Raw genomic sequence first — 144,179 nt, forward strand, 5'->3', positions numbered from 1 at the left:
ATTGTTGGCTAACTGCCAGCCACCAATAAGCAAGCACTATCTGTGGTGCTAAACCTAAAATGGGCCGGATCCTACAATTTACATAGAAACATAGAAACATAGAAACATAGATATTGACGGCAGATAAGAGCCATAGGCCCAGCAAGTCTGCCCCACCTTACCTAACAGTATAAACTTATCTAGTTCGTAGGATAGCCCTATGCTTGTCCCATGCATTTTTAAAGTCCCCCACAGTGTTTGTTGCTACTACCTCTTGAGGAAGTTTATTCCATAAATCAATCACTCTTTCTGTAAAGAAGTGCTTCCTCAAATTACTCCTGAATCTACTACCCTTTAGCTTGAGCTCATGACCCCTTGTTCTTGAATTTTCCATTTTATGTAAAATACCCACAGCCTCAGTTTTACTAAACCCTTTAATGTACTTGAAAGTTGCTATCATATCACCTCTTTCCCTTCTCTCCTCTAAGCTATACATATTTAGGTCATTGAGCCTATCCTGGTAAGTTTTATTTTTTAGACCATGTACCATTTTGGTAGCCCTCCTTTGCACAGATTCAAGTTTGTTAATATCCTTCTGAAGATATGGCCTCCAGAACTGCACACAATACTCAAGATGAGGCCTAACTAATGATCTATAAAGTGGCATAAGAACCTTACTATTTCTGCTGCAAATACCTCTACCAATACATCCAAGCATTCTGCTAGCCTTACTCGCTGCCTTACTACATTGTTTACTAAGTTTTAAATCATCTGAAATAATAATTCCCAAGTCCTGTTCCTCGTCTGTAACTGTCAGTAAAGTGTCATTGAGTCTGTAATTAACATTTGGATTTTTCTTCCCTAAATGCATTATTTTACACTTTGCTGTGTTAAACTTTAGATCCCAGTCGTTTGTCCAATCCTCCAATTGTTGTATATCACTTCTCATTTTGTCTACCCCCCCTGGAACATCCACTCTGTTGCAAATTTTTGTATCATCTGCAAAGAGACATACTTTCCCCTGTAGCCCTTTGCTGATATCGCAGATAAATATGTTAAACAAAACAGGCCCCAGAACTGACCCCTGAGGAACACCACTAGTAACAGCCCCCTCTGCTGAATGAACTCCATTTACTAAGACACTTTGTTTTCTGTCCTTAAGCCAGCATTCCACCCAGTTCACAATTTTTGAATCTAGACCAAGGAGATATAGTTTGTGAATAAGTTTATTGTGTGGGACGGTGTCAAATGCTTTGCTGAAATCTAGATATGCTACATCAACTGCTCCTCCCTTGTCTAATACTTTTGTTACATAATCAAAGAAGTCAATTAGATTAGTCTGACATGATCTCCCTGAAGTAAAACCATGCTGATTTTGGTCCTCTAAATTGTTTGTCTTTATGTAAGTCATAATTCTTTCCTTTAAGAGGCTTTCCATTAATTTCCCTACTACTGAAGTTAAACTAACTGGCCTGTAGTTGCCAGATTCTTCTCTACTGCCCTTTTTATGAAGAGGTATTACATTTGCTATTCTCCAATCATCTGGGACAGCTCCTGTTAATAGTGACTGATTAAACAGATCAGTTAATGGGACAGTTAGCACTGAACGAAGTTCTTTTAAAACCCTTGGATGAATATTATCAGGACCCACTGCCTTTGTAACATTTATTTTTGATAATGCTAACAAAACCTCATCCTCTGTAAAAAGATTACTGTTAAGCTTGTTTCTATTTTGCATAGCATCCCTTAATGTAGACATTGTATCTTCACAATCTTTAGTGAAAACAGAACAGAAGTAATCATTGAGACAGTCTGCAATCTGCTTATCTCCTTCTATTATTCTACCATCAACTGATTTCAATTTTACTATTCCTACCTTATTTTTTCTTCTTTCACTGATATATCTAAAGAATGTTTTGTCCCCATGTTTTACTGACTGTGCTATCTTCTCTTCTGCATGAGCTTTAACCTTCCTAATTAACTGCTTAGTCTTTTTTTGTTGGAGTCTCCATATTTTCATATCATCATCTGCTTGTGTGTGTCTGTAATTTTTATAAGCTATCTTTTTTGTCTTTACAGCATGTGCTACTTCTTTGGAAAACCAAATTGGTTTCCGCTTTCTTTTACTTTTACAGACATGTCTAATACAGTGTGCGGTTGCATCTAAAATGGCACCTTTCACAAATTCCCACTGTTCTTGAACCCCTGTAATAAGATTTTTCCCCTTTAAATAGTTTTTTAGGTATTCTCCCATTAATGAAAAATCTGCCGTCCTAAAGTCTAAAACTTTTGTTTTAGTCTGGGTGTACAGTTCCTGAACATGAATACTAAACCAAACAGATTGATGATCACTGGATCCTAAGTTCTCACCTACAGACACATCTGAAACTGTATCACTGTTTGTAAGTATTAGATCTAATATAGCTTCCTTACGAGTTGGTTCCTTGACTAATTGTTCAAGTGATTCCCCTAGCAGAGATTCAAGAATATACCTGCTTCTAGCCGATCTAGCAGAAGGAATCTTCCAGTCTATATCTGGCAAATTAAAGTCCCCCAGTACTATAACCTTACCCTTCATGGTCATTTTGGTTATTTCATCTAATAACAGATTGTCCAGTTTTTCATCCTGCAATGGAGGCCTATATACAACCCCTATTCTAAAAACATTTTTATCTCCAATTTCCAAAGTCACCCAAATACTTTCCACCTCATCATTTGTTCCTACAATTTCAGTAACCTTTATATTTTCATTTACATACAAAGCAACTCCTCCACCTTTCTTTCCTACTCTGTTCTTTTTAAATAACCTGTATCCAGGTATGACTATGTCCCAGTCATGCAAATCATTGTACCATGTTTCTGTTATAGCTACTAAATCCAAGTTGTCCCTAGTCATTATTGAAATGAGTTCAGGTAATTTATTTCCTAAGCTGCGAGCATTTGTGCTCATGGCACGAAGAATTTTTCTACTAGAATTTCTAGAATTGTTACTTGGACTAACAGTTTTGGCATGCTGTGGGGGGCAGGTGGATATATTAATGCTACCCCCCTTTATTAGTTTAAATGATTTCTAATAAAGTATTTGAACTCCTCTCCCAGATACTCTGTTCCTTTAGCATCCAAATGCAAGCCATCTCTCCTAAATAACCTAGTATCTTTCCAAACAGAGCTATAATGGCCAATAAAACCAAATCCTCGTTCCCTGCACCACTTATCTAACCAAGAATTAAATGTTGTTATCCGCTCCATCTTTCCTGCTTCCTGGTCATACACAGGTAAAATAGCAGAAAATGATAGAGTTGATGCCACAGTCTCTAAATGATTACCTAGGTCACAAAACTTTTTCTGAACAGCAGCAACATGATTACTAGCCAGATCATTTGTTCCTAAATGTACAATCACATCTAACTCACTTCCCTTTCCTGCTGCCTTAACAATTCTCAGAATACGATTCCTATCCCTGTGAGCAGTAGCTCCTGGAAGACATCTAACCTCCCTTGTTTCTCCTTTACTTTCACCTAAATACACATTCCTCAAAATAGAGTCACCCACTAACAGTCTTTTTCTCAAAAACACATCTGCAGTTCTTTCCTGTGTTATGTTACCTGGAGAATCAGGTGCCAATAGATTTAAATTACCTGTTACAGCTTCAGAGGGCTCAGAAACAGCAATCTCCTCATCACAAGTGTATTCGGCAAGAGCAGCATAGGAGTTTTGCAATGGCAGAGGTTGTGGGCAATGCTTCTGGTCTACTGTTCTAATTCTTCCAGAGCCTACAGTGATCCATCTGCCTCTCCTTGCTGATCTCTGGGGTAGAGGGGCTTCTTTCTGAGGCAGCTTTGTAGAGGTAACAGGTATGTTACTTACCTTAGCTTGAAGTTTAGCTATTTCCTCCCTTAACAGGGAAAACTGCTTACAAACAGGACAGCCCCTAAATCTCCAAAAAGTAGAACGATTAAAAAGTGCAAAACACCCATTGCACTGTATCTGAGACATTTTAAACTATGCAACACTTTAACAAAAAGAAAAATATAAGTATTATTTTCTACTGAATAAGCCTGAATAACCCTGAATAACTCCTGAAATAACTCAAATATCCTTATGTATTTAATCCTTTTGTAGTTTGATCTCTTTGCTAAGAAGCAGAGCTAAATGTTTAGCAGAGCTAAACAGATCTCTTTAAATACCCTCAGAAAGATAGGGTGGGGTCCCTCCTAATTGCTCACCTATGCAAACAATCTAATTGTTATCTAATTGCAATACTAAAAACCAGAATACAAAAGAATGTAAATTAACTCAAACCTTTAACTATTCAATTTCTGTAGTGAAACTAATTCACAGTTCAGGTCTACCACCTTTAACTATTCAATTTCTGTAGTGAAACTAAGTCACAGTTCAGGTCTACCACCTTTAACTATTCAATTTCTGTAGTGAAACTAATTCACAGTTCAGGTCTACCACCTTTAACTATTCAATTTCTGTAGTGAAACTAATTCACAGTTCAGGTCTACCACCTTTAACTATTCAATTTCTGTAGTGAAACTAATTCACAGTTCAGGTCTACCACCTTTAACTATTCAATTTCTGTAGTGAAACTAATTCACAGTTCAGGTCTACCACCTTTAACTATTCAATTTCTGTAGTGAAACTAATTCACAGTTCAGGTCTACCACCTTTAACTATTCAATTTCTGTAGTGAAACTAATTCACAGTTCAGGTCTACCACCTTTAACTATTCAATTTCTGTAGTGAAACTAATTCACAGTTCAGGTCTACCACCTTTCTGAAATAACTCAAATATCCTTATGTATTTAATCCTTTTGTAGTTTGATCTCTTTGCTAAGAAGCAGAGCTAAATGTTTAGCAGAGCTAAACAGATCTCTTTAAATACCCTCAGAAAGATAGGGTGGGGTCCCTCCTAATTGCTCACCTATGCAAACAATCTAATTGTTATCTAATTGCAATACTAAAAACCAGAATACAAAAGAATGTAAATTAACTCAAACCTTTAACTATTCAATTTCTGTAGTGAAACTAATTCACAGTTCAGGTCTACCACCTTTAACTATTCAATTTCTGTAGTGAAACTAATTCACAGTTCAGGTCTACCACCTTTAACTATTCAATTTCTGTAGTGAAACTAATTCACAGTTCAGGTCTACCACCTTTCTGAAATAACTCAAATATCCTTATGTATTTAATCCTTTTGTAGTTTGATCTCTTTGCTAAGAAGCAGAGCTAAACAGATCTCTTTAAATACCCTCAGAAAGATAGGGTGGGGTCCCTCCTAATTGCTCACCTATGCAAACAATCTAATTGTTATCTAATTGCAATACTAAAAACCAGAATACAAAAGAATGTAAATTAACTCAAACCTTTAACTATTCAATTTCTGTAGTGAAACTAATTCACAGTTCAGGTCTACCACCTTTAACTATTCAATTTCTGTAGTGAAACTAATTCACAGTTCAGGTCTACCACCTTTAACTATTCAATTTCTGTAGTGAAACTAATTCACAGTTCAGGTCTACCACCTTTCTGAAATAACTCAAATATCCTTATGTATTTAATCCTTTTGTAGTTTGATCTCTTTGCTAAGAAGCAGAGCTAAATGTTTAGCAGAGCTAAACAGATCTCTTTAAATACCCTCAGAAAGATAGGGTGGGGTCCCTCCTAATTGCTCACCTATGCAAACAATCTAATTGTTATCTAATTGCAATACTAAAAACCAGAATACAAAAGAATGTAAATTAACTCAAACCTTTAACTATTCAATTTCTGTAGTGAAACTAATTCACAGTTCAGTTCTACCACCTTTAACTATTCAATTTCTGTAGTGAAACTAATTCACAGTTCAGGTCTACCACCTTTAACTATTCAATTTCTGTAGTGAAACTAATTCACAGTTCAGGTCTACCACCTATAAAAAAACAAAATATAAAGTTAATAGAAATACAAAATATATTATCTGAAAGTACAAACTATTCAAGTAACAACAATTTAAAAGAGAAATGTTATATACCTTTCTGAAATAACTCAAATATCCTTATGTATTTAATCCTTTTGTAGTTTGATCTCTTTGCTAAGAAGCAGAGCTAAATGTTTAGCAGAGCTAAACAGATCTCTTTAAATACCCTCAGAAAGATAGGGTGGGGTCCCTCCTAATTGCTCACCTATGCAAACAATCTAATTGTTATCTAATTGCAATACTAAAAACCAGAATACAAAAGAATGTAAATTAACTCAAACCTTTAACTATTCAATTTCTGTAGTGAAACTAATTCACAGTTCAGGTCTACCACCTTTAACTATTCAATTTCTGTAGTGAAACTAATTCACAGTTCAGGTCTACCACCTTTAACTATTCAATTTCTGTAGTGAAACTAATTCACAGTTCAGGTCTACCACCTTTCTGAAATAACTCAAATATCCTTATGTATTTAATCCTTTTGTAGTTTGATCTCTTTGCTAAGAAGCAGAGCTAAATGTTTAGCAGAGCTAAACAGATCTCTTTAAATACCCTCAGAAAGATAGGGTGGGGTCCCTCCTAATTGCTCACCTATGCAAACAATCTAATTGTTATCTAATTGCAATACTAAAAACCAGAATACAAAAGAATGTAAATTAACTCAAACCTTTAACTATTCAATTTCTGTAGTGAAACTAATTCACAGTTCAGGTCTACCACCTTTAACTATTCAATTTCTGTAGTGAAACTAATTCACAGTTCAGGTCTACCACCTTTAACTATTCAATTTCTGTAGTGAAACTAATTCACAGTTCAGGTCTACCACCTTTCTGAAATAACTCAAATATCCTTATGTATTTAATCCTTTTGTAGTTTGATCTCTTTGCTAAATAAAGATAGCAAGAGAATGAAGAAAAATTGATAATAGGATTAAATTAGAAAGTTGCTTAAAATTGCATGCTCTATCTGAATCGTGAAAGAAAAAATGTGGGTTTAGTGTCCTATTAAGAACATAATCTAATGTAATTGTTCACTCTCTAATACACATTTTATCTGAAATTATTCAATGAATAATCATCAAAATAAACAAACTGGTCATAAAAACAACTTTCTCTTAAACAGTTAACAATCACCAAACTCAAGCTGGTCAAACTTGAGAAAGAGTGTTTTGAATATACATATTTTTATCATTGGCCAACACTGCAAGTTATTGAAACAGAAAGCTAACTGTGAGCTTTGAAAACCCAAACAAGTAGTCACATTAACATAACTGAACATTTGCCAAACCTCTTTCCCTTTATCAAATACATTTTCTTTTTCTTCTGGCAACCGGGGTGCAGTGTTCACAAATATGCTTTGTTTTTTTCTCATGCCAAGAATCTGATCTTTTGCCACCTTACCATCCGGTCAAATGATACAAAATATTGACCAGCACAACCATAAATAAGTAAAATATATATTTTTTGAATGAGGGAAAATGAGTACTTAAATTGAATTAATACTAAACAGTAGTTATTAATGTAACTTTATCAGACTACCAGCCCTATCACAGGCAGACACACACTCACAGAGAGAAACACAGACACACACTTGCATACAGACACATAGATACACACTCTGAAACACACACACACACACAGACACACACACTCACATACAGACACATAGATATACATTCTGAAACACACACACACACAGACACACACACTCGCATACAGACACATAGATACACACTCTGAAACACACACACACACAGACACACACACTCACATACAGACACATAGATATACATTCTGAAACACACACAGGCAGAAACACATACAGACACACACTCACATACAGACACATAGATACACAGACACACTCACATAAGAACACAAAGACACATGCACACACATACACACTCACTCTGAAACACACACACACTCACATAAGAACACAAAGATACATGCACACACATACAGACACACATACACACTCACTCTAAAACACACACACACTCACATAAGAACACAAAGATACATGTACACACATACAGACACACATACACATACACACTCACTCTAAAACACACACACTCACATAGGAACACAAAGACACACACACTCACTCTAAAACACACACACACTCGCATAGGAACACAAAGACACACACACACACACATACACACTCATTTTGAAACACACACACACACACACAGGAACACAAACAAACACACAAACACAAACAGACACAGAAGCTCCCATTGGAGGTAGTTGATATAAGCAGGACTAGGCTATTCAGGATAGGGCAGGGGTTTTCAAACCTCTCCTCAGGCCTCCCTAGCTGACCAGATTTTCAGGGTTGCCTTGGGTGAGAGGAGGTTAATAACCATGTTTACTAAGTAGTTGATTATTTCACCTGTGCTACAGTTCCTATATCCTGAAAATCTGGCATGTTAGGGAGGTCTGAGAACAGGTTTGAAAACCTCTTGGATAGTGTTATGAAAAAGCAGAAATTAAAAAGTGTACTCTGGTGTAGTGATGTCGTGAACTGAAAATTTTCCGTTCACGAACGGCAAACACGAACGCCCGCTACTGTTCGCGACGGGCAAACCGGGCGAACCGCCATAGACTTCAATAGGCAGGCGAATTTTAAAACCCACAGGGACTCTTTCTGGCCACAATAGTGATGGAAAAGTTGTTTCAAGGGGACTAACACCTGGACTGTGGCATGCCAGAGGAGGATCCATGGCAAAACTCCCACGTAAAATTACATAGTTGATGCAGAGTCTGGTTTTAATCCATAAAGGGCATAAATCACCTAACATTCCTAAATTGTTTGGAATAACGTGCTTTAAAACATCAGGTATGATGTTGTATCGATCAGGTAGTGTAAGGGTTACGCCCGCTTCACAGTGACAGACCAAACTCCCGTTTAACGCACCGCAAACAACCGCAAACAGTCCATTTGCACAACCACGAGATAGATAGATTTGATAGATACATAGATTAGATAGATAGATCAATAGATGCAATATACATTTGATAGATACGATAGATAGATTTGATAGATAAATAGATAGATTTGAAAGATATATACAAGACGTGCGGTCTGGGACCCATGGTAAGGTTCCCAGAGGCAGTTGCGGTGCCAGTGGACGTGTATATGGTATGGATTTTAGGAACCGGGAAATGGAAAAAGATGCTTGGTCGGTCCTCCTACTTCAAATTTGGGGCACTGAGCATGCAATCGTGGCTGGACTTTTAGCCGACAGACATTTGGCCGATGGACATTTGGCCGAAACACAAGTGGCTGTCACAAAACCGTCCGGCCACGAGATAGATAGATTTGATAGATAGATAGATAGATAGATAGATAGATAGATAGATAGATAGATAGATAGATAGATAGATAGATCGATAGATACATAGATTAGATAGATCAATAGATGCAATATACATTTGATAGATACGATAGATAGATTTGATAGATAGATAATTTCCCAGACAGAGAATTACAAGACGTGCGGTCTGGGACCCATGGTAAGTTTCCCAGAGGCAGTTGCGGCGCCAGGGGACGTGTATATGGCATGGATTTTAGGTACCGTGAGATGGTAAAAGATGCTTGGTCGGTCCTCCTACTTCAAATTTGGGGCACTGCGCGTGCAATCTACTGTGCCACCAGATATGAGTGGTGTGTTAAATAGTACTATTCTGATCAGTTTAATGCCTGTTACTCACCCTATCGGGGGACGTGTATATGGCATGGATTTTAGGAACCGGGAGATGGAAAAAATGCTTGGTCGGTCCTCCTACTTCATATTTGGGGCACTGAGCGTGCAATCGTGGCCGGACTTTTAGCCGACGGACATTTGGCCGACGGACATTTGTCCGATGGACATTTGGCCGAAACACAAGTGGCTGTCACAAAACAGTCCGGCCACGAGATAGATAGATTTGATAGATAGATACATAGATTAGATAGATAGATCAATAGATGCAATATACATTTGATAGATACGATAGATAGATAGATTTGATAGATAAATAGATAGATTTAATAGACAGATAACTTCCCAGACAGAGAATTACAAGACGTGCGGTCTGGGACCCATGGTAAGGTTCCCAGAGGCAGTTGCGGTGCCAGGGGACGTGTATATGGCATGGATTTTAGGAACCGGGAGATGGAAAAAGATGCTTGGTCGGTCCACCTACTTCAAATTTGGGGCACTGCGCATGCAATCTACTGTGCCACCAGATATGAGTGGTGTGTTAAGTAGTACTATTCTGATCAGTTTAATACCTGTTACGCCCCTTTCAGGGGACGTGTATATGGCATGGATTTTAGAAACCGGGAGATGGAAAAAGATGCTTGGTCAGTCCTCCTATTTCAAATTTGGGGCACTGCGCGTGCAATCTACTGTGCCACCAGATATGAGTGGTGTGTTTTTTGAAGCCACAGTGCAGCACCAGAGGCCAGAAAAATTTGGTATGTATTGTACACATGCCTGAAAAATTAGGTATTGTTGCAGCCAATGTTTGTTTCCCAGGCAGAAAGTGCCCTAAAACATTGCGGCTTGAACCATAGTTGGTGGCGGATAAGTCACACAAGTCATCCGGCATTCGAAGATAAAATACAGCAGCATGTGGACCATTTTTAGCCCAAGGCAGCTCATCTCATCAGGCCTTTTTTAGTCGAATGTATCGCCCAATGTCAGTCCCTTTGGGATCCATCCCTCATTCATCTTAATAAAGGTGAGGTAATCTAGACTTTTTTGAACAAGGCGACTTCTCTTCTCAGTCACAATACCTCCTGCTGCACTGAAGGTCCTTTCTGACAGGACACTTGAAGCGGGGCAGGCCAGAAGTTCTTTCGCAAATTGGGATAGCTCAGGCCACAGGTCAAGCCTGCACACCCAGTAGTCAAGGGATTCATCACTCCTCAGAGTGTCGAGATCTGCAGTTAAGGCAAGATAGTCTGCTACCTGTCGGTCGAGTCGTTTTCTGAGGGTGGACCCCAAAGGGCTGTGGCGATGCATAGGACTTAAAAAGCTCTGCATGTCCTCCATCAACAACACATCTGTAAAGCGTCCTGTCCTTGCCGGCGTGGTCGTGGGAGTCGGAGGATTACTTTCACCTCTTCCCCTGTTAGATTCCCGTTGTGCTGTGACATCACCCTTATACGCTGTGTAAAGCATACTTTGTAATTTATTTTGGAACTGCTGCATCCTTTCCGACTTGTGGTAATTCAGTAACATTTCAGGCACTTTATGATTATACCGGGGGTCTAGTAGCGTGGACACCCAGTACAGGTCGTTCTCCTTCAGCTTTTTTATACGAGGGTCCCTCAACAGGCACGACAGCATGAAAGACCCCATTTGCACAAGGTTGGATGCAGAGCTACTCATGTCCTGTTTCTCATCCTCAGTGATCTCACTGAAGGTATTTTCTTCCCCCCAGCCACGTACAACACCATGAGTACCAGAAGATGACAACGAGCACCCTGGGATGCCTATTGTGGTTGGTCTTCCTCCTCCTCCTCAAAGCCACATTCCTCCTCTGACTCCTCTTCCTCGCAATCCTCTTCCAGCGTTGCCGCAGGTCCAGCAAGCGATGCTGATAAGGCTGTTTCTGGTGGTGATGGTGACCACAACTCTTCCTCTTCACGCTCATCTATGGCCTGATCTAGCACTCTTCGCAGGGCATGCTCCAGGAAGAAAACAAATGGTATGATGTCGCTGATGGTGCCTTTAGTGCGACGGACTAGGTTTGTCACCTCCTCAAAAGGACGCTTGAGCCTACAGGCATTGCGCATGAGCGCCCAGTAACGTGGCAAAAAAATTCCCAGCTCCACAGAGGCTGTCCTAGCACCCCGGTCATACAAATACTCGTTAACGGCTTTTTCTTGTTGGAGCAGGCGGTTGAACATTAGGAGTGTTGAATTCCAACGTGTCGGGCTGACACAAATCAAGCGCCTCACTGGCATGTTGTTTCGCCGCTGGATATCAGAAAAGTGCGCCATGGCCGTGTAGGAACGCCTGAAATGGCCACACACCTTCCTGGCCTGCTTCAGGATGACCTGTAAGCCTGGGTACTTATGCACAAAGCGTTGTACGATCAGATTACACACATGTGCCATGCACGACACATGTGTCAACTTGCCCAATTTCAATGCCGCCACCAAATTACTTCCGTTGTCAGAAACCACTTTGCCGATCTCCAGTTGGTGCGGAGTCAGCCACTGATCCACCTGTGCGTTCAGGGCGGACAGGAGTGCTGGTCCGGTGTGACTCTCTGCTTTCAGGCAAGTCATCCCCAAGACGGCGTGACACTGCCGTATCCGGGATGTGGAATAGTACCTGGGGAGCTGGGGGGGTGCCGTTGATGTGGAGCAAGACGCAGCAGCAGAAGAAGAGGTCTCAGCCGAGGAGGTTATGGAAGAGGATGGAGTAGGAGGAGTATAGGAGGTGGCAGCAGGCCTGCCTGCAAGTCGTGGTGGTGTCACCAACTCTGCAGAGCCACGCATTCCATGGTTTTCAGCCATCAGCAGGTTTACCCAATGTGCAGTGTAGGTGGACTTCCCACTCAGTTTCTTTTGGCACAGGTTGCAAATGGCATCACTGTTGTCAGAGGCAGACACACAAAAAAAATGCCACACTGCTGAGCTCTGCTATGACGGCATTCTGGTGGTGGCAACAGCATGCGTTGATTGGCGTGCTGTCTGGCTGACCCTGGGTGCCGATGCATGCTGTCTGACTGTGCCACTAGCTCCTTGCGACGACCTCCCCCTGCTTCCAACTCGTCTCCTCCTCCTCCTTCTCTCTGTCTCCCCATCTGAACTTTTCCCCTGTTCTTCATCTCTTCTAGCGGGCACCCATGGGACATCCATGGACGCATTGTCATCATCAACCGCTTCACTTGTATTTGACAAATCAACAAAGGAAGCAGCAGCGGGTACAACATCATCATCATCCCACCATACGTCCATGTCTGTAATGCTGCCTGACTGAGACATATCACTGTTATCTACATCCTCTGTCAATGATGGTTGCGCATCACTCATTTCTTCCAAATGATGTGTAAATAACTCCTCTGCCAGATCAAGTGAAGCGGCTGTGGTGCTATTGTTGGTGGTGGCGGCATGCGGGCGAGTGGTAACTTGAGAGGTGCCCGTGGATAAGCTGGAGGAGGATGGTGCGTCAAGGTTCGGAGCGGAAGCTATAGAAGATTGGGTGTCCTGTGTTAAAAAGTCAACTATGTCCTCCTCAGAACTTTTTAAGTTCATGGTACGTGGCCTCTGAACACTGGGCATTATTCTAGGGGCAAAGGAAATCACAGCACCACAACCACGACAGCACCTGTGGGGTGGCCTGCCTCTGCCTGTCATTTTTTTTTTAAATTTAAACTTACACTACTATTAAACAAGATATGAGTGTTGGCACTGGGCAAGTGGGCACAGTATACGCTGTGAGCCTGACACAAAAAAGCAGACTGATGTTTCACAGTCCAAAAAGTTACACCAGATATGAGTGGTGGCACTGGGCAAGTGGGCACAGTATACGCTTTGAGCCTGGCACACACGCTGGCAGGCAGGCAACTGCAATTAGATTACACTAGCAGACTGATGTTTAACAGTCAAAAAAGTTTTTTTGCTTATTTTTAAATTTACACTACTGTTACAACAGATATGAGTGGTGGCACTGTGGGCAAGTGGGCCTGGCACACACGCTGGCAGGCAGGCAACTGCAATTAGATTACACTAGCAGACTGATGTTTCACAGTCAAAAAAGTTTTTTTTTTTTTAAATTTACACTACTGTTTGTTACACCAGATATGAGTGGTGGCACTGGGCAAGTGGGCCTGGCACACACGCTGGCAGGCAGGCAGGCGACTGCAATTAATTACACTAGCAGACTGATGTTTCACAGTCAAAAAAGTTTTTTTTTTTTAAATTTACACTACTGTTACAATAGATATGAGTGGTGGAACTGGGAAAGTGAGCCTGACACACACTCTGGCAGGCAGGCAACTGCAATTAGATTACACTAGCAGACTGATGTTTCACAGTCAAAAACATTTTTTTTTTTTAAAATGTACACTAATGTTACACCAGATATGAGTGGTGGCACTGGGCAAGTGGGCACAGTATACGCTGTGAGCCTGGCACACACGCTGGCAGGCAGGCAACTGCAATTAGATTACACAAGCAGACTGATGTTTAACAGACAAAAATTTTTTTTTTTAATTTACACTACTGTTACAACAGATATGAGTGGTGGCACTGTGGGCAAGTGGGCCTGGCACACACGCTGGCAGGCAGGCAACTGCAATTAGATTACACAAGCAGACTGATGTTTCACAGACAAAAAAGTTTTTTTTTTTTTAATTTACACTAATGTTACACCAGATATGAGTGGTGGCACTGGGCAAGTGGGCACAGTATACTCTGTGAGCCTGGCACACACACTGGCAGGTAGGCAACTGCAATTAGATTACACTAGCAGACTGATGTTTCACAGTCAAAAAAGTTTTTTTTTTTAAATTTACACTAATGTTACACCAGATATGAGTGGTGGCACTGGGCAAGTGGACCTGGCACACACACTGGCAGGCAGGCAACTGCAATTAGATTACACAAGCAGACTGATGTTTCACAGTCAAAAAAGTTTTTTTTTTTTAAATTTACACTAATGTTACACCAGATATGAGTGGTGGCACTGGGCAAGTGGGCACATTATACGCTGTGAGCCTGGCACACATGCTGGCAGGCAGGCAACTGCAATTAGATTACACTAGCAGACTGATGTTTCACAGTCAAAAAAGTTTTTTTTTTATAATTTACACTACTGTTTGTTACACCAGATATGAGTGGTGGCACTGGGCAAGTGGGCCTGGCACACACACTGGCAGGCAGGCAACTGCAATTAGATTACACTAGCAGACTGATGTTTCACAGTCAAATTTTTTTTTTTTTTTTAATTTACACTAATGTTACACCAGATATGAGTGGTGGCACTGGGCAAGTGGGCACATTATATGCTGTGAGCCTGGCACACATGCTGGCAGGCAGGCAACTGCAATTAGATTACACTTGCAGACTGATGTTTCACAGTCAAAAAAGTTTTTTTTTTAAATTTACACTACTGTTTGTTACACCAGATATGAGTGGTGGCACTGGGCAAGTGGGCCTGGCACACACACTGGCAGGCAGGCAACTGCAATTAGATTACACTAGCAGACTGATGTTTCACAGTCAAAAAAGTTTTTTTTTTAAATTTACACTACTGTTACAACAGATATGAGTGGTGGCACTGGAAAAGTGAGCCTGGCACACACGCTGGCTGGCAGGCAGGCAGGCAATTGCAATTAGATTACACTAGCAGACTGATGTTTCACAGTCAAAAATGTTTTTTTTTTAAATTTACACTAATGTTACACCAGATATGAGTGGTGGCACTGGGCAAGTGGGCACAGTATATGCTGTGAGCCTGGCACACACGCTGGCAGACAGGCAACTGCAATTAGATTACACTAGCAGAGTGGCACTGGGCAAGTGGGCACAGTATACGCTGTGAGCCTGGCACACACGCTGGCAGGCAGGCAGGCAACTGCAATTAGATTACACTAGCAGACTGATGTTTCACAGTCAAAAATGTTTTTTTTTTTTAAATTTACACTAATGTTACACCAGATATGAGTGGTGGCACTGGGCAAGTGGGCACAGTATATGCTGTGAGCCTAGCACACACGCTGGCAGACAGGCAACTGCAATTAGATTACACTAGCAGAGTGGCACTGGGCAAGTGGGCACAGTATACGCTGTGAGCCTGGCACAGACGCTGGCAGGCAGGCAGGCAACTGCAATTAGATTACACTAGCAGACTGATGTTTAACAGTCAAAAAATTTTTTTTTTTAAATTTACACTACTGTTACAACAGATATGAGTGGTGGCATTGTGGGCAAGTGGGCCTGGCACACACGCTGGCAGGCAGGCAATTGCAATTAGATTACACAAGCAGACTGATGTTTTACAGTCAAAAAAGTTTTTTTTTTTTTTAATTTTCCCTAATGTTACACCAGATATGAGTGGTGGCACTGGCAAGTGGGCACAGTATACGCTGTGAGCCTGGCACACACGCTGGCAGGCAGGAAACTGCAATTAGATTATACTAGCAGAGTGGCACTGGGCAAGTGGGCACAGTATACGCTGTGAGCCTGGCACACACGCTGGCAGGCAGGCAGGCAACTGCAATTAGATTACACTAGCAGACATGTTTAACAGTCAAAAAAGTTTTTTTTTTTTTTTTTAATTTACACTACTGTTACAACAGATATGAGTGGTGGCACTGTGGGCAAGTGGGCTTGGCAAACACGCTGGCAGGCAGGCAAATGCAATTAGATTACACAAGCAGACTGATGTTTCACAGTCAAAAAAGTTTTTTTTTTTAATTTACACTAATGTTACACCAGATATGAGTGGTGGCACTGGGCAAGTGGGCACAGTATACGCTGTGAGCCTGGCACACACGCTGGCAGGCAGGCAACTGCAATTAGCTTACACAGGAAAAAAAAAAAAGCAGCGCTAAAAAGGGCTTTTTGGGGTGCTGTGCTTACAGCAGAGATCAGATGTGTCCTTCAGGACTGTAGTAGACACTGAATACACTAGCCTAGCTATCAATTTCCCTATTAAATCAGCAGAAGCTACACTGTCACTCCTCTCACTAAGAAAGCAGCTTCCAAATTAATCTAATATGGCTGCTGTCCAGGAGCTGGGAGGGTCTGGGAGGGAGGGTCTGCTGCTGATTGGCTGGAATGTGTCTGCAGACTGTGAGATACAGGGTCAAAGTTTACTCAATGATGACGAATAGGAGGCGGATCGAACATCGCATATGTTCGCCCGCCATTGCGAACGCAAACAAGCTATGTTCGCCGAGAACTATTCCCCGGCGAACTATTCGGGACAGCACTACTCTGGTGTGACCACAACTCAGAAAATCCATCTGGAGGGAAGAACAACAGGCAGAGGTTACCTTGTCACTTTTAAGAAATATATTAGTATCTGATTACAAGTGGCGTGGTAATGTTAGCTCGGGCACGATATTAAAATATCATGACCTCACTAATTTGTGCATGTATTACAAGTTGAAAGTATTACACACAGCCGAGAGAAATCTAAATTTTTGCTTGTCAAGTTAGTGTGGCTGAAGACCTCATATAAGGCTAAAGGACTAAAGGGCTAAAAATAAATGTGCACCAAACACAACATTAAAAGAATAAAATAAAGTAATGCTCTCATATATACACTAATAATAAATACTCATGTAAATATTAATGAAATATTTTATAAGGGTAAAATGTATATGGTATACAACAAGGTGTTTGAATGGAAAGGGATAAATTGTGTGTATATATATATCATGCCCACAATTAAATATGGTGGGGCTGTTTTTCTACCAGAAGACCTGGACATTTTATTAGTATACATGGCATCATGGACTCTATCAAATATCAAGAGATACTAAATGAACACCTGAATGCCTCTGCCAGAAAGCGTAAAAAGTTCCATGGTCGGATCTTACAGAAGGACAATGATCCAAAACATACATTAAAACAACACAAAGATGATTTACTGACCACCAATTCAAGGTCCTGCCATGGCCATCCAAGTCAACTGACTTGAACCCCATAGAAAACATGTGGGGTGAACTAACGTTGACCTTGAAATTTGAAGGATCTGGAGAAATTCTGGATCGCTTGTCATGTATTATCTGGAGAAGACTCAGAGCAGTTATCTTGACAAAGGGAAGTATTGACTAAAAATGTGATAAGAATTGTGCCACACATATATTTAACAAAGATTTTTTTTTTTTTTTAATAAGACTGTGTTGTGTTTGTAATTGTTTGATATCCACGAGATATCAATTTTATGAACAAAAGATCAAAAGGTTAAACAATAAAGACAAATTTTCAAAGCCTTCTTTGCTCATATTTACCAAGGGTGCCAATATTAGTGGAGGACACTGTATATTGTACCAAAATACCATCAGATATATGTAGAAATATTTATTTATGAATACATAGAACATATTCTGCTATGTGAAGAACATTGTGATGTGAAATATTCATATTTTCATGCCGGGTAAGCGCACATGAGAATGTGCAAATGGGTTTGCGTATAAGAAGTGTGTTAGTTTTATTTTCTCCATTGACTTTTATGGGGGAATACGTTAACGCGCACGTGATATTCGAGGTTTGGCTTATTGCGCTCATTGGGTAAGTGCGCAAGTGAAAACATTTCACTTTTAACTTGAAAGCGCGCAACAAGCTTACTTCTAGCACAGTTAAAGCTTGAGCAGGAGACTTAATTAGCGCTCTACTTGTGATCCGGCCCATAATTAGATAACAGCTGTAAAACAATGCATTTCATACTAAATTTTTGAGAGTGATAATCTGGGCTTTAGTCTTGGGGCTAGAGCCCAGATTGGCTCATGTAAATAAGACAAGGGGTGGGTGGAGTTTGTCTTTTTAGAAACAACTACAGTAAAAGGGATGTTAATTAGCTTTAAAAACGTTGACTTCGTTGATATGTAATTCTATAGCAACACAACAGAAATGTCTTGTAATTATACATGTTTTTTTACCATCCCTTTAATAGCCATAACTTTATATGCAGCCATTAAAGGGACAGTAAACTCAAAATTAAAATTTAATTTTTCAGATAGAACCTGCAATTTTAAACAACTTTCCAGTTTTTTTTTCTAGGATGTAATGTGCTTTGTCCTCTTGGTATCCTTTGTTGAAAAGCATACCTAGGTAGGCTTGTGTTTTAGCAATACACTACTGGGAGCTAGTTGATTATTGGTGGCTGCACATATATCCCTCTTGACGACGACTCTCCTGATGAGTTCAGCTAGCTCCCAGTAGTGCATTGATGCTCTTTAAACAAAGGATACCAGAGAAAAAAGAATAACATTTGATAAAAAATTAAAATGGAATATGGTTTTCAACTGTATGCTCTGTCAGAATATTGAAATAAAAATGTTGCTTCTCTTGTCCCTTTAAAGGGATATTCCAGCCAAAATTGGAAACCACATTGGTGCATTTCAGTAATGAACAGAAGCAATTTTGTAATATACATGCATTAGCAAAAAAGCTTCTAATAAAAGTGATAGCTGTTTCAAAAGTGTATTTAAGTATGCACCGTGCACCAGCATTTGAAACACAGCACTTGCTCGGAGAGCCTAAGGTCCTTGTACCATCTGGAAATGACTCAATTTGTTAATTGCTGACATGATACAGGCCCCACTGATGATCTGAGCAGCTGCATTATTTAAAATGTGGGTGCAGTGACAATATCTAGCTATACTTCACATGCACGTGGAGAGAAAAATATTAACACTTAAACCGTGATAACTTTAACTAGAAGCATTTTTGCCAACACATGTATATTGCAAATATGTTTCTATTCAAAGATGTAATAAATCTATGTGCATTTAAATTTTAACTGGGATGTCCCTTTAAGGCTACAATATTGATCTGCAGTCCCATGTGTTAGGAAATTGGCAAAGTGAAATTGCACTAAATAATTTGCAGTTCCAAACGATTTTCTAAAGTTAAGAACCATTTACATACTGTCAACATGAGTATTTGCAAAGGTATTTTTTAGATGAAAAAAAAAAGATTAGCTTTAGAAAATTGGCAGGCTACTTGCTTTCAGGACTGCACTCTCAGCATGCTTATAAAAGTTGTTCATGTCACATACTGTATATTGGGGATTAATATGTGATCTGAGTGTGATAGAAAATGCACTGTTTGTAGCTTTGAATTAAGTCAGGTACTTTGTCAATATGACATTTACTTGGACCACATTCAGCATGTTTTTTTTCTTATTTACAAGGAGGCTATATTAATATATTTACAATCCTCTTTAATACATTGTGTTGCCTGAAATGCAAGGGTGAAGACGTGGTAGTGTAAGACAGCTTGTCTCCTAAAGTGAAATCAAGCGCCTTGCCCCTTAGCTGGAGTAAATAGCTTAGTGGGTTTTGCAACTTTGTTGAAGAGTTAAGAGAAGGTTTTTACTTACCGTATTGAAGCTCAGGGAGCCAGTTCTTCTGCCTCTTTCTCTTTGAACCCTCTCCTGTGAATTCTTCCCCCCCCCCCCTTGTTTTTCTTTTTTTCAGGCTTGTTGATGGCGGCTCTGAAGGCTTAATGGCTCCCTTAGGGTTCTTGGCCTGTAATATTTGCACTCCCCTGGTTGGTTATTTGCTGTATGGCTTATTACACCGGTGCTTTATAGATTGGAGTTTGCTGTATTTTTTATCTCCTAGCAGCGGGAGATCATGGCACAATTTTCTTAATAGGTGGTCTTTAAGGGTGACAGTCGGTTACTGGGTGGGGTGATGTCCCCAAGTGGTACCAAAGGGGGTTCACTGCCCTGCGAGTCTGCAGACTGAAGATTCCCCAAGAAGTCATCTGAGTTTTTTTTAGGGGGCAGTGCCTTTTTAGGCTCTGACAGGGATTAGACAGTTATTGATCTTTAGCTGTATGGGGTTTTGTTTAGGGTCTTAGTTGCGGCAACCAGTTGAATGACTTAGTGAAAAGTCTTGGTTTTGTTTTGTTGTTTATTAAAATCAATGTAACCATGGCCTTATACCCAGCTCTGTTTTTATTGAGGTATAGTTATGATTATTGTTGGTTTAGTTATGGGTTGTAAGGTCACAAATGGGGGCTTAGCCCTTAAGCTAAAACTTTCATAGCTCTGTCTCAGGAAGATCCAATCCTTTTGCAAGAAGGGCCACATTGATATGGTTTTTGATTTCTTTTAGAGGGTTAATGTTAATATTTTTAAAGTTTTACCATTTAGACAAATGGTGATAGGCGCACGTAATATGCCTCTTTATACCTGTTTCCCTAACCTACAATCATACATGCTATCATCTAATCAAATACACTAAAATATGGTATGACAGCCATTTGCAATCTTTCCTAGACACATATGACCAAATCCTGTAACTCTTCATGTTATGCTTTTAATCTCTGCCAGCTATATTTTGTGTTGTGTTTGATATTTATATATCATATTTCCCTGTTGGACTTTGCACCCAGACCCTGAGACCTATTTATCATATGTCTGTCGGACCTGATCCGACAGTGTGGATCAGGTCCGACAGACATCGCTGAATGCGGAGAGCAATACGCTCTGCGTATTCAGCATTGCACCAGCAGCTCACAAGAGCTGCTGGTGCAACGCCGCCCCCTGCAGACTCGTGGCCAATGGGCCGCCAGCTGGGAGGTGTCAATCAACCTGATCGTACTCGATCGGGTTGAATTGTAACGATTCCTGTCCGCCTCATCAGAGCAGGCGGACAGGGTTATGATGAAGACTCGCCAGAAACACGGGTCCTCAATCTCTGTTCAGAGCTTGATAAATTCGCCTCTTTAACTTTAGCGTTGTAAGTTTTGTCATTGACATGGGAGCACCTACTGAAAGAGCAGTCCACTTCCATGCTTTTTGTATGTTTGTATGTTGTATGTATGTGCTTCTATTTGGGTGTGTGTATGTGTATATATATATATGTTGGACACTCTCTTACACGCACAGCTAAATTAAAAGCAAAATGGAAAAGTTAATTACAGAACTTGGCCAAATGTTGACAGGTCAAGGACCACATATGGGTCTCTTCCTCCCTGGATCCCTAACCTTCACCCACACAATAAAGGCACATAATCCTGGGCCAAATGCTGTAACTAACTCTTCTATTTTGCTTTTAATCTAGCTGTGTGCTTGCAAGAGGGTGCCAGAATTTCTGTGTTTTGTTCATTTTGTTTTATAATTTTCCCTATAGGCTTTGCACCAATGCTTGTCTGGGGTTAACTGCTTTTGTTATTGAAAGCTATGCAGCTGTCTGTGAATGCTTGTGAGCATCCAGAGCTGTGAGTTTTGCAGGGTCATAGGATGTGTACCCAGTCTGGTTTGAGAGCATGTTAATGTGTATATTGTGTATATTGTCATGAAGCAGAGTAATGATTTTGTATCTTTTAAATTTGAATCTGAAAATGTAAACTAAATGCCAGTATAAAAAATAACTTTAAATCCTGATCAGTCAGCTGAAATATTGGAAGTTATGTCCCTTTTAAAGATTGATACATAATTATTATATCAATCAGTCAGCCACATGACAAGACTGACCTTAATAGATGCGACAATTGACTGCATTCTAAAGAATCTCAATACAATGAAGACAGATATGTGAGACAAATTAACTTGCTTGAAAGATGTATAGAAGCGGTGTTTGCTGAAAGAATCTGAAAATGGTTATAGGTTCTTTATACTGTAATGCCGAAGAATATAAAGATACAGAAATAAATACTAACTCATCAAAACTATTTAAAGGGACAGTTTAGTCAAAAATAAACTTTTGTGATCCAGATAGGACATGGAATTTTAAATAACATTCTAATTTACTTTTATCATGAAATCTGCTTTGTTCTCTTGGTATTCTTTGTTGAAAGCTAAACCTAGGTAGGTTCATGTGCTAATTTCTAAGCCCTTGAAGAATGAGAAGCTGAGTACAGATTGGTGTTTACTCATAAATCAATCTGACACTTCTCATTCACTGAACTAAGATTGGACTTGCTTTGGTAAATAACATGTTTCATAGTCTCTTATAAGAAAGGAGCTTACACATGAATAGCAATGTGGTTTGTAGCTCCTGGAGTTTGAATCTTCTTAAAATAATTCACACAGAGCATACATTAAAAAAAAAAAAAAACAGTTTACTTCTTTTTAAAATTTGTTCTTGAAGTATGCTTTCTTAAAGAGCATACTTAGGTAGCTACTGTGCACGTACAGCATCTGGAGCACGAAAGGGCAGGAAGTACTGCAGCCAACTAGTGCTCTTTCAAATGTATAACATTCTTGCAAAACTGCTGCCATAGTAATATCAAGTTACACGCTAGTTAGCGCGGTCCAGCAACTGATCATCGCGGTCCGTGTTATTAGAGTGCCACTTTTAATCTGGCCCACTTTGCACTAAGTAATAAATGTTGTATTATTCTATCTAAACTGGAAACCACAGGAGATTTACAGATACTAGTTCACCAAATACATAAATTATGCTATTATTCTGAAAGTCTAATAAAAAGTTCAGGTGATTCAATTGCCATAATATGCAAACAAAATTATCCATAATACCAAAAAAGACCTCATGTTTGATTCCTATAGTCAGACAACCATGCCAAGCCAAATTGTCCATTGGACAGGAAGCAGTAAATATTTAAAAAGGACAGTCCTGGTAAAATCAGTGCAGTTGGCAAGTATGGAATTGCACAAGGCAAGGGTCTACACTCATTCATTTTACATAATTCTGTGTATGACAAGTTTACAATATGTTTTGTGAAATATGCTTCATAAATACCACATGACATATTTTTTTCATTCTTGAACTGGTAGCACTAGGGCAGAATACTGGTATTATGGGGTGTAGTAGGGGGCTACTAAAGGGCATGGTGTTTATCTTTATAGATAGGGTAAAGGTCAGGTCATTGGTTTCATAAAGAGAAGGGAAAGCTCACAAAATGGCACAATTCTAAAATTTTGGAGGACTGAGAACTCTTAGATTATTTATGTTTGTATGAAAAAATATTGAAACTAAAACATTCCTTACCATGCTAACCTCACATTTCACCAAATGGAATGTTACCTCCTACTTAACTCAGCATTGGTGCCTCTTATTCTGTTGTTCTTGAACCTCTGAACCTGGTATTACTTAAAAAGAGAATATGTTGCATCTAAAGGAGGGTAGTTTATAGGGAAATCAAACCCCTCTTTCTTCTGGGTAAAAAAAATAGTTTTGTCTCGCATTCCCTAGAGAAGCTGAAAAGCACATTCTATATACTAGATTTATCTGGGCTGAACCAGCTATTTAATTTAATCATTTTAAAAACCTAGGTTACAGATTTAGTTTTTTAAGCTTCTATGGAGTGTGGGACAAGCACACATTATTACTCAAAAGCAAGAAGTGTTCCTTTTAAGATATTTAAGTTTTTTTTTTTTTTTTAACAAATGGGCATGTAACTTTTATGCTATGCTTCTGTATAAGGAATCTCAACTTAAGGCAGGCCTTGACTAAGTATAGGGCATACAGGGCATTTGTCTAGTGGGCGGAGGCTGTGTCCTGTTGCTTTAGACCCACCCAGTCTCCAGCATTATTATTAGTCATGATGCCGGGACAACCCTGCCTTTTCTCGCACTGCATTTCAGTGTCTATGAGCCAGGTCACTGACGATTCCACCCTTTTCAGGTGCCTGTTATTTTAAATAACTATGGCCTAGATTTAGAGTTCGGCGGTAGCCGTCAAAACCAGCGTTAGAGGCTCCTAACGCTGGTTTTGGGCGCCCGCTGGTATTTGGAGTCAGTGATTAAAGGGTCTAACGCTCACTTTACAGCCGCGACTTTTCCATACCGCAGATCCCCCTACGCCATTTGCGTAGCCTATCTTTTCAATGGGATCTTTCTAACGCTGGTATTTAGAGTCGTTTCTGCAGTGAGCGTTAGAGCTCTAACGACAAGATTCCAGCCGCCTGAAAAAAGCAGGAGTTAAGAGCTTTCTGGCTAACGCCGGTTCATAAAGCTCTTAACTACTGTACCCTAAACTACACTAACACCCATAAACTACCTATGTACCCCTAAACCGAGGTCCCCCCACATCGCCGCCACTCGATTAAAATTTTTAACCCCTAATCTGCCGACCGCCACCTACGTTATACTTATGTACCCCTAATCTGCTGCCCCTAACCCCGCCGACCCCTATATTATATTTATTAACCCCTAACTTGCCCCACACAACGTCGCCGCAAGCTACTTAAAATAATTAACCCCTAATCTTCCGACCGCAAATCGCCGCCACCTACGTTATCCCTATGTACCCCTAATCTTCTGCCCCTAACATCGCCGACCCCTATGTTATATTTATTAACCCCTAATCTGCCCCCCACAACGTCGCCGACACCTACCTTCAATTATTAACCCCTAATCTGCCGACCGGACCTGAGCGCTACTATAATAAAGTTATTAACCCCTAATCCGCCTCACTAACCCTATCATAAATAGTATTAACCCCTAATCTGCCCTCCCTAACATCGCCGACACCTACCTTCAATTATTAACCCCTAATCTGCCGACCGGAGCTCACCGCTATTCTAATAAATGTATTAACCCCTAAAGCTAAGTCTAACCCTAACACTAACACCCCCATAAGTTAAATATAATTTTTATCTAACGAAATAAATTAACTCTTATTAAATAAATGATTCCTATTTAAAGCTAAATACTTACCTGTAAAATAAATCCTAATATAGCTACAATATAAATTACATTTATATTATAGCTATTTTAGGATTAATATTTATTTTACAGGTAACTTTGTATTTATTTTAACCAGGTACAATAGCTATTAAATAGTTAAGAACTATTTAATAGTTACCTAGTTAAAATAATTACAAATTTACCTGTAAAATAAATCCTAACCTAAGTTATAATTAAACCTAACACTACCCTATCAATAAAATAATTAAATAAACTACCTACAATTACCTACAATTAACCTAACACTACACTATCAATAAATTAATTAAACACAATTGCTACAAATAAATACAATTAAATAAACTATCTAAAGTACAAAAAATAAAAAAGAACTAAGTTACAGAAAATAAAAAAATATTTACAAACATAAGAAAAATATTACAACAATTTTAAACTAATTACACCTACTCTAAGCCCCCTAATAAAATAACAAAGACCCCCAAAATAAAAAATTCCCTACCCTATTCTAAAATACAAAAATTACAAGCTCTTTTACCTTACCAGCCCTGAACAGGGCCCTTTGCGGGGCATGCCCCAAGAATTTCAGCTCTTTTGCCTGTAAAAAAAAACATACAATACCCCCCCCCAACATTACAACCCACCACCCACATACCCCTAATCTAACCCAAACCCCCCTTAAATAAACCTAACACTAAGCCCCTGATGATCTTCCTACCTTGTCTTCACCATGCCAGGTTCACCGATCCGTCCTGGCTCCAAGATCTTCATCCAACCCAAGCGGGGGTTGGCGATCCATAATCCGGTGCTCCAAAGTCTTCCTCCTATCCGGCAAGAAGAGGACATCCGGACCGGCAAACATCTTCTCCAAGCGGCATCTTCTATGTTCTTCCATCCGATGACGACCGGCTCCATCTTGAAGACCTCCAGCGCGGATCCATCCTCTTCTTCCGACGACTAGACGACGAATGACGGTTCCTTTAAGGGACGTCATCCAAGATGGCGTCCCTCGAATTCCGATTGGCTGATAGGATTCTATCAGCCAATCGGAATTAAGGTAGGAATTTTCTGATTGGCTGATGGAATCAGCCAATCAGAATCAAGTTCAATCCGATTGGCTGATCCAATCAGCCAATCAGATTGAGCTCGCATTCTATTGGCTGTTCCGATCAGCCAATAGAATGCGAGCTCAATCTGATTGGCTGATTGGATCAGCCAATCGGATTGAACTTGATTCTGATTGGCTGATTCCATCAGCCAATCAGAAAATTCCTACCTTAATTCCGATTGGCTGATAGAATCCTATCAGCCAATCGGAATTCGAGGGACGCCATCTTGGATGACGTCCCTTAAAGGAACCGTCATTCGTCGTCTAGTCGTCGGAAGAAGAGGATGGATCCGCGCTGGAGGTCTTCAAGATGGAGCCGGTCGTCATCGGATGGAAGAACATAGAAGATGCCGCTTGGAGAAGATGTTTGCCGGTCCGGATGTCCTCTTCTTGCCGGATAGGAGGAAGACTTTGGAGCACCGGATTATGGATCGCCAACCCCCGCTTGGGTTGGATGAAGATCTTGGAGCCAGGACGGATCGGTGAACCTGGCATGGTGAAGACAAGGTAGGAAGATCATCAGGGGCTTAGTGTTAGGTTTATTTAAGGGGGGTTTGGGTTAGATTAGGGGTATGTGGGTGGTGGGTTGTAATGTTGGGGGGGGGGGTATTGTATGTTTTTTTTTACAGGCAAAAGAGCTGAAATTCTTGGGGCATGCCCCGCAAAGGGCCCTGTTCAGGGCTGGTAAGGTAAAAGAGCTTGTAATTTTTGTATTTTAGAATAGGGTAGGGAATTTTTTATTTTGGGGGTCTTTGTTATTTTATTAGGGGGCTTAGAGTAGGTGTAATTAGTTTAAAATTGTTGTAATATTTTTCTTATGTTTGTAAATATTTTTTTATTTTCTGTAACTTAGTTCTTTTTTATTTTTTGTACTTTAGATAGTTTATTTAATTGTATTTATTTGTAGCAATTGTGTTTAATTAATTTATTGATAGTGTAGTGTTAGGTTAATTGTAGGTAATTGTAGGTAGTTTATTTAATTATTTTATTGATAGGGTAGTGTTAGGTTTAATTATAACTTAGGTTAGGATTTATTTTACAGGTAAATTTGTAATTATTTTAACTAGGTAACTATTAAATAGTTCTTAACTATTTAATAGCTATTGTACCTGGTTAAAATAAATACAAAGTTACCTGTAAAATAAATATTAATCCTAAAATAGCTATAATATAAATGTAATTTATATTGTAGCTATATTAGGATTTATTTTACAGGTAAGTATTTAGCTTTAAATAGGAATCATTTATTTAATAAGAGTTAATTTATTTCGTTAGATAAAAATTATATTTAACTTATGGGGGTGTTAGTGTTAGGGTTAGACTTAGCTTTAGGGGTTAATACATTTATTAGAATAGCGGTGAGCTCCGGTCGGCAGATTAGGGGTTAATAATTGAAGGTAGGTGTCGGCGATGTTAGGGAGGGCAGATTAGGGGTTAATACTATTTATGATAGGGTTAGTGAGGCGGATTAGGGGTTAATAACTTTATTATAGTATCGCTCAGGTCCGCTCGGCAGATTAGGGGTTAATAAGTGTAGGTAGGTGTCGGCGACGTTGTGGGGGGCAGATTAGGGGTTAATAAATATAACATAGGGGTCGGCGATGTTAGGGCAGCAGATTAGGGGTACATAGGGATAACGTAGGTGGCGGCGGTTTACGGAGCGGCAGATTAGGGGTTAAAAGTGTAATGCAGGGGTCAGCGATAGCGGGGGCGGCAGATTAGGGGTTAATAAGTGTAAGGCTAGGGGTGTTTAGACTCGGGGTACATGTTAGAGTGTTAGGTGCAGACGTAGGAAGTGTTTCCCCATAGGAAACAATGGGGCTGCGTTAGGAGCTGAACGCTGCTTTTTTGCAGGTGTTAGGTTTTTTTTCAGCTCAAACAGCCCCATTGTTTCCTATGGGAGAATCGTGCACGAGCACGTTTTTGAGGCCGGCCGCGTCCGTAAGCAACTCTGGTATCGAGAGTTGTATTTGCGGTAAAAATGCTCTACGCTCCTTTTTTGGAGCCTAACGCAGCATTTGTTTGAACTCTCGATACCAGAGTTAAATTTATGGTGCGGCCAGAAAAAAACCCGCGGAGCGTTAACAGCCCTTTTACCGCCAAACTCCAAATCTAGCCGTATATGGCTTCCCAGGCTGATGAGCAATAAGCAGTTATTCTTTTTTTAAATGTAAATTTCAATAGCTTCTGTTTTTTATTACATTTATCTTTTTTACTATTTAATTACAACCAATTTATAATAAATGTAAGAAATACAGTGCCGGAAGAATGTTACAAACTTTAATAAATGTTTTGTAAATCAAACTAGTACAATATACGTTTTAGTGTATGGTTAGGAGGGGAGGGGGGGGGGCATTCCCTAAAATTCCTGAGCCTAGTTTTAGTCACAGTCTGGCCTTGATTTAGGGATGAGGTATGCACAAACCTACACTTCCTATAAATTTCCAAATTAAAATATTTTACTTGTTTTGTAACTTGTTTAAACTTCTCTAGTGTGAGAGAATTGATTTGAGTATAACGTTCTTTCCACACTAGACTGTAAGCTCTTCAGGACAGGAAACCTGAATCCCCTTTGTTCCCTTCATGTTAAACTGCTACCACTTGTGTTTGCAGTTGTGGAACTGCAAAGTGTCATGTATATGGGCAGCACTATATAAATAAGAATCCATAAATACATACCGAGTATTTCATCCAAGTCACAGCTAGAAGCTTGCTCTGTTTAGAAACAATAAATAAACCTTTGGAATCTCATTTGCTGTTTGCAAGAGATAAAGCCTCAAGCTGCATATAAATTAAAATTACTTTTTACTGTAACAAAATCAATTCCTGAAATGCATAGGACTAACTAATTAACATCTGCAATTGTATTGTAACCATATAAATATGTGTTCCATTAAAATGCTATTTTACTTTAAGCACAGTTTTGTATTTATCCCTCAAAAGCTGAAAGTTCACTTCCAGGTTTCTGTATGTTTTTTTCAATTACAAATACATTTACTATTTACTATTTATTGTAGCCATATTATTTTGATCTACTTTGTTAATATATGAAGCACAATGTTTCCAGTTTTACAGTACATTTGTGGGGGGTTTTCAGTCTGCTATTTTATAGACATATTAGTATGTGCTACAAAATAAAAAGTTTGGGGAGTTAAAGGGATATGATACCCAAATGTTGTAGCACTTGAAAGTGATGCTGCAAAGCTGCAAAAAGCCGAATAGATAATATCACCTGAATCTCTCTATGTAAAAAGGGAATATATTTTACCTCACATTTTGCTCAACAGCCACACATCATTGTAAAGGGACTTTAAGCAGCGAATCAGAATGCTAGTCCCAGGACTTGCAAGAGAGCTTGCATTTGGCATGTGCAGCACAGCCATGCTATTTCTTTCCTCAGTGTAAGAAAGTTTGCTATGCAATCTCATAAGGTCACAGTAAAGCAAAGTGTCAATTCTGCACTGATGAAGCTGACTGACTTGTGTTTTATCTCCCAACATGCAGCTGACAATAGCAGAAAGATAACTGTTCAGGGTACACTTACTATTGTGAGCTGTAGAAAGTTTGAGGTAAAATATCTTTTACATAGAAAACATAAGAAAACAACTTTAAAGGGAGATGTTGAGAAAGGTTGGAACAGAAATTGCATGGTGAACAGTAACCAATTTATAGTTGTAGCCGTTTAATCTCCCTTTAAAGGGACAGTCTAGTCAAAATTAAACTTTGATGATTCAGATAGGCCATGCAATTTTTTTTTAAATTTATATTTATCATCAAATTTGACCTGTTCTCTTGGTATTCTTTGTAGAAACCTTAATCTAGATAGGCTCATATGTTCAGGTATTATTTTATTTGCAGTTTTTTACAGTTATTATCATTATTATTATTGGTTATTTGTGGAGCGCCAACAGATTCTGCAGCGCTAAAAACCTAGGTGGTATACAAGGTAACATTTATAGGGATCAAATGGGTAGAGGGCCCTGCCAAGAGTCACACTGTTGTAGTAAGCTCTTATAAAGGGGATCTGCAAACAGTTGGGCACTTAGGCTTACATGCTAAGGGGGTTCAAGGGGATAGTAAAGGAGGAGATGAACTGGGATTAGGAAAGGTTAGTGTAGGTTGTATGCATCCCTGAACAGTAGGTGGCTACCTTCAAGGGCTTAGATATTAGCATATGATCCTACCTAGGTTTAGCCTTCAACAAAAAATACCAAGAAAACAAAGCAAATTTGATGATTTACCTATGTGGCTTCTGGCTTAGCTTCTACTGATTGCAAATAGCCAGAAATGGAGTAGTTAAATTGGGGGCCCTATCACAACCATTTTCTTGGGTCCCAGTGAGGTCTTGTTACATCCCTGGTGTCATGCATTGGGTATGATGTGGGAATACAGCCATTGGTCAGAAAAGTCGTTGTGTGGCTTTTCACAGATCTAGGTTTGGGTTTGTTATTTTTTTTCTTGACTAGTGATTATGCGTCTTAGTTTAAGGACTTCAACCATTCTTAAAGGAACAGTCTAGTCAAAATTAAACGTTCATAATTCAGATAGGCCATGCAGTTTTAAACAACTTTCCAATTTACTTTTATCATCAAATTTGCTTTGTTCCCTTGGTGGTATTTTTGAAAAGCTAAACCTAGGTAGGCTCAAACTGATTTCTAAACCGTTGAAAACCGCCTCTTAGCTCAGAGCATTTTGAACGTTTTTCACAGTTAGACACTACTAGTTCATGTGTGTCATATATAGATAACATTGTGCTCACTCCCGTTTTGTTATTTAGGAGTCTGCACTGATTGGCTAAACTGCATGTCTGTCAAAAGCACTGAGATAAGGGGGCAGTCTGCAGAGGCTTAGATACAAGGTAATCACAGAGGTAAAACTTGTATTAGTATAATTTTGTTAGTTATGCAAAACTGGGGAATGGGTAATAAAGGGATTATCTATCTTTTTAAACAATAAAAATGTTGGTGTAGACTATCCCTTTAAAACAGTTTTTTTCCTTTACCTATGAGGTTGTACCCGATAAATCCCTTTTTCTTCTTTTTCTTGAGATTAAATTCTTATATGGATCCATATAAAAAACAAGGCTCATCTCTTAGAAGAAATAAAATATTTATACAATGTCAATATTGGCCTTATAATATGGGGCACAAGACTCAGTATAAAATGTTTAAGGCCTCAGTATTGAAATTAACTTCCACACCTAAATACGGTGATGAATATGGGAGTATAATTTGTTAAAGGAAATTTTACACATTGCATATGGCATTTGCTTAAAGGGACACTGAACCCATTTTTTTTTTTCTTTCGTGATTCAGAAAGAGCATGCAATTTTAAGCAACTTTCTAATTTACTCCTATTATCAATTTTTCTTCGTTCTCTTGCTATCTTTATTTGAAAAAGAAGACACCTAAGCTTTTTTTTGGATCAGAACTCTGGACAGCACTTTTTTATTGGTGGTGGATGAATTTCAAATTAAGATACCAAAAGAATAAAGAAAATTTGATAATAGGAGTAAATTAAAACGTTGCTTAAAATTGCCTGCTCTATCTGAATCATGAAAGAAAAAATTTGGGTTCATTGTCCCTTTAAAATTGGTTACTAGTTCCCCCTTAAAGGGACACTGAACCCAATTTTTTTCTTTTGTGATTCAGATAGAGCATGCAATTTAAAGCAACTTTCTAATTTACTCCTATTACCAATTTTTATTCATTCTCTTGCTATCTTTATTTGGAAAAGAAGGCATCTATGCTATTTTTTTAGTTCAGTACCCTGGACAGCTCTTGTTTATTGGTAGGTGAATTTATCCACCAATCAGCAAGAACAACCCAGGTTGTTCATCAAAAATGGGCAGGCATCTAAACTTACATTCTTGCATTTCAAATAAAGATTCCAAGAGAATGAAGAAAATGTTATAATAGGAGTAAATTAGAAAGTTGCTTAAAATTGCATGCTCTATCTGAATCACAAAAGAAAACATTTGGGTACAGTGTCCGAAGACCAAGCCAGTTTTTAAACCCTGCACTGCAGTGATTGCTTGATCAGTGCAAGAGCTGCCACAGCCGAATATATAATATGAACACATACTCAAGTGGCTTTCGAGGGGTGAACTATAAAACAATACAAATAGATAGTGATGTCGCGAACCTAAAAATTTAACCGCGCAAACCGCCATTGACTTCAATAGGCAGGTGAACTTTAAAACCTACAAGGACTCTTTCTGGCCACAATAGTGATGGAAAAGTTGTTTCAAGGGTACTAACACCTGGACTGTGGCATGCTGGAGGGGGATCCATGGCAAAACTCCCATGGAAAATTACATAGTTTATGAAGAGTCTGCTTTTAACCCATAAAGGGCCTAAATCAACTAACATTCCCAAATTGTTTGCAATAACGTGCTTTAAAACATCAGTTATGATCTCGTATCTATCAGGTAGTGTAAGGGTTACGGCCGCATCACAGTGACAGAGCAAACTCCAAGTGTTACGCACCGCAATCAACCGCAAACAGTCCACTTGCACAACCACGACATAGATAGATTTGATAGATAGATACATAGATTACATAACTGAATCAATGCAATATACATATGATCGATACACTGTACATAGCTCAATAGATGCAATATACATTCGATAGATACGAATTACATTGATCAATAGATGCAATATACATTTGATAGATACGAATGTTATCGAATCAAAGATGCAATATACATTTTATAGATACGAATGACATCACCCAAAATATGTAATATACATTTTATAGATACGAATTACATCGATCAATAGATGCAATCTACATTTGATCGATACGTTTGATAGTTCGATCGATTTGATATATAAATAAATCGATTTGAAATATATATAATTTCCCTGACAGAGTATAACAATAAGACATGTGGTCTGTGACCCGTGGTGTGTTAAGTAGTAATATTCTTAACATTTTACTACAACCTGTTACTCCCCCTATCAGATGAGGTCTATATGGCCTTCATTTGTGGAACCGGGAGATGGAAGAAGATGATTGTTCTGTCCTCCTACTTCAAATTTGTCAGAAACACAAGTGGCTGTCTCAAAACATCCCGGACAGAAGATAGATCGATAGATAGGATAGATATACATAGATTGATAGCTAGATAGAATCGATAGAAGATAAATAGATAGATTTGTTAGATATATAATTACCCTGATAAAGTCTAATAATTAAACATGCGGTCTTGGACCCAACTAGGTTGTGTTAAGTAGTACTATTCTTTGCACTTTCAGCCCTGTAACTCCCCCTATTGGTGGAGGTCTATATGGCGGTTATGATTACCCTGACAAAGTATAACAACAAGACATGCAGTCTGGGACCCATGGTAATTTTGTTGTGTTAAGTAAAACTTTTCTTATCACTTGAATCCCTCTTATCCCCCCTTTTGTTGGAGCTCTATATGGCTATATGGATTCAGAACAACTATTACCAAAATTTTTTATTTTAAATTATTAAGAATACTGTGACAACAAATATGATTGGTGTAAATATTTTGAAAGTAGGCCTGGCACACAGGCTGGCAGGCAGGAGAAAAGTGCAATTCAATGGCACGAGCAAACTGAGGATTAAGATCAACAATCAAATTTTTTTTAATTTTAATTAGTAACTATACTGTGACAACAATTATGATTGGTGTGAATAGTTGGCAAGACGGCCTGGCACAAAAGGCTGGCAGGCAGGAGGTAAATGCAATTCAAGGACACTAGGAGACTGAATACTGACAGTCAAAACAGTGATGATTGACAATTTTTTGCAATACTGTTAAAAGAAATATGATTGCTGGAAATAAGCACACAGGCTGCAAGGCAGGAGGAAAGTGCAATTCAATGGCACGAGCAAACTGAGGATTCAGAACAACAATTACCAAAAAATTTAATTTTTAATTATTAAGAATACTGTGACAACAAATATGATTGGTGTAAATATTTTGAAAGTAGGCCTGGCACACAGGCTTGGAAGGCAGTAGAAAAGTGCAATTCAATGGCACAAACAAACTGAGGATTAAGATCAACAATCAAAATTTTTTTAATTTTAATTAGTAACAATACTGTGACAACAATTATGATTGGTGTAAATAGTTGGCAAGACGGCCTGGCACACAGGCTGGCAGGCAGGAGGTAAATGCAATTCAATGGCACTAGGAGACTGAATATTTGCAGTCCAAAAAATTTTTATTTTTATTTTTTTATATACTGTTACAAGAATTATGATTGGTTCCACTAATTGTCTAGTTGGGCCTGGAAAACACGCTGGCAGGCAGGAGGAAAGTGCAATTCAAACTGATGAATCACAAGCGATCAATTTGGAATTTTAAAGATTAACAATACTTTTACAACAACTAGGATTGGTGGCACTAACTGGCTAGTTTGTGCCTGGCACACAGGCTGCCAGGCAGGAGAAAACTGCAATTCAATGGCACTAGTAGACTGAATATTTGCAGTCCAAAAAATTATGAATTTTAATTTTTTTTGATACTGTTACAAGAATTATGATTGGTGCCACTAATTGGCTAGTTGGGCCTGGCACACAGGCTGGCAGATATGAGTCATGGATGGTAGGTAGGGCAGCAATTTAACACAGTATGCTGTGTAAGTGACAAAAACACAGGCCTGATAGAAAATTAAGTTAGATTACACTAGCAAAATATTTTAACATTGTAGATTTTAATATTAAAATTATGTTAAGAAGTGCAATGCACATATGAGTGGTCGCACTGGCTGGCTGCTACGTAGGGCAGCAATTAACAACAGTATGCTGTGTAAGTCAGATAGACAGTTAGACACAGGCCTGATAGAAAATAAAATTAGATTACACTAGCATAATGATTTAAAGACTTTTTTTGGGGGAACTTAAAGAAAAAGGTTAAGCACATACATATGAGTCGTGGCTGATAGCCTTGGAAGGGCAGCTATTAAAAACAGTAGGCTCTGTAAGTCCGATACACACACGCCTGATAGAAAATACTATTAGATTACACTAGAAAAATGATTTAAATTATTTTTTTTGGGGGGGGATTAAAAAAAAGTTAAACACATATGAGTCGTGGCTCATAGACTAGGGAGGGCAGCAAGTAAACACAGTAGGCTCTGTATGTCAGCAAATCACACAGGCCTGATAGAAAATTATATTAGATTACATTATCAAACAAATTTAAACTTTTTATATATTTAAATTAAGGTGAAGAAGATATGAGTGGTGGCTGCCTGGTACAGACCAATTAACCAAAAGACCGAAAAAAAATTAGGTATATTAATGCTGAGTGAGCCTGACAGACACAGGCCTGATAGAAAATGTAATTAGATTACACTAGAAAAATGATTTAAATAAAAAAACTTAAATTTAAAATAATGTTATAAATGGATATTAACACTGGTGGCTGGCACAGAGCAATGAACCAGAGTATATGCTGTGTGACACAGGCCTGATAGAAAATGAAAAAAAAAATTACACTAGCAAAATAATTAAAATTTTTGGTTAGTTAAATTTAAACTAATGTTGTTAGGGAGATATCAGTGGTGGCAGTAATCACAGCATATGCTGTGAGCCTTAAACACACAGGCTGAAAGCCAGGCAAATGCTAATAAAAAAAATAAAAAAAAAAAACAAAAAAAAAACGCACGAAATATAGCCCTAAAAAGGGCTTTTTGGGGTGCTGTCCTTGCAGCAGAGATGAGTGGAGTCCTTCTGGACTGTAGTGGACACTAAATACACTAGCCTAGCTATGTTTTACCTATTAATGTCAGGAGCAAAAACACAACACGTCTTCTCATTAAGAAAGCAAGGTCATTATGAGTCTAAAATGGCGGATTCCGAGTAGCTGGGAGGGTCTGTGAGGGAGTGTCTGATGTTGATTGGCTCTAATGTGTCAGACGGCTGTGACATACAGGGTCAAAGTTTCCTCAATGATGACACATAGGGGCGGATCGAACATCGTCATGTGTTCGCCCGCAGACGCGAACGCGAACAAGCTATGTTATTATAAATCACACTGAATATATTTAGCCACAGTGTGATCATTTAAAGGGACAGTATAGTCAAAATTAAACGTTCATGATTCAGATAGAGCATGCAATTTTAATCAACTTTTCAATTTCTTTTTTTTTTATCAAATTTGCTTTGTTCTCTTTGTTTTCTTTATTGAAATCTAAATCTAGGTAGGCTCATATGCTAATTTCTCGACCCTTGAAGGCCACCTCTTATCTTAGTGCATTTTGATAGTTTTTCATAACTAGACAGTGCTATTTCACATGTGCCATATAGATAACATTGTGCTCAATCCCATGGAGTTATTTATGAGTAGTGATGTCGCAAACCTAAAATTTTCCAGTCGCGAATGGCGAACGTGAACTTCCGAGACTGTTTGCGAACGGGCGACCCGGGCGAACCACCATAGACTTCAATAGGCAGGCGAACTTTAAAACCCACAGGGACTCTTTCTGGCCACAATAGTGATGGAAAAGTTGTTTCAAGGGGACTAACACCTGGACTGTGGCATGCCGGAGGGGGATCCATGGCAAAACTCCCATGGAAAATTACATAGTTGATGCAGAGTCTGGTTTTAAGCCTTAAAGGGCATAAATCACCTAACATTCATAAATAGTTTGGAATAACGTGCTTTAAAACATCAGGTATGATGTTGTATCGATCAGGTAGTGAAAGGGTTACGCCCGCTTCACAGTGACAGACCAAACTCCCCGTTTAAAGGGACAGTCTACACCAGAATTTTTATTGTTTTAAAAGATTGATAATCCCTTTATTACCCATTTCCCAGTTTTGCATAACTAACACATTTATAATAATATACTTTTAACCTCTGTGATTATCTTGTATCTAAGCCTCTGCAAACTGCCCCTTTTTTCAGTTCTTTTGACAGACTTGCAGTCTAGCCAATCAGTGCCTGCTCCCAGATAACTTCTCGTGCACGAGCACAGTGTTATCTATATGAAATACGTGAACTAACACCCTCTAGTGGTGAAAAACTTTTAAAATGCAATCTGAAAGAGGTGGGCTTCAAGGTCTAAGGAATTAGCATACGAACCTCCTAGGTTAAGCTTTCAGCTAAGAATACCAAGAGAACAAAGCAAAATTGGTGATAAAAGTAAATTGCAAAATTATTTAAAATTACATGCTCTATATGAATCATGAAAGTTTATTTTGGCCTAGACTGTCCCTTTAACGCACCGCAAACAACAGCAAACAGTCCATTTGCACAACCGCAAACTCCCCATTTGCACAAGGTTGGATGCCAAGCTAGCCATGTCCCGTTCCTTGTCCTCACTGATGTCATTGAAGGTCTCTTCCTCCACCCAGCCACGTACAACACCAAGGGTCCCAGAAAGGTGACAACAAGCCCCCTGGGACGCCTGCTGTGTTTGGTCTTCCACCTCCTCAAAGCCACCTTCATCCTCTGACTCCTCTTCTTCAGACTCCTCTCTCTGCATTGCCTCTCTCTTCATTATTATAAGGTGTGTTAAGTAGTACTAGTCCTATCAGTTTAATCCCTGTTACGTCCCCTATCAGGGGACGTGTATATGGCATCGATTTTAGGAACCGGGAGATGGAAAAAGATGCTTGGTCGGTCCTCCTACTTCAAATTTGGGGCACTGCGCATGCAATCTAATGTGCCACCAGATAGGAGTGGTGTGTTAAGTAGTACTATTCTTATCAGTTTAATCCCTGTTACATCCCCTATCAGGGGACGTGTATATGGCATCGATTTTAGGAACCGGGAGATAGAAAAAGATGCTTGGTCGGTCCTCCTACTTCAAATTTGGGGCACTGCGCGTGCAATCTAATGTGCCACCAGATAGGAGTGGTGTGTTAAGTAGTACTATTCTTATCAGTTTAATCCCTGTTACGTCCCCTATCAGGGGACGTGTATATGGCATCGATTTTAGGAACCGGGAGATGGAAAAATATGCTTGGTCGGTCCTCCTACTTCAAATTTGGGGCACTGCACGTGCAATATAATGTGCCACCAGATAGGAGTGGTGTGTTAAGTAGTTCTATTCTTATCAGTTTAATCCCTGTTACGTCCCCCATCAGGGGACGTGTATATGGCATCGATTTTAGGAACCGGGAGATGGAAAAAGATGCTTGGTCGGTCCTCCTACTTCAAATTTGTGGCACTGCGCGTGCAATCTAATGTGCCACCAGATAGGAGTAGTGTTTTAAGTAGTACTATTCTTATCAGTTTAATATGGCATCGATTTTAGGAACCGGGAGATGGAAAAAGATGCACTCATTTCTTCCAACTGATGTGTAAATAACTCCTCTGACAGATCAAGTGAAGCGTCTGTGGTGCTAGTGTTGGTGGTGGTGGCAGGCGGGCGAGTGGTAACTTGAGAGGTGCCCGAAGCTAAGCTGGAGGAGGATGGTGCATCAAGGTTCCGAGCGGAAGCTGTAGAAGATTGGGTGTCCTGTGTTAGCCAGTCAACTATGTCCTCAGAACGAGTTTGGGGTACGTGGCCTCTGAACACTGGGCATTATTCTAGGACCAAAGGGAATCACAGCACCACAAATACAATGGCCCCTGTGGAGTGACTTGCCTCTGCCTGTCATTTTTTTTTCAATTAGTGGTACTATGCGTGCAAGCTACTGTGACAACAGATTTGAGTGGCACTGTGCACTGGCAGAAGTTGGCAGAGTAGACGCTGTAGGCCTGACACACACGCTTGCAGACAATTAACTGCTATTTAATCTATTACAGTCAAAAAATTTTTTTTTTTTTTTTTAAATGTACACTACTGTTACACCAGATATGAGTTGCACTGGTGTGACACTGTGCCCTGGCAGGCACTGAAACACAAACGTGTGAAGGAAACTGACTGTTATTATTTCACAGTCAAAAAAGTGTTGTTTTTTTTAAATGTACACTACTGTTACACCAGATATGAGTTGCACTGGGGTGACACTGTGCCCTGGCAGGCAGGCACTGAAATGCACACGTGTGAAGGAAACTGACTTCTATTATTTCACAGTCAAAAAAGTGTTGTTGTTTTTTTAAATGTACACTACTGTTACACCAGATATGAGTTGCACTGGGGTGACACTGTGCCCTGGCAGGCAGGCACTGAAATGCACACGTGTGAAGGAAACTGACTGCTATTATTTAACACAGTCAAAAAAGTGTTGGTTTTTTTTAAATGTACACTACTGTTACACCAGATATGAGTTGCACTGGGGTGACACTGTGCCCTGGCAGGCAGGCACTGAAATGCACACGTGTGAAGGAAACTGACTGCTATTATTTCACAGTCAAAAAAGTGTTGTTGTTTTTTTAAATGTACACTACTGTTACACCAGATATGAGTTGCACTGGGGTGACACTGTGCCCTGGCAGGCAGGCACTGAAACGCCCACGTGTGAAGGAAACTGACTGCTATTATTTAACACAGTCAAAAAAGTGTTGTTTTTTTTTAAATGTACACTACTGTTACACCAGATATGAGTTGCACTGGGGTGACACTGTGCCCTGGCAGGCAGGCACTGAAATGCACACGTGTGAAGGAAACTGACTGCTATTATTTCACAGTCAAAAAAGTGTTGTTGTTTTTTTAAATGTACACTACTGTTACACCAGATATGAGTTGCACTGGGGTGACACTGTGCCCTGGCAGGCAGGCACTGAAACGCACACGTGTGAAGGAAACTGACTGCTATTATTTAACACAGTCAAAAAAGTGTTGTTTTTTTTAAATGTACACTACTGTTACACCAGATATGAGTTCACTGGGGTGACACTGTGCCCCGGCAGGCAGGCACTGAAACGCACACGTGTGAAGGAAACTGACTGCTATTATTTAACACAGTCAAAAAAAGTGTTGTCTTTTTAAATCTACACTACTGTTACACCAGATATGAGTTGCACTGGGGTGACACTGTGCCCTGGCAGGCAGGCACTGAAACGCACACGTGTGAAGGAAATTGACTGCTATTATTTAACACAGACAAAAAAGTGTTGTTTTTTTTAAATCTACACTACTGTTACACCAGATATGAGTTGCACTGGGGTGACACTGTGCCCTGGCAGGCAGGCACTGAAACGCACACGTGTGAAGGAAACTGACTGCTATTATTTAACACAGTCAAAAAAGTGTTTTGTTTTTTTAAATGTACACTACTGTTACACCAGATATGAGTTGCACTGGGGGGACACTGTGCCCTGGCAGGCAGGCACTGAAACGCACACGTGTGAAGGAAACTGACTGCTATTATTTAACACAGTCAAAAAAGTGTTGTTTGTTTTAAATCTACACTACTGTTACACCAGATATGAGTTGCGCTGCAGTGACACTGTGCCCTGGCAGGCAGGCAGGCAGGCACTGAAACGCACACGTGTGAAGGAAACTGACTGCTATTATTTAACACAGTCAAAAAAGTGTTGTTTTTTTTAAATCTACACTACTGTTACACCAGATATGAGTGGTGGCACTGGGCAAGTGGGCACAGTATACGCTGTGAGCCTGAGACACACGCTGCAATTAGATTACACAGGGAAAAAAAAAAAGCAGACTGATGTTCCAGCCCTAAAAAGGGCTTTTTGGGGTGCTGTCCTTACAGCAGAGATCAGATGAGTCCTTCAGGACTGTAGTGGACACTGAATACACTAGCCTAGCTATCGATTTCCCTATTAAATCTGCAGCAGCTACACTGTGCCTCCTCTCTCTAAGATTGCAGCTTCCAAATGAATCTAAAATGGATGCTGTCCAGGAGGTAGGAGGGTCTGGGAGGGAGGGTCTGCTGCTGATTGGCTGGAATGTGCCTGCTGACTGTGAGGTACAGGGTCAAAGTATTACTCAATGATGACGAATAGGGGGCGGATCGAACATCGCAATACAAAATCTGGATTAGACTGTCCCTTTAATCTGGTATCTGATATTAATGTTTTTTTTTAGGTTGAATGAACTATGAGATAAGCATGCACATGATTTGATATCTGAGAATATTTGAATAAACACCAGTCAACTTGTCTGCATGCTCCAAGGATATGCTTTGGGAAATTTGTGTTACATGTTTGGGATGAGAGAAAAAAAGCACAAAGTATTTTTAGATTAATATCCCTTTAAATAGCAATTCTTTAAAAATAAACATGTGACAAAATTATTTAAAAGATCATGCAAAAAGCTAAATAGAAAAGATTAATTGTAGAATGTTTGTTCTAGCTTGTTATTAAATTTATCTGTAATATTAAGTTTTTGTGTAATATAATTCTGTGGCTGCAGAAAAGATCCATCTTTTCATTGTTATACAGCTATGGCTGACATATAGCCGCTTTAAGGGAGGACACGTATGAAAAATACATATGTCAGGGGCTGATTAAATACATGTTTGAATAATGTTCCATTATAAGATCCCTGACATATGTATTTTTCTTGTGTCCCCCCTTAAAGTGGCAATATGGCAACCCTAAATGCAGCTGCTTGGCTGCCTTCTCAACTGTAATAAAGTACATAGTGATAGTCATACACATTAACATATAGTGCTGTAAGAATGGCTTTAATATAGACAGAAATGGCTGATGTATTGTACAATAGGTTATTAATGCACTTTTAAATATAATCAGTCTAATTTGATTCATGGCAATGACTCTTTAAAGGTGGTGTGTTTCTATAGATGCTTTCGAGAAAGCAATATTAGCGCTCCACTGAGTAAAACAAGCGCACGCTAATGTGCACTGGTATTACAAGTTGAGCACAATGCGAATGTGACCTCACGTTTGCATTGCGAGGAAGCATTCCGCTCATGAGAGTGCTCTTCCATGGGCTCCAATGGAATTCTCTTTTTCATGCCGTCAGATACGGCATGAGAACTCACGCAGCACAGGGAGTAACGCAGTGATGGCAGCAAAGTGTAAATATATATGTATATGACTATATACATATATATTTATGTGTTTTATGTGTATATACAAATAATAACACATAAATATATATATATATAAGCATATGCATATATATTTACTGAGAACACACAGTTCCCTTAGACCACAATGTAAAGGCACTTTTCAGTGCCCTTATTCTTCTAACACCCCACACCCGCTCCCTCTAGACCCCAAAAACTGCTTTGCTACAATCTTTATTTTTTAATAAAATAAATCACACTTGATTTTTGGGGCATTTTGTGGATATTTATAAAATTATCCATAGATCTAATCTCTGGTTAATTTTATAAGTGCTAATAGCTACACTTGTAATGGCTGTTTATTTATCGCGCACCCGTAAATGGGCAAATTTATAACACTCAGTGGTGTTTTTATCAGGGCCTGACTATTAACCCAATTTCATAGATTCTATATGTTTGTTAACATCTTGTTCTATAACGGGGCATTTAATAACTTAAGTTGTCCAGGTGTATGTTGTGTAATTTTTAACTTTAAATTAAAAAATATATGTTTAGCCCTTTAGCTACTGACTAGGCTGTAAAACGAGTTCTAAATAAAATCCGCACATTTTCTCATGATAGCGGGAGTATCAGTAATTAAACTTGCGATTAAACAACCACAATAAAATATATAGGTTTCTGCCATTGGCGTGCACAGTCAAATATGACACAAATGTCCTAGTTGTGATAACCAGGCTCACAAAATTATTATAAACTGTTAGAGAACTCAAACCCTCTACATACAGAGCTGAAGCAGTGGATCTCAGCCCCACCTACACAGGCTACCCATTGCTGTGTAGAAAGACAATAACTACCAGGGGCACTAAGATAATGCCTCCTTATGCTACTGAAGCTGTTGACGTCATGCTAAAAAATCGTGCACGACATGGAGACTGCTATCATGCCATGCTTAAATTAAACATAATGGCAGCTCCAGCAATAGCAGTGTGTTAACTGAGCCCTAGTCTAGAAAGTGGGCAGGGCCTGCCCTGGGCTCCTGATGCCAGTGACCCCTGTCTACACTTTCCCTCTTGCTCCAGAGAGATCTTTGTGTCGTTCAACTTAGTGACTTGCTTGTATTGTTTGCATTTCTGCGTATTTACAGTAGAGGCTAGAAACCTCCTTGCTTTGTTTCCAAAATGGTAAAACCATCCCTGTCTGTGAGTATCAAAAACATATTGTAGGTAAGTGTCCCTTTCTTTCATATATATGAAAGATATATAAAGAGATGATTTGTGTACTAGAGTTCTAAAGTAAGTCTTGTGGTAGTTTCCCAAAAGGAAAAAAAAATGGGATAGATAGTTCCTCAAATAATAAATATGTGCATATCAAAATAATACAAACAAATGAAGTACACCAAAAAAATAAAAAAAATAATTATAAAAAATAACAGAAAAATATAAAAATAATCCGTAATGTGTCCAGATGGTTCCCCCTTGGATCTGAACCTATAGGTAGAAACAAAACAATTTGCAAAACCAAAGTGATATGCACTCTGCCCTAAAAAGTTATATGCTTACTTGACCCCCACAGTGGCAATGATGGAAAACTCGAGCTGCAGCTGTCTGTAATAGTCAATGCATTTAACAAGACTGTGCCTGCTCAAAACAGTAGTGGGATATCAAGAAATAATATCAATATCACATCAATCATGATTAGCCTGTCAAAGAATAGGTGTACTTCCGTCTTGTCTGTATTACGCTTCATAAAATGGCACCACTTTCTTTTCCAATCACGTGAACGTCACTTCCAGTTTTACCTTATTACTTGGGCAAAAAGTTAAACCATTATATTAAATGTGAGCAAAGATTGGTAATATAACTGAAACAACATTCTATATTCCACCATAATGATGACATAAAGTGCTAATACGGAAGACATATAAAATTATAAAAATATATATAAATGATATATAAATTATAAAAATGTGGGTATGTAAAAAGTATAAAAAAGAGTATATAAAAAATATAGGACAAGATATATAAAAAAATGGACGACAGCACATATGGAGTTTTCCAATTGCCATAAGTATATAACATAGTATTACATTTTAATAGTTAGGATAATATATACAAAATTGTTAAGATATTTTCAGTATTGAATTTTCAGATTGTCATACATTTTTTAACATAATATTAAACATTAGTGGTCCTTAGTTCTTCTTTTTATATATAAGCATAGATTTTCTATCCATTTTCTCAACGTCTTTAATAGTCTCATCAATATTGGATTCTTCATAACCCCATAGTAGAAATGTCATTTTCAGAAGTTTAGACTGTTCAGACTATTACTCATCATTAGAACAATTTTTTTCTAATACGCATCAGTTGTCCTTTCTGGATGATGGATTTCTATTTCACATAGTGACAATTGGTCTGATGTATATAATTATTAGTCTACTTCTTTAAAAATAGTTTAGGCTTCTATTTTTACCTTCTTGATGTTAATATTGAAGTCTAAGAAGTGGATGTTGAGGAAACTATACTCATATGTGAATTTTAAATTTGCAAATTATTTGTTCATGACATTAAGAGTGTGTTTCAAATTGTCCACGCTCCCTTACCATATCATTAGAATGTCATCTATGTAACTTTGATATAGGACCAGGTCCATTCTAGCTGGGCAGGAATTCCAAAATATTATTTCCCACTTGCCCGTATATAAATTAGCGTAACTTGGTCCCCATCACTGTTGTATTATAAAATTATAAAATTTGCCATTACAACTGAAATATGTTATGTTTTAAAACATAGTCAATGCCATCAAGAATAAAATCTTTTTTGTACCTGTGGCATATTAGAATTCTTATTTAAAAAATATATAACAGACTCTAAACCTTCTGTGTGGGGAACACGTGTATAAAGGCATGTGACATCACAAGTTACCCAAATATAGTCATCTTCCCAAACAATTACATTTATATTCAAAAGTCTTTCAAGTATGCAGGTAATTAATTGGCATATCTTTGGAGATCTCTATTAATATATTCTGACAGATTACTTGATATTGACCCAATACCTGAAATTATTGGTCTACCTGGTGGCTCCGTTAGAGACTTATGAATCTTTGGTAGGTAATAGATCACATGTGTGTTTGGGGGCTTAATAGATAAGTACCTACATTCTTTGTCGTTTAGAATATCTGTAGTTCTTTTTAAGTCATTTTAAATATCTCAGTAGGATCACATTTTAATCTCTCATAGGTTTGAGTGTCTCCCAGGATCCAATTAGATTCTTTCACATAGTCATCTTTATTTGCTGTGACTATCTACACCTTTATCTGCTGGTTTTATTACTATATACTTATTAGTCTCAAGCTGTTTGATAGTCTCCAACTGCGATTTAGTTAGATTGTGTTTGAATTTGTTTCTAGGTCTTAATTTATGTATTACCTTACAGACCATCATTTCAAATGTTTTAATGGCTGGGCCTTTATGAGTAGTGTGGAAAAAAGGTGGATTTGGGTTTTAAATCAGTGTGAATAAAACGTTTTGGGGTATTGTTCTAGAATTAGCATAATTACTTTCAAGAGTAGACTTTAGGAAGTATGAGGCAGTGGGAGTTTCCTCAACAGATCTTTAAAATTTAAATATGTTTGAAATTTGTCAAAACTTCTAGAAGGTGCATACGACAGAACCGATTTAAAAATCTGTTTCTCTTTCTCTGATACATCACTTTGCTAATATTGTTTTTCTCTTTATACTCATTCACCAAGATTACAAGTTTTGCACTATACCAGGTGCGTAAATAAGGCAAAAAAAGGAGAGCTACTCAAATCCCTCCACAGCTCCGTGCCTTCACAGCTCCGCTCCACCGGGATGAAGATAGGAGATGCCCCTGTGATGGATGAAGATGTCGCCGCCTGGATGAAGAATTCTCGCTGTCTGGATGAAGATGGATGTCCAGACTTCAGGAACTGTGAGTAGATTTTCTGGGGTTAATGTTAGTTTTAGTTTTTTGTTTTTTTCGGGTATTTTTTTTTATATTAGAGATGGGCAGTAAAATAGCTGAATACCCTTTTAAGGGCAATGCCCATACAAATGCCCCTTTAGGGGCAATGGGTAGCTTAGGTTTTCTTAGATTTAGTTTTTTTTTGGGGGGGGTGGTTGCATGGGGGGTTTACTGTTAGGGTGTTAGGGGGACTTTATAATTTTTAGGTAAAAGAGCTGTTTAACTTAGGGCAATTCCCTACAAAAGGCCCTTTTAAGGGCTATTGGTAGTTTGTTAGTTTAGGGGGTGTTTTTTTGAGGGGGGCTTTTTGTTTTGGATAATTTAATTTATTATTTTATTAATCTTAGAGTTTTTTATTTTTTTTGTAATTTAGAGGGGGTTTTTTGTAATGTAATTTTTTTGTATTTTTTCGTAGTGTTAGAATTTTTTTAATTTGTAATTTAGTTTTTTGTTAATTTTATTGTTTTAAAATAATAATCTTAGGTTACTTTATAGTTTAAATTTAGGATTTTTTATTTCACAAGTAAGTTTAATTAAAGATAGTTATATTGTAAATTTAATTTAAAACTAGGGGGGTGTCAGGTTAAGGGGCTAATAGTTTAATTTAGTGTGTTGCGATGTGGGGGGCCGGCGGTTTAGGGGTTAATAGGTTTATTATAGTAGTTGGGATGTGGGGGGCTAGCAGTTTAGGGGTTAATAGGTTTATTATAGTAGTAGTGATGTAGGGGACCAGAGGATTAGGGGTTAATAGGCTTATTTTGTGTTGGCTATGTGGGTGGGCTGTGGATTAGGGGTTAATAAGTTTAATAAAGTATTTGCAATGCGGGAGGGTGGCGGTTTAGGGTTTAATAGGTAGTTTATGGGTGTTAGTGTACTTTGTAACATTTTAGTTAAGAGTTTTGTGAAACATTTTTGTTTCGCAAAATCCATAACTACTGGTTTTAGATTGCGGAATCGATCAGGGCGGTATAGCCTATAACGCTAGCATTTTAGCAGGATTGCACAACCTGTAATACAGCGTTATGGAAATCCCGCACTCAAACTTTATTTTTTGAGTGAGGAATGGATTGTTGCGTTACAGGCTACAATGCTTGCAGTATAGCTATACCGCTGTGACTTGTAATACGGGAGACCTGCCATTCCACACGCAATGGCCAATTTTTCAGCGGTATAGCCGTACCGCACCATACCACAAAACTTGTAATTTAGGTGAATGTCCTTAGTAGGAAAGGAGTTATCAGAGTTTTTATATTCAGGAATATTCAGATGGTGTTTTTGTTTGTTTTCTAATCAGGTTTTCAGTCTAATCCCTGCTTTTCTTCTTCCATGAGTTGTGTTTTTTTAGGGATTTCAACATTTTCTAGCATTCTGCTTTCTTTTTTCCTGATGTTATATTCCTGTCTAGGATAGTTCTTTTGACCATCCCCTAAAAAATGACTCCATCTTACTCTTTTCATTTTTTATATCTTTTTCTAGTTGGAGTAATAGAAATTCCCTATATTCTATTATTACCTTCGTCAACTTTTGTGCAAAAACTAAATATTTTTTTTTTTTTTCCATTTTTTATTACATGCATGTATATTTGAGCATAAACTGCTCTTTGGGATCACCACTTTGGCCAAATTTTTTCAACTACAATTCTTTTTTTTAATATATATGCGCATATATTATATCATACTATTGGTTTTTTTTTTGGTTTTTTTTTTAAATTTATTTATAATCCAGATCCATCACAACATGGAAGTCACAGTATGTAATACATCAGAATTTACATTTTAAGATACAGAAAGGGAATTCGACGGCCCTTCTCCCCCACAGTCCGGGGGAAAGAGCCTTCCCCAAGTAAGATATCTCCATACTGAGATGTTAATCTGGTTTTTTCCATTTTTTTTATAAAGCATCAAGTAACTAATACAAACCATAAACAGTAAACAATCCTATCAAATCAAATCGAATCGGGTCCTTCCACTCCGGGGGGGGGGGGGTAGGGATAGAGTTTGGGGAGGGGGGGGGACTTAGCTCCCTGGCACTTATGTCAAAGAGAATTTAAATGCTACTACGAAGCTATGCGTATGTGGTCAGGTTGGTTGAGGAGGGGGGGGGGGGGGGCGACAGAGAAAGACACCAGTTCCCTCTCAGATTTGCCTCCATGATAAATGTTGAATTGCGAAAGGGATAAAGTATTCTATGTCTTACTTGTGAAGAGATGTACAGTAAATAGGGTTCCCATTTATATATATAAGATTTTATTCTTTTATCAAGATCTCCCTGTACGTCCGCCTGCTCCACCAAAACCTGAGTGTGTATTGCCCCCAACAGTTTCTTGAAGGGTGGGGCCTTATCCCTTACCCAATACTGCATGATTAGTCGCCTAGAGAGCAGAATCACAGAGTTCAGAAATTTCTGATGTTGGGATGTAATCCCCAGGTCTGTCAGAAAAATAATGGTGGAGGGAGTTAAAGCTATCTCTTGCTGGAGTACCCTTTGGAGCCAAAACTGAACTTTACCCCACAGTCTTTTTATTTTGGGGCAGTCCCATATTAAGTGTGTGAGATCAGGTGATGCAAAGGAGCACTTGTTACACTTATCTACTGCCTGAGGGGCCCACCTTAGTCTTAGTTTAGGGAGGATATATGCCTGATGTATTAGTTTAGTGTGTGCCTCTCTAGAATAAGCTGAAAGGGTAGCTGCTCTTACTCTCTGAAAGCTATTTTCGATCTCTTGTGCCGTAATCTGTATGTCTCTTGTCCCTTGCCATTTGTTGTGTATTGTTTGAAGGACAGATTGTTCTAAGTGACTTGTGATTTCGTTATATATGCGGGTTATGGAATATGATCCTTGTTTCGTCATGCGGACTAGTCTGTCCACGCCAGAACTTACTTTAGTAAGCCGATTGTCTGAGATGAGAGCCCTGACAAAGTGCCTACACTGAAAATATGCGAACATGGTATCAGCGGGGATAGCAAAGGTTTCTCTCAGTTCCTGGAAAGGGAGAACCTGAAGCGTGTTAGGATTGATAAATTGTGCAATAGAGGTCAGGCCAGAGGCCCTCCATTTCTGAAAGGCCCTGGTGGTGAAACCAGGTATGAACGTAGGGTTTCCCTGTATGGGCAGATATTTGGTCACTTTGTGATCACTACCCCAGAATCGGCATAGCTTGTGCCATGCTCTCAACGGGTCTCTAAACAGTATGTTCTGAGAAATGTGATGGGGTAAGGCAGACAAGGTAGAGTGTGGGAGGTAGGCCAAGTTCAGCGGTGACGCACAGTCCGCCTCTACAGCATGGCTGAAGTTTTCAGATCCGGCCAACCAGCCAAGCACCAGCGTAGTTAGTGTTGCCCAATTGTACCACTGTATGTTCGGAAACCTAAGTCCCCCCACCTCCAGTGGCATAGAGAGTCTGGTTGTGTTGATCCTATGCTTTTTTTGGTTCCACACAAAGGAGGCAAAAGTAGAAGAGATTACCTGTATGTCCTTGTTGTGGAGCAGAAGAGGGAGCATTTGCAAGGGGTACAAGATTTTTGGTAGTATTACCATTTTCAATAAATGAATTCTACCATGAAGGGAGAGGGGAAGACCCCTCCAACCTCGGATGGTGTTCTGTGAACTAAGTATAACTTTTGGGATATTAAGTTGATAAATCTTTGTGGGGTCTACATGTAAGTGAATCCCCAGATACTTAAAAGACCCATCCATGACCTTGAGACTCGTGTTCTGTAGGGAGCTGCCTCCCTGGTTTTGAAGCCAAGTGACTTCAGATTTGTCTTCGTTTATTTTGTATCCAGTAAAGGTACCAAATTTTGTCATTACTTGTAGTATTTGATGAACATTAAGATCAGGGTTGCTAATATACAACAAGAGGTCATCAGCAAATAATGAGATATGTAGACACTGTGCGTGTAGTTTAAGGCCAGCACAGTGTTGTCGGATATAGCAAGCCAGCGGCTCAATGGCAAGATCGAATAGGAGCGGGGACAGTGGGCAACCTTGCCTTGTGCCCCTTTCTAGCTTAAAGGAAGGGGAGAGACCACCATTGATAATGATGGATGCCGAGGGTGAATTATATAGTCTACGTACAGCATCCAAGAAGTGGCCTGTGATACCAAAGTTAATAAGCGTAGTGTATAAGTGATCCCACTCCACCCTATCGAACGCCTTCTCGGCATCGAAAGAGAGGAAGCAGGCATCCTGTAGTGAGGCATCTGACCGGTTATGTCGGGCTCGATGGTATTGTGCTATGACTGCCAGTGCTTTGTGTAAATTGATAACTGATGATCTGTGTTTGACAAAACCCGTCTGGTCTGGGTGAACCAGCAGTGGCAGAACATCTGCCAGCCGATTAGCGAGGATTTTGGTCATTAACTTATAGTCCCCATTTAATAAAGAAATCGGCCTATAAGAAGACGGCAGAGTCGAATCTCTATCCGGTTTGGGAATGACGCATATGTTAGCATCGGTAAATCTAGAGTCCGGTACAGACTTCCCTGCTAAGTAGTCTGAAAAAAGCTTTGCCAAAGTGGGCGCTATCGCCGGGCATAAGATTTTATAATATTCTGCGGGGAGACCGTCAGGTCCCGTCGCCTTCCCTAGTTTGATGCTTCGTATGGTATTCACAACTTCTTGTATTTGGATAGGGGCATTAAGCGTAGGTCATGGGTCATGGTGGGGACGGTGACATTGCGCCAGAATGACTGTTTATTATGTTCTGATATGTCCTGCTTAGTGTATAGTTTAGTGTAGTATGACACAAACTCTTTCATAATCGTAGGGGTGTCATTACAAAGGCCCTTATCTGTAATGATTGCTGGAATGTTAGATCTAGGGGTGACCACTTTGACCATGTTTGCCATTATTTTCCCTGCCTTGTTCCCGTACCTGTAGAATCGTCCCTGCCTGTGCAATGTGTGTATGTTATCTACCATTTGGATATGGTGTCTCTTTCTTGCTTCAAGTTGTAATAGTGCTGCCTCGATTGGCTGGTCGGGTGTTGCAGATATGTATTATATGCATCTGTGAGATTTCTTAGCATTTGATCAGTGAGCCTCTTAGCCTGTTTCTTATGATGTGAAGTGTATGCTGTAATTCTCCCCCTTAGCACAGCCTTTGAGGCATGCCAAAAGAGATCCGTGTTGTCGTGGTGTTGGGCGTTATCTGCATCATAGTCTATCCAGTATGCAAGTAAGTTTTGGCGGAAATCTACATTGTTGTAAAGATGAGAGGGAAACCTCCATGTTTTGTGTAAATTATCGGCGGGGGTAAAGTCCAGCACCAGTGTGATAGGGGCGTGATCTGATATGGTGATGGGTTGTATTTTAGTAGAGGGTATAAAAGGGGTGAGAGCAGGAGACGTGAGGAAGTAGTCAATCCTGGACAATGTGTGGTGGGATTTAGACATACAGGTGTAGTCCCTAACCTCTGGATTACGCAATCTCCATAAATCAACCAATCCCAAGCCTTCCTTAAGCCTTAAAGTAATTTTAGATTCAATTTTCTGTCGCTGAGAGCCCTGTTTTATGCTAGAGGGTTGTGAGGGGTTTATAAATCTATCGAGAGGGGATAGTTGGGCCATGTTGAAGTCCCCTCCCATGAGGATTTGAGAGCTATTACGTTTAGTTAGGAGTGATTGAATCTGGGACCAAAAGTGGGGGGAGAGACTATTCGGCCCATAGACACTGCAAAGTGTATAGGTTTTGGAAGATACATGCAAGCTAGTGATGATATACCTTCCCTGCACGTCGATATGTGTATCTGTAAGCACTATTGGTAACCCTTTCCTGACCAGTATCGCTACCCCCTTTTTTTTGCCTGTCGTTGGCGTGTTTATAACTTGACCTACCCATCTAACCTTCAGCTTAGCGTGCTCTTCCTGTGTCAAGTGGGTTTCTTGCAACAGTGCAATATCTGCGTGGATTGAGTTGAGGTAGTGGAGTATCTTGCTTCTTTTAGCTGGAGAGGTGATACCTCCAACATTCCAAGATACTACATTATAGCGCTGCGCCATTGTCTAATGAAAGTATGGAATGTTCCCGCAGCTCTGCTATTCTAAGGTGCGGTCTGTGGAGCAGGCGGATCAGTAGGATAAAACATGGGTACCTTAAGGTATGTGGAAAAATGGGGTATGGGGAGGGCATGATATCAATTTGTGCCAGGGAGTTGTACTCACGAATCAGCCAGATGGGAGAGAGTCGGGAAGCCAAACCAGAAGGTTTCCATATGTCAAGGATTGCATGGTGTGGGGACCCCCCAGAGTGGAGGAGCATCTGTTGCTGGAGGCAGAGACACAAAAGCATTAGTGCATCACATAACATTGACACTGTAGGCAAAACACATAAACATAACAGACAAGTTCCACCCAGAAACCAGCAGACTTCATCAGCCTGAGAAAGCGGTTGGAGACCCTGCTTTAACATAAGAGTATCCTGGTAGCAGGCTTGGCACCTAACAAAGAGTATGTCAATCTCAGCATAAACATAAACATCCCTAAGGACACATGTAATAGTAACAAAAAGAGAGAAAGAAATGGTTAGGCAAACATGGGCTAGGAACCTGAAATATCTCTCCGTTACGGTTAAGGGGGAGTGGGGTTCTACTTGGCTGGGAGTACTGTAATTAGAATTAAAGCCACTTTGGGCCTTTTCCCAGGCTGTTTGAATATTGGGTATAGAAGGTTTAAAGCAAGGGAAGGGAAGCTTGCCAGCCCTGTTAGAGGATAGGGACCCCATGCATAGCTTAGTTTTAAAACCTGGGAGGAGAAAAAATGCTATCCCTCTACCTTTATGTGGGGAGGGAGTTAGTGTCAAACCTGGGAGACAAAAAGCATAAATTACTGTCTTCGAAAATGCATGCAAAACATAACTTGTAACACAAAACAAGATAACAGTGAGGAACCAAACCAGTATCTCCCCAAAATGTATAAGTTTGGTCTTCATGAACCAAGAAGTGGGAGAATGTATATGCCCCCATAGCATAGTTCCTGGGAGTTTCTGCAGTTCCCACATGAGCCTTGCATGCAGTTCAGTATGCCTGAGTTTAGTCCCAGTTACTCTTTCTGCCACTGGGCATGTTGCAGCACTCCATCCCTCCATTATGTAACGGAGAGCTTGGAGAAAATTGAGGCTGAAAAGAAATTCTTCTATGTTCAGTGTACATCTCGTTGGTCATCTTTATCTTTATCAAGGTATGCTTGCAGATCTTTGGGGGAACTGAAAAACTTGGGACCAGCTGGTGTTTGCAGTGTTAATTTAGCAGGATATAGCAGTGAAGCCTGTCTCCCCTCCTTGTGAAGTCGAGAGCACAGTGGAGCGAATTCTTTCCGGAGTTTGGTAACCTCTGCAGAAAAGTCCTGAAAAATCAATATTTTCTTTCCTTCAAAAATCAAATCTCCCGTATGAGCCCTATCAGCTCGCAATAGTGCGAGTTTTTCCTGGTAGTTGAGGCACTTATAAATCACTTGGCATGGGCGAGAATTTAAAGTCTCAAGGCCTCTATCCGGGCCTATGCGATGGGCTCGCTCTATGTCAAGGGGTAAGTGATCTGGGTTCATTTTCAGCAGTTTAGGGATGGTTAAAGCGGTAAACTCAAGCAAATCTTTGTTTTTCACTGTTTCAGGTACACCCACCATTCGGAGATTGTTCCTCTGACTCCGATTTTCGAGGTCGTCTACCTTTTCTTGCAAGATTTGGTTTTGGCGTTGTAGCTGCCTTACTGAGGTAGCGGTTGATTCTTGTCTGTCTTCTACATCTGACACACGCTGCTCCACGTGGGACATTCTGGTAGAGAATTGGCGTATTTCGCTGGTCAATGTATCTACCCCAGCCTGAAGGGACTCCATCTTCGGTAGAAAGAAGGACTTGAGTTCCTGGAGGAGAGCAGAGGAGTCAGATGTGATCACATGTGAGGATTTGGGAGAGGGTGGGGATTCAGTATGTAATTCTGGTGCAGGCCTCTTCTTATCTGCTTGCTTATGTCTGGATGTCATTTTGTCAGCCAGTGTGTTTGATACAGGCTTGAAGTAATGATCTAGCTTCATGCAAACCTTGCACTAATTTGCTTACAGTATAGACAAAGTTCTCTTGTTAAGAGTGTGAGAGTCCTCTAAGTGGCAGCATCAGCCCACGTATCAGCAAGCCAAAAGGAACAAACTCCCCTTCAGTGATCTTAACACAAGTGTTTCATTAGACAACCATTTTTTTATTCTGTTGTTAGTAAACGTTCAGCATAATATGTCATATGTTTCACAATAAATGCTTTGAAACAATGTCCCGTTGATTGTATGATACTTCTTTTATTGTGAGCTGTATAGTCCAGACAGAAGAAGTGTTCCCAACCTCCCACAAATGTAAGTCTTTAGGGGTGTACCTCTGATAAAAAACTTCTGAATGTGCGTGTATCAGGTTTTACACGGTCTCCTGCATGTATCAATACCTCCGTTCTTGCACCTGCTATGTTTATACACTGCTTGTGGGGCTAAGATGCATTCAGTAGGGCTTGTACTCACTCCCTCCGGTAACATACAGCGGCGAAGAATGTCCCTTGGTAGCCGGGTAGCAGCCGGTTCCAATGCGATGCTAGCGTGGGCTGCACTCCAAGATGGCGCCCGCGGTTTGCGCTTCGTTGCGCACTTTCGTTCCTTCCAGGGACTAGGGCGATATTCGGCCCTTCACACTTTCTGGTCCGTTGGGGCTAGGGTCCAGATAATACCCCAACAAGGATGGCGTGTGTGGGTAGCAGGGACCGGCAGCTTTTTGGCTTAAACGAAGCACAATCTGAGGAGCTCTGTCACTATGCTGCCGGTCTGTAGCTCCGCCCACCGGAAGTCCATACTATTGGTTTTATATATATTTTATATATATGATTGCATTGTCTATTAAATATTAGTGTATTTCTATTTTATGTATCAGTTGATTTGTACATTATTACATTTGTACATTTTCAATCACTCTTAAGCCTTATTAAGTGCCCTTATGTTTATGTTAATACTTCTCCTGAAGAACGGCCACATCCGTCATCAGAGAGTGTAATGGCGCAAAATCAACCTATGTTTAGCTGGTGAGGTGATTCCACCTATTTTCAAATGGCCTATCTTAAGAGATGTAGCCATAAATAATGTTTATTATAAACATACAAAAAAAAGTTGAGTTACTAGATTCAATTAAATTTGATGATGGTTTCTAACAGTAATGTGTGTGAAAAGTATGAAAGAGTAAAAAAATAAGCAAAAGTGCCAAGAGCTGTACTAATATAACATATTAAAGGAAATAGCAGCAACTCACAATACTTATTAGGGTAATACACTTCAAGGACGCCTTTGTGTGTTCAACTGGTTGTATCTGTGGATCTCTGGTACTTTCCCTGCAGAAACAAAATAAGACAAATATATCAAAATAACAAATAACAGAAACAAAATTCCTTTGGAGCTATCTACCCCCCCCTCCCTAAATGTGGGGTTCCATTGCAAATGTATACTAGAATCCTATTCCACCATAAAAGGTGTGAGGAGGTAGATAAAAAGGAAGATGCATTTAGTACAAGGTAGAACAGCAAGAGTAAACAAAAACTAATCCATTACGTAAGATCATTCTCTATAAAAGGTAGTCCAGTTTTGATATTAAAGGGATATGAAACCCACATTTTTTCTTTCATGATTCAGATAAAGTATGCAATTTTAAGCAACTTTCTAATTTACTCCTATTATAAAGTTTTCTTCATTCTCTTTGAAGCCAGCTTATTTTTTGTTCAGCACCCTGGGTAGCGCTTGCTGATTGGTAGCTACATTACCATTAAAATGAAAGTGTGCCTAAGGAAGGGTAGCATATGTGACAACATATATATGTTATGTATGCCATGTGTGCTAAATGCTGATTATAAATTTCTTGCATTAATTCTGGCAGAAAGGTTAAATTTATTCATACACAAAATTATTCATACAGACGAAACAGGTTTTATCCAAGGTAGAAATATGTCATCTAATCTTTGTAAAGTAGAAATCACCTTAGATTATTTTTGCTATCAAACCAATACTCAATCTAACAAAAGGGAAAATAGAAACAGGAAAGCCAACTCTGACATAGCTGTACTTTCAGTTGATGCTGAAAGGCTTTTGATTCTATTGCCTGGGACCATCTATTCCTCTCTCTTCAGCAGTTTGGCTTTAGTGGGTATTTCCTACAATTTATTTTAAAGATTTATAAGAATCCCTTTTCCTTTCTCCTAATAAATGGAAGCCTTTCACCTAGAATTATACTTAGTCATGGGACTCGTCAAGGTTGTCCACTATTCCCTTTACTTTTTAATCTTTCTATTGAACCCCTTGCTATTTGGCTTTGTAAAGAATTACAAGGGATACGATTTTGTGCAGATTCCCTGAAAATTCTGCTATATGCGGGTGACATAATTTTATTTTGAAAACACAGAAAAACTATCCCCCGATTCTTAGATATGTTCATGATTTTTAGTTCCCTTTCAGGATATAAGATCAATTTTTAAAAAAGTCCCCCGAATATTACACTTACTTCAAAACCTTCCTTTGTTTATACCTAACCAAGAGATACATGCATTTTATTATGCATGCTCACAGTTTCTCTGGGAGAATCAAAAAGCTTGTATCTCTATTTCTAAACTAGTACAAAGAAGGTTTAATGCTGGGCTTGCCTTTCCGGATATTAAACTTTACAATATATTTACCTTAGTTAAGGGAGCGCTGGATTGGTTGACAGATTTAAATAAATTTGCTTCTATTGAATTAGAAAGTACCATAATTTCTCCTATTTCTTTAAAAGCTATTCTTCATTGCATATTGAAAAATCTTCCATCCAATGTACTGAACCTAATTACGTTTAAGAATATAATTATTGCGTGGCAAAAAATATGTAAGTTGCTTAATTTAGATTTTAGATTTTCAGCTTTTCTCCCTATTCAGGGTAATCCAGAATCCACACCAAGGATCCATTATTCGTTATCCATTATTAGTCTTTAATGATTGGTCTCTTAAAGGGCTCAAATATTTCTATCAAGTATTTACCTCAACTGGTCAATTGATCTCTTTCAATAAATTGATTTGTACCTTTGAAATTTCTAGAACTAATTTATATGCCTATTTCCAGCTGCACCATTTTATTAATTCTCAAAATTGGAACTTGAAAATGTTTTGCTATTGGTCTGAGTTTAATGAACCTCTCTGAAAGTTTGCAGTGGGCAAATGCTCTATCTCCTTACTGTATAATATTCGGCTTTCCAAACAGAGTCAAATACATCTAAATAAAATATTAGCTCATTGGCTACCACGTTTTCCTTCTTTGGACATATCCAATATCAGACAGAGCTTTTTCTTGTTGGATAAACTAGTAATTCCTATTGGATGGAAAGAATCTCATATTAAATTAATTTATAACACATATTTTTCTCCTGGTAAATTGGCAAAAATTTATAGTAACAAAGAGCTTTTTTGTGCTAAATGTAAATTAGTTAAAGCCAAAACCTTACATTTATTCTAGGGGTTGTCCAAAAATCCAACAACTATGGTGTAAAATAAATTTTTGATACAATAAGCTTTATTTGGATCATTTAAAACTCCTTACCTATCATGTTATTTTTTTCTCCATTTTCACAGGGTTATAACTAGACCTAATAATTATCAGAGTATTGGCACTCTTATTATGGTGATGAAATATTTGATTTTGAGGATGTGGAAAGACGCAGCCCCTCCTAGTTTTGCTCAATTTCAAAATGTCCTGTTGCAACAATTAATATTCGAAGTGCAAGAAATAAATCTCCCTGCTGAAAATAAGGTTCAGGAGTTTATTAATAAATAGTTACCAATAGTCAAAACCTAATTGTAATCTATTCAGAAACAGATATTAAGACCTTTATTTAATACAAAAACATTCACTAATATGATTTGGGCTGGTAGCCTTTCATCCCATTGGTTCTTAACTTCCCCCTAAGTCTTATAATGGATATTAGATAACAAGATAATTTGGAAATCTCTCTCTACTCTCTTGAAAAGAGGAGCGGGAGGTCAAAGAGAGGACACAGTATTGTGTTTTTTTTCTCTTTTTCTTTCCTGGTTTTGTTGTTGTTGTTCTTATTGTTGCTGTTCTGGATTTGTTTTATTCTACTAAAAAATACCCCAACAGTGTTTATGTATAATTTATGGATACCAGTCTTTCATATAAATCTTTCTTATTGGTCCTCTTCTTAAATCAAAAATATGGTTAAATAAGGACTTATTTGATTTGAATTATATTAGTATCTTGATCGAATTCTGATCTACCGTATTTTTGCTTTATCCGAATATTGACAGGATTGTATCTTTTGGTGATATCCTTTTTCTGTTTCATATGACAACATGTGTGGTATGCTGGAAAGGCAAATGTTATTACTGTAATTCTCCTATACTGTTGGAATATAAATAAACAATAGAGAAAAAAAACATGCAATTTTAAGCAACTTTCTAATTTACTGCTATTATCAATTTTCTTTATTTTCTTGGTATCTTTATTTGAAAAAGCAGGAATATAAGCTTTGAAGCCAGCCCATTTTTTGATCAGCACCCTGGGTAGTGCTTGCTGATTGGTGGCTACATTGAGATTTAAAATGTAAGTGCGCCTAAGGAAAGGTAGCATATGTTACAACATATATGCGTTATGTATGCCATGTGTGATTTTAAACAGTGTGAGCTTGTATTTATCATGTTTTTCATGCATATTTGATCATGGGCTTGATTTTAAATAGTGCTGATAATATATTGCTGCTACTGAGATGGTAAGGGCTGGTAAAAAATAGGTACAAATCTAACAGTCATAGTCCAGCTCAAAAAATGATTGGAATTTGCCTGCTGTAAGATGATAATGGTGGATGATGGTATTTTCTTTGAACAAATTAATGGCACAGCGATGGGGACAACTTTTGCCCCATCCTATGCCAATTTATACATGGCAGAATTTGAGGATAATTATGTGTGGAAGAACAACCCATACAAAAATAATGTCATTAAATATCACAGATTTATAGACAATATTATTGTCCTATGGGAAGGGGGCTTAGTAGAAGCAGACAATTTTATAAAACATCTGAATAGCAATAATATGAATCTGACATTTACAGGAAAAATCAATAAGGAACAGATTGAATTCCTGGATCTTATCCTTTCCTCACAATTAGATAAAATAATTGTCAGCAATTATAGAAAGCCAACTGATATAAACAGCTTCCAAAGAGTAAATAGTGGACATCTACAAACTTGGAAATAAAACATACCCTATGGGCAGTTTCAAAGATTAAGAAGAAACTGCACCAATTTAGCTGACTATAAAAATGAAGCCAAGATATTAACTGACAAATTTATGCAGAAAGGATACTCTAGTACATTAATTTGTACCTATACTAAAAGAAATATCCACTGCTCTTTTTTGAGACCCATGATACTATGATCAAGATCACTAGATAATCTCACTTCCTATATGTAGAAATATTCCTCTAATATTTTTCAAGTATGTGTTAACACTATCATTGTCGTAAACTTATGTTGACCATAACTGTATTTGCATATGTGTACAGAAACCAAATTTTAAAGTACAGTGAGACTCTTGCCAAAATTGTATCAGTATTAATTTAGATTTGTGTAACCTTCTGTAACTAGGTCTCTAAAGATTGAGTATTGTAGAATTTATTTTGTTTGAGACCATAAGTTATATGTGTAACAATTTAAATTTGAAACCTATGAGAACAAAGTGCAAAATGTATAGATACGTTCATATAATATGTGCGAATATCCCTTTAAATATTTTAACACACTTGCTAATATTATCAGTCTACAGTTTAATAATCTGAATTTTATGATCTGAAAATTTGCATTTATTATTTGCCATTTGAGGATAAGACACCATGGGGCCGATTTATCAATGTCTCTCCGACATGATACGCTGTAGTATATCATGTGCGACAGACATTGCTGAACTGCTTGTGCAATGCCTCCCCTGCAGATTCGCGGCCAATCTGGGGGTGTCAATCAACCCGATCGTATAGGATCAGGCGGATTGATGTCTGCAGCCTCAGAGGCAGCGGACGAGTTAGGGAGCAGCGTTCTTAAGACCGCTGCATCTTAACTCCTGTTTCTGGCGAGCCTGAAGGCTCACACGGAAACAGGGACATCAGGTGCCATGCGGCCCTTGATATATCGGCCCCTATGTATACCAACCACCACAAAACATGGGTAGCTGAAGTATATTTTGCACTTAGGGCTAGGAATGTGCAGCAGAGAAAATATTGGTTCAAATGAATGTTTCGGAATTAATATTCTGGGAAATTATTTTGCCCAAATATTTGTCTGCTGCACTGTTCATTTAGTTTTAAACAAAACAAATACTGAATATTCATGAAACATTTACATTAGTTTTCGTTAAACAAAAATAAATGTTCCTTTTCTACTGGTGAAAAAGTTGACTTGTAGCATTATGCTTATCTGTAGTGCACTGGAGAGCCATACTAATCCATACTCTTCATCAAAAATCCCTGGGTGAACTAATAGGTAGGAAGCTTACGCCTAGATTTAGAGTTCTGCGGCCAAAGGGGTGCGTTAGCTACGCATGTTTTTTTTTCCCCCGCACCTTTTAAACAACGCTGGTATTTAGAGTTCTCAGAAGGGCTGCGTTAGGCTCCAAAAAGGGAGCGTAGAGCATAATTTACCGCCACTGCAACTCTCAATACCAGCGGTGCTTACGGACGTGGCCAGCTTCAAAAACGTGCTCGTGCACGATTCCCCCATAGGAAACAATGGGGCAGTTTGACCTGAAAAAAAACCTAACACCTGCAAAAAAGCAGCGTTCAGCTCCTAACGCAGCCCCATTGTTTCCTATGGGGAAACACTTCCTAAATCTGCACCTAACATCCTAACATGTACCCCGAGTCTAAACACCCCTAGCCTTACACTTATTAACCCTTAATCTGCTGCCCCCCCTATTGCTGACCCCTGCATATTATTTTTAACCCCTAATCTGCCGCTCCGTACACCGCCGCAACCTACGTTATCCCTATGTACCCCTAATCTGCTGCCCCTAACAACGCCGACCCCTATATTATATTTATTAACCCCTAATCTGCTGCCCCCAACGTCGCCGCCACCTACCTACAATTATTAACCCCTAATCTGCCGACCGGACCTCACCGCTACTCTAATAAATGTATTAACCCCTAAAGCTAAGTCTAACCCTAACACTAACACCCCCCTAAGTTAAATATAATTTTATTCTAACGAAATAAAATAATTCTTATTAAATAAATTATTCTTATTTAAAGCTAAATACTTACCTGTAAAATAAACCCTAATATAGCTACAATATAAATAATAATTATATTGTAGCTATTTTAGGACTAATATTTATTTTACAGGCAACTTTGTATTTATTTTAACTAGGTACAATAGCTATTAAATAGTTAAGAACTATTTAATAGCTACCTAGTTAAAATAATTACAAAATTACCTGTAAAATAAATCCTTACCTAAGTTACAATTAAACCTAACACTACACTATCAATAAATTAATTAAATAAACTATCTACAATTATCTACAATTAAATCAACTAAACTAAATTACAAAAAAAAAAAACTAAATTACAAAAAATAAAAAAAGATTACAAGAATTTTAAACTAATTACACCTACTCTAAGCCCCCTAAAAAAATAATAAAAAAATCAGCCAATCAGATTTTTCCTACCTTAATTCCGATTGGCTGATAGAATCCTATCAGCCAATAGGAATTCGAGGGACGCCATCTTGGATGACGTCATTTAAAGGAACCTTCATTCGGACTTAGGACGTCGTTAGAAGAGGATGGATCTGCGTCGGCTGCTTCAAGATGGTCCTGCTCCGTGCCGGATGGAAGAAGATAGAAGATGCCGCTTGGATGAAGATGTCTGTCGGTCCGGATCTCCTCTTCTTGCCGGATAGGAGGAAGACTTCGGAGCCTCTTCTGGACCTCTTCTTGCCGGATAGGAGGAAGACTTCGGACCCTCTTATCGACGGATCAGTGATACCCGACGTGGTGAAGACAAGGTAGGAAGATCTTCAGGGGCTTAGTGCTAGGTTTTTTAAGGGGGGTTTGGTTTAGATTAGGGGTATGTGGGTGGTGGGTTCTAATGTTGGGGGGGTATTGTATGTTTATTTAAATGCAAAAGAGCTGTTTTCTTTGGGGCATGCCCAGCAAAAGGCCCTTTTAAGGGCTGGTAAGGTAAAAGCTGTTAGGGCATTTTTTTATTTTGGGGGGCTTTGTTATATTTTTAGGGGGCTTAGATTAGGTGTAATTAGTTTAAAATTCTTGTAATCTTTTTTTTTGTAATTTAGTGTTTGTTTTTTTTGTAATTTAGAGGGGTTTTTTTTGTAATTTAGTTTAGTTGATTTAATTGTAGATAATTGTAGATAGTTTATTTAATTAATTTATTGATAGTGTAGTGTTAGGTTTAATTGTAACTTAGGTTAGGATTTATTTTACAGGTAATTTTGTAATTATTTTAACTAGGTAGCTATTAAATAGTTCTTAACTATTTAATAGCTATTGTACCTAGTTAAAATAAATACAAAGTTGCGTATAAAATAAATATTAATCCTAAAATAGCTACAATATAATTATTATTTATATTGTAGCTATATTAGGGTTTATTTTACAGGTAAGTATTTAGCTTTAAATAGGGTTAATTTATTTAATAAGAATTATTTTATTTCGTTAGAATAAAATTATATTTAACTTAGGGGGGTGTTAGGGTTAGGGTTAGACTTAGTTTTAGGGGTTAATACATTTATTAGAGTAGCGGTGAGGTCCGGTCGGCAGATTAGGGGTTAATACTTGAAGTTAGGTGTCGGCGATGTTAGGGAGGGCAGATTAGGGGTTAATACTATTTATTATAGGGTTTGCGAGGCGGGAGTGAGGCGGTTTAGGGGGTTAATACATTTATTAGAGTAGCGGCGAGGTCCGGTCGGCAGATTAGGGGTTAATAATTGTAGGTAGGTAGCGGCGACGTTGGGGGGGGGCAGATTAGAGGGTAATAAATATTATGTAGGGGTCGGCGTTGTTAGGGGCAGCAGATTAGGGGTACATAGGGATAATGTAGGTTGTGGCAGTGTGCGGTTGGCAGATTAGGGGTTAATAAAATTTAATAGAGTGGCGGCGATGTGGGGGGACCTCGGTTTAGGGGTGCATAGGTAGTTTATGGGTGTTAGTGTACAGTAGAGCACAGTAGTTAAGAGCTTTATGAACCGGCGTTAGCCCAGAAAGCTCTTAACTCCTGGCTTTTTTCTGCGGCTGGAGTCTTGTCATTAGATTTCTAATGCTCACTTCAGCCAAGACTCTAAATACCGGCGTTAGAAAGATCCCATTGAAAAGATAGGATACGCAATTGACATAAGGGGATCTGCGGTATGGAAAAGTTGCGGCTGGAAAGTGAGCGTTAGACCCTTTCCTGACTGACTCTAAATACCAGCGGGGGGCAAAACCAGCGTTAGGACCCCTTAACGCTTGTTTTGACGGCTAACGCAGAACTCTAAATCTAGGCGTTAGTGTGGCCGATTCAAGGTTAGTGTATCTCTCCAGCGTACTAGAGGTATTTTAACCCCTAAAGGTAATTTAAAGCAAACAAATGAATACTAATTAATTTAGTTAGTATTTCTTATTTTTCTTTAAATGTAGTTGGTGCATTCGTTTAGATATTGGTTTTGCAAAAACAGAACAAACATGCGTTTTTCGTTACCAATTTGCATTTGTAACTAAACAAATCAGTTCAGGATAATAGACCTCCTAAAGAGGTGCGCTTGGGAAAAACGGAGGTGATCAAATGAATGCTGCACTGGCATCTTCTTTTTCCTGCTACAGATTTCCCTTTCAACTAAACATATGCACATCTCTACTTAGGACTGTGCTTACCATATATGTCAACAATTCTATATAAAAATATATGCATATGATGACTTGCACAATCATGTATTTGTCCTTTAATAGCTGTATACTTTATTATTTAAAGGGACATAAATAAAACAAAGTTCTACTTGCACTGAAGTATCTGTTTAAACTCCACAAATTAGTTAAACACATAGTTAAATCCATCTCAGGAGCAGCACATTTATCAATTTGTATTTGTTCTCTTGGCATGTTTTGTTGAAAAGCAGAGATGTATTCTTAGGAGCCAGCCCATTTCTGGAGCACTATAGGGAGCAATTTTGCAAAGATGTTATTCATTTGCAAGAGCACTAGATGACAGTCCTATTTCGTGCAATTTAGTACTCCAAATGCCTACCTAGGTATCTCTTCAACACAGGATATAATAGGAACTTTACAAATTTTATGTTAGAAGTAAATTGGAAACTTTTATTAAAAGGTATGTTCTGTCTGAATCACAAAACATTTTTTTATGGGTTTCCTATCCTTTTAAATACATAAGGCTCCATTTATTAAACTATGTGCATGCAGGTGAGCAAGAGAGCAGAAAACAGTGTTAAATTCTGGCATCGGACGATGCATTTGAGGCCTAGAACATAGGGTCCTCCTGCACTTTCATAAATTGGAGACATAATTCTGCACCAGCAATAATACAATGACAAAATGTTGTAGCACAACAGAACATTTATGGCTAGATTACAAATTGAGCACAAAATATTGCTTCTGCGAAAGCGATATATGTGCTCAACTTAGTAATACCAGCGCACACAATTGTGAGCTGGTATTTCAAGGGAGATGCAATACGAACAAGACCTTGTGATCGCATCCCACAGAAGCATTGCGTTCACGAGAGCGCACTTCCATAGGCTCCAACGGGAGCCTTATTCTCATGCTGTGAGATTCGGCATGAGAACTAGCGCAGCAAAGGAGATAAGTCACTCAGCGTTGAGCAGCAAATATAAATATGAATATAATATGAATATATACATATATATATTTATGTGTTTATGTGTATATATATATATTTTATAAGCATATACATACAGTATATATTTACTGGGAACACACAGTCCCCATAGACCGCAATGTAAAGACACTTTTCAGTACCATTTTTTTTTTATAACACCCCACACCTTCCATTTTTCAGCCCTCATCACTGCTTCTTGCAGTTATTTTATTAAAAAAATAAAAATGCTACAATTTTTAATTTGTAATAAACTACACACCACTGTATTTTGGGGCCAATTGGGGTACATTAAGCGCTGCAGAACCTGTTGGCGCTCTACAAATACCTGAAATAATAATATGAGCGCTAGTTGCTACCACTTGTAATGGCCGGTTATTTATCAAGCTCACGTAAAAGGGCGAATTTGCCCGTGTGCGGGTGCACGATAAATTTGCAATCTATTTGTAATCTAGCCCTCAATTATTTCATCCTCACAAATCACTATTTTTATGCATTTTATTCTGGTTCTGTATCACTAAACAGCATGATCCATATCCGTGCATACAGCTCATTTCTCTAGGATAAGATCTGCTCCCTGCTCATAAGAGACTCTGTCCACGTTTAGTAAAACATTCACACCCGAACAAAACAGTAGCAGTGCCCTACAGCTGCGACGTCCATTGCTGCCTATAGGAATGTACCTTCTTTCACAAGCAAAGGAATAGAAAAGAATCCAGCATGGAAAACACAGCCGGAGAATTTGTGATGCTTAATCAACTGCTGGCTGACTGCCAACAGAGCAGGCTGGAGCCTTTCTACAAAAACTGTAAGAAAGCCTGTGAGGCATAGGGACTGAGGCTAACAAGAAACTTAAAGGTATGAAGCTGCTATGAAACTCAAGATGCAAGGGATTTATCAGAGTTTGTATGTGGAGAAAGACACTAGAGAGCTGCGGGCGTAAAGTTATGTGGTCCACTGGTGAGAGCTGTAACTGTGCAGGCAGACAACCGCAGTGCGTGAGGATTTGTCAATATTAGAACAGCATTGCAGCTTTATGTAGCATTATGTACACATATAATATTCCTGCTACAAACAGATATTTGTTTCTGTCTGGCAACCTCAAGCCCGTGTGTAAAACACAAAATGATACCAGATTGTAACAATTGTCTTGATTGTGTTTGAATGAGCAAACATATTTAGGCACTTAATAGACAATAATAGGGATCTATGTATACAGTAATCTTTAAAAGGACAGTCTACACCTTAGTCATCTTAAAGTCTTACCTACGATAAAGCTGCAAATTAGCCTCCTGTACCTTTTCTATGCCATTCAGCAGGAACGGTAACAGTTTTTTTAAAAATGAATATTGTTACTGGTCACTTTGAAATGGCTGCCAAGCTCTGCCCACTAATGACATCACAATCTGGACTACATATGGCATTCAATCACCAAAGGCTCACTAGTTGGATTCAAAAGACTGTCAATGCTATTCAGTAGAGTGCTTAGCTGTAGCCCAAATTGTGTTGTCATCAGGGGGAGGAGGTTGGCAGCCATTTCAAAGTGGCCAGAAAAAATATTCATTTTAAAATAACTGTTTTACCATTCCTGCTGCATGATATAGAAAGGGGTGCAGGAGGATATTTGCAGTTTTATTGTAGGTAAGACTTTAAGATGACTAAGGAGTAGACTGTCCCTTTAAAACTATGGTGATTTTGCAGCAAGTGCAGATCATTAGTCTCATTTATTATGCATAGTCAGTTTTGTGAAAAGGACTTAGGTCTCTATTACATATGGAGCGTTGCACCCGCAAAAGTAGGCAACGCCAGTTTTTATGCGGTTTTGGTATCCAATATACAGCACTGCATATAAATGCGGCACGTATATTTCACCCGTTGTCCGCAATTTTTACTCCCATAAGCTAACATGGGACCGCATTGCAAATCGGTATCACATATTCCATTTTACTCCATTTTCACCTCGTCACACAAAATCTATCTACCTATCGACCGCAATCCCCCACCGCAATAACTAATAAAGTATATTAACACCTATATCCACAGTCAAACCCACATCACAACTAATAATTAAAGCATTAACCCCTATATCCACCATCAAACCCACATCATAAATAATAATTAAAGTATTAACCTCTAAATCCGCCAATCCCAACATCGCAAACTACCACTACGCAATGTTAATAAATGTATTAACCCCTAAACCGCCAAAGCCCACAACGCAAATAATTAAACACTAAGCCCCCTAACCTAATACCCCCTAAACTAGCCTCATTACATAAATTAAACTAAAACTAAATTAGAATTAAGTAAAAAAAAAAATAACATTACTTTAAAAATAAAAGAACAAGTTTAAATTAAGCTAAAATTACAGAAAATAAAAAAACTAAATTATCAAAAATGAAATAATTATACCTAATCCCTATCAAAATAAAAAAGCCCCCCAATATAAAAACAACCCCTAATCTAATGCTAAACTACCAGTAGCCCTTTTGTATTGCAGTTCCCTAAAAAATCAGCTCTTTTCCTTAAAAAAAAAATACTAAGTCCCCCCCTAACAGTAAACCCCCCACCCACCAAACGCCCCAAAATAAAAGAACCAAACACTAAAAAGCCTAAACTACCCATTTCCCTGAAAAGGGCATTTGTGTGGGCAATGCCCTTCAAAGGGCATTCAGCTCTTTTGCTGCCCTTAAAAGGGCATTCAGCTCTTTTGAAAAGTGCCCATCCCTAATTTAAATAAAACAAACCCCCCAAAAATTAAAAAAAAACCTAAGTTTAAACCCCAGGTTGGTACTCACGGTTCCTGAAGTCCGGCAGAGAAGGTCCTGTTATAGGCGGTAAAGTCTTCTTCCAAGCGGTGACCTCTTCTTTCTTCCTCCAGGAACAAGCTGGCACGGAGCAGAGGGAGGAGCTAAAGACCGATGACCGCAGAGCTGAAGACCGGTGACCCTGGAACTCAAGACGGCGACCGCAGAGCCATGGAGCCTTGAGGATCCTCTTCATACGATAACCGCCATACACTGAATAGTGAATTCAAGGTATGCGATTAAAAATGGTGTCCCTTGAATTCCTATTGGCTGATTTGAGTCTTTAAATTCAAATCAGCCAATAGGATGAGAGTTACTGAAATCCTATTGCATGCTAGTAGGTTGTTAGTTTTCCACTTTTTTCTCCATTGACTTTTACAGGGGAATATGGTTAAAGAGTGATATTGTAAGTTTGGCTTTTTACGCACGTCGAGTTAGCGCGCAAACAAAAACAGTTTACTTTCAACTAATAATACGAGCACAACCTGACTTGCACAAAAAGATTACTTCTCAAGTGTGAGTGTTAAATAGCGCTTCACTTGTAATGTGACCCTGCGATGGGGGAAACCAGATGTGTACTCCCTGCTTAGAGGGATATGGCTACACCTTACTGACAACACCTATAGAAAGCGGAAACAATCATCTTGGGTTTGCATTGTTTCTCATCCAAAGAGGGATTTCCTGGTATTTCAGGGCTGGACAGTCCTTTTTAGGTCAGATCAGACTGATATACTTTAGTAACGTTCCCCTCTGGGAAAAGCACAACTCGGCTAAAAGAGGCTCCTCCCAGGTTATAACTCACTATAGAACAAGCTACCGAGCTGTTGTTTGTTCCTGGTTGAGAGATTCTTTTTCTGTAAATATTTCTATTATGACCATGGGGGAGTTTCCCTAAGGGTGATAGGGAAAATCAGATGTGGACTCCTTGCTCAATGTGCTTAGAGGGATATAAATGCACCTCAATGACAATCCCACAGAAGGCCAAAACAATTGTCTGGGGTTTCCATGTTTCTTATTCAGAGGAGGATTTCCTGGTATTTCAGGGCTGGACAGACATTTTTGTAAGTTGGATCAGATTCATATACTTCAGTTAAGTTCTTCTCTGTGAAAAGCACAATTGGACTAAAAGAGGCTACTCCTGGGTGGTAAATTGCCATAGAACAAGCTACTGAGCTGTTGTTCAATCCTGATTGAGCATTTATTTTTCTGAATGTACAATTCTTGTTCTATCCAGTGAGCTTACCTTACTCTTCATGGCAAATATTTACACACATACACACATACACACCAATCTGCACACACATACACACAGAGCTGTGCAAACACATACACACAAAGACACACATTCAAATGTGCACACAGGTGTACACAAATGCACACACACAGATGTACACAAATGCACACACACAGTGTGCGCAAATACACACATTAAGATGTGCTCACACACAGATTTGACCATACACAAATGCACACACACACCAATCTGCATTCACAAACTCACACACAGATGTGCTCTAACACACATACACACCCCAATCTGCTAACATACTCACACAGATTTGCACACACACACATTATGTGCTCACACACAGATGTGCTCATAGTCACAGACACACACACACTGATTTGCTCATACATAAATGCACACCCTCTCATACACACACAAACACACACCAATCTGCACACAGATACACACACAGAGGTGCACACACACATAAACGTGCACACACATACACACAAAGACGCACACAAACATGTGCACACACTCAAAAATGTGCTCACACACACAGAGATTTGCTCATACATAATTACACACTCACACACCAATCTGCACTCACATACACAAACAGATATGCACACAAATACACACACACAGTTGTGCACACACACACCAATGTGCACAGTACACACATAGGTGTAAACACACACAGATGTGCACACACAGACTCACACACATAATAAGTGCAAAATAATATTTAAGAAGATATATTTAGCACTGGAATTATACTGACATGTCTCTGATAATAAATGATAAAACAGGGATTCTAACATGAGTCATTTTTTGCCATTTAAGTTCTTAGTTTCTATAATAGGTGTTCAAAGTGGGCACTTCATCAGAGGAAATATCCAGACGTGCACAGAATTGAGACTATTCCTAATGAGAACATCAGGGGCTGTACAAATGAATGTATTACAAAACATAATCAGCATTTTTAAAATTGCACTTTTAAGATTCCACACCAAGAAAAATTGGCTGAAATATAATGGAAATTGTCTTTGTAAAGTGAAAATCATTTTTCTTGTTTTTTGTTTCCTGACTGTAAAAATCTACATTTTTTCTAATTAGATAGGCTTGCAATATCACTGCAGCCAACCTGCATACAAATAAAGGTTTATATTTCTAAAAAAAGAAAAACGTACCTGCACCCAATTATATACAGCGTCTTTTGTTTGTGTTTGTCCTGAGGGTGTGTTCTGTGTCATGTTGAAGTAATAATTGAATGTATTAATGTAATAAGTGGTCGGAAAATCCTGACTGCCTGATTACATTAAAAGCTACTTAAAATCGAGGTATAACAGATGGAGACAACATAAAAATAGGTAATCAACATTTCTTACAATGATTTCGAGTTAAAATCAACTAAATTGTGTGCACATAGCTAAGTACACATTTGTATGTTGTTATTTATAGAACATCGAAATGACTTAAAGGGATATTCAGTTCTTTTTATTTTTTTTATATTTATTTATATTCGGCAAATTACTCAAAGAACAGAAAGGTCGCCTTGCAAGGCAAAAACGGTGATAAGCAGAATACATTACACGGATAAAATAGTCACATTAATCCACAAAACAAAATCAACCCTATAATTGTATTCTTATACTCATCAAGACAATGTATCTCATAACAGATCTTATTTCATTATAACCAAATGTCTTAATTATAAGATTAGCGCTTTTCAGGCAAAATACAGGAGGTATAGAAAGAATACACCATCTAAGTAAAACCAGATCAAATATGAATCTATACTCTTCCATTCAGAATGCAAAGAATTTATATTTTATATATTAGAATACATCCACACACAAAAATAACAGTATACCTCATCAAGTAGTTACCATACAGGGATATTATTAATTTCTAACAGTATATTTCCTATATTAATGCTATCCCTGAACTAATCCTCTTTCACCTTAAGAATCCACTCTCTACAATAAGTTCTGATCACGTCCTATCAAGAACATAACAAAACACAAGAAAACACAACAAACCTCCCCCCCCAAAAAAAACTCTTAATACCCCCCACTCCCCTCTTTCTGCTGTCGCCCTTTAAATACACGTTACTGGTTAAGCCAGCCTATAGGGATAGTCTCATTTAGAGCCATTTCTCAAATATTTGTAATCTTTTTAGTGGTTTTGTTAATTGTCGTTGAATTTCAATTGGATATGTCTTAATTATACCTGTCCATTTACTAAGATATCTATTTAACGATTTGTCTATCTTATCTGTTAGCAAATATTGTTCCATTATAATTAAGTTTAGTATTTCTTTAGAAACCCTAGAGAATGGTGGGGCCTGTTTTGCCTTCTAGTTGGCAAGTATGAGATTTCTCCCCAGCAGAATGATGGTATTAATTAATTTATATTCTCTATGCCTCTCTACTATACATAAAAAGAATATAGTTTTCCCTTCCAATGAAAAATCCCTATCTAAGGCCGTATTTAACCAATAAATAATTTTATACCAGTATTGCATGATTTTGGGGCAGGACCAAAAACAGTGTACTAGATCCGCAGGTGTAAAGTTACATCTAGGGCAATTTGAGCTGTTCCTTGAGGACCAATTCCCAATTTGTGCTGGCGTCATATAGATCCTGTTTATTAGTTTGCAATGTGATTCTCTCCATGCCACCATGTAAGCAGATTTCTGAGTTAATTCAAAACTCTTTTTAATATCATCAGTATTCACAGAGGGGAAATCTTTACCCATTTTGTTTGTAAAGCTTGCAAATGGAAGTGATCTAGATTATTGATCAATATGTTATATAAAAGGAAATAGAGTACTTACCCTGCTTGTATAGGTTAATTGATGGTCCTATATGGCCCAGGTCCCAATCTGCCTCTTTATTCTTTATGGCTTGATCAAAAAAATGTCTTAATTGGAGGTATGCAAAGAAACCATGTTTGTAAATTGAAAATTATCTTTTAAGAGTATCAAATTATTTCATGGCCTCTCGTCCTTGTTCCTTTACCTGAATGAGATTGTGAAGCCCTTTAGTTGACCAGTCTCTAAACTCAGCCGAGTTTAGACCTGGGAGGAATTCCGGATTCCCAATTATTAGTAACAATTTTGAAATCCTATAATCCACTTTTAATTCACGTGTGTATTTCTTCCACGCGCAAATTGGGCCTTTAAGTATCTGCATTTTAAGAATATTTGCTGGTATTGAAGAATTACCACAGTGAATTAAGGCCTTTAATGAAAGTGGAGCAATGATCTTGGATTCTAACTCTAAATTAGATATGTATTGCTTTTCCGTAACCCAATCCAATACTACCTTTACCAGCGCCGCCAGGTTATAAAATTTCAGATTGGGTAACACTAAGCCCCCCGCCGATTGGTGACGACTTTTATGTTGCCATATAAAATTGGCTGTCATTCTATTTTATATTAAACTATCTTTTGCATACATGATAAAAGGCAGGTTGTGTATCAGATATAACAGTTTTGGAAAGAGAATTGTTTTGATCAGAACTATTCTGGCTGATAAAGATATTGGTAGCTTGGTCCATCTTGTTAAATTTTCATCTAATTTACTTAATAGGGGGGAAAAGTTTAAGTTATACCATTTGCTTGGATCTCTAGATATCTTTATTCCGAGGTACTCCATCAACTACTTTTAAGGGACATTGGGGGCCTTTCAACCTTGGCGGTGAGATCCATAACATTTCTGATTTATCCGGGTTAATTTTATATCCCGAGAATGATCCGAATAGATCTGTAAGTTCTAAGAATTGTTTTGTTGAGATCTTTATATCACTTAAAAATAGGAGAAGATCATCTGAATAAAGGGTCAGCACAAGTTTCTGATCTCCCATAAGGATACCTGACATATCCTGGCGGAGAAGTATAGCTAGTGGTTCTAATGAAATATTGAAGAGAGTACCCTCCGGATTGATTTTCTAACGTTTCTGCCCTTCTTGAACCCTGTCTGATCTTCATGAATTAATGATGGAAGATGTCTCTTGATCCTGTCTGCTAAAATAGCCATTAGTATTTTATAATCATTATTAAGAAGAGAGATGGGTCTATACGATGTTATATTTTTAGGGTCTCTATTCTTTTTAAGGACCAACGTAATGGTAGAAGCAGTGAAATACTTTGAATTCATTTTATTCTCCAAGAAGTATTGATTAAACAAGTTAACCAGTACCAGGGCTATCTCTTCTTTCAAACATTTGTAAAACTCAGCTGGAAAAAAGGCGGGACCAGGTGACTTGCTTCCCTTAGCCAATTGAATATATGTTAAGACCTCCTCTCTAGATATAGGAATATTTAGATCTAAAAGATCTTGCGAGCTTAAAGTAGGTGTGATACGGATTCTGAAATGTTTCCTTATTTAGAATATTTTCCTCGCTTTTCATATAAGTTTTTTGGTAATGTTTAAAGAAGAGTTCTCTAATTTTTTGTTGATCAGTGATTCTCTATCCGTTTACGCGGATAGCCGCTATGGGATTATGACTGTTATTATTTTTAGTTAGTAAGGACAGGAATATTGTTGATTTCCCAAAGTCACCTTTATATTTAGCTTTTTCTTTTCTATCTTCCTGTGTAATGGAAAGGAAGTAATGGAAACAAACAGGTGTGTGATAAGTGCAATTTCAAAAGGGTGTTTTTGCTAATAACAACCTGGGTATAAAACTAAAGAGAAAAGAAAAAGCGCTTAAAAAGCTATCACACTCAAATGGACAAATGATTTTATCTTTAAAATTAAACAGTTACAATTTATCACAATCAAAAATAAAATTCTCAATGAGACCACCGGTGGATTTCTGAAAAAATACTTGAATATATAAAGTAGGCAGTTGGTATTATAAAATACAGGCTGTTTATAAATATTTGGAATTAGGTGCAATGTCCATGCAAAAGGTCCCGACGTAATTAGTCGGTATAAGAAGTAGAAAAGTTAAAAAAATTTTTTTTTTTAGTTATTTTGATAACCCATTGGCTTTGCCAATTAAAATAAGACTTTAAGACGTCCCTTTTAGGTCTGGTTGTATTATATTGTTGAAGGAAGTATGTGGTAAGGAAAAAACTTAAATTCGCAATGTGCAAGGATATAAATGCAAGAACACAGTACCTTTACTGATGATGATAAACAAACTCGAAGCCGGTATACTTCACCACTTTGGAGCTTTTATCCGTGTGTGGCTGCACAATCGCTCTGGTAATACTCGGTCCGTCTGTTTGTCTGCCGTTGTAACTCTACGATATGGATCACTTCCGCATCTGCGGTCACATGGGGTGTAAGAGCCAATTGGAGTAAAGGTTTTTTGGCATGAAATTTAAAACTTGTTTGTTGCTCAGTTTCTTCTTATAATGTAGATTCCCAGTTCAATGTTCACAGAGCGCTCTGTTAGTAGTTAAGCTGGTGAGAAATAGATTGTGCATCTATGCGTTTCAGCCTATGATATGGCCTTTATCAAGATCATGGACATTGCACCTAATTCCAAATATTTATAAACAGTCTGTTTTTTTTATAATACCAACTGCCTACTTTAAATATTCAAGTATTATTTTAGAAATCCACCTGTGGTCTCATTGAGAATTTTATTTTTTATTGTGATAAATTGTAACTGTTTAATTTTAAAGTTAAAATCATTTGTCCATTTGAGTCTGATAGATTTTTAAGCGCTTTTTCTTTTCTCTATCTTCCTGTGTAGACATACGTTTAAGAAATAGTTCTCTTTCTTGTCCATTTAATAGGTATTTTCCCAGGTAGACTTATTTGGTGTAGCTATATATGTTTCATAACTGTTCTTCACGTGATTTGCAAGCTGGATATCTCTTGCTTTGAATTTTTTCTTCCATTTGCAAAGATAGGCACGTATTTCCCCTCTAATGAATGCCTTAAACTATTCCCAGAATATCTCCATTTTATTTACAGCTTCTCTGTTGTTATATGCAAATTCCTGCCATTTTCCTTTTAGCTAATTGTTAAATTGGTAATCATCAACCAAATATATAGGAAAGAAAAAGGTTGAAAATCGGGAAGGGTCTGCAGGGTGGCAGAGTTGTAATGAGATCACAGAGTGATCTGAGATCACAATTTCTTTGATATCTGCCAAAACATAGGTCTATTCACGAAAATACTCCATAGGTTTTAGATTTACATGTATAGGTTTTGGGGCCGATCTATCAAGCCTTCAACTTTGTTGCATTCAACGGCACCAATACACTCGCCTAACATCGCCGCAACGGACCTGAATACGATCTCCATATTTATAAAAAAAGCTGGCAAAAAGCCACGCACCAAGTACTAACAGTTAACTAACAGTCATCGATATCGCTGCTATTCAACTTTTTACCAACTTTATTTATACCCTGTCACTAAACGCCGCCACTATACTAAAATGTTTAACCCCTATCCCGCTGCTCCCAGACCCAGCCGCAACTGTAATAAAATTATTAACCCCTATCCCTCTGCTCCCGGACCCCGCCGCAACTGTAATAAAGTTATTAACCCCTATCCCGCAGCTCCTAGACCCCGCTGCAACTTTAATAAAGTTATTAACCCTTATCCTGCCGTTCCCGGACCCCGCCACAACTAAATAAAATTATTAACCCCTATCCCGCTGCTCCCGGACCCCAGCGCAACTAAATAAAAGTATTAACCCCTAAACCCCTGGCCTCCCACATCACTACCACTAACTAAACTATTAACCCCTAAACCGCCAGCCCCCCACATCGCCATAAACTAAATTAAGCTATTAACCCCTAAACCTAACAACCCGCTAACTTTACATTAAAATTACAACATCCCTATCTTATAATAAATTAAAACTTACCTGTAGAATTAAATTAAACTATATTAAACTATGAATTAACCTACCCTAGCTATTATACTAAAATTACTTTAAAATACCAATTAAATTAACTATATTACATATTTTTTTTAAAAAAACACTCTTTATTTCAACCCACAGGGTCTCTACATTGTCACCTGTATCATAAATATCTTCTCTTATTGTAGGGTAAAGGTTAGGTTTAATATACATGCAGATTCCTCCACCCCTTTTATTATTCCTGTCCCTCCTGAATAAAGTATACCCCTCTAAGTTAACTGCCCAGTCATGTGAATCATCCCACCAGGTTTCAGTTATACTGATAACATCATAGTCCTGTTCTGTAGCTCCAGCTCCCCCATTTTACCCGTCATGCTTCTTGCATTTGTTGTCAAACATTTAATTTTCATGTGCTTTCTGCTGCTACTTGGTGTGCTTTCCTCTATACTTTCTAATGTGAAATTTCTTAAGTCATCCCTTTCTTGAGATATTAAAGGAGTGACATATTCACACACTGATCTCTCTGTTCTATTGTGTTCTAACTGCCCCTCCCCCTTTGCCTAGTTTAAAAGATTCTCTAAATGTGTTACCATCCTTTTCCCCAAGTGTGTTTCTTGGATTAATGCTATCTGCTGGTGAAATGTATTTAGATGTTTTAAAATTCTCTTACATTTAATTGGAGATGTAATCTCCCGACGTTCCATGAAAGTATATTTAATTTTCCGTTTCGCATCATCCTGAATTTATCAGCTTACAAGGACCCAGTATACCACAACAGAAGAGGGGGGGAGGGAAAGGGGAGGAGAGAAGAAAAAAAAAACACTCATTTTACTCCTAGACATCATCAATTCACAAAAAATACTGAATAGAGGCGGTGCTCGCGCCAAATAAAATAAAACTTTTACTCAATTTTGAGTTCTTTCAACATTGTGCATGTTTTAGTGACATGATTTACTGTGTATTTCGTGCCATTAATATCTAACACAATCTTTGCTGGATAGAGTAATTTAGCATTAAATTTTGTTTTAATTAAGCGCGTGCAGAACTGAGCCATTTCTTTCCTTTTGGTGGATGTTTCCGCCTAATATTCTTAGAAAAGTAGTATTTTGACTTGCTCAATCCTGCACTTGATCAATTTGTGATAGTTTCTAAGAATAGCCACCTTATCCTGGAAATTCAAATACCGGATCATTATAGGTCCCCCTCTGGTATTACATTCCATATCTTTTATGAGTGGACCTATTCAGTGTGCTCTTTCTACCGCCAAAGGGATGGCCTCGGTTAAGCCTAGAGTTTGGGGCAGCTGCACTGATGCAAAGGCTAAGAGATCCCGATATTCTATGTTCTCTGGAAGACCAATCACTTTGGCGTTATTCCATCTTGATCTATCCTCGAGATCTTCAGTCCTTGCGCACAGTGCAGTAATCTCTCTTATCTGCTTCATTGCATTCAAATCCTGGTCTTCTACCGTGGAGATCCTAGTCTCCACTTGAGATAGTCTTGAGGAAAAGATCCTTATTTCAGCAGTCAAGCTTGAAATTTCCTTTTTATTTCCATCTAAATAGGGGGTCATTAGCTCAACAATTTGCTGCAAGAAAGACTGGTTATCAGATATCTGTAGATGCATATATTTGCTTGCTATTAAGCTTGTGTCTGTGTTTTTTATCGTGTTTGATTTCTTATCCTTACTTTTTGGGGCCATTGCGGGTGTTTTTTACTTTATTCTGTGAAATAAATTTGTCCATTAAAGGGACACACAGGTTAAATTAAATTTTCATGATTCAGATACAGCATGTAATATTAAACAACTTTCCAATTTACTTCCATTAAAAAAAATGTTCACAGTCTTTTATATTTACAATTTTGAGTCACCAGATTCTACTGAGCATGTGCAAGAATTCACAGACTATACGTATATGCATTTGTGATTGGTTGATTGCTATCACATGGTACAAGGGGAGTGGAAATATACATAACTTTGAAATTTGTTATAAAAAAATCTGCTACTCATTTGAAGTTAAGACTAAGTGCTATTGCATTGTCTTGTTATCTTGCATTTGTTGATTATGCAAATCTAATGTGTTGACTGGTCCTTTAAGGACATCAAACATTTTTATATGTAATGAAATGAACCTCTATATGAGGACCACACAACGTGACAAAAAAAAACCAAAATAAAACCAAGGTGTTAGTATATCTATGATTAACATCTCACCGCAAGAAACAAGTCGTGAAAAGTGAAACACGTAGAGTGTAAAAATATCCCTTTTCAGGGAGTGTAAGGCTCTGACCCAGTGATGTGCAGTCACTAGAGGCAGGTGAGGCAGTGCTTCACCTCTCATATGGGCAAAAATATATATTTTTTTATTGGCTTTAAAAAAAATTGTAATTTTTTTTCCCAGCATTTTTTTTTCTCACAGCTATATGTTGTGCAATGAAGAGGCACAAGCAGGTCTGCCCACCATTACACAACATGCTGCGCCATCTACTGGATGCAAGTGGTTAAGATCATTGCATGGCCCATTAACTGCTTATTTGAGGCAGTCCTATTTGGGCTGAACCAATCCAGCGAGAGGCATTAGTAAGTGGAACATAGGGTTGGGGCTGGATGTTAAATCATATAAAACAAAACAAAAACGGAAAAAAACAACTTTCATATATTTTGTTGCTGTCCTGTGAAGCTGCCAGCTTTGCTAAAGTGAAAAAGAGAGTTCTGTTCTTCCCCTCTAAGTGCAGTGGAATGTGCCACTGTCACTTCCTGAATCCTTCCAGAGCAGGAGAGAGGCACAGAGAGCAGTGTTTCACCCACATCTTATTAAAGTAAGATTTTACTGATAGGGATTCTGTTAGTGAAAATGATAATTTAATGAATGTGGTTTAGTGTTTGTTTACTCTTTTACAGCAGGGTCGTTTTTGTATTTTGTTTACTCAAACTTTACACCCACTAACTTAGCAGCTTGCCTCTGTACTTCACACTAAATTATAGACTAATTTTCTGAACTCTCTGTAGCTCTGCTGTTTTATTACTTTAAAATGCTGTGGTCCCTCCCCCCCCCCCCTTGTGTGTGTGTGTGTCTCTCTCCCTATCTATCCATCTCTCTCCTTATGTGTTGTTCTCCCCCATGGTCTCTTTCTCCCTGTGTCTCTCTTCCTCCCCCTCTGACTCTCATCCCTTATGTAATGAAAGAATCTATAAGCATAATTTGCAGCATTAAAGTAAAAAGTATGTTTTAAACATATTTTAATGGGCATGGATTTCTAGATCTCATAATCAGAGGAAGCATTGTGTTACCCCCTAGTTCAGTGAAATCAGAAGAGGTAGTAACAAAGAAGGAAAACTATTTACTTAATTGTGTCTTAAAAAACATAACGGACCTCTTTTACAAGACACTACTAAAATACTAACTTGCATAACAATACCATTCTATCTAGCACCAGATCTCACCTTTCTCATTCACAGCAAGTGTGGAATATTCCCCAACTTGCAGTAGCTGTATCCTATGCTCAACCTTAACTTCAACTATAATAAATATAAATTATACAGAATATAAGAAGCTTAAAAGTCTATAATAATCCCAGGATCTTTTCTTCCGGTTATCGGCTTCCCCTTTGTCTTTATTTCACTTTTTTTTCTTTTCCTTTCTCATTTTATTTCCTGTTGTTGTGCCCACAGAAAAGAGGACTAAAGCAGAAAGTTTCACCACTAGGGGATAGGGTTTTTAACTTGGGGCCGGGAGCAAAGGGTGAAACAGGATCAAAAATTGTTTGCAGGAAACTTCTATTTTCTTTTTCTTCAATCTTATAGTAATATCGCTTCCCAGCCATTAGGTACGAATTAAACTTGCTGTCACCTTACTTTCAGTCTCCCTTCCCCAGATAAAATCAGGGGCGGGAATAATGTAGGTCACAATTCCGCAAGTGGTTAAACCAGGTTCCTCTTGTACCTGAAATGCAATAGCAGTGCTTAGTTGGTACACGGGTAATGGCTAGTGTATTACTACAACCTATATTATGTAAATGGCTGTCAACATAAATGTTTATCCTGGATAATTCACATCAAACAGCTCTGTTACTGCTTATCTTATACCAACCTATCTTAGCCAGTGTCCTAGAGTGCCAGCTGTATATCGGTCCCCAAAGGACTTCCTTGCATTAGCAAGTAGCAGCACCCAAATCCCCAATATGCTCTATACCCAGTGCGTGGCGATCTGTTGTTACTTAAGTGTCCAGAGTAGTGTTATATTGCCACAGGCGAATTTATCTGGTACACAGCATTCAGGTCCAACAACCGTTCACTATTTTCTATTGGTTACCAGAACAGTTTGTAAAGAAATTAATTTCCCATAGCCCCAGACACAGGTGTTGTTTAATATCAGGTGTAAATATGCTGTGTCTCAGGTGAAATGGTAAAGATCTCAGATCACCTTCCTCTAACTGCCTAGATACATACAAGCCAGTTCACAGGTATGTATGGGCCGACCACAATTTAACAGAGATCAGTATCGGTACTACTCCCAGTTGGGCACGGTGAGCCAGTATAAGATTCTTGCATATAGCTATTATCACTCTCCTGTTGCTCAAACAGACAGAAAGTTAGCTGTTTATTTATTTTACAACCAGTTTTGCACAGTTATTTCAATAAAGGTATAAACCACCTCGGTAGACCAGCTGATACATTTTAACAGCTCATTGATATTGTAATAACTCTTGGTGTTCACTTATCCCAAAACAGTGATCAAGCAGCTTCCCTGCCCGGGGCACTTTGGCTCAACCTCCAGAAGCGTGTCTCAGGACTCGATGCACTGACCTCTTTCTGCACGGCAGTGCACAGATTAGCCGAGGTTACAATGTTAATTCAGGCTCAGATTTCTAAGCTAATTCTGCTGTTACCCTCCAGGGTATTTTTTACGGACTGTCTCCCACAGCTCTGTCCAGAAGGGGATCAGCTGTTTAGCTGCTATGTTACCAGCCTCATACATTGTGCATTCCAAGAGGCGTGTAGAGCCACACAACAGGCGTGTTTGGTTTTTGTCTAGGAGCACTCAGGCAAGTGAGCCATTAGCCCGGCTTTCAGAGTTCTGTACTCGGATATACCTGTGCCGGGTAGACACAAGCTTCCAGACCCAATACTGCGGTCAAGGAATCCTCCGTTATCATGGGCCTATGTTATCCTGCGTTCTTCATGAACAGCTTGCTAGCATCTGCACCCTGCTAGCTCCTCCCACCGGAACTCCATGTTAGGCATCATCATATATTTTGTGGATTTTTAGTTCTAGTACTCTAGTGTGTGTCATTTTTAACAATACATCTTTCTTTTACTATGGTTTTAAAGGAATAGGAAACAAATTATTTTTTCAACAATTCAAAACTTCTATATATATCAAATCTATTTGAAAATATGACCATTTTATGATTTTCTTTAATTTTCTTGAAATTTTTAATACAAAAATTAATACAGCTCGAAACCCATTTTATCCTCATTATAGGCTAAATTATGAGTGGAGCGCAAATTAGCGATTGCGCGTTAACTCTGCCAGATGGAGGCTTGCACTTATATTACAATTTGAAAATTAAATGTTTGCAGGTGAGAGTTAACCCGATGATTAACCCGCGTAAAGTTCTTCTTCCATAGAAGTTAATGGAGAATGAACTATTTACATTTTAAACACCCATACTTGTGCGCTAACCGGACAGCGTATATTCAAAAGCCAACATGAAATATTCATTTTTCACATTCCAATGTTCTTCACATAGCAGATTATGTTCTATTTATTCTTAAATAAATATTTCCACACACACATATATATATATATATATATATATATATATATATATATATATATATATATATATAGTTCTGACTTGACTACTGTAACAACTTACTAACTGGCCTCTCTCTCTCCCGCCTCTCTCCCCTCCAATTCATCCGAAATGCATCTGCAAGGCTAATCCACCTCTCTCGTCGCTCTGTTTCTGCTGCGCCTCTCTGCGAGTCCCTTCACTGGCTCCCCCTTCACAACAGAGTTAAATTCAAAATTCTCACCCTGACCTACAAAGCCCTCACCAATGCTACCCCACCCTACCTGTCCTCACTTATCAACAAATATACTCCTGCCCGCCCCCTAAGATCCAAAAATGACCTGCTTCTTGCGTCCCCTACCATCACCTCCTCTCATGCTAGACTACAGGACTTCTCTCATGCGGCACCAACCCTCTGGAACACGCTTCCTTGTGCTGTCAGACTTGCCCCTAACCTCCCCTCCTTTAAACGTTCCCTAAAGACCTTTCTGTTCAGGGAACCTTATCACCCGACTTATTAACAAACTAACTTCACTTAACTAACAGTTGCCCTCTATCTCCTCACTAATATCATTCTCACCTTTGCAGTCCCCACCTCCTGTTTCCCATCCTCCTACCCATCTAGATTGTAAGTTCCCATGGGAATAGGGCCCTCAATTCCCCCTGTATTTTGTCTGTAAAATTTTGTCTTATCGTATTGTTTCTCCACTGTACTGTTATCCCTGTACCCATGGGCAGCGCTGCGGAATCTTTTGTCGCTTTATAAATAAAGAATAATAATAATATTATATACTGTGTGTATATATATATATATATTCTTGATATTCATGCACTCACTGCCTTTAGTTAGTATACAAATTAACCCGGGTGCCTCCTCCAAGCAGTGCAAACACAAAGATCCAAATATGAGGGCACTCACAGGATTTAGTTTATTAAAGTTATAATAATCCAACAATTTCCATCGGATAAATGTCAACGTTTTCGGCTTATAATTCAAGCCTTTTTCAAGACAATCTACAATACAAATAATTATATTACAATAGTAGCAAAGACCTATAGGAAAACGGCATAGTAAATGTGCCGTACACCTTTAAATACATATGTACATACAAAAATCACCTTACTAATACCCTACATCTGTATATCAAATATCTGCTAATAACCAATATAGGGGGATAGAAATTAAAATGTATAAGCGACATCAATGTTTATAAAATCTACAATGAGCTACCTGTAGGGGTATTTCCTCCGGCCGGGGGTCCCTGACTGAGAGTTAGCTGGTACCTTCCTTCAGCAGAGCTCTGGAGAGACTACCAAGAAAAATGACGCAGACACAGAATGATTTCTTAGCAGCTCTGATTTATTTGTAGCAACACACAGGTTTTATAGTGTTACTGTAGTGTTACAAAAGCAGAAGCAAGTATGATTCTGCCATATATGGTTGTATCACATTTTGGATATATCATGTGAGTTTGTCAGCAATACATAATATCATTGTCAGCAGTAAAGAATATATTCTTCTCATCAGTAAACAATATATCCTTCTCATCAGCACTTGACATATGATTAGTAATATGTGGTTGTCAGCAGAACAGATCATTTAGCAATACATATGCAACACAAAGGTTATGATACTGGAAAGTTACAGTAATAGTGAAACAAGACAATGTGGGGTTGCAGAAATAAGAATATGAACCTTATAACAGCATACAGCAATATAGCATAGAAATAAGGCACACTATAGGGCATAAGGAATACAGCCCTACATTCCCCTCTTTGATCCCGCACGTGATCATTAATTGGTGGGTCTTATAGCTTCATAATAACTACCTGTGGCTGCAATCATAGGTTGATATTGGCTATTCTGAGGTTGATATTGGCTATTCTGATATTCATTTGGTAATCTGGTATCTAATCTCTGATTTAACAACACATGTCTGCACTCTAAATCTGCTATCCGATTATGAATTTTCCTTGTTTTTCAGCAAACAGTTATAAGTAAGGCAAAAAGTATGAGGAAAAAAAGTAATATGAACACAAATGGATGCATTAACCAGTGCCATACACCTGACCATATGTCAATGGAGCCTTTACCAAACCATCTGTCCCACCATCCAAGTGAATGTTTCTGAAAATCATTTCTAGCTTCCAATAATTGTTTCTTAACAAACTTTAACTGAATTGTAGCCTTAGTACTAAAATTCTTGTGTTCCTGGAGAATATGTTCTAATTCCTTGCTATTTCCAATACCATCAGTCAATTCTTTGCCAAAATCAATCATATTGGTATTCAATTCCCTTTTATTATACTCAAACAACCCATTTTTCTTGACTGCAACAGTTGGGGTTAAAGTAAAATATGTTCCTGACCATTCAGAGTATAGAGTAGCTTGAATAATGGGTCTATGTGTACAGTAAGTACCTTTAGCTAGTATTGTTGTAACCGAACAGTTATTTTCCAGTATAGTAGCTATACCATCTGTCTGATGCCAACAAACTCTACCTCCAGGTAAAACCCAACCTGGATGAGTAGGCATTGTACTCACTTCAATATTACAAATGCCATTTTCTCAACACCATTCTGATTGACTGGTGATGGTATAGGAACCTGGTGTACACAATATAACATTGTCCTTTGTAACACAATGATCAGTCCAAAGTATTTCAATGTCTCGAGTCCCTTGAGATATAACTAAGCTTTCCTTACCTAAATGATGTGTCATCCATTTTTTTCCAGAGACCCAGCCTATCTCATAGGCCGATAGTACATGTATCTTCCTTCCTTGGATAGGGCTAATATAGAAAAATAACAAATACTGTCATTGTGTCCCAAGTATTCTACAACCCATGAATTTATATATGGTAATGCAAATTTTATCTGTTCTGGAATAAATAATTCCCAAGGCCAATGGTGTTCACTTAAGGAATGTATCAATAATTTAGCATTGGAATACATTTCTTGTTGTAATGTGATACATCCTAAAACCAAATTAGTAACGTTATTAAGTTTCTGTAATTCTAAAGTTATACTGTTTTCCAAATTGATTAAGTGAAATATAAGTTTTACCTGTCCCTTAAAGTGTTCATGCACTAAGTTATTCAAAATAACTGCTTGGGTATATGATTGGTCTGCTCCTTTCATCCCTGTTGTTGCCAAATCGCTCATTCTAGTGCTCAGTGTTTCAATATCTATAGAATTCAGGAAACCTGTTGCTGTACCTATTCCTCCTAACAAGGCATCATACCATGCTCTTTTCACTCTAGTTTTATGTTTTTCCTCAAACCAATTAGTTCTTTTAGATAACCATAAATCAAATCCCCTTTTCAAATATATATGAAAAGATGGTTCTCTAGAGAGAAAACACAACAGAGTGCATCCACGATCTAAGTGTAGTTAAAAATGTCACACTTTATAATAATTAATAAAACAACAAATGCACACTCACAAAGGTGCCCTCAAACATATGAGGTATGTCTGTTCATTCAAAGAGTTTACTCCAAACCCCCTCCAGTGATATTTGCGGTCTCCCTTTGGTCTCCCACTGTGTATTCAGTACCAGTAAGTATTGTAATATTGGCTCTGCAGGGGATATTGTTGCCAAACACGCTGTGGGATAATAGACTATTGCTACTGTATACAATGGAGATCGTGTGATTAAGCTGTTACATTTGAGCAATATTAGCCGGTGTTCTAAAGTAATGTGTCTACCCGTAGGAATGTGTATACCTCATCACTTCCGGTGACGTTTCTCAGCTGGTGGAGGTTTGTGGCGCTCACTGCGCCTACGCTAGAGGCACAAACTCCTTACAACAGCTGAGCTGATGAGAATACGATAAATTATGTGGCACGCGCACGTTACTTATAACTCTGGAGCTAATAATATTAAAGACTTAATAAACTGTAATAGGCGTCTCCCTTTTTGGTGAAATGGGTTAGTCCAGATCTGAGCATAGACTTGTGGTCTGCTGAGGATGAATATGTGATGGATACCCAGACAGATAAATATGTATGCGCGGACGTATGTGTAATGATCAGTACTCATCGTGCTGCAAATGCTTACTACACGTGCAAATATACAGATTTAGGTGACTATTGATATCCTGGTGATCCATCAAACTGATGTTAGATACTGCTGTATAAAGTTTTCTAATAAATACAACACCCCCACCCCTCCTATGTATACAAGTAATATGCACATTAAATCTGTATATTTGCACGTGTAGTAAGCATTTGCAGCACGATGAGTACTGATCATTACACATACGTCCGCACACATATTTATCTGTCTGGGTATCCATCACATATTCATCCTCAGCAGTCCACAAGTCTATGCTCAGATCTGGACTAACCCATTTCACCAAAAAGGGGGACGCATATTACAGTTTATTAAGTCTATAATATTATTAGCTCCAGAGTTATAAGTAACGTGCGCATGGCACATAATTGATCGTATTCTCATCAGCTGTTGTAAGGAGTTTGGGCCTCTAGCGCATGCGCAACGAGCGCCACAAACCTCCACCAGCTGACTGTACGTCACCGGAAGTGACGTGGTATACAAATTCCTATGGTAGACGGTTTAATTTAAGACACCGGCTTTTGCTCAGAGCACAGCGTCTTTCACACTCACTTCTCCTAGGATTATGGGCGTGGCCTTACGCATTTTGCGGCCTCCTCCCACTTCGTCAGAGGCTATGCCCATCCTATCCATAATCCGCCCTTTTGTTTGGTTTGACTATACACGCCCCACTCCTTCTATTGGTTAGGTCTGGGGGCGTGTGATGGAGAGGAGTATCTGACTCCTTTTTACTCCGTAACAGAGTGGATCTAGTGCGATCTGTACCTCTTATATTATATTGTAGTAGAAATGGCAAAGGTTATGTTTCAATGGCCACAGGAGTTATAACATATCGTAGTATACAACTACATTAAAGACAGTACAGGTCTTACGGTCATTGGAATAGAACACATTAAAAGAAATGTGAGAGGAGGAAATTGACTATTACAACTTAGGCAGCCAGAGTCCTTCTGAATCCATAGGCTACAAACTGTGGGTCCGGGGGGGCTAAATCGCGACATAGACCTGGCAGCATTCTTGGTAACTTAAGTGCACTATAAAACATATCCAAAATTTAGAGATATTATAGTATAAGAGGATAAAAGGTGCTAAGTGTATACCACTTTATCAAGGGTCAGATATCAGTCTAAAGTATATGTACTCATTATACTGATAATATTTATTACTAGTTTTAATATCATCATTTAGTATCTGTATTTAGAATACATGTGTATTTACTAATAACGTAATTTATATTTATAATAATTTTTCTTTTTTTTTTTTTTTGAAGCCATATGTAAATAAGAAAAACATTTTTTAATTGTTTTCTATCGGCTAGATTTAGAGTTTTGTCGGTAACGACCCGAAAAGCTAACGCTGGCTTTTTTCTGGCCGCACCTTTTAAATAACTCTGGTATTGAGAGTCCACAGAATGGCTGCGTTAGGCTCCAAAAAAGGAGCGTAGAGCATATTTAACGCAACTTCAACTCTCGATACCAGAGTTGCTTATGCAAGCTGCCAGCTTCAAAAATGTGCTCGTGCACGATTCCCCCATAGGAAACAATGGGGCTGTTTGAGCTGAAAAAAAACCTAACACCTGCAAAAAAGCCGCGTTCAGCTCCTAACGCAGCCCCATTGTTTTCTATGGGGAAACACTTCCTACGTCTGCACCTAACACTCTAACATGTACCCCGAGTCTAAACACCCCTAGCCTTACACTTATTAACCCCTAATCTGCCGCCCCCGCTATCGCTGACCCCTGCATATTATTTTTAACCCCTAATCTGCCGCTCCGTACACCCCCGCCACCTACATTATCCCTATGTACCCCTAATCTGCTGCCCTAACATCGCCGACCCCTATATTATATTTATTAACCCCTTATCTGCCGCCCCCAACGTCGCCTCCACCTAACTACACTTGTTAACCCCTAATCTACCGACCGGACCTGAGCGCTACTATAATAAATGTATTAACCCCTAATCCGCCTCACTCCCGCCTCAATAACCCTATAATAAATAGTATTAACCCCTAATCTGCCCTCCCTAACATCGCCGACACCTAACTTCAAACATTAACCCCTAATCTGCCGACTGGAGCTCACCGCTATTCTAATAAATTTATTAACCCCTAAAGCTAAGTCTAACCCTAACACTAACACCCCCCTTAGTTAAATATAATTTAAATCTAACGAAATAAATTAACTCTTATTAAATAAATTATTCCTATTTAAAGCTAAATACTTACCTGTAAAATAAATCCTAATATAGCTACAATATAAATTATATTTATATTATAGCTATTTTAGGATTTATATTTATTTTACAGGTAACTTTGTATTTATTTTAACCAGGTACAATAGCTAAAATAGTTAAAATAATTACAAAATTACCTGTAAAATTAATCCTAACCTAAGTTACAATTAAACCTAACACTACACTATCAATAAATTAATTAAATAAAATACCTACAATTAAACCTAACACTACACTATCAATAAATAAATTAAATACAATATCTACAAATAAATACAATGAAATAAACTAACTAAAGTACAAAAAATAAAAAAGAACTAAGTTACAAAAACTAAAAAAATATTTACAAACATCAGAAAAATATTACAACAATTTTAAACTAATTACACCTACTCTAAGCCCCCTAATAAAATAACAAAGACCCCCAAAATAAAAAAATGCCCTACCCTATTCTAAATTACTAAAGTTCAAAGCTCTTTTACCTTACCAGCCCTGAACAGGGCCCTTTGCGGCGCATGTCCCAAAGAATTCAGCTCTTTTTTTCCTGTAAAAAAAACACATACAATACCCCCCCCCAACATTACAACCCACCACCCACATACCCCTAATCTAACCCAAACCCCCCTTAAATAAACCTAACACTAAGCCCCTGAAGATCTTCCTACCTTATCTTCACCTTACCAGGTTCACCAATCGATCCAGAAGAGCTCCTCCGATGTCGTGATCCAAGCCCAAGCGGGGGGCTGAAGATGTCCATGATCCGGCTGAAGTCATCATCCAAGTGGGAGCTGAAGAGGTCCATGATCCGGCTGAAGTCATCATCCAAGCGGGAGCTGAAGAGGTCCATGATCCGGCTGAAGTCTTCTATCAACGGCATCTTCAATCTTCTTTCTTCCGGATCCATCTTGCAGACCTCCGACGCGGAACATCCTGCTGGCCCGACGGACTACCGACGAATGAAGGCTCCTTTAAGGGACGTCATCCAAGATGGCGTCCCTCGAATTCCGATTGGCTGATAGGATTCTATCAGCCAATCGGAATTAAGGTAGGAAAATTCTGATTGGCTGATGGAATCAGCCAATCAGAATCAAGTTCAATCTGATTGGCTGTTCCGATCAGCCAATAGAATGCGAGCTCAATCTGATTGGCTGATCGGATCGGCCAATCGGATTGAACTTGATTCTGATTGGCTGATTCCATCAGCCAATCAGAATTTTCCTACCTTAATTCCGATTGGCTGATAGAATCCTATCAGCCAATCGGAATTCGAGGGACGCCATTTTGGATGACGTCCCTTAAAGGAGCCTTCATTCATCGGTAGTCCGTCGGGCGAGCAGGATGTTCCGCGTCGGAGGTCTGCAAGATGGATCCGGAAGAAAGAAGATTGAAGATGCCGTTGATAGAAGACTTCAGCCGGATCATGGACCTCTTCAGCTCCCGCTTGGATGATGACTTCAGCCGGATCATGGACCTCTTCAGCTCCCGCTTGGATGATGACTTCAGCCGGATCATGGACATCTTCAGCCCCCCGCTTGGGCTTGGATCACGACATCGGAGGAGCTCTTCTGGATCGATCGGTGAACCTGGTATGGTGAAGATAAGGTAGGAAGATCTTCAGGGGCTTAGTGTTAGGTTTATTTAAGAGGGGTTTGGGTTAGATTAGGGGTATGTGGGTGGTGGGTTGTAATGTTGGGGGGGGGGGTATTGTATGTGTTTTTTTTACAGGCAAAAGAGCTGAATTATTTGGGGCATGCCCCGCAAAGGGCCCTGTTCAGGGCTGGTAAGGTAAAAGAGCTTTGAACTTTAGTAATTTAGAATAGGGTAGGGCATTTTTTTATTTTGGGGGTCTTTGTTATTTTATTAGGGGACTTAGAGTAGGTGTAATTAGTTTAAAATTGTTGTAATATTTTTCTGATGTTTGTAAATATTTTTTTATTTTTTGTAACTTAGTTCTTTTTTATTTTTTGTACTTTAGTTAGTTTATTTCATTGTATTTATTTGTAGATATTGTATTTCATTTATTTATTGATAGTGTAGTGTTAGGTTTAATTGTAGGTAATTGTAGGTATTTTATTTAATTAATTTATTGATAGTGTAGTGTTAGGTTTAATTGTAACTTAGGTTAGGATTTATTTTACAGGTAATTTTGTAATTATTTTAACTATTTTAGCTATTGTACCTGGTTAAAATAAATACAAAGTTACCTGTAAAATAAATATAAATCCTAAAATAGCTATAATATAAATATAATTTATATTGTAGCTATATTAGGATTTATTTTACAGGTAGGTATTTAGCTTTAAATAGGAATAATTTATTTAATAAGAGTTAATTTATTTAGTTAGATTTAAATTATATTTAACTTAGGGGGGTGTTAGTGTTAGGGTTAGACTTAGCTTTAGGGGTTAATAAATTTATTAGAATAGCGGTGAGCTCCAGTCGGCAGATTAGGGGTTAATGTTTGAAGTTAGGTGTCGGCGATGTTAGGGAGGGCAGATTAGGGGTTAATACTATTTATTATAGGGTTAGTGAGGCGGATTAGGGGTTAATAAGTGTAGGCAGGTGGAGGCGACGTTGTGGGGGGCAGATTAGGGGTTAATAAATATAATATAGGGGTCGGCGGTGTTAGGGGCAGCAGATTAGGGGTACATAAGGATAACGTAAGTAGCGGCGCTTTGCGGTCGGCAGATTAGGGGTTAATTATTGTAGGTAGCTGGCGGCGACGTTGTGGGGGGCAGGTTAGGGGTTAATAAATATAATACAGGGGTCGGCGGTGTTAGGGGCAGCAGATTAGGGGTACATAAGTATAACGTAGGTGGCGGTCGGCAGATTAGGGGTTTAAAAAAATGTAATCGAGTGGCGGCGATGTGGGGGGACCTCGGTTTAGGGGTACATAGGTAGTTTATGGGTGTTAGTGTACTTTAGAGCACAGTAGTTAAGAGCTTTATGAACCGGCGTTAGCCCAGAAAGCTCTTAACTACTGACTTTTTTTCTGCGGCTGGAGTTTTGTCGTTAGAATTCTAACGCTCACTTCAGACACGACTCTAAATACCGGAGTTAGAAAGATCCCATTGAAAAGATAGGATACGCAATTGACGTAAGGGGATCTGCGGTATGGAAAAGTCGCGGCTGAAAAGTGAGCGTTAGACCCTTTCCTGACTGACTCCAAAAACCGGCGGTAGCCTAAAACCAGCGTTAGGAGCCTCTAACGCTGGTTTTCACGGCTACCGCCAAACTCTAAATCTAGGCCTATGTGAATAATGGTTTTAGAAAGACATTGTTAAAATCTTATCAATTTGTTCTTATGATTATATATTTTTAACAAATATTTAGGGATTTAAAAAAAAAAAAAATGACATATATATATATATTGAGACTTACAAATATCACAGTTAATAATTGTTATGAATTCCATTGTATTCTGTTGTGTTAGTTTAAGGTAACGATATATGGCATTATCAGTTTTAACATATGCATTGTAATGGAAATGTTTTTAAATGAGTTTGTAAATAATTTATACAATGCGATAAGGGATTGCTAGGGTTTCTGCATATAATGCTGCCTCTAAAGACAGTATTATATTTCTTTTACTGATGCAAAATGTAGATGTATACTACGATATGTTATAACTCCTGTGGCCATTGAAACATAACCTTTGCCATTTCTACTACGATATAATATAAGAGGTACAGATCGCACTAGATCCACTCTGTTACGGAGTAAAAAGGAGTCAGATACTACTCTCCGTCACACGCCCCCAGACCTAACCAATAGAAGGAGTGGGGCGTGTATAGTCAAACCAAACAAAAGGGCGGATTATGGATAGGATGGGCATAGCCTCTGACAAAGCGGGAGGAGCCCGCAAAACGCGTAAGGCCACGCCCATAATCCTAGGAGAAGTGAGTGTGAAAGATGCTGTGCTCTGAACAAAAGCCGGCTAATATTGCTCAAATGTAACAGCTTAATCACACGATCTCCATTGTATACAGTAGCAATAGTCTATTATCCCACAGCGTGTTTGGCAACAATATCCCCTGCAGAGCCAATATTACAATATTTACTGGTACTGAATACACAGTGGGAGACCAAAGGGAGACCGCAAATATCGCTGGAGGAGGTTTGGAGTAAACTCTTTGAATGAACAGACATACCTCATATGTTTGAGGGCACCTTTGTGAGTGTGCATTTGTTGTTTTATTAATTATAATAAAGTGTGACATTTTTAACTACACTTAGATCGTGGATGCGCTCTGTTGTGTTTTCTCTCTAGAGAACCATCTTTTCATATACATTTAACTGAAGCCTGGGAACGGACACCGCTGGGCATATAAGGAGCAGCAACCCTACACCATCTATTGGATCAAGTAAAATAGACTGCTTATATATTTTTTGCTTATTCTTTTTTATTTTTTACCATTTTTTTTCAGACGTTACTAATACATATTTTACATTTCTCTACATTTTTTAGTTTTGCACTTTTGCTTTTTAGCATTGAACTGTGTGACTTGGCATTTATTGTATTTATAGCCTAGTTATTATTTGTTTTCATATTTATCCATCAGGTTTTGGAGGAACTCTGTATTTATTGATTATATCAGTTGTGGCGCCGTCTGTTTTTAGAGTATACCCCTTTTCAAATATTTTAGGAGCCTCTAACGCTGGTTTTCACGGCTACCGCCAAACTCTAAATCTAGGCCTATGTGAATAATGGTTTTAGAAAGACATTGTTAAAATCTTATCAATTTGTTCTTATGATTATATATTTTTAACAAATATTTATTGTATTTATAGCCTAGTTATTATTTGTTTGCATATTTATCCATCAGGTTTTGGAGGAACTCTGTATTTATTGATTATATCAGTTGTGGCGCTGTCTGTTTTTAGAGTATACCCCTTTTCAAATATTTTACAATATTACCACATTCAGGGTGAGTATTACTAACATCCCAATGAGACATATTAATATGATAGGTATATAGACCATATTGTACGTCTAACAGTAATGTTTTGGACTTATCATCAACCAATTGAATAGGGTCAACATTTTGCTTAATAATGTGACAAACAACATCATGAAATGTTTTAGGAGGAGTCCACCCAAAATCTTTAAAGTAAAAAATTCCCCAAACATGAGAGGTTGCGGTGTATGTTGTTAGACTATTATGTGAATCTTTGTACCCTGCCCATCCAAAGAATGGGGCTAGAAAGTACATAGGTAACCTATATTGTGGATTGTACAATTGCAAGGATATATTATAATATACATCAGAAATACCAACTTTTGCTCTGTTACGATTTCTTAAAGGTGTAAACAGAGTTGGATCCATATCCAAATAGATAGTATTAAAGAGTTCTGGGTCACGAGTGTCAGGAGCTGTTATAAGGATTTCCAAATAGTGTGTTAACAGTTCTCTTAGAGGTGTCTTACAAAATTGTGTACCCTTTATGGAGGAAAAGGTGACCCACGAAAAATTTTCATTGTTTGCAAATGTTATACCTGGTATTCCTTTTGTTAAATTATAACTAACTTTAAAACACAGAGCATTATTTACTGAAATATTAACTATCACCTCAGTTTTGATTGTCTCAATATGTGTAGATACCTTTTGCTTTCCATTTGAATATGCACAACTAGGTGGGACAACACATGGAGGCAACCATTGTACATTTTGATGTTGTAATGTTATAATATCTCTATTGATGCGTTGTAATGTGTATGGGTTGTGTAATGACTGCGATGAAACAAACGTTGCATTGTCATGAGGAAACAGCACAGTACAAACAGGGGTAAATGCATCACTATGTTCCCTATTAAACCAACAAGAGAGGTAAATTGTAGGAAGGAAAACAAAACAAGAGATGCCCAACATTAGGTGAATTAAGTGGTCAGGTCTGTCATATAAAGGATTCATAATTATAAGTTGGAATTAATGACAGAGTCAAAGTCAACCTCCGATGATGGGGTTGAAGGGGCCAAGGGGCAGTGAGTTAAGTGATGTATTATATCTCTTTGTAAAAGTACATATAAGTGTTTCAGAGATGTTAATTATTTACCTAACTCCTTATTCTGCCTCTCTAAGCACTGCTGTATTTCACATGCCCATGTAACGGCTGCTATCCTTTTCTCTCTGCTTCTCTTAGCTGCTAGTCTATTGCGCTCCCTAGTCTGACATTGCCTAAATTCCTCCTCTTCGTCAGTAGTAGCAAGGATCTCGGCACAATGTCTACGACGTCTGCGAGTGGAAGGAGGTTCCCGGTTTCCCCTCAACCCAAAACCAGTTCCTGCCAACCCTGTTTCTGCCCCCTGTTGTACTACTGAAGGGGGGGATACTTGTACGGAGGAAAGAAAAGGGTAACAATAAAGATGGGCCCAGCAGGGGATCATTCTGTATTGAAGGGGGGATTCCCTTTCTATTGGAGGAGGAGGAGTGTATATAGGTTCAAGTCTTAGAAGGATGTGACGCATTAGGTTTATAAAAATGCCCTGAAATTCCTACAGAGAAGTGTATGTGTAGTGTAGCTGCATCAACCCTTTCCTTCCTGTCTCTGACCTCTATGTAATTTAGGAGGGCCTAGAGATCAATATAACCTCGGGACTTGGGGGTGGGTGGACTGTCAGATATTTTAGGGGCAACTGGAGCTACCGGTTGGAGTGGAGAAAAGGCTGAAAACTGGGGTAAAGGACAAATCCAAAAATGTTCATCGAGTGTATTCTCAATAGTTTTAGTATGTTCTGTGAGTTCCTTCAACTCCTTTATTAGTTAGTCCCTTTGGTTTTTAAAGATAAACAAGTGTGGTGGAGCTGCTCCGCCTTTTCCTTTAGTCTACAACAATATTGTTTATTATAATGGGACTTTTGTTCTCTGTGTACCTTACGTCTGAGCTCCTCCTCAGCAGGATTTGTGACAATCCATTCCCTTTTACCTTTTCTTTTTAATAATAAGGAAGCAAGAGCAGCTGAAGTACTAGGTGCTACAGGCTTTAGTGAGGGGGGGGGGGGAGGGGGGCAATTAGGAACTAGGAAGGTATGCATGGTGGAAATGATAAACTTACTCAGGGATTTGTCATGAAAGAAAGTAGTAGAGGTTTCAGAGGTCATTGTATAAAATGGGTGATATGGTAGCTGGTGGGATGGGATCGCCGTCAATATGGCCAGGAGAGGTGAGAGCACTAGAAGTAGCAGGCATTGTAGGGGCAACTGGGGCAACAGGGGCAACCTGCCGGGAGTAACTCCTGTAGCAGCCAGTCCCTTTGCCCCTTTAAAATTGAACTATTATATTGGTCCTGGTTAAAAAGTTCCCTTAGTCTACCACAACCCCCGTGACCACCAAGGTTATAGCTCTCTACATTCAAATTATGTCTAACCTCTTCTGTAGCAGTGCTTGATAACCTCTTTGTTCCTTTTCCCCTACTTTTTAGGCAATTGGTAAGTGCAGCTGAAGTAGTGGCTACTATAGGTTGTGCTGGGGCATCTAGGGGAAGGGCTTTAGGGACTAAAAATATGTTGGGTTTTAGGGGAATTATAGTAACATTTATGAAACTAGGAGATTGAGGCTCGTTAGGTAAGGTAGTCGGGGAGGGTTCAGAGTTCATTGAAAGAAATAGACAGTTTTGTAATGTTATTTGTCAAGGAATGAGACTCATTAAGTAACTTAATCAATATAGAAGCGTGTCTGTGTGGTGTATTTTGTGTCTTCCCACCGTTTCTTTCTTATTAATAACCTGTAATCCCTATACATTGGTACCAATATAAAGTATCATAAAAATCAGAGGTACTATAAATGCTTAGAGGAGTGCTGAGTAAAGGGTGTTGAAACACGGTCCACACTGTTGATGGTAGCTGATTTGGTGTTCAGGGTGTTATCAATGTCCTCTATTACCCATAATGTACATACCACCGTTGAAAGATCTAGTATTGAGGTGGGTGGAACAGGAAGCTGAATGTGGGGATATGGAATACTGCCCACAGTGTCCGTTGTCTGTATCTTTATGAGGCATGCTCAGTCCTGGGCATACTCTTCTTCTGTGTCTTTATGAGGGGTGACCGATACCTTGTCACCCGCTTCTCCCCTCTTTGGACAGAGTTTGACTCGCAAAGCATGTATCCAGATGTCAGTACCGCAGTCCTTGTCACAGCTATCACAGTCACAGGTTTGCTGAACGGGAAACCTCCTTTCTTAGATCTATTCAGTTGTCGAATGCAGACCAGATCTCCATGCTTGAAAGGATGCATTGGTTCCTGTGCAGGGAGAGGTAAATGAGAGGATACATCACCATAGATGCCATTCAACTTATCAATCAATTGCTTTACATATTGTTCCTTAATACAATCTAAATCACCATTCTTAATGATAAGCGGGTCTTTTACCCATGGAGTTGGGAATGGTCTACCCATTAGGACCTCAAATGGGGACAATCTGGTTGTCCGATTTGGGGTCATACGAATTTCTGCTAAAATTACAGGTAAATACTGTTGCCATTTAACCCATGTGCCTGCTGTTGCCTTTAAAAGTTTTCCTTAATAGTACGATTCATTCTTTCTACTATTCCTGAACTTTGAGGATGATATGGGATGTGAAAGTTCCAATTAATTCGTAACCATTGTACTAATTCTCGGGTAACTTTACTAATGAAAGCGGGACCGTTATCAGAATTAATCTGGAGTGGACAACCAAATCTGGGTATTATTTCAGTGCCTAAAATTTTAGCAACTGTTTTTGCATCTTCCATCTGGGTAACAAATGCTTCTGGCCATTTAGAAAATTGATCAACTATGACAAGCAAGTAAAATTATTTATTGCCAGTCTTTGGTATATGTCTAAAAAAAAAATTGCAGGTGTGTAAATGGTGCCAAAGGTGGGGGTAAGTGGTCATGCTGAGCCTCATTAGGGATCACTGTATTTGCCTGTAAGCAGTATACACATCTGTTAATATATGCTTTGCAGTGTTCACCTATGTTGTTAATATAAAAGGATTGTTTCAGCAAGGTAATTGTTGGTTTTATCCCTAAATGTCCTACACCAGAGGCTTGTGCTATAAAAAGTGGTGTGCTGCTTTCTGGTATACCCACCTTCCCCTCTTTGGAAAACAAACCATTTTCATCTAAAGTTAACCCATTCGTTTTCCAGAAAGACATATCACCCATGGTGGCATGTCCCTGGAGTTCATGAAGCATGTGGTCTGTGGGACATAAAGGTGGGGCTAAAACAGCATACATCGGGATGGGTGGTCCAGATGTATGTGATGCATAAGCGGCTTGTTTAGCAATTTTTTCTGCCAGCGCATTACCCATTGAAATAGGATCAGTCCTATGCGTGTGTGCACGGCAATGAATGATTGCTATATCTTTTTGGAGTTGTATGGCCTCTAAAAGGTCATTAATGAGATTGTTATGAGAGATGGTCTTGCCATCTGCTGAAACAAACCCACGTTGTTTCCATATCATACCAAAATCATGCACAACCACAAAAGCATAGCGAGAGTCAGTGTAAATATTAACTGATTTATCCTTTAACACTTTACATGCTTTTGTGAGTGCTATTAGTTCTGCAGCTTGTACAGAAGGATAAACAATAGGTCCTCCATCTAGTACAATGTCTGGTAACTGCACAACGGCATACCCTGTCTTGTAAATCCCGTTGCTAGGTCGGGAACAGGAGCCATCAACAAATACATTATCTGCATGGTCAAAAGGTTTGTCCATTAAGTCCAGTTGTGGTGCGGTGATATGATGCATTACCTCTAAACAGTCATGGTCAGTTACCAGGTCTGGTGAGCCTAAAGTAGGGCATTCAGAATCTGGGCTGGACCCGAGTTGCTATTGCTATATTTAATTGTCAGATTAGTGTTATTTAACAATATACACTCATAGCCAGAGAGTCTTTGGGCAGTCATGTGTTGCGTGGTAACATTTTTTTACAAGATGTAAAACTTGGTGACTTGTGTGTAGTACTACCAGGTGGCCTAGTGTGATTGTTTCAACCATCTCTACAGCCATGGTGCATGCCGCCAATGCTCAGAGACATGCTGGCATCCCCTGCACCGGTATTGGGACTACTTTGGAAAAGAAAGCTACAGGACGCATATTGCCTCTGCCATGTTCTTGGGTACAGACAGCAGCCATGGTTTTACAATTGTCCCTCACATACAAATGAAATGGTTTACAATAATCAGGTAGTCCTAAAGCAGGGGCACTAATAATACTGGTTTTAAGTGCAATGTAGGATCTAGTCATGTCTGTGGTCCATTGTATGCGTTCTGGGCTATCGCCTTTTGTGGCTTGTCTTAATATGGAATCATGATGGGAGCACTCAGGAATCCATTGTCTGCAATAGTTTATCATAGGCTTGATACCCTTTATCTTTTCCCTTGATAATGGGTATTGTTTTATGTATACTGGGGTAGTGTCAGGTTTTAACCTAGCCTTGCATGGGGTACATTTAATTAACCTGACATCTAACTTAGAGGATGCCCACACTGAAGGTGGGACATCACTCAATAATTCGTTGTAAAAACTAGAATTAGTGGATCCCATGCTTACATCTAACCCACCCTTTTTTGTGACATTTACTTTTACTCCAAGGGGACCCATAAGATCCCAACCCAAAAAGGTTCAGGGGACACCCAGTTATTATGCAAAATGGGTGAAATATGTATTGGCCAGTACTGGGTATCCTAACTTCAAGTAGTGGTGTGATACGAGTCTGAGTCAGCACTCCATTAATACCTAAAGAAGGTTCAGTTTCTCCAGTAGCAGCCCCATACATATCCGAGCATAAAGCAGAGCATGTTGCTCCGGTGTCTACAAGAAATGGAAGGGGTTGACCCTCTACCTCTAGGACCACGTATGGTTGCTCGCGATAAGTTGTGGACACCACTGGAAAAATTGGAGTGCTACCTTCTGGACACCCCTATGGCCATTGTATGTTATGTTTGGGTGCATCCGTGGGCGCAGGGGATGGGGGAATGTAAGGCTGTCTGTTCCATTGTCGGGGATTGTAAGGGGGGTCTGAATTACTGGGGGGTGGGCATTCATTTTTCCAGTGACCCTGCTCCCTACAATTAAAATACTGTGTCCTATTGGAATTGTAATTACCCCGTCCACGTCCCCTTCCTCTACCTCGTCCTCTCCAATACATTCTATGACCTCCTGTATTATCTCTTTCTCTGGCTTGGAATGGGACAAAGTGCTGCAACTCTTGCTATTGATAAAAACAACATTTTTTCCCTCAGCATGCCCCATCTTTTTCATGAATTCTTTTCAAGAATTCACCGGGTTTTAACTCCGGCCATTCAGAGACAAGCTGCTTTACCAACAAAGAAAGTTGAGGCTGCATATTACTTATGCAAGTCTGGACCTTTAACGAGTCCATTGCATTATCTGACTCGATTCCATCCTCCTCCTTCCAGCATTTATAAAAGCGTTTATCAAATTCAACCAATGTTTCTTTCTGACCTTGTTTGCAACTTAATGCAGTTGACATACTTTGCGTATCTTTCCATACTCTATGCATTTCTACAGATAATTCTTCCCACATAGTTGCCCTTATGTTGGGATCATTTAATGAATAATCTGTTGTTGTTTTATTGTCAATTTCAATAATAGTTTTAACTTTTTAGCACACCTAGTGAGTTGCGCAAAATTACTAAATGAGCACCTAACCCCCGACAACACCCAACCCATCTGCATGCATTCAATATTTAAAGAGCATGTTAGAAGGACAGAACATGACACAAACAGATATACGTATTATCATTGACGCTTTATTAGATCATGACACTGAATCAGGGTGGGACTGGAAAGTTTCAGTAATAGTGAAATAAGACAATGTGGGGTTGCAGAAATAAGAATATGAACCTTATAACAGCATACAGCAATATAGCATAGAAATAAGGCACAGTATAGGGCATAAGGAATACAGCCCTACATTATACAGCCCTACACTACCCAATGGATTTAATCCCATTTTTAACCAGTGATTCAAGCTTCACAAAGTTTATAAAAGCCGTCAGCTTAAAATGTCATCAAGCAACATCATATTACATACCTTTCTTGGTTAGAAGTAAACGCTCAGCATGTGTAATGCCATCGTGTAGCTCTATGCTTACTAGGGAACAGTTGTGGTTATTTAAATTAGGCGGTATCATCCTATTGGGCTGTGTCATATGACGCTTTAGAGGAAGTGAGGTTGTGTCATATTGCGAATCGAGTATCCACACTTGAAACTATGTATTCATTAAAAAGGATACAATGTATTCAAAACATACTGTATATCAGCTATTGCAGTATTTATAAATAGCACATTTGCAGCATCAGAAACTTATCATTCACTTGTATCATATATATATATATATATATATATATATATATATATATATATATATATATATATATATATATATATATGTAAATATACATGGTCATATAATAACCTTTAACCATATCTGTACCAATTATGTTGCTAAACATCGTATTCATTATGTTTACATCATACTGACATTGGTGGTGCACATTGATTTACCAATGACAGGTTCACATATTTAGGAATAATATAAACCCACCTTACTTGTGTTTATTTTAGTAAACCGTATATGCTAGGCTATACAAACCATGCATCTAGGTACTAAATCTACATATATAAGGAGGGATACAAAACATTTTTTAAAGAAAATTGTTTTAAAAAAAAAACAATTATTAGTCAATGTTAGTGTTAAGACCCCTAGGTGTTTGGGTCCCTAATCTATAAATCCACTGTGTTTCTCTCTTAAGGAGCTTCTCATTCCTGTTACCCCCTCTTCTAAGGGGAGGTATTCTGTCTATTATCATTGCTCGTAGCATAGCCACTGTATGTCCCATTGTTAAAAAGTGCTTAGCAACCAGCTGGTCCCTTTTACCCTCTTTTACTGCTGATCTTAGAGCACTTTTGTGATTAGCTAGTCTTTTCTTAAAGGGGGTACTCGATTTACCAATATAATATTTCCCACACGGGCAAGTGAGGAAATAAACAACATGATCAGAACTGCATGTGAGTCTCTGTCTGATAGTGTACTTTTTTGTTTTAAAGGGATGACTGAATGTGGTCCCTGAGTATAGTGTGTAACAAGTGACACAGTTACCGCATTTGAAGCAACCTGGTTTACCCATAGATAACAAGGTTCTTTGTTCCAAGCTAATGTCATTCCTAACAAGCATAGTTCTCAGACTTTGTCCCTCTTTGAAGACCATTCTTGGTGGCTTCATGTTGGTAAACGGTAATGTGGGATCTTCAGCTAGTAGTGGCCAATTTTTAGTTAACATTTTTTAATATGGTTGCTAATTGGGGAGTAGGTGGTGATAACGTTTAAAGCATGTTGGGGTTCCTTAAATGTTTTTGGTTTCTTAAGTAGTGTTGCTTGATCTCAACCTCATATGTCAGTCCACATGTTATCAATTTCTTTGGCTCTATATCCTCTGTCAATAAACTTTTGCCTCATAATAGAATATTGGGTTTCTTTATTATCAGTTTCAGTGTTATTACATATAACTCTGAGTAGTTGTGACTTTAGTATACCTCTTTTTAGTTGAGGGGGATGGTAACTGTGGTATTGTAATAGTGTATTCCTATCTGTAGGCTTTGAATATAGTTTAGTACATAGTTTACTCATATTACCCTCATTTTGTTTATATATGCAAAGGTCCAAGAAATGTAATTCCATAGGATTACTTTCCATCTTAAACTGTACATTTGGTAGATTTGTATTCAATTTAAAGTACCATTGTTCTAGTTCTGATTGATTGCCACCCCATGTTATAAATACATCATCTATGTACCTGTGATATAATAAGATATTCTCATCAGATGTGTCATCCACATAACTATTCTCATACTATTCCATAAATAAACTGGCATAGGATGGGGCCATAGGAGACCCCATGGCTGTACCTAACATCTGGAGGAAAAACATATCTTCAATTTTAAAATAGTTATGTGTAAGGCACATTAGGAGTAAGTCCATAGATTGCTTAATTTAACGATAAAGGAGATTGATTATAGTTTACACTCTAACTATCTGGCAGATTATTTTAAGAAGAAAATGTGCATGTATACAAAACATTATGTGATCCATGTAAGAGTACACACATATATATAAAATACCAAAATGCATACCACAGTGTAATTGTCATATTTGATTGTGTGTAACATATGAGCGGACACCTTTTAATTATTTCACCACCAAAGGGTATCATTAAAGTCTTAAGCATTTACAATTTGTTTTCTTCAGACTACTACTGTAATTGAAAGTTCTAGTGGAAGTCTTTCTTCGTCAATATAACGTTGAGGTAGTTATATATACAGTATATGTACACACACAACACATAGAAAGTCTGGTGTCTGGCACTTTCTTGTAAGCACACAATCTGAAGTCCAAAGTAATAAAAAATACAAAGCACAAAGTGTAAGTGTAACAAAACTTTCATGTCAGGCAATGCTTTGTGTCCTTATGCGTGTATTTTTACTTATTTTAAGATTGGGATTACGCGTTCTCAGTATTCATATTTACACTATATTGAGAATGTGTTTTTGTGTTTCCATTTTTTACAACATTGCAATCTCGTTTTCGCTTTTGTAATATTCATATTATTGCGAACACACTAGCAAAAGTGTTCTATATTATTCTTAATATATGTCTATTGATATAGATATATATTAATATAGGACGCATTTGTTACTGTGCAATATCAATATTATAAGTAAAATCCAATCACGCAATCGCGATAGCAATATTATGAAATATGAATATTGCAAACACGAAAATCCCCTATATTGCATACACGAAAATATTTGTGAAATATGGAAATGTAAAAACATGATCACAATATTGTGAAATATGGAAACACAAAATTGAGATATGAATATTAAGATCACAAATTCACTTTCTCAATATAATATAAATATGAATATTGAGAATGCACAATCAAAGTAGTCAAAACACCAATTATTCTAAAAGGAAAACCTTTGATTTTGAAAACAACAGAGAATTAAAGGTACACTGAACTGAAAACAGAGTAGTTTGATTTGTTTTAGGCGTAATATTCAAGTTTAGACATACGCTGTGGTCTTCTGGTGTACAGTAAACTTTAGACTCACAAAGGGAAAATTTAGTTCAATATAAATGAAATATATTAACAGATAAAGGAATGCAGTTACCCGAAATCTAGGAAAAATACCTATAGCTTTTTCATTTTTACAACTAATGGAAAACAGGAAGGCTATATGAGCAACATATTTTATTTTTTTACTAAGCTTATAGGACTGATATTTCTTTTTAACAATACAATAGGATTAACATAAGAAATGTCATGAATTTTCCATTATAAAAATTATTCCCTCTGAGTGATGCAATCAGTAGAGACAAATTAATGATTGGATAGCACTTGAGCATAGTTACGTTTGTAATGACCCATGTCTTTAAATTGAAACCATCTCAGAGGACAATTGGCAACAATACAAATGTATAGATTGCTGTTACAAGCAATTAAAAAATGAAAGCCATTGCTTTTTATACACAACTCATTTTTCTTTTTTATCCAAATATAGAAAAAAATCACTATCCTTGTTAAAGAATACCTTGTTATTTTATACGAGATTGCACCATGCCATTTAGAAAAAAAATGTGTTATAGCACAGTATAGGATATCATGTTTCCAATTGTCTTTTGGGCTATACAAATATTATAAATGCACATTTATTTCAGTATTCAAATACGTATCTTAGAAACCAACTTATCCCTGAGAATAATATTTAAGATATGTAATTCAAATCAGCCAATAGAATGAGAGCTGCTTAAATCCTATTGGCTGATTTGAACAGCCAATAGGATTTTAGCAGCTCTAATTCCTATTGGCTGATTCATATTTTTCAGCCAATAGGAATGCAAGGGATGCCATCTTGAATCGCGTACCTTGCATTGAAGATTCAGTGTACCATGGCGACCGTATGAAGAGGATGCTTCGTGCCGGATGTCTTCAGGATAGACCTGCTCTGTGCCAACGGGATCAAGATAGAAGATGCCACCTGGATGAAGATTGAAGAGGCCGTCTGGATGAAGACTTCTCGCCGCTTGGATGAGGACTTTGCTGCCGGGATGAAGATTCATGAGGCCGTCTGGATGAAGACTTCTCACTACCTGGATGAAGAGCGTTCAAGCGGGACTTCGAAAACTGTAAGTGGATCTTCGGGGGTTAGTGATAGGTTTTTTTAAGGGTATTTTGGGTGGGTTTTTTTTAGTTTAGGCTTTGGGCAATGTAAAAGAGCTAAATGCCCTTTTAAGGGCAATGCCCATCCAAATGCCCTTTTCAAAACAATGGGTAGCTTAGTTTTTTTTTTTTAGAGTTAGGTTTTTTTTATTTTGGGGGGTTGGTTGGGTGGTGGGATTTACTGTTGGGGGGGTCTTTGTATTTTTTTTTCACAGGTAAAAGAGCTGATATCTTTGGGGCAGTGCCCCACAAAAGCTCTTTTAAGGGCTATTGGTAGTTTATTGTAGGCTAGGTTTTTTTTATTATTGGTGGGCTTTTTTATTTTGCTAGGGCTATTAGATTAGGTGTAATTCTTTTTTATTTTTGATCATTTTGTTTTTTATTTTCCGTAATTTAGTGTTTGCTATTTTTTGTAATTCAGTATCTTTTTTTTTTTAATTAGACACATCTAGATTATGAGTTTTGCGTTAGAGGCTATGCGGTGCTAACAAGCAGTTTTTTCTCATCGCTCACTTACCTGCAGCGCTGGTATTACGAGGTTCAGAAACCCATCATTAAAAGGCAAGAAGTGAGCGTTGAGCAAAATTTAGCTCCTTGCCACACTCCAATACCAGCGCTGCTTAAGGCAGCGGTGAGCTGGTCGTACGTGCTCGTGCACGATTTCCGAATAGGGATCAACGGGGAGAGCCAGCTGAGAGCCAGCTGAGAAAAAGTCTAACACCTGCAAAAAAGAAGAGTAAAACTCCATTTATTCCTATAGGGAAACAAAAGTTATGTCTACACCTAGCACCCTAACATGAACCCTGAGTCTAAACACCCCTAATCTTACACTTATTAACCCTAATCTGCTGCCCCTGACATTGCCAACACCTGCATTATATTTATTAACCCCTAATCTGCCGCTCCGGACACCGCTGCCACCTACATTATATTTATGAACCCCTAATCTGCTGCCCCCAACAACGACGACACCTACATTATATTTATTAACCCCTAATCTGCCGTCCCCAATGTCGCTGCCACCTACCTACATTTATTAACCCCTAATCTGCTGCCCCCAACTTCGCTGCCACTATAGTAAAGTTATTAACCCCTAAATCTAAGTCTAACCCTAACACCCCCTAACTTAAATATAATTTAAATAAGTCTAAATAAAATTACTATCATTAACTAAATTATTCCTATTTAAAACTAAATACTTACCTACAAAATAAACCCTAAGCTAGCTACAATATAACTAATAGTTACATTGTATCTAGCTTAGGCTTTATTTTTATTTTACAGGCAAGTTTGTATTTATTTTAACTAGGTAGAATAGTTAATAAATAGTTATTAACTATTTAATAACTACCTACCTAAAATAAATACAAAAGTACTTGTAAAATAAAACCTAACCTAAGTTACACTAACAACTAACACTACACTATAATTAAATAAATTAAATAAATTAACAACAATTAAATCAATTAAATTAGTACAAAATAAAAAAAAAACACTAAATTACAGAAAATAATAAACAAATTACAAGATATTTAAACTAATTACACCTAATCTAATAGCACTATCAAAATAAAAAAAGCCCCCCCAAAATAAAAAAAACCCTAGCCTAAACTAAACTACCAATAGCCCTTAAAAGGGCCTTTTGCTGGGCATTGCCCCAAAGTAATCAGCTCTTTTACCTGTAAACAAAATAAAAAAACAACCCCCAACAGTAAAACCCACCACTCACACAACCAACCCCCCAAATAAAATACTATCTAAAAAAAACTAAGCTAACCATTGCCCTGAAAAGGGCATTTGGATGGGCATTGCCCTTAAAAGGGCAGTTAGCTCTTTTACAAGCCCAAAGTCCCTAACCTAAAAATAAAACCCACTCAATACACCCTTAAAAAAAACCTAACACTAACGCCCTGAAGATCGACTTACCGGGAGAAGTCTTCATTCAAGCCGGGCCGAAGTCCTCAACGAAGCCGGGAGGAGTCTTCATCCAAGCCGGGCGAAGTGGTCCTCCAGACAGGCAGAAGTCTTCATCCAGACGACATCTTTTATCTTCATCCATCCGGTGCGGAGCGGGTCCATCTTCAAGACATCCGGCGCAGAGCATCCTCTTCCAACGAAGTCTTCTTACTAAAAGACGGTTCATTTAAGTGACGTCATCCAAGATGGCGAATGTGAGCTCAATCCTATTGGCTGATTGGATCAGCCAATAGAATTGAACTTCAATCCTATTGGCTGATTGCATCAGCCAATAGGATTTTTTCTACCTTTATTCCGATTGGCTGATAGAATTCTATTAGCCAATTGGAATCTAAGGGATGCCATCTTGGATGACATCACTTAAAGGAACTGTCATTTAGTAAGAAGACTTCGTTGGAAGAGGATGCTCCATGCCGGATGTCTTGAAGATGGACCCGCTCCGCGCCGGATGGATGAAGATAGAAGATGCCGTCTGGATGAATACTTCTGCCCGTCTGGAGGACCACTTTGCCCGGCTTGGATGAAGACTTCTCCCGGTAAGTCGATCTTCAGGGGGTTAGTGTTAGGTTTTTTTAAGGGTCTATTGGGTGGGTTTTATTTTTAGGTTAGGGACTTTGGGCTTGCAAAAGAGCTAACTGCTCTTTTAAGGGCCCACCCAAATGCCCTTTACAGGGCAATGGGAACTTAGGCTTTTTTAGTTAGTATTTTATTTAGGGGGTTGGTTGTGTGGGTGGTAAAAGAGCTGATTACTTTGGGGCAATGCCCCACAAAAGGCCCTTTTAAGGGCTATTGGTAGCTTAGTTTAGGCTAGGATTTTTTTTATTTTGAGGGGGCTTTTTTATTTTGATAGAGCTATTAGATTAGGTGTAATTAGTTTTAATATCTTGTAATTTGTTATTATTTTCTGTAATTTAGTGGTATTTTTCTGTATTTTAGCTAACTTAATTGATTTAATTGTTGTTAATTTAGTTAATTTATTTAATTATAGTGTAGTGTTAGGTGTTATTGTAACTTAGGTTAGGTTTTATTTTACAGGTACTTTTGTATTTATTTTAGCTAGGTAGTTATTAAATAGTTAATAACTATTTAGTAACTATTCTACCTAGTTAAAATAAATACAAACTTGCCTGTGAAATAAAAATAAAATCTAAGCTAGATACAATGTAACTATTAGTTATATTGTAGCTAGCTTAGGGTTTATTTTATAGGAAAGTATTTTATTTTAAATAGGAATAATTTAGTTAATGATAGGAATTTTTATTTAGATTTATTTAAATTATATTTAAGTTAGGGGGTGTTAGGTTTAGACTTAGATTTAGGGGTTAATAACTTTAATATAGTGGCGGCGACATTGGGGGCGGCAGATTAGGGGTTAATAAATGTAGGTAGTTGGCGGCGACATTGGGGGCGGCAGATTAGGGGTTAATAAATATAATGTAGGTGGTGGCGGTGTCCGGAGCGGCATCTTAGGGGTTAAAAATGTTAAAAAAATTTAACTAATGTTTGCAAGGCGGGAGTGCGGCGGTTTAGGGGTTTATATGTTTATTGTTGGGGCGGCAGGTTAGAGGTTAATAAGTGTAGGTAGTTGGCGGCGACATTGGGGGCGGCAGATTAGGGGTTAATAAATATAATGTAGGTGTCGGCGATGTTGGGGGCAGCAGATTAGGGGTTCAAAAATATAATGTAGGTGGTGGTGTCCGGAGCGGCATCTTAGGGGTTAAAAATGTTATAGTGTTTGCGATGCGGGAGGGCCTCAGTTTAGGGGTTAATAGGTAGTTTATGGGTGTTAGTGTTCTTTTTAGCACTTTAGTTATGAGTTTTATGCTATGGAGTTGTACCATAAACTCATAACTACTGACTTTTAAATGTGTTAGGACTCTTAACAGGGTTGGGTGTACCGCTCACTTTTTGGCCTCCCAGGACAGACTCGTAATATCAGCGCTATGGAAGTCCCATAGAAAAAAGACTTTACGAAGTTCACATAAGTCGTTTTGCGGTAAGGCCAAAGAAGTGTGCGCTGACCCTAAACCTTCAAGACTCGTAATACCAGCGGGCGTAAAAAAGCAGCGTTAGGACCGCTTAACGCTGCTTTTTCAGCCTAACGCACAACTCGTAATCTAGCCGGCAGTTTGTAATTTTTAGAGTAGTGTTAGGATTTTTTTTAATGTGTAGTTTAGTTTTATTTAATTGGTAGTTAGTTTAATTTTAGTTTAAGAATTATATTAGTTTAATTGTTAGTTTAAACTTAGTTTTTTTTTAATTTGACAGGTAAGTTTTAATTTAATTTAAGATAGGGAAATTATAATTTTAGTCTAAAGTTAAGGGGGCGTTAGGTTTATGGGTTACTAGTTTAAATTAGTTTATTGCTATGTGGGGGGCTTTCGGTTTAGGGGTTTATAGTTTAGTTTAGTATATTTCGCTGTGGGGGGGCTTGAAGTTTAGGGGTTAATAGGTTTATTATAGTGGCAACGGTGTAGGGCTTAATAACTTTAATATAGTGGGGGCGATATGGGCGGATGGCAGATTAGGGGTTAGTTATATTTGAATAGTGTTTGCGATGCGGGAGGGCAGTGGTTTAGGGGTTAATAAGTTTATTATAGTGGCAACGATGTCAGGGAGCAGCGGAATAGGGGTTAATATTGTTTTGAAGTGGCGGCGATATCGGGAGTGGCAGATTAGGGGTTAATACATTTAATTTAGTGTTTATGATGCGGGAGGGCCTCGGTTTAGGGGTTAATAGGTAGTTTATGGGTGTTTAATGTACTTTGTAACACTTTAGTTATGAGTTTTATGTTACAGCTTTGTAGCGTAAAACTCATAACTACTGACTTTAGATGGCGTTACGGATATTGTCGTTTTAGAGTGTAACTCTCACTTTTTAGCCTCACTGCAAAACTCGTAATACCAGCGCTATGGGAATCCCATTAAAAAACGTCATTTTTACGTGTGCGGTACTGACGTTGTGTTACAGGCTAAAAGGTTTGCGGTACAGCTATACGACAAGACTTGTAATGGCTGCAGTGCTGTTTTTTTTTGTTTTTTTTAATAAAGTTTTATTGAGTAATAGTAAACATAGTACAGAATATTATACCACACATAGACAAATGTGACAAGTAAGTTCAAGGGGAAGGGGGATAAGGGGCAAACACAGAGATATCTTCTGCCGCAGAGGGAAAGGAGTGGCCTAGTCTGTTGCCCAATACTTAGGCTGTTCACTTAAATGTCCATCTGTGTTCAAAATATGCTTACTGAGCAGGTGGGTAATCATACTATACTTTTATGAGAAATCATCACAAGTTTTGCAAAATTCAAAGTCAAAAACGGTTGAAACATCATTCCAGATATTGTAAGGGAGGGGGAAGGGGGAGGGGGGGGAGTGAAGGGAGGGGGGGGGGCGGCCAGCCCAGGTGTGTGGAATAGGTTAGTTAATGTTCATGTTGTTTTACCATCTAAGGTGGCCTTATGGGAGCATGTAATAATGTTTGCCAGTAGAACTGGATGTTATGATATAGGGGCAGACAACCACACTTAAAATAAGAGTATTCTTCCACAGAGAGGATTTCAGATGTGTTAAGTAGCCACTCCTTAACAGTGGGCACACCTGTGGACTTCCACTTTCGGGCGATGAGTAATCTGGCACTATTAAGGCAGTTTTGTAGAAGTTTCCATCTAATTTTACACATTTTGCCCGGGTTGTAGCTAAAAAGAGCTGTGAGAGGTGATAAGTTAAATTGATCCCCCAAGACTATTCTCATATGACTAATGATGCCCTCCCAGAAGGGAAGCAGCTTCGGACACTGCCACCAAATATGGGCCATCGTGCCAGATGACCCACATCCCCTCCAGCAAGTTGTGTTGGAGCTAGAATATATATGCTTAAGCCTAACTGGGGTAAGATACCACCGGTACAGAATTTTGTGGTTCATCTCCAGTATCCTGGGAGATGAAGAGGACTTGGAGGAGTGGTAGAAAATGTTTTCCCACTGCTCTTTGGAAATAAGGAGGTCTAATTCAGTCTGCCAATGTGAGTCGTATGACGAGGGTGGTAGTGTAAGGGACATGTCCATCAGTTTTTTAACCATCAATAGGGACCCCTTAGGGACCTCTCCTTCAAGGCAGAAACGTTCAAAACGTGTCATTTCTCTCAGGAGGTCTTGTTTGTGGGGTGAGGTTCTCAGTAAGTGGGTCAGTTGTGCGTATTTAAGCCAATGAGAAAAGGCCCCTCCGACAGTTTCTAATAGTTGTGTTCTTGGTTTCAGGGCCCCTCTGTTAGTCAGGCATGCGAATGGGATTGTTTGAATTGTGCCTATATGGCCTGGTACCTGTGGGACTATCCCACCACTGAATTCTGCATTTATCGGTATTGGGGACATAGGCGAGGTAAACGATGATATCCCCTTAACTTTGGTTCTAACTAAATCCCATGTACGGAAGATGTGGGAGTATAACAGTGAAGTCCTGGCGTGTGCGGGTCTGCATTTGTGTGAGATCCAACAAAGTGGGCCTATGGTAGGTGTTCCCAAGAGAAAGGAGTCTATGGTGGCCCACGCCTTAGCGGAGGAACGGTCATGCCATTCCCACACTCTCTGTAGTGTTACTGCGCTATAATATTGAGAGATCAAAGGAACTCCCAATCCTCCCCCTCCCAGTGGTTTTACTAGAACTCTTTTGCTTATCCGGGGTTAAACATTCCCCCATATGAAGGAGTTTATCAAAGCCTGGAGTTGATTCAAGTATGTAACCGGCAAGTGAACTGGAGCAGCTTGTAGAATGTATAGGATCTGAGGGAGGGTAGTCATCTTAACTGACTGGATCCTGCCCCACCAGGAGATGGGGCGAGCTTGCCAGGAGTCAAAGTCTTTCCTGATCTTATGCAGGATAGGTAGGTAATTGTATTTAAATATTTTATTGATGGATGGGGCAATGTGTATTCCTACGTATTTAATTTTATCATATAGGAGTCTGTACTAGCAATATGTCTTAAGGGCATCAAAGTCACCCCTGCTCATATTGAGGTTAAGAATTTCCGACTTTTGTGAGTTGATCAGAAAGTTTGAGTGGTCACCAAACCTATCAAACTCCTCCAACAGGTGTGGCAGAGATCTGTGTGGGTGGGTTAGCAGAGTTAGGACATCATCGGCATAAAGGGTGAGTTTATATGTATTTGGGCCTAATTCTACTCCAGATATGTCTGGGTTTTTCCTGATGTGTGATGTAAGTACTTCAATTGAGATGGCGAATAGCAGAGGAGACAGGGGGCACCTCTGTCTCGTGCCGTTTTGTATATTAAAACTATCAGACATAGTCCCGTTTGTACGAACCCTTGCTGTGGGGCAAGAATATAAGCTAAATATCCTTTGAATCATGACAGAGCCAAAACCAAAGGCCCCCAGACACTGTCTCAGGAAGTTCCAGTCCAGCCGGTCAAATGCTTTTTCAGCATCTGTAGAGATGAGGATAGATGGCATGTTCGACCGGCTGGACTGTTCGATCAAGTGCAAAACCCTAATGGTATTATCTCGGGCCTCTCTCCTTGGTATGAAGCCCGATTGATCGACATGTATGATTTGGGGGAGTATTCTGTTGACTCGGGCGGCAAGGATCTTAGCATAAATTTTCAAGTCAGAATTTAATAGGGAGATTGGCCTGTAGTTGCCCACTAATGTGGGGTCTTTGTCTGGTTTAGCTATGACAGAAATATGTGCTTCAAGGGAGCTCCTAGACCATTTCATACCATCATCTATAGATTGAAATAGGGACGTGAGATGTGGGGTTAACAAATTTTTAAACTGCTTATAATACATGTTGCTGAAGCCATCAGGGCCAGGGCTTTTATGGGAGGGAAGAGATTTAATGGCGTCTGCCACTTCTTGAGATGAGATAGGGCTGTCTAAGGCTTTGGAGGTTTCTTTAGGTATAGTAGGGAGTGAGGCCTCCGTAATGTATTTTTCTGTTGCTAATGGGGTGCTTGCTGCGCGTGGGGTAGGTAAGTTATACAGTGAACTATAATACTTTTTAAATTTGTCAGCTATTGAGAGGCTACCCACTACAGAGCTCCCAGAATCATCTAGTATTTTATGGATATAAGAGTGGAGATTACGCTCTTTAAGGGTTCTAGCTAGCGACGGGCCTATTTTATTAGATCTAGCTAAGTGTAATTTCCTAAGGTATAGAGCTCTGGTTTGTGCTTCTGCATATAGCAATTGGTTGAGTTCATTTCTGCGATGTTGAAGCTGACTAGATAGTGCTACATCTCGGGGGGCCTCCTGGTGTCGCCTCTCTAGAGTGTAAATGGACCTAAGGATACTATTATGTCAGGCCCTATACTGCTTCTTTTTCCCCGCTTTATATTTAATGAACTCGCCTCTCAGCACCGATTTATGAGCTTCCCAAAGAGTGTGGGGAGAGATATTTTCTACATTGTTAAGCCTGAAGTACACTGCCATAGTCTCCACCAACCTCTTAGTCAAGGCATTGTCTTTAAGTAATGACTCATCCAATCTCCACATATATGGGGATATCGGAGCATTTAACCATTTTAAGCTTAAGGAGACCATGGCATGGTCAGACCAAGTTGTTGGGATAATGTCAACCTCCATGACTGAGTCATAAAGAAGTTGGTCTGTAAAGATATAGTCAATTCGGGAGTGATTTCTATGGGGATTGGAGTAGAAGGTAAAGGAGCGCTGAGAGGGATGTCTCATTCGCCATGCATCAATCAATGCTAGCTGTTGAATTAGGGATGTCGTGTCTGATAGGGTCTTGGGGGAAACGCTACTTTGGCTCGAGGAGCAGTCCAATGTTGGATCCAGTGCTATGTTACAGTCCCCTGCCAAAATCAACGGTCCAGTCTGGATAAGGAGGAGATGTCGCTTTAAGGTCTTAAAGAATTTGGTGCGCTTGGTGTTAGGAGCGTAAATATTAGCTAACTTGAGTGGTCTGTTGTGGAAAAGTCCTGCAACTATAATCCATCTACCTCCTGGATCTACCTCAACTTTGTTTAGTTGGAAAGGGACATGTCTGCTGATCAGGATCCCCACTCCCCCCACTTTTCTTATGTTATGGGCAAAGTAACCCGTTGGGTAATCCTTGCTTGCTAGCGTAGGAGGTGAGTCTTTGGGGAAGTGGTTCTCCTGCACAAAAACAATATCTGCCTTTGACTGTTTAAACCATGCTAGTGCAACAGAACATTTGGTCGGGGAGTTCAGGCCCTTAGTATTCTGTGTGACTATAGTTAAACGGGTTGCCATAGGATATTATGTGTGGTTGAAGCATTGTTGTAGGTCTGAAGGGAAGAGTTATGTGCTGCAGTAGTGTTTGTTAACAGCAAATAGGAGTTATGGCTTACCTGACTTGCGGAGACCTCAATACCACCAAGAACCCGGGCTGACCACAAGGAATGTAGGGTTGGTAAGGGGAAGGGTAGAGAGAAATATAAAACAATGACCATTCTGGAATGAAGAGAAACACATGTAAACAATACAACAATAAACAGGGTAAAAAATAAAAGAAAGAACAATTTAAGGAAAACGATACTCATAAGTTTCTCCTAGGAGAAATTCCTAGAGGAGGAAAAAAGTGATTGCTACAGCTCTTGATAGCAGGCCGGTTAACTGATATGTATTCAAACAGGAAAAGTTTTAATTAGACATACATATCTAACATACTACTCATCTATGAGCTAAAGGTTTTAAAACATTTTTGGCTGCATGCCACGTGGACCATCTTGACGATGATCAGAAAGTACTCTAAACCTCGGTCCATGGTGGGAGGGACAACTGGTTAGAAGCTTATAGTTAATTATTGTCCCAATTTAGATAAAACATAGGGTGTTGCAGCATTCATGGAGGACTAAAGGAGTGTAGCACCAGGGAAGGTCCATGGGCTATGGTAGCAGGGAGAGTGCCAGGGGGGGGGCAGGGGCTACCGATTTTTGCAAATAAAATGGGCTAGGTTGCAGATTCAAGTGACTCTGTCCTGTTCAGAGGACAAATTTTTGTTTGCTGTTTTATTTCTTTTATAGCGAGAAACTCTGCTCCATTCTTGACGTTGGGGTCTCTGTTCCAGTGGTTCATGGCTAGAATCTCTAATTGTTGGTAGCTCTGGAGGTTTGATTCCCAGCTGGGTGCAAAAGGTGTCCAGATCTTCCTGGGATCTGTAAGTTATTGTAGCATTGTCCTTTATTACTTTTAAACAAAAGGGGAATCCCCAGCGATAGGGGATCTTCAGTTCCCTTAGGTGGGTTGTAAGTGGCCTAATTTCTCTTCTTTTGGTTAATGTCATTTGGCTGAGGTCTGCAAAAAATTGGAGGGCATGGCCCTCAAATGTAATGGGGGCTTGTTTCCTGGCCGCAGATAAGATACTTTCTTTTTCTTTGAAGCTTGTAAATTTGAGGATGATGTCTCGTGGCGGTGCTGTGTCTTTAGGTGGTGGCCGAAGGGCTCGGTGGAATCTATCCAGTTGGTATTCAGCAGGGGTCCCACTGTGGTTGTCACCTCTCATTAATTCATTAAACAGCTTTTGAAGAAAGGGCAGCAAGTCCGCAGATTAAATGGATTCTGGTATGCCACGAATCCTAATATTTTGGCGTCTGCCTCTGTTATCCAGATCCTCGACTTGATCCTGTAGTTGTTGAATGAGAGCAGAGTTTTGGGTGGAATGACGGATCTGCTGATCCAAGATTCTATCGGTGTGTTCCACGTCCTCTTCAAGATGCATAATCCTGTTGCCAATCTCAGTTATTTCTTTTTTGACTTCAGAAAGACTTGACTTTATCATAGAGCTTACTTGCGAAATAAAACTAGTAAAATCTTCCTTTGAGGGGAGTGACATAATGTCTGCTTTTGTGAGAGTGGTGTCCCCCTCAGTTTGGCTCTCAGTGGTATTTAAAGTGTTCACTGTTTCATGTAAAAGAGGGGGAGATTGCGGTGCAGAGCCTTCCATATTTTTAAAGAAGGAGTGTACTTTTGGTGGTGCTGGGGTAAGCCCTTTACCGGATTTATCAGCTCTGGGCCCTTTTTTTGATGCCATGAGGGGGTATGTAGTAAGAAAGACGGAGCTGAATGTAACAAAGTGCAGCCTTTCAAAACAGTTGAACTGCAGACTTCAGATGGCTCCGGTCACTCTTTAGCAGGTTCAGGTGCAATTGTTTTAGATTTAAGGGTTGAATGGCATATATTCTGTTTCTCTGCTGCAGCCTCTCTTTGCAACAGTAAAGATGGCGCTTAGTGTGAGGTAAGTTTTATCTGATGCTGCAGTGGAGGAGCGCAGCAAGTCATGCATATAATGTCCCCTGTTAAACAGATAATTTATCTCCTTTGAAGCATAGTTAAGCTACTGAGGGCAAAGATATAGATTTTAGTGATAGTCCCCCGGCACTGCCTGTAATGTTAGGAAAAGTACACTCACATGTTGCGGTTGTTGGGCAGTGGTGTCCGTCTTTTAATCCATCTGCCTCCGATTCAGCTTAGGCTCTGTGGGACTTCCAGGTGTCAGGCAGACCTTTGTCGTGCAGCAGGGCTGGGAAGAGGAGACATAAGACAAGCCGGAGCCTTGTTGCGGTAACTCTAGTGACCACGTGGTCGGCTGTTCAACTCCGTGTCGGCTGTGTGTAAAAGCTCCGTCCTGCCTCTCCAGCCGGTTCTCTAGTTGTCAGATGGTGTCCGGTTGCTATGGGTTATAAATCCCAGGCCATAAGACTCTTTTCCCTGTCCACAATGACCAACCTCACTTCGGAGATCTAGGAGCCTGCGTCCATCTTGGCACAGGCTAGCTCCACCTCTCTCAGCAGTGCTGTTTTAACACTGAAAATACCATATTTTCAGTGTTAAGAGCTGTAACCCACAACTCGTAATCTAGCTGATTTTTATTAAGGTTTTAACTATATATTTACTGTAAATATTTAACATTGCAATGTTCTTTATATAGCAGTATATGTTGTATGCATTTTTAAATAGATATTCCTACACACGGTCAATGATCAAATCAATTAGTTTGTTTGTTTATGCCATTTGATGCCAAAAAAAAGTTTCAGGAACGGGGGAAGGAGGTACAGTGGGGCAAAAAAGTATTTAGTCAGCCACCAATTGTGCAAGTTCTCCCACTTAAGAAGATAAGAGAGGCCTGTAATTTTCATCATAGGTATACCTCAACTATGAGAGACAAAATGTGGAAACAAATTCAGACAATCACATTGTCTGATTTGTAAATAATTTATTTGCATATTATGGTGGAAAATAAGTATTTGGTCACCTACAAACAAGCAATATTTCTGGCTCTCACAGACCTGTATCTTCTTCTTTAAGAGGCTCCTCTGTCCTCCACTCATTACCTGTATTAATGGCACCTGTTTGAACTTGTTATCAGTATAAAAGACACTTCTGTCCACAACCTCAAACAGTCACACTCCAAACTCCACTATGGTGAAGACCAAAGAGCTGTTGAAGGACACCAGAAACAAAATTGTAGACCTGCACCAGGCTGGGAAGACTGAATCTGCAATAGGCAAGCAGCTTGGTGTGAAGAAATCAACTGTGGGAGCAATAATTAGAAAATGGAAGACATACAAGACCACTGATAATCTCCCTCGATCTGGAGCTCCACGCAAGATGTCACCCCGTGGGGTCAAAATGATCACAAGAACGGTGAGCAAACATCCCAGAACCACAAGGGGGGACCTAGTGAATGACCTGCAGAGAGCTGGGACCAACGTAACAAAGGCTACCATCAGTAACACACTACGCCGCCAGGGACTCAGATCCTGCAGTGTCCCCCTGCTTAAGCCAGTACATGTCCGGGCCCATCTGAAGTATGCTAGAGAGCATTTGGATGATCCAGAAGCGGATTGGGAGAATGTCATATGGTCAGATGAAACCAAAGTAGAACTGTTTGGTAGAAACAAAACTCATCGTGTTTGGAGGAGAGAGAATGCTGAGTTGCAACCAAAGAACACCATACCTACTGTGAAGCATGGGGGTGGCAACATCATGCTTTGGGGCTGTTTCTCTGCAAAGGGAACAGGACGACTGATCTGTGTACATGATAGAATGAATGGGGCCATGTATTGTGAGATTTTGAGTGCAAACCTCCTTCCATCAGCAAGGGCATTGTAGATGAAACGTGGCTGGGTCTTTCAGCATGACAATGATCCAAAACACACCACCAGGGCAACGAAGGAGTGGCTTCGTAAGAAGCATTTCAAGGTCCTGGAGTGGCCTAGCCAGTCTCCAGATCTGAACCCCATAGAAAACCTTTGGAGGGAGTTGAAAGTCTGTGTTGCCCAGCGACAGCCCCAAAACATCACTGCTCTAGAGGAGATCTGCATGCAGGAATGGGCCAACATACCAACAACAGTGTGTGACAACCTTGTGAAGACTTACAGAAAACGTTTGACCTCTGTCATTGCCAACAAAGGATATATAACAAAGTATTGAGATGAACTTTTGATATTGACCAAATACTTATTTTCCACCATAATTTGCAAATAAATTCTTTCCAAATCAGACAATGTGATTGTCTGGATTTGTTTCCACATTTTGTCTCTCATAGTTGAGGTATACCTATGATGAAAATTACAGGCCTCTCTCATCTTCATAAGTGGGAGAACTTGCACAATTGGTGGCTGACTAAATACTTTTTTGCCCCACTGTATGTTTTTGGGATTATCAGATCCTTTGATTTTAATGATATACAGGGGGTCTAAACATTCATGAGCCCATCATCCCCTGCCATATTTTAACTAGAGATTTGTGTTAGGAACAGCCAGTCAGACACTAAATCCTAATTTTTTTATTAATATAGTAGATTTGTCGAATGATGGCTTACTCTAGTTCACTCTACTGTTTTTACGCTGAACTGGCCATTTTTTCAGCATTAAAACGATAACGCAAAACTCGTAATCTAGCTGTATGTCTTTCCATTCCGTGTTCTCCACCCTCAGTTAAACAAATGTCCTCATCTTCATCCTTAAATAGCAATGCTTTTCAGACTTGTTTGTATCCATCCCATGCTTTTTGGGCCATTCTTTATTATTAAATAAAAACTTTTATGTGCCTTATACATTTGCCTGTGAAATCCCTTCTGACCAGACAGCTCTTTTTTAAGCTGAGCCTTCCTTTCTCTCAAATGAGTAAACATGAGCATAATGACTGTAAATGTTTTGAGGTTACATTATGCCATGAGCTAACCTTTTTTTCAACTACTTATTATTTTATGATTGGATAATAAAACTTTCAATAATTTTCAAAATTATTGTTCATGTTTCTTTAAGTAATTATCTAAACAGCTAATACATAGCAAATGACTTAGGTGGGTTTAGCCAAGAGTGTCCAATTTTTTCATATCCCTCAAACCCAATAGCAAATCCCTTTCATTTCTTATATGAGATGTTCTGGACTTTCTGAGTCTATCAAAATTTGCATGTTTAGGTTCTACACAAGGATAAATTGTCTATTCACTTCCACCTGTCCCTCTCTCACCAGTGCACATTGGCTCAGCCCTTCTCATTTGCTGTGCCCCACTCATCTCTCTCACACTGACCCAGCTTTGGCCAAAAACTGGACCTCATCCTCTCTCTTTATTACTTGCACAGCTTCAGTATGAGTCTAGAACTCCCTCTCTCTTTATTACTTGCACAGCTTCAGTATGAGTTTAGAACCCCCTCTCTCTTTATTACTTGCACAGCTTCAGTATGAGTCTAGAACCCCCTCTCTCTTTATTACTTGCACAGCTTCAGTATGAGTCTAGAATCCCCTCTCTCTTTATTATTTGCACAGCTTCAGTATAAGTCTAGAACCCCCTCTTTTGTTTTGCTATTGCCTGAAAACCTTTCATACTGCCACATCATTGAATATGCACTGTACATCAAGTGGGACCTATGCATGTTCACATATAGGGGCCGATTTATCAAGCTCCGTATGGAGTTTGATGCCCCTTGTTTCCGCTGCTCCATAACTCGTCCGCCTGCTCTGAGGCGGCGGACAGAAATCAACCCGATCGAATACGATCGGGTTGATTGACACAAATCTGCAGGGGGTAGCATTGCACCAGCAGTTCACAAGAACTGCTGGTGCAATAATAAATGCAGACAGCGTATGCTGTCAGCATTTATTGATGTGCAGCAGATATGATACGCTACATCATATCATGTCCGCTCACACTATGATAAATATACCCCATAGTCTACCTAGGTATTATTCTGTTATTGGACTTGCATAATGTATAGGTTTCATGTTCCTTTACTATGTCAAATGATCACATGCAAGGACTTTAAAAGGACATTGAACACTAGATGTTTCTTTGCATAAATGTTTTGTAGATGATCCATTTATATAGCCTATACAGCTTTTTGTTTTGTTTTTTAACGTATAGTTTTGCTTATTTTTAAATAACATTGCACTGATTTTCAGAATCTTAACAAAGCCCCAAGGTTTTAGGAGAATACTGATGTATACCTACTCCAGCTTGGTCCTGTTTGTGTAAAGAGTCTTTTCATATGCAGAACAAGGGGGGGGGGTCTGTTTTTTTTGCTATAGAACCCCTTGCAGTTCGTGTTCCGGCTAACCTTTTCAAAAGTGCTAAACTGGGAGCTTCTAAGTAAGTTTTAAATGGTTTTATACTGGATTTTTATACAGTATCTGTGCATATTATTCTTTATAGTAGAGTCTATTACATGCAGTTAAATGAAAATTGGTGTATACTGTCCCTTTAACATTAAAAAACCATACTAATAGCAAAGGCAGGACACGTGAAAGAGTCCAGAATGAGTTTTCAAGACTTTGAGATTTCAACAGACTTAATGCACAGTAGCGAAGTAACTAATACAAAGAAGCATTAGAAAAAGGCTGCTTTAGACTTTTTTAATGCCATAATCGGCACCACTTGAAAGTCCATGGTGGTATCTACACTAAATGATAGCCTGCTCCATGCACTGTGCACAGAACCTATCTACCAATAAGCACTTTCACGTGCACTTTGTGCCCATTTACATTTATTAGAAAAGACAAAAGTGGACTTTTTTCCCTCTGTAGTTTTACAAATAGCAAAATCCCCCAATAAAATGGTAAAAACTGGTCTAAAAGTGTTTTCTGATTAATTAGAATACTGCAGTTACACAAATATGCAACTTAAAAAAATTATTATGGCAAAATTATGTATAATTTTATCATGATTAATATGATATTGTCAGACCCAATGGTCTATCTAGAACTATTATTATGCAAATAATAGTAATTGTCCAAAAAAATTAATTAATTAATTAATTAATATATATATTATTTTTTATTTTTTTTAAATAGGGCACTCTACATTTTCAAATAAACGTGAAATGTATACATTACTACACTTTTTAGTAGAAATAATGTATAATTTCCTTATTTTATTACATTAATAATATAATTTGATTTGGATAAGAACTGCAATTATTAAATATTTTTATAAATGATATATTAAGGGCCGGATTACAAGTGGAGCGCTAAATATCTCTTACATGAAAACGATATTTGTGCTTCCCTGTGTAATACCAGTGCACACTAATGTGCGCTGGTATTATAAGTTCACAGTAATGTGAAAGTGACCTCGCATTCACATTGCTGGGAAGCTTTGTGCTCATGAGAGCACATTTCCATAGGCTCCTATGGAAGCCTAGTTCTGATGCCGTCAGAGACGGCATCAGATCCTAAGCGCAGCAAAAGGGGTAAATAGCGCAACGATGGCAGCAGTTTTAAATATACAGTATATGCATATAATTACATACATATATATTTATGTGTTAATATGTGTATATACATATATATTTACTGGTAACACACATGTTCCCATAGAGAGCAATATAAAGACACTCCCACCAACTTTTGCCCCAAAATACTGCCAGTGCAGTTATTTTATTAAAAAATAAATAAACGGCTATCTTAATGTTTTAATAAAATACACTGCACTGTATTTTGGGGGCATTTTGGGCACATTTATCTGATCTCTGGTTAATGTCTACTACAAGCTTGCGTAGAAATAACCATCCACTTGTAATGGCTGATTAATTATAGCGTTCCCACAAACTGGCAAATTAGCCCGTTTGCAGGCGCGAGATAATTCAGCGCTCCAATTGTAATCTAACCCTAAAAATATTAATGTTGATGATCATTAGCTTTCAGAGAATATCTTCAATCAAGTCTTAAGGCCCAATTCTTAAAAATCATCAACTTATTTTATATTATTATTATCTATTATATTGTGACGTCATTGTCTCTCCTAGACATACAGGAAATTTGAGAACTCTCCTTAAGTTATGTTTGAGCATTTTATTATTGCATTATTGCTTATAGATAACTGAGGGTTTAGCCCTTTTAAAAGGATTAAATACATAATTAAAATAGCTCTGGCACAGGGATGCATTTCTGGAGCAAACAGAGCCAATAACAAACGTGTGTGGCCGCCAATCATCATTCACCAGCTAGCTCCCAGTAGTGTAGGGTATGCACATAATCTTTTTTTCAATGAGGTATACTAAGAGAACAAAGTGCATTTGAAAATAAAATTGATGCTCTATCTGAATCATGCAAATTTAAATTTGACTTTCCTGTCCCTATAATGAGATATATAAAGTTCCCAAGGTTAAAATTGCCTTTAAAATATTCTCTGAGAGGCATCATAATACTAACAAGGCTCCTTATACAATCTCTTCAGATCTTTAGAGAAAGCCGAGAGCTTTAGAAAATTGATCCCTGGATGTAACCACTGAACATTTTGCTTGCATGTTATTAAAATCAACCATATACCAAAATCATTCACTAGGAAACAATCGGCTAGATTTAGAGTTCTGCGGCCAAAGGGGTGCGTTAGCTACGCGTGCTTTTTTCCCCCTGCACCTTTTAAATACAGCTGGTATTTAGAGTTCACAGAATGGCTGCGTTAGGCTCCAAAAAAGGGAGCGTAGAGCATATTTACCGCCACTGCAACTCTAAATACCAGCGTTGCTTACGGACGCGGCCAGCTTCAAAAACGTGCTCGTGCACGATTTCCCTATAGAAAACAATGGGGCAGTTTGAGCTGAAAAAAAACCTAACACCTGCAAAAAAGCTCCTAATGCAGCCCCATTGTTTACTATGGGGAAACACTTCCTATGTCTGCACCTAACACCCTAACATGTACCCCGAGTCTAAACACCCCTAACCTTACACTTATTAACCCCTAATCTGTCGCCCCCGCTATCGCTGACCCCTGCATTACACAATTAACCCCTAATCTGCCGCTCCGTATACCGCCGCAACCTACATTATACCTATGTACCCCTAATCTGCTGCCCCTAACATCGCCGACCCCTATATTATATTTATTAACCCCTAATCTGCCCCCCACAACGTCGCCGCCAGCTACCTACAATAATTAACCCCTAATCTGCCGATCGGATCTCGCCGCTAGTCTAATAAATGGATTAACCCCTAAAGCTAAGTCTAACCCTAACACTAACACCCCCCTAAATTAAATATAATTTTTATCTAACGAAATAAATTAACTCTTATTATATAAATTAATCCTATTTAAAGCTAAATACTTACCTGTAAAATAAATCCTAATATAGCTACAATATAACCTAAGTTACAATTAAACCTAACACTACACTATCAATAAATTAATTAAATAAAATACCTACAATTACCTAAAATTAAACCTAACACTACACTATCAATAAATTAATTAAATACAATACCTACAAATAACTACAATTAAATAAACTAACTAAAGTACAAAAAATAAAAAAGAACTAAGTTACAAAAAATAAAAAATATTTTCAAACATTAGAAAAATATTACAACAATTTTAAACTAATTACACCTACTCTAAGCCCCCTAATAAAATAACAAAGACCCCCAAAATAAAAAAATGCCCTACCCTATTCTAAATTAAAAAAGTTCAGAGCTCTTTTACCTTACCAACCATGAAAAAGGCCATTTGCGGGGCATGCCCCAAAGAATTCAGCTCTTTTGCCTGTAAATAAAAACATACAATACCCCCCCCAACATTACAACCCACCACCCACATACCCCTAATCTAACCCAAACCCCCCTTAAATAAACCTAACACTAAGCCCATGAAGATCTTCCTACCTTATCTTCACCATGCCAGGTTCACCGATCGATCCAGGCTCTGAAATCTTCATCCAAGCCCAAGCGGGGGCTGGCGATCCATAATCCAGCTGAAATCTTCTATCAAGCGGCGGCTGAAGAGGTCCAGAAGAGGCTCCAAAGTCTTCATCCTGTCCGGGAAGAAGAGGAGATCCGGACCGGCAACCATCTTGATCCAAGCGGCATCTTCTATCTTCATCCGATGAGGAACGGCTCCATCTTGAAGACCTCCAGCGCGGATCAATCTTCTTCTTCCGATGTCCAACTGAAGAATGAAGGTTCCTTTAAGGGACGTCATCCAAGATGGCGTCCCTCGAATTCCGATTGGCTGATAGGATTCTATCAGCCAATCGGAATTAAGGTAGGAAAATTCTGATTGGCTGATGGAATCAGCCAATCAGAATCAAGTTCAATCCGATTGGCTGATCCAATCAGCCAATCAGATTGAGCTCGCATTCTATTGACTGATCGGAACAGCCAATAGAATGCAAGCTCAATCTGATTGGCTGATTGGATCAGCCAATCGGATTGAACTTGATTCTGATTGGCTGATTCCATCAGCCAATCAGAATTTTCCTACCTTAATTCCGATTGGCTGATAGAATCCTATCAGCCAATCGGAATTCGAGGGACACCATCTTGGATGACGTAATTTAAAGGAACCGTCATTCGGCGAGTAGGCGTCGGTTGAAGAGGATGGATCCGCATCGTTTGGGAAGAAGATGGCTCCGCTCCGGAAGAAAGAAGATTGAAGATGCCGCTTGATAGAAGACTTCATCCCGATGATGGACTTCCGACTTCAGCCCGATGATGGAGTTCTTCAGCCGCCGCTTGGATCAAGACTTCGGACCCTCTTCTGGATCGATCGGTGAACCTGGCATGGTGAAGATAAGGTAGGAAGATCTTCATGGGCTTAGTGTTAGGTTTATTTAAGGGGGTTTGGGTTAGATTAGGGGTATGTGGGTGGTGGGTTGTAATGTTGGGGGGGGGTAGTGTATGTTTTTTTTTTACAGGCAAAAGAGCTGAATTCTTTGGGGCATGCCCCGCAAATGGCCCTTTTCAGGGCTGGTAAGGTAAAAGAGCTTTGAACTTTTTTAATTTAGAATAGGGTAGGGCATTTTTTTATTTTGAGGGTCTTTGTTATTTTATTAGGGGGCTTAGAGTAGGTGTAATTAGTTTAAAATTGTTGTAATATTTTTCTAATGTTTGTAAATATTTTTTTATTTTTTGTAACTTAGTTCTTTTTTATTTTTTGTACTTTAGTTAGTTTATTTAATTGTAGTTATTTGTAGGTATTGTATTTAATTAATTTATTGATAGTGTAGTGTTAGGTTTAATTGTAGATAATTGTAGGTATTTTATTTAATTAATTTATTGATAGTGTAGTGTTAGGTTTAATTGTAACTTAGGTTAGGATTTATTTTACAGGCAATTTTGTAATTATTTTAACTAGGTAACTATTAAATAGTTATTAACTATTTAATAGCTATTGTACCTGGTTAAAATAAATGCAAAGTTGCCTGTAAAATAAATATTAATCCTAAAATAGCTACAATATAATTATAATTTATATTGTAGCTATATTAGGGTTTATTTTACAGGTAAGTATTTAGTTTTAAATAGGATTAATTTATTTAATAAGAGTTAATTTATTTCGTTAGATAAAAATTATATTTAACTTAGGGGGGTGTTACTGTTAGGGTTAGACTTAGCTTTAGGGGTTAAAAAATTTATTAGAATAGCGGTGAGCTCCGGTCGGCAGATTAGGGGTTAATGTTTGAAGTTAGGTGTCGGCGATGTCAGGGAGGGCAGATTAGGGGTTAATACTATTTATTATAGGGTTATTGAGGCGGGAGTGAGGCAGATTAGGGGTTAATACATTTATTATAGTAGCGGTGCGGTTCGGTCGGCAGATTAGGGGTTAATAAGTGTAGGTAAGGTAGCGGCGACGTTGGGGGGGCAGATTAGGGGTTAATAAATATTATGTAGGTGTCGTGATGTTAGGGGCAGCAGATTAGGGGTACATAGGGATAATGTAGCTGGCGGCGGTGTACGGAGCGGCAGATTAGGGGTTAAAAAAATTTAATAGAGTGGCGGCGGTGTGGGGGGGCCTCGGTTTAGGGGTACATAGGTAGTTTATGGGTGTTAGTGTACTTTAGAGCACAGTAGTTAAGAGCATTATAAACCGGCGTTAGCCCAGAAAGTTCTTAACTCCTGTTTTTTTTCTGCGGCTGCAGTTTTGTCGTTAGATTTCTAACGCTCACTTCAGCCAAGACTCTAAATACCGGCGTTAGAAAGATCACATTGAAAATATAGGATATGCAAATGGCGTAGGGGGATCTGCGGTATGGAAAAGTCGCGGCTGCAAAGTGAGCGTTAGACCCTTTCCTGACTGACTCCAAATACCAGAGGGCGGTAAAAACCAGCGTTAGGAGCCTCTAACGCTGGTTTTGACGGCTACAGCCCAACTCTAAATCTAGCCGAATATTTTAACTGCTATTTATTAGATTAAATAATTTGTATTTGATTTTTAATTTAAACATTATTATCCAATTCAAATAATTCAAATGTTTTATTTTGTATTTAGAACTCTTGAAAAACTTAGCTCCAAAACTGTTATAATGGAACAAAAATATATTAGCCCTGGTTTTAATTTATTCTGAACGATTTTCCATAATGTTATTCAGCAAATTGTATCAATATGTGAGCAAGGTCGCAGGTGTGAGACCAGGTGTAGCATTCCATATCAACCCTTGTCCCTTAGTTCGCTGACACTCAAAATTTCAATTGATGTTGAAAGGAAAAAAGCAAATAATGTGTAGTCAAGTAATTTATTTCAAGTGCTTTACCACTTGCTTCCATCACATAAGCCTTTTTCAAATAATGTTTCTGTTTGCTGCACCTGCTAACTTCAAACAGACGAGCAAAAAAAAAAAAAAAAATGTTGTAAATAGCTGAAAGATTTTATTAGTGAGCAAACTCAGCGTAGAAAGGGTTTAAAGGACAAAAAAGAGAGAATTCATTGGTTTGCTTGTACAAACAAGAAACCTGTACCAATTTCCCTTCAAGCTAAATGATACACCTAAGGTTGCCAGTTATTTAAGATTCATTACTACGTATCTTGATAAAATACTCTTGCTTTCCATTTGCAACAGCTATTATAATTAATCAATATTTGTAGTAGCATTCAGTACACATTTCTGCTCAAAAACAGATTAAAGTGAGCTAACATTTGTTTCATAACATTTTTTTTTCAACAGTATTAATAAAAGATGTTTTTTAGCAAACAAAATTGTTACAGAATTGTATGAATCATAATACCAGTGTGTTTTAAAGGGACATGAAACCCACATTTTTCTTTCACAATATACAAAGAGCATGCAATTTTAAACAACTTTCGAATTAACTTCTATTATCTAATTTGCTTAATTCTCTTTATATCCTCTGTTGAAAAGCATATCTAAATAGGTGCTGATTGGTGGCTGCACATAAATGCTTCATGTGATTGGCTCACTCATGTCCATTGTTATTTCTTCAACAAAGGATATATAAAGAATGAAGCAAATTAAATAATAGAAGTAAATTGAATTGTTGTTTAAAATTGTATTCTCTATCTAAATCATGAAAGAATACATTTGGGTTTCATGTCCCTTACTTTAATATCATATATATATTATGATATAATATTCTTACTTAGAATACAGGCTGATTTTAATGAAGCACAAAATTAGTGTTACATTAGATATTTTTATATTGTTAATAAACATGTGCAGCAGCGAAAAATTCCCTAAGGACAAGTCTTTCGGAAAGAATATTCAGAAAAAAAGTATTTTGCCAAACGTTCATCTGCTCCACTATTCAGTTTTCGTTTATTCTAAAACTAAACAAATAGTGAATATTCGGGGAACATTTACATACGTTTTTGTTAAACAAATGTAAATGTTATTTTGCTACAGGTGAAAATTGCATCTGTAGCAGTATACTTAGCGCACTAAACCAGACCCTTCTTCAAAGAAGACCTTATCCTTCACAGCACGCTCTCGGATCCGCCGCGCTAAGCCTCCTATGTAGCGCAGCCTGGGGCTCTGTGAAGAACGGTCGGGATTAGCATGGCTTTCTAAGGCACTATAGATAAGTATTTAACCCTTTAAAGCTAATTTAAATGGAAAGAATAAATACTGATGAATTTAATCAGTATGTGTTAATTTTCTTTAAATTAGTAAGTGCATTTGCTCAGATATTTGTTTCGTGAAAATTAATATCCGTGTACTAATTCATATTAGTAACGAATTGAATGCACAAGCCTAATTGTTATAGCCTAAGGAAGATGCGGCCGTTCAGAACCAATGCTTGGACACACCCCAATAATTCTCGTTTTGTGCTTATTTTACCAGTCCACAGTAAAAAAAAAAACAGACAAAAGGTAAATGAGCTATCTAATATCATTTAATACACTCCAGACAGTAAAATGGATCATTAAATACATTAAAGGAGAGAAAATTTTAATATACCCAATTTCCCTTTAACTGCTGATATATATAATTTCAGGATTTAAATGTTTATTGAAAACTTACATACTCTGATATTGGCAAAAGTTTTTTGCCATTGAATTTCCTAGTCTTCATATTTTAAAAAAATGTATATGTGTGAGTATTTGCATGGTGTGTACTCAATTGTAATGTTTGTTTTGGGTGTATGTAGATTGTGTGTGTGGTCTGTGCAAGGTATGAGGGTAATGTGTGTAATTTGTGTGAAGTGTAGTAGTATGTATGTGAAGTGTGGGTTTTGTGTGTGGTCTAACTTTGACTTATATATATGCTTGTTACGGACAATGCAGCACAAACTCACTGTGCTCCAGGCTACAGAACCATACAAGCAAATATCTGGGACTACAATTCCCACAACCCTCAGCTACCAAATGACTCCTGAGCGTCTCTTGAATTCTATTCTACAGAACATTATTAAAAGATTATAATCTCCTACTATACCCATCGCACTACAGTTTATACTCTTACTCTACACAGGCAGGGAGCAGTCTGGCCGATTTCTCCGAAATAGGAACCTAATAATCCTAGTATTATCTTTAGTATCTATTTAACAGACGAGGAAACCAACCCATACTTAATTATATTATAAGCTCCACAGCATTGATTAGAGGCTCCGCCCCTCCATTTCCCCCCCTTCTATCTGAGCGGCTCTTGCCCGCTGATATCCCCTTCCCCCCTATATACGTCGGCCCAAGAGTGGCCTACACATATGCTAACTCTCCACAGGCTGATACCCTGATTCAGATATGTTATGGAGTGTTTTCTATTGTGTTGTGGAGATCATCTGCCAGTAATATAATATAAAATGAAGTTCTATTTCATTTCACCTAAACTTTTGTCTAGCACCATGTTAAAATTTGATACGTAACTCTCTTATTACAAGTGAATACTGTTTTGTAAACAACTTGAGCTTATAGACAATGTAAGACTTTCTTTGATATAATATTGTCTTAAAGGTGAAAAAAAAAAGAAAAAAAAAAGTTTATAAAATAAGGGAACTTAAAACGTCATTTGTCAGAAACAATTGCTTGGTTTTCCACCAAACAAAAAAGGCACAAAATAGACAATACAATCTATCTGCGTGCCAAATCAAATAAATGTTAATACTGAAATTGTTTATGCTGTATATTTAGTTAATTGTTTTCAGATCTCTTTAAATTGAAAAGTACATGTTTGTTTCTACACTAAATAACTGCAAAAAATGTACTCAAGGCAGAACTACTAATCATTCAGCATGTGTAGTGGCACCAGGATCCATGTGCTGGGGACCAATAGCAGCCAGTCTATACACAGGGGCCGATTTATGAAAATGCGGACGGACATGATCCACTGTAGCGATCATGTCTGCCGCATATCAATAAATTCCAACAGCATACGCTTCCATCACATAAGCCTTTTTCAAATAATGTTTCTGTTTGCTGCACCTGCTAACTTCTAAAAGATGAGCAAAAAAACAATGTTGTAAATAGCTGAAAGATTTTATTAGTGAGCAAACTCAGACCGCTGCTTCTTAACTCCTGTTTCTGGTGAGCCTAAAGGCTCACGCAGAAACATCTGCATCAAGCTCTATTCGTAGCTTGATGAATCAGCTGCTCCATAGGCTTAGGTATGTTTACAATCCCGATGCAGGGGAGTATTTTATCAGTGCAGGTCTAGCTACACTTTACCTATATATTTCTACTGGGCATTCTTGACTTTAACATATAGGGCTCCATTTGAAAAGCTGCAATAACAGCTTCAGAAGCAGCAGTCTGATGACTACTATGCCAGCTCAATCCCCCTCTCTGAACTCTCTGAATGGGAAGATTGACAGCCCCTCGCTCACGTCCACCCCTGTCTGTTTGGCCCTTGGTAAATGGACGCCATAGAGTTGTGGTTAATGGCCCAATATCTAGCACAACAATGGAAAACAATAATAATTAAAAAAAGATGTCTGTATCTGTCTGTCCGGCCCTTGATAAATGGACCCCATAAAGTTGGGGTTAATGGCCCAATATCTATCACAACAATGAGAAAAAATAATTAAAAAGTTACAAATACATGTGCATACACACACCCACACACAAACAAAACAAACGTACAAATGCACACACACATACATGCACTTACAAACTCACACACATACACACACACGCAAAGACACAAACACACATAAACACACACACATAAAAACACATGCACACATACATACACAGAAACACATACACAGACATGCATAAACACATACATAAACACACACACAAAGACACAAATATATAAACATGCTCACACACAACACATGCATGCACACACAAACACACATGTATAAATAGATAGTTCACTTTGCACATATAAAATTTGAAATATTTGATTTTGTGTTCCTTTTTGATTCCCTACAACTCCCTTAAAGCTTTTATTTTGTTCATATATTTATAAATTGATCTTTAAACTGGTATTTCTCACGTGTCATCCTTCAAAGCATATTTGTTTCATGCCTGTGATTACATACACTACATGAGTTCTATTTGAAAGGCCATGGTCATGAATTCTACATCGCTACTCTCTCAACGACCTCACTGAGATGACTCCTGGTTGAGTTGCCCGCTGTGAGGGATTTTGATGTGACTTTATCATATCAGTTTAGTTCTGATTCTTCTCTATCTCTGACTTGACAGAACTTCATGCTGGATTTAAACATTGATATACATCCTGCTGTTGTCTGTGAATTAGCATGTACCATGGGTCAAAGACACGAAAGAGACACACTTTATTCTTACATTTGGTTCAATTCATGAGTTGACCAGGAATTTTCTTTTTCACATCTTAGTCCACAAAGGAACCAAATAAAAAACCATTCAAACTAATATATTATTTCTGTAAACTGAAGTAGAAAATGAGCATGGATATACATTGCTAGTTTAATTATTACTATTTCAAGTAGAACCAGTACAACTAAAATATTTTCAGTACAATTAATGTTTTCAAAACTGAGCTCAGGGGTGTGCTTGATATTCAAAGGAACATTACAGTAATTTCTTCTTTTTTACTAAAAGTACCTATATTAAAGTGCTACATTACTGTTTTCTGCTTTTTGAAAAAAGGATATTTTCATGCTGAAAAGGATACCTTTTTTTTTGTTTTTAACCTTGTGATGGTGTATTCATGAAACTGTGGGAGTTGTCCTCATTAGTCAAGGAACAGTTGAGGCTTCTGTTTTAGCTGTGTACCAACCTACGTCTCCTGATAGCTTCAATACCAAATGAAAAAGCTTTAACTTAACGATTGTTTACACATACAGTATATATTTCACCAGTTGTAATCACTGCTCTTTGATATGCATGATAAATATTTCTGGATATTATCGTTCCTTTAGTAGATGTTAAAATTAGTAATTAAATTTAAATTGAGTGTCAGATCAGTTATTAAAACAGGTATAATCAAAATGTTACCTAACGATAAAATTTTGGCCTTGATTATGAGTAAAGCACAAAATTGCGCATTCGCAAGCGCAATATTTGCACTCCACTCAGTAATACCAGCACACGCAAATGTGCGTTGGTATTACAAGTTTAACGCGATGCCAATGCCACCTCGCATTCGCTATTGCCTGGAAGCATTGCGCTCATGAGAGTGCGTTTCCATGGGCTCCAATGGGAGCCTCTTTCACATCCCGTGGGACATGGCAAAGAACCAAGCGCAGCGCAGGGGGCAAGTCGCGCAACGTTGGGCTGCAAATTTAAAATATATCTCTACGCTCACAGGCCACTTTATTAGGTACACCTGTTCAATTGCTTGGTAACACAAATTGCTAATCAGCCAATCACATGGAAGGAACTCAATGCATTTAGGCATCTAGATGTGGTGAAGACGACTTGAAGAAGTTTAAACCGAGCATCAGAATGGGGCAGAAATGGGATTGAAAGTGACTTTGAACATGGCATGGTTGTTGGTGCCAGACAAGCTGGTCTGAGTATTTCAAAAACTGCTGATCTACTGAGATTTTCACGCACAACCACCTCTAGGGTGTATAGAGAATGGTCTGAAAAACAGAAACTATCCAGTGAGGGGCAGTTGTGTGGATGACAATCAATGCCTTGTTGATGTCAGAGGTCAGAGCAGAATGGGCAGACTGGTTTGAGATGATAGAAATGCAACAGTAACTCAAATAACCACTCGTTACAACCAAGGTATGCAGAATACCATCTCTGAATGCACAACACATTGAACCTTGAAGCAGATGCACTACAGCAGCAGAACACCACACAGGGTGCCACTCCTATCAGCTAAGAACAGGAAACTGAGGATATAATTCTCAGAGGCTCACCAAAATTAATCAATAGCAGATTGGAAAAACATTGCCTGGTCTGATGAGTCTCGATTTCAGCTCTGACATTCAGATGGTAGGGTCAGAATTTGGCGTAAACAACATCAAAGCATAGATCCATCCTGCCTTGTATTAACGGTTCAGGCTGGTGGTGGTGGTTTAATGGTGTTGGGGATTTTTTCTTGGCACACTTTGGGCCCCTTAGAACCAATTCAGCATTGTTTAAATGCCATAGCCAACCTGAACATTGTTGCTGACCATGTCTATCCCTTTATGACTACAGTGTGTCCATCTTCTGATGGCTACTTCCAGCAGGATAATGCACCATGTCACAAAGCTCAAATAATCTCAAACTGGTTTCTTGAACATGACAATGAGTTCACTGTACTCCAATGGCCTCCACAGTCACCAGATCTCAATCCAATAGAGCACCTTTGGGCTGTGGTGGAACAGGAGATTCGCATCATGGATGTGCAGCCGACAAATCTGCAGTCAATATGGACCAAAATCTCTGAAGAATGTTTCCAACATCTTGTTGAATCTATGCTATGAAGAATTAAGGCAGTTCTAAAGGCAAAAGCGGTCCAACCCAGGAATAGCAAGGTGTACCTAATAAAGTGGCCGGTGAGTGTATATGAATATAAACATAAATATTTAACGGCTAGATTACGAGTTGTGCGTTAAGCTGAAAAAGCGTCTTGCAGGTTTAGTGGCACCGCACACTTCTTTGGCCTTACCACAAAATGATTTATGTAAACTTCGTAAACCCTTTTTTCTATGGGACTTCCATAGCGCTGGTATTACAAGTCTGTCCTGGGAGGCCAAAAAGTGAGCGGTACACCCTCTACCTCCAAGATCCGTAATGCATTATAAAGTCAGTAGTTAAGAGTTTTATGGTACAACGCCGTAGCATAAATCTCATAACTAAAGTGCTAAAAAGTACACTAACACCCATAAACTACCTATTAACCCCTAAACCGAGGCCCTCCCGCATCGCAAACACTATAATAAAATTTGTAACACCTAATCTGCCGCTCTAGACATTGCCACCACTATAATAAACATATTAACCCCTAAACCGGTGAACTCCCGTCTCGCAAACACTAGTTAAATAGTATTAACCCCTAATCTGCAGCCCCTAACATTGCCGCCACTATATTAAATGTATTAACCCCTAAATCTAAGTCTAACCCTAACACCCCCTAACTTAAATATAATTTAAAGAAATCTAAAGAAAATTACTATAATTAACTAAATTATTCCTATTTAAAACTAAATACTTACCTATAAAATAAACCCTAAGGCCTAGATTTAGAGTTCGGCGGTAGCCGTCAAAACCAGCGTTAGAGGCTCCTAACGCTGGTTTTGGGCGCCCGCTGGTATTTGGAGTCAGTGATTAAAGGGTCTAACGCTCACTTTTCAGCCGCGACTTTTCCATACCGCAGATCCCCCTACGCCATTTGCGTAGCCTATCTTTTCAATGGGATCTTTCTAACGCTGGTATTTAGAGTCGTTTCTGCAGTGAGCGTTAGAGCTCTAACGACAAGATTCCAGCCGCCTGAAAATAGCAGGAGTTAAGAGCTTTCTGGCTAACGCCGGTTTATAAAGCTCTTAACTACTGTACCCTAAAGTACACTAACACCCATAAACTACCTATGTACCCCTAAACCGAGGTCCCCCCACATCGCCGCCACTCGATTAAAATTTTTAACCCCTAATCTGCCGACCGCCACCTACGTTATACTTATGTACCCCTAATCTGCTGCCCCTAACACCGCCGACCCCTGTATTATATCTATTAACCCCTAACTTGCCCCCCACAACGTCGCCGCAAGCTACTTAAAATAATTAACCCCTAATCTTCCGACCGCAAATCGCCGCCACCTACGTTATCCCTATGTACCCCTAATCTGCTACCCCTAACATCGCCGACCCCTATGTTATATTTATTAACCCCTAATCTGCCCCCCACAACGTCGCCGACACCTACCTACACTTATTAACCCCTAATCTGCCGAGCGGACCTGAGCGCTACTATAATAAAGTTATTAACCCCTAATCCGCCTCACTAACCCTATCATAAATAGTATTAACCCCTAATCTGCCCTCCCTAACATCGCCGACACCTACCTTCAATTATTAACCCCTAATCTGCCGACCGGAGCTCACCGCTATTCTAATAAATGTATTAACCCCTAAAGCTAAGTCTAACCCTAACACTAACACCCCCCTAAGTTAAATATAATTTTTATCTAACGAAATAAATTAACTCTTATTAAATAAATAATTCCTATTTAAAGCTAAATACTTACCTGTAAAATACATCCTAATATAGCTACAATATAAATTATAATTATATTATACCTATTTTAGGATTAATATTTATTTTACAGGCAACTTTGTAATTATTTTAACCAGGTACAATAGCTATTAAATAGTTAAGAACTATTTAATAGTTACCTAGTTAAAATAATTACAAATTTACCTGTAAAATAAATCCTAACCTAAGATATAATTAAACCTAACACTACCCTATCAATAAAATAATTAAATAAACTACCTACAATTACCTACAATTAACCTAACACTACACTATCAATAAATTAATTAAACACAATTGCTACAAATAAATAAAATTAAATAAACTATCTAAAGTACAAAAAATAAAAAAGAACTAAGTTACAGAAAATAATAAAATATTTACAAACATAAGAAAAATATTACAACAATTTTAAACTAATTACACCTACTCTAAGCCCCCTAATAAAATAACAAAGCCCCCCAAAATAAAAAATTCCCTACCCTATTCTAAAATACAAATATTACAAGCTCTTTTACCTTACCAGCCCTGAACAGGGCCCTTTGCGGGGCATGCCCCAAGAATTTCAGCTCTTTTGCCTGTAAAAAAAAACATACTATACCCCCCCCCCAACATTACAACCCACCACCCACATACCCCTAATCTAACCCAAACCCCCCTTAAATAAACCTAACACTACCCCCCTGATGATCTTCCTACCTTGTCTTCACCATGCCAGGTTCACCGATCCGTCCTGGCTCCAAGATCTTCATCCAACCCAAGCGGGGGCTAGACATCCACTGAAGAAGTCCAGAAGAGGGTCCAAAGTCTTCCTCCTATCCGGCAAGAAGAGGACATCCGGACCGGCAAACATCTTCTCCAAGCGGCATCTTCTATCTTCTTCCATCCGATGACGACCGGCTCCATCTTGAAGACCTCCAGCGCGGATCCATCCTCTTCTTCCGACGACTAGACGACGAATGACGGTTCCTTTAAGGGACGTCATCCAAGATGGCGTCCCTCGAATTCCGATTGGCTGATAGGATTCTATCAGCCAATCGGAATTAAGGTAGGAATTTTCTGATTGGCTGATGGAATCAGCCAATCAGAATATAGTTCAATCCGATTGGCTGATCCAATCAGCCAATCAGATTGAGCTCGCATTCTATTGGCTGTTCCGATCAGCCAATAGAATGCGAGCTCAATCTGATTGGCTGATTGGATCAGCCAATCGGATTGAACTATATTCTGATTGGCTGATTCCATCAGCCAATCAGAAAATTCCTACCTTAATTCCGATTGGCTGATAGAATCCTATCAGCCAATCGGAATTCGAGGGACGCCATCTTGGATGACGTCCCTTAAAGGAACCGTCATTCGTCGTCTAGTCGTCGGAAGAAGAGGATGGATCCGCGCTGGAGGTCTTCAAGATGGAGCCGGTCGTCATCGGATGGAAGAAGATAGAAGATGCCGCTTGGAGAAGATGTTTGCCGGTCCGGATGTCCTCTTCTTGCCGGATAGGAGGAAGACTTTGGACCCTCTTCTGGACTTCTTCAGTGGATGTCTAGCCCCCGCTTGGGTTGGATGAAGATCTTGGAGCCAGGACGGATCGGTGAACCTGGCATGGTGAAGACAAGGTAGGAAGATCATCAGGGGGGTAGTGTTAGGTTTATTTAAGGGGGGTTTGGGTTAGATTAGGGGTATGTGGGTGGTGGGTTGTAATGTTGGGGGGGGGGTATAGTATGTTTTTTTTTACAGGCAAAAGAGCTGAAATTCTTGGGGCATGCCCCGCAAAGGGCCCTGTTCAGGGCTGGTAAGGTAAAAGAGCTTGTAATATTTGTATTTTAGAATAGGGTAGGGAATTTTTTATTTTGGGGGGCTTTGTTATTTTATTAGGGGGCTTAGAGTAGGTGTAATTAGTTTAAAATTGTTGTAATATTTTTCTTATGTTTGTAAATATTTTATTATTTTCTGTAACTTAGTTCTTTTTTATTTTTTGTACTTTAGATAGTTTATTTAATTTTATTTATTTGTAGCAATTGTGTTTAATTAATTTATTGATAGTGTAGTGTTAGGTTAATTGTAGGTAATTGTAGGTAGTTTATTTAATTATTTTATTGATAGGGTAGTGTTAGGTTTAATTATATCTTAGGTTAGGATTTATTTTACAGGTAAATTTGTAATTATTTTAACTAGGTAACTATTAAATAGTTCTTAACTATTTAATAGCTATTGTACCTGGTTAAAATAATTACAAAGTTGCCTGTAAAATAAATATTAATCCTAAAATAGGTATAATATAATTATAATTTATATTGTAGCTATATTAGGATTTATTTTACAGGTAAGTATTTAGCTTTAAATAGGAATTATTTATTTAATAAGAGTTAATTTATTTCGTTAGATAAAAATTATATTTAACTTAGGGGGGTGTTAGTGTTAGGGTTAGACTTAGCTTTAGGGGTTAATACATTTATTAGAATAGCGGTGAGCTCCGGTCGGCAGATTAGGGGTTAATAATTGAAGGTAGGTGTCGGCGATGTTAGGGAGGGCAGATTAGGGGTTAATACTATTTATGATAGGGTTAGTGAGGCGGATTAGGGGTTAATAACTTTATTATAGTAGCGCTCAGGTCCGCTCGGCAGATTAGGGGTTAATAAGTGTAGGTAGGTGTCGGCGACGTTGTGGGGGGCAGATTAGGGGTTAATAAATATAACATAGGGGTCGGCGATGTTAGGGCAGCAGATTAGGGGTACATAGGGATAACGTAGGTGGCGGCGGTTTACGGAGCGGCAGATTAGGGGTTAAAAGTGTAATGCAGGGGTCAGCGATAGCGGGGGCGGCAGATTAGGGGTTAATAAGTGTAAGGTTAGGGGTGTTTAGACTCGGGGTACATGTTAGGGTGTTAGGTGCAGACTTAAGAGGTGTTTCCCCATAGGAAACAATGGGGCTGCGTTAGGAGCTGAACGCTGCTTTTTTGCAGGTGTTAGGTTTTTTTTCAGCTCAAACAGCCCCATTGTTTCCTATGGGAGAATCGTGCACGAGCACGTTTTTGATGCCGGCCGCGTCCGTAAGCAACTCTGGTATCGAGAGTTGCATTTGCGGTAAAAATGCTCTACGCTCCTTTTTTGGAGCCTAACGCAGCATTTGTTTGAACTCTCGATACCAGAGTTAAATTTATGGTGCGGCCAGAAAAAAACCCGCGGAGCGTTAACAGCCCTTTTACCGCCGAACTCTAAATCTAGGCCTAAGATAGCTACAATATAACTAATAGTTACAGTATAGCTATCTTAGGGTTTATTTTTATTTTACAGGCAAGTTTGTATTTATTTTAACTAGGTAGAATAGTTACTAAATAGTTATTAACTATTTAATAACTACCTAGCTAAAATAAATACAAAATACAAATTTACCTGTAAAATAAAACCTAACCTAAGTTACACTAACACCTACCACTACACTACAATTAAATAAATGACCTAAATTAAATACAATTAAATAAATTAAATACAATTAGCGAAAGTACAAAACCCCCCACTAAATTACAGAAAATAATGAATAAATTACAAGATATTTAAACTAATTACACCTAATCTAATAGCCCTATCAAAAATAAATAAATCCTAGCCTAAACTAAACTATCAATAGCCCTTAAAAGGGACTTTTGAGGGGCATTGTCCCAAAGTAATCAGCTCTTTTACCTGTAAAAAAAATACAAACAACCCCCCCAACAGTAAAACCCACCACCCACACAGCCAACCCCCCAAATAAAATACTAAACTAAAAAAACCTACATTGCCCTTAAAAGGGCATTTAGCTCTATTGCAGCCCAAAGCCCTAACCTAAAAAAAAAACACACCCAATACACCCTTAAACAAACCTAACACTAACCCCCTGAAGATCGACTCACTGTTCTGAAGACCGGACATCCATCCTCAAGGAAGCGGGAGAATTCTTCTTCCAACCGGGCCGAAGTCCTCAACGAAGCCGGGAGAAGTCTTCATCCAAGCCGGGAGAAGTGGTCCTCCAGATGGGCAGAAGTCTTTATCCAGGCGGCATCTTCTATCTTCATCCATCCGACACGGAGTGGGCCCATCTTCAAGACATCCGACGCGGAGCATCCTCTTCATCCGGAGTCTTCTTACTGAATGATGGTTCCTTTAAATGATATCATCCAAGATGGCATCCCTTAGATTCCGATTGGCTGATAGAATTCTATCAGCCAATCGGAATTAAGGTAGAAAAAATCCTATTGGCTGATGCAACTTCAATCCTATTGGCTGATTGCATCAGCCAATAGGATTTTTATACCTTAATTACACTAACACCTAACACTACACTACAAGAAGATGCCGCCTGGATAAAGTCTTCTGCCCGTCTGGAGGACCACTTCGCCCGGCTTGGATGAAGACTTCTCCTGGCTTCATTGAGGACTTCGGCCCAGTTGGATGAAGACTTCTGCCGCTTCCTTGAGGATTGATGTCCGGACAGTAAGTCGATCTTCAGGGGGTTAGTGTTAGGTTTTTTAAGGGTGTATTGGGTGGGTTTATTTTTAGGTTAGGGCTTTGGGCCGCAAAAGAGCTTTTTTAGTTAGGCTTTTATTTGGGGGGTTGGTTGTGTGGGTGGTGGGTTTTACTGTTGAGGGGGTTGTTTGTATTTTTTTTTTACAGGTAAAAGAGCTGATTACTTGGGGCAATGCCCCGCAAAAGGCCCTTTTAAGGGCTATTGATAGTTTAGTTTAGGCTAGGTTTTTTTATTTTTTTTATTTTGATAGGGCTATTTGATTAGGTGTACTTTAGTTTAAATATCTTGTAATTTGTTTATTATTTTCTGTAATTTAGTGTGTTTTTTTTGTACTTTAGCTAATTGCATTTAATTTATTGAATTGTATTTAATTTAGGTCATTTATTTAATTGTAGTGTAGTGTTAGGTGTTAGTGTAACTTAGGTTAGGTTTTATTTTACAGGTAAATTTGTATTTATTTTAGCTATGTAGTTATTAAATAGTTAATAACTATTTAGTAACTATTCTACCTAGTTAAAATCAATACAAACTTGCCTGTAAAATAAAAATAAACCCTAAGATAGCTACAATGTAACTATTAGTTATATTGTAGCTAGTTTAGGGTTTATTTTACAGGTAAGTATTTAGTTTTAAATATGAATTATTTAGGTAATAATATTAATTTTTATTTAGATTTATTGTAAATATGTTTAAGTTAGAGGGTGTTAGGGTTAGACTTAGGTTTAGGGATTAATACATTTAGTATAGTGACTGCGACATTGGGGGCAGCAGATTAGGGGTTAATACAAGGATGTAGTGAATGCCAATACCCTAGATACATTTATACATTGTTTGGATACATTTCTGTCTAGAAACAAAACTCATGGATATGATTGCTAGTATTAAATGGGTCACCTTTTAGTGGGATTATTTAAGCTTAACTGGAGCTTTTTGTAAGTATTTTAGATTTGTATAGGTTGAACTCGATGGACTTTGTTCTTTTTTCAACCTCATCTACTATGTTACTATGTATAACTGCTTCATGTAGTTATTTTTTTTTTTCCAAAATAAAGATGCTACTATTTTTTTATGTTAAGAAAGGAACTGTACACTTTTTTGGGGGGCAATTGGGGGCCATTTTTTAAAATAGGTCTGTCATCTAGTTAATTTTGCTTAGCGCAAAGTGCTACCACAAGCCCATGGGAATATTAACCAGCCATTTGCAATGGCTGGTTATTTAATGAGTAGAGTAAACGGCAAACGCAGCCTGTCGATCCCCCACAAACCGGAAGTCTGTTCCCAGAGAGCAAGCCGCTATGCAATGCGGTTTGAAAAAAAGTCCCAAAGTCAAAAGCAACTAAAGCACGGAGAGCAGTAGCCGGGAGGGCCGGGATCAGGAAGCCAAAATATAGTGAACAGAGAAAAAAAAAAAGCTAGAGTACCTCATCTATGATTAAGTGCTTGTAGGGGGCGCGAAACATGTAAGATTCTTTGCTCTAGCTTTTACTGCCATGTCTGTGTACTTTTTAAAGTTGTCCAATAAATTTTGATTTTTTAATATTTGGATTTGAGAGCCTGCCATTTTTTTTCTGTTCGCTGGTTATTTAATGTGCGCCCATAAACAGGCAAATTTGCCCCTTTATGGGTGTACATTAAATTAGCGCTTCCTTCACTAATTTAGCCCTTTGGGTGTATGTCTCCAATCCTATTTTACCAGTCTCTTTTAATTGAGGCTTTTTTTTAGCTCTTCTGATTGGTTAGCTACCAAATAGAATTAAGAATAATGTTATGAAAGATGAAGGAAAAAAAGAGTGATGATGCTGAAAGGTGGACAATGGTAGTGAAATTACATTATATTTTTATTATCTTTTTTATTATTTTAGGGTGGTCTAACACTAAGCAGGCCCTTAGGTGGTAGCGAAGATCTGTTGGGTGTTGGAGATGGATTAGGAGTGATAACAGGTGTGTACTGGAAGTGGGAATAGGGAATCTGGGTCATTGTAGGATAGTAGATCAAAGTTGAGCATTGGACCAGGTTATATGAAGGGGTCAGGACAAGTGCAGATAGTTTTTATAAAAGTGAGGTTTATGGTTAGGGATGGTTTAATTGTGGGTAAATATCAGTTAGTTTTTTTAAATGGGGGTCACAGTTCAGTTATGGTTATTTGTGATTAGGGTTTATACTTCTAGGGTTAGAACTACAGTTAATTTAGGATGACAATATTCTGGAACTCATCGGACTGCTGTTTCTTACCATCTCCGCTACCTCTGAGCTGATGGAGATAAATCAACCCGAACATGTGTGAGAAAAGGGGGTCCCATTTCACACTCAAGTGAGTTTGTCATGATACATCTAGGTAGCGGACTAACTGTGTCTGCTGCCTGTTTGCCATGAAGCCAGATTTACAAGTCAGAAACCTTATCTCCCCGGTGCTTAATACTTGGGACCCTTTTGTGTCTAATGATTGCTGTCTTTGTTAGTGGCATTTGTCCTCTTAGTATGGGTTGGTTGTTATCTGACCTAGCTAGTCATTCCGGTGCATTCTTTAAGCCTATTTGATAAACGTTTAACTTTGCGATTCTGACCTCATTTTTGTACTGGCTAGTTTGACCTTTGAACAGTTTGTCCATATTGATCCGTGTTATGTTCCCTGTTTTTAAAACTCCTGACTCCTCTATTTGTGTGCTGACATGGTATATCATTTAATTTGCTCTTCTGCTACACATCAAAGCTCTACCCAGCAGTGACTTCCAATGTGTCCTTTGTGTGCCCAATCTTTATTTAAAAATGGGTTACTTCACCTCTGGACCCTTTAGCTGTATCCCCTGATCTATTATCTAATACTTTAGCCTGGATACAAATTTGTGGTCACGTTCTGGAAAAGACATCACATTAAATTCACAAATCCATTTTGCCATACAAGAGTGTCCATTTTATTCTGCTTATTTAGTCTCAAATCTTCTAGGCAGTAAAATTAAATGCAAAAAATGAATGATTTTATGTGATGTATAATCTAAATAGAGTGTCAGCAATTGTTACAGAAGTAGCTAATGTGTAATATAATCAGCTGCTCTGATTATCTCTGCCATTAAATGTCAGTACTGTGGGACTCTAATTATTTCTGCGTTGGAGCGACAATATTTTGTGTCAAAAAGAAGGCAGGAAAAAAGGTGTATGTATAGTGTGTATAACAATGCTTGTCAGCGCTCTGTCTCTCTCTCTCTGTCCTTGTATTATTCTTTATATAAATGCTGTTCATTGTTTGCAGTACACTAAAACACTTTTTTCCATTCTCTCTTCACCACATTTCTTTTTCCCCCAGAAGCATCTGTGCATTCCCTTATTCTTCTTGTTACTTGTTCTACCCAATGCCTTTTTTATGTATTCTGTAATATCTCCTAGTATCTTAAAATTAGTTAATTTGATCTCCATGCAAACATTTTGCAATTCTTGGTCTAGAAAACACTAAACAAGAGGATACTGTGTTGATATAAGTATAACAACTCTTTAAAAGAATATTATAGTATAAGCATTTATAATGCCATCTGGTGCAGACCCTATAAATTTAAATGACGCAAGAGACTATAAGAAAAAACAGGACACATCATAATAAATGTCTAATGCTCGTGGGATACTTCTCTATCAGACTGAACTCAGCCAGAAGTCTTGTTATCCTGACATCGAGCTGGAATGACAGGGATTATCCCAGAGCAGAGAAAGTTAGTAAGATGAGGAGGGCGGCACTCACCAATGGCAGGACAGTCCACAGCGGCAACGGCAGAGCAGTCCAAGGCAAATCACTAGAATGGTCAGACAGGCAGGAATTGGTAACAGTAAAGCAGTCCAAGGGCAAACCACTAGAATGGTCAGGCAGAAAGGGTTTGGCAACGGTAAAGCAGTCCAAGGGCACACCACTAGAATGGTCAGGCAGCCAGGGTTTGGCAACAAAGAGGCAATCGAGAACAACAGGGGTTAAACAGACAGAGTAGACAGACAAGCAGGGTTCAGCAGCAGTATATCAATCCAGCAATTTAGGGGTTAAACAGGCAGAGTAGTCAGACAGGCAGAGTTCAACAGCAGTATATCAATCCAGCAATTCAGGGGTATAACAGGCAGAGTAGTCAGACAGGCAGGGTTCAAACACATAAAGACAATACAGAGTAACAATCTATCACACCCAGGAGCACACAAAGTAACACCTATACTTGGGCAGTGATAAATCGTTATTGAGCGACTTACATAGGCGCAGGATTCACGCCAGAGGAATCCAGACTGGCATCTGAGAGAGAGGAGCATGCGGCGATGACGTCAGCGCCGCACGCATCCAGACCCGACACATTCCCTGGCAACGAGCAGGGAAGGAGATGCCATGCCCCTAGCAGCGGCTAGAGCAGCACGGCGTGACATAGCCCCCTTGGAACCTGGAGACCAAAGATGGAGCATGTACATCATGGGAAGGAACCCAGGAACGATCTGCCACAGAGTAAACATTCCAGTGTATCAGATACTGCAGTTGTCTCCACCTGTTTTTGGAGTCCAGGATCTTAGCTACCTCATATTCAGGGTCACCACAGACTAGGAGCGGAGGAGGAGGAGCTTGGAGCTGGTTATATCTATTCTTGATGTAAGGCTTGAGTAGTGAGATGTGGAAAACTGGGTGTATGCACAGGGTCTTGGGTAAAGCCACTTTGTAGGCAAGAGGAGACAGTCTTTTCAGGACCTTGTAAGGGCCGATAAACCTAGGCCCCAATTTGTGACAGGGTTGACGTAGACTAATATGTTGAGTAGAGACCCAAACACGTTCACCCACTGGGATGGCACGTACAGAAGCTCTATGATGATCAGCAAACTTTTTATATCTATAAACAGCTGAATGTAACTGAGAGCGAATACATTGTCAATGAGTGGTGAGTCCAGTGACGTGTCAGTCTGCAGCAGAAACCCCAGTGAACTGAGCAGAAAGAGGGAAGACACAAGGTTGATACCCTGCTGCGGCTTGAAATGGAGAACATCTAAGAGTAGAGTGCCAATGAGTGTTTTTTGCCAGCTCAGTTATGGGTAACAACTCAGACCAGTTGGTATGGCGGGTGTTGAC

The sequence above is a fragment of the Bombina bombina genome, chromosome 10 (assembly GCF_027579735.1).
Source record: "Bombina bombina isolate aBomBom1 chromosome 10, aBomBom1.pri, whole genome shotgun sequence".
Classification (NCBI taxonomy): domain Eukaryota; kingdom Metazoa; phylum Chordata; class Amphibia; order Anura; family Bombinatoridae; genus Bombina; species Bombina bombina.